Source organism: Hippichthys cyanospilos, chromosome 10 (genome assembly GCF_059441005.1).
Source record: "Hippichthys cyanospilos isolate Australia breed blue-spotted pipefish chromosome 10, RoL_Hcya_1.0, whole genome shotgun sequence".
Classification (NCBI taxonomy): domain Eukaryota; kingdom Metazoa; phylum Chordata; class Actinopteri; order Syngnathiformes; family Syngnathidae; genus Hippichthys; species Hippichthys cyanospilos.
The window spans coordinates 13,078,104-13,220,847 of NC_142378.1; the positions used below are offsets into that span (position 1 = coordinate 13,078,104).

The following is a 142,744-nucleotide window of genomic DNA, read 5'->3' on the forward strand; positions in this document are numbered from 1 at the left end:
AGGGAAAATGTCCGACATTGAGTAGTTCCGAAATTTCCTAGTAAACGTACTATTAAAATAAAACCAAAGTTCACAGTGACACAACACTTGAAACTAAAGGACCATTAACGGCAGCACTAGTGCAATTCACAGTAGAAAGGTCCGAATATAGGCTCATAACATAAACCGAATTTGCACGTTCTCCGTGGTCGTTTTGTGGGTCTTCTCCAGGTACTCCAACTTCCCTCCCACATTCCAAAAACATGCTTGTTAGTTAAATTGGAGACTCCAAATCGGCCAAAGGTGTGAATCTTTGTCTATGTGTCCAGGCTGTATCCCACCTCTCGCCCAATCGGCGAAAATAGGCTCCATTTCGCCCGAGCTCCTAATTAGGAAAGAGGTAAGGAAAATGGATGGAGTTGATTTCCAAAGTGGAATAATCTGTTTTATAATCGTAAAAACGTTGAAATGGGATGTTGACCAGAGGTTGCTCTTTTCCTGGTTGGTCCATCCACTCTCTATTCACTTTCCAGCCAACTCTCAGTTGTCTGTAGCGTACAATGAGGTCTGTCTGTCTGTACAGTGAGAATTTATCGTTGTTGACTGCTCCGACATTCTGGCACCAATGGAAGGTTTGAAAACTCTGCCCATTATCTGTGCCCTCTGGCCTATTTGGGCGAGTCATCCAAGGATGGGCAGCAACTCTGGCAGCCTGGGGCCAAGTTTCACTGACTGCCAGCCCACTCATGCCACATAGTCAATGTCAGCAAGCCTTTTGTTGGTTGGCCTCAATAAGACTCGGTGTGCACCTGCGCAATGGAGGCTTGTTTTTATTTTTTAACCTCATGAAGCGGAGAGGGTTGCGTTGAAGAAGAATGAAGAATCCGAAATACATTTTGTTGTCATTTACTGTGCTGTCGTCCTAAAAACTCTGACTTTTGAGGGGTTTGTCCGGCCGGTGGACGGATCCTGCTTGGGATGGGGCACAGGATGGGGGACAAATACAGAGGACACTCAGTGCCATGCCCTTGAACGACAGAACAGGCCAACAAAAGCCACTTTGCATACGCATCCAGCCAGGTTCATCATCATTTGAAAGCCGGGCCCTCTTTTTTTCCAAGTCGCTATGCGACCTTTGCCCTCAGCGTGGCAGCCAGAGGTGGAGAATATTTCTTGGAGGAAGAGGAAAGACTGAACAATGTCTCATCTCATCCCAAAGGCAGAAGAGGGAACGGAGACGGTAAAAAGAGAGGACGGTGGTGACGGGGCCGGGGCAGTTTGAGCTGGCTAGGGAAGCGATGGCTGCTGGCACAAAGGATGCTTCTCCGTCTGTTTTTCAGCTCCATTAATATCACAGCTCCATCCTGCATATATATCCTCATTCATTATTCATGAGGCGTCCGGCAAAGAACGCAAGCGGGGAGGAAGGTGGGCAAGCAAAGGCCAGAGATAGCTCCAATCAGTCCCGCTTTAAATGACACTGAGCGACAGCGCCTGGGGTTTTATGGCTCGCTGCTCAAATGAGACACTGTGCTGTAGTTAAAAAAAAAAAAAAGAAAAGTCCGAGTTGGCCCGCTGTTAATGACCAGCAGGAAGCATTAGGGGCTGCAGTGCTCGTAAAGCTCGGCTCCACGCTGGCTAACAAATCTGCCAAACTTGATCTACATTGCGGCACTGTGGCCACTGAAACTTGCATTGAACCCACCTGATCCAAGGAGGCGAAAAAATGATCGTTTTGTAGCTTTGTAAAATCACATACTCATGTTGCCTGGTTAAAATTACACATCAATCGGGAGTTTATATCAAGCTTTTTTTCTCGCATGGTTACATGTAGAGATGTTTGATACCACTTTTCTAACCGATACCAGTATCAGCACTCAACTGATGAATAATTATTATTAGTCGTAGTAGTACTATTTCGTAATACTTTTGATAAACAAAAATTCCCACCAAAAACCATGACAGGATTTTACAGACCTCTGTACTCCAATAGCGGTCCCTCGTTTTTCACGGTTTAATGAGGACCGAGAAACCCCCGCAATTAGTTAATTTCACAATGTAGGATACTCTATGAACACTTTGTTAGATGCAGTTGAGATCCCTGCATGCAAGAGCTGTATCCAATATATTTGCTCAGTTTGGATTATCTTTAATCAGAATTGACTACTTTACAAGTGGTGAGTCATGCATGTATTTACTGTATGCATAAAAAAATTGATAAAATACGTTTGCTATTAAAAAAAAGACATACCTTAAAAAACATTATATAAGCTAGGTGCTATTCACAGATTACTAGAGACTTGTTTTGCTGGTCCAACTTGAGCTGCTAACAAACCAACTACAAGACAACAAAGTGCTGACGTTTTTGCCACTCGTGAAGAAACTTTGAAATATGATGTGTCAAATAAACCATCCTATTAGGTTGTTTAAGTTGCATTGTCTACCACTCCTGGTTCTAACATGGCATAAAACCTAAATTCTGAATTGCCCAAGAAAATCTCGCCGACACATTCTGGAGTCCGTGCAGTGCAGTGCAACAGCACAAAAAGAAGGGAATAAACTGAAACTAAAACAGTTTAATATTAAATAAAATATCAACGCTTCTGGCCCTGGTCAGCTCCCTCTGCATTTGAAGCACGGCCAAAAATTATGAATTGTCCTGAGTTAGGAGTAATTCACAATAAAACATTTTAAACGTTTCTGATCATGACAGATCAGGCAAGATGTGGATCTGTGATGATTAAAATGAAAGCAAATAACCCTATCCGCAAAAATACAAAACGGTTCTTTGTTTTCAGATAAAACCAATATGCAGTACTTCCTTTGCAGTGTACACATTATGGGCCTGTAATAGTGTCAAATGCAGGATTGACTGCAGCATTGAACTCATTGACTATTTTGCAATATGATTTAAATAGTTCGCACAAAATGAGAATTTGTTTTATACTTCATCATTTGTATATCTGGAGCTGCTTCAGAATTAAACCTGCCTGCTATTTTTTCCACACAGTTATAATATTAACTGTAAAAGGTTGCCGCTGCTCTCCCTCAGGCTTATCTGTCACTTAGACCATGACACCACCTTGCCAAGATTATTGTTCAACACAAATGAAAACAAGCCTCAAATGGATAGTACAAGGGAATATTCTAGCAGTGTTTGCTAAGCATTTTGCAAAAGGCTGAAAAATATTTGACAATCTCAAGGGGCCATCCAGCGAACGTCTTGAGCGTGTATGTGTGTGTGGACCGAATTGTCAGTGTGTGTGTTTTTGTGAAGTCTCAGAAATGATAATGCCCTTAACCCTAATCCCAATGCAGGAGAGACCTAACACTTGGTATTGACTTTGTGAACATTTACCATTGAGGATTCCGACTATTCAATTCCATTTCAACCGGGGCTGTAGACGAAGAGGGAGGAAGTCCCTAGGTGCCGTGTTGCTCACATGCAAAATGCGCGCGCACACACACACACACACACACACACACACACACACACACAGACTGTGTATTGTATTATTCTCCAGTGATATCGACTCAATCGGATTTTAACCCCTCTCTCTGCAGCAGCCTTACAAAGACAGACGCGCTCACCATAACAAAGGGGTTTGTGTGCGCACCGTTTCAATTGAACACGTTTTTGACACAGATATCACACCGCCGTCAAAATTAAATGAAAACGCGCACGTTTTGCTTTTCCCGCCCCCTCCTTAAGTTTTCCCTTTTCCCCCTTCGCCACAGTTTTCTGTCCCGAGCCATTTGTCAGTCTCTGACCTCTTCCCCAGCACCACCCATGCGCGGTCTGGGAGGATTGATTCGGCGCAGCCTCATCCTCCCAGGATGAGCCCCCTTCCTCGGCCCACCCACATCATTTATACTTGTGAGCATTAGGGCTTGTCACAGCCTCTCAGTCAGGCCCTTTATCCGAACGGCCCATAGATTCTCATTAAACGGGTTGAATCTCCACTTGCTGACAGAGTGGCCATCACATGTCCACTCTGCCATATCTCCAGCGCTGACTATTTGTCCCATCTAACTGGACAGAAGTAGCGAGCCCGTTGCTCGGATGGCATTCTGCTATCATATCAAACTGGCAAGCGCGCACTTTTACGACGCTGCGCGATACTTCAGCCGCAACTAAGGGTGGGGCTCCAGTGCCGATGATGCATCACGATATTCTGTAGATGTCAGTATTACTGCCTGACTCCGCTTACCATACCTTTGCTGTCCAATGAAAATGAGGAATGTACATCGTGCGTGCTCTCGGGTTCTTCTGCATAATCTCGGCTTTTGCTGTCTTTGTAGGGACCTCTTGCACTTGTTTTGGTGACACTGCAAGTTCAGACCAAGACTGGCCTTTAGAGAATAGGTTTGAATCGGATTTTGATTGAGATTGGGGTAAGAATTAGGCAATCTTTTGTGAATTTTAAGGTTACTTAGCGACGAGGAAATGCCTGATGTCCCCGCTACCATATAACAAAACCCTTCTGTGTGTGTTTTTGTTTTTAGCTTGGTTAATGTTAATGATCAAGAGATTTTGGGGTCTTCATTGGAATTACTGCAACCATGAAAATATAGCAGAATAATGAAACGGGTCTGATCAGCGCCCAAATACTTACATGCATGATCAGCCTCTGTCTCTATAACAGCGGATCTCAAACGCACTGCAAAAAGTGCCCGGCCAAATTTAAAAAAGGATTCTTAAAAATCAGGCAAATCTGCGTCTTTTAAGCAAAATAATAATAATAATAATAATAATGATAATAAATCTGCCAATGGGGTAAGAATTTTTTTTCTTGCCAAGAAAATCATTCTTTTTTTCTTAATGTTTTTAAGAACGACTTAAGTTAAGAAAAACATGCAGAAATTCTTAATTTAAGCAAGTTATAAAAAGTCAGACTTTATTTATCTACTGACAACACAAAATCGGGAACAACTGGGTGTTTAGTGTCTTGTTCAAGGTCACTTCAAAATTTTCTCGCTTGGCAGGCAACCACTCTACCATTGAGCCATTCCAACTGTAAAAATCTATAAAAACTAAAAGTCTTCTCGATAAATCCTTTAAAATGTAGTTCAAGCATTTTTTCCCTCGTTAAATCTCAAGCCGAGATTTAAGCAAATTGTCCTCATGTCCTGTAAAATGTAAGCAATGTTTTCGATTTACTTTAAAATTACTCTCATGTCAAACTGTAATTTTGAAACAACCCCAAAAATATTTCTAATGATTTTATTAATTAAAGCAAGAATATGTAATTCAACTTAAATTACAAGAACACATAGATGTCTTGCTGTAAAGGTTTAAAACAATGCTTATTAGTAAGTCCGTTATTATAATGAAAAGATGTTGTTTTTGCTATCATTTCCTACACTTGGAAAAATGGCCTTGGTAATCTGTACATAATTCAAAATCACCTTTTTATCTTATTTAAAGAAAAAAGATGATGACTTTTTGAGCAAAGAAATCTTAAAAAGAAAATGCTTTCAAATCTTGAAATAAACATTTTTTTCCTTGGGATTTTTTTGCTACACAAGCTATATTAGACAAAAACATTGAATATATTTCTAATTTTCTTAAAATTGACTTTTTGCAGTGTGGGGGTACTTTTAGTTTAACAGGGTGTTCTTCTGGTGTCGGGTAATCTTGTTAAATGCTTTTTGATGCAGTGACAGGAACTTTTTTTTAATTAAGAGCAAATCAATGATAACATGATTCAAAAAATGCTCAACTGTTTTATAGTGACTGCTTTGCAAACTGCTCTATGCCTTTATCGTGTTCAGTTTTATATGGATGCGCATCGTCATTAGTGACCTAATTTTCTGGCAGAAGAGTCAGAAATAAAACAGATGACGTTACGCAATCCGTCTCTTGAAGTTGCTGAATAAAATACAATTAGAGGTGCCATGCGTCATCTGAAATTGCTGGTTGCCTTGTCATTTTTTGTTTAAAGCAACAACAATTAATAGAAACATCCTTTCAGAAATGTGTATGCTATCTAAATCATATTGCCAAGTGAAGAGTCAAAATTAGAAAGCAGCAGCTGTCTTTATATGTAAGTTAATGCAGTAGTCAAAATGTTGCCTTTTCCAAGATGGAATCAGTGACACAAATGAAATGGTATTTACATGTTGTATTTTTTCCCTTTGGTGTAGAAGTGCCCTGCATAATACAAACAGATGATCCTGTTATTTTGATTTCCTGTTGTATTGTAGTCAAACAAGGAAGCTAGTTATATACCTATACTAATGATCACATATTTAAATAATTACTGATGTGTCCATAATAATCAAACTCGAAAATTATGTTTGCGAACGCAGATGATTTGACTTGGACGGTAGATAAAATTGCAGGCCTTCACCAGTTGTGATTCTCGTATTTTAATGTAAACTTGATCGGGTTGAGCCGCTAATAATCAGTTTAAACAAACACGCCGACGGTGCGGTCAGCGGATAAGAAGCGCTCCTCTGAGGCCTTGTTAGTGCTGGCTCACTCAACTGCCATCCACATTTCTAAATGGCCAATCAAATCCTAAAGTCTTGCAAGTGTGTCGTGTGTGTCCGTGAGATCGAGAGGAAATGTTGAGTTATGTCCTCTTCCCTCGTAGGCATGTACACAAACTGTCACCGGGGCTTTGCTTTCACTATGTATGATAAAACATACTGTATCACGGGTATACTTCACGCCATCAAGTCGCCATCTACTTTGTTGACCCCGAACACACACCGACTGGGCTATAAAATCCACTGGCAGATTATGTGGCCTCCTAATTTGTGTTTGTGTGTGCAGAATGGCCTCCTAAGAAAACAGACAGCAGGGTCACGTAAAAAAATAAATGCTTCACCTTTCGTATTCACCACCGGTCTGCTCCTCACATAAAAAACACATTCGGCTTATTTGAGTATGCAGGCTTGAATCCAGGGTTGAGCTTGATTCCTACATTCGTTTTCATGTTGGCGTTCGTGTATATATTTTTGATATTATACATCAACATTTAATAGCAGCAGGAGGGTGGGAGACGTCTTTTTTTTTTTTTCTTCACCTCGGCGTGAATGCACCAGATCTGTCACCATGCAGGGGGTAGAGAGAATGTCATGGAGGAGGTATGTCTTTCTTCATCGTATCCATCCACAGAGTATTTTAATTGGCTTTTCTCTCAGTGGAAGTAGAAAAGGAACAAAGGTGAGCAGCGGGATGAATCATGAAGGGGTGGAGGAAACTGGCTGCCCGGGTTGCTGTTTTTCGCCGGCCAGCTATGCAGCCTCGTCATTGTGACTGTCACAGTGAGCCGACGCGACCTTCTGGCTGTGAGGCCTCCACGTTACCTGATGTTTCCACCTGAGCCGGACGACGGCATTCCTTCCACGTTGGATCAGGCTGCGTCATGGAAACCGAGTCGCAGTGACCGCCAATCTTTGGACACAATCTAACCGTTGAGAAAGACTAGATGTGTGTGTATGTTGATGGTTGATGTACAGGCCTGGAGGGCAAACGCTCTAGGCTGCTCTCGTTAAGAACCTGTCAGTCACTGGCAGAGAAGAACCACAAGGAGTCCAAATTGCAGCACTGAGGCGGTGTGAATGTATGTCTACGTGTTTTTGTGTAAAAAAATAGACACACGCACACACACACACGCACACACACACTCCTGGCTATTTCTCTCCTAAAAAATAGGCATGAAGTAAATATATGCACGAGAGGACTAGTTGTGCTACAACGTGATGCCACACTGCCCTCCAGTGGTTAGAAAGTGTTTAAACACGTTTGAGCCGGGAAAATCAGGACGTGGTTGTGTCTTTTTGTTTGCTTTCCACTCAAAAACACTTTTTTTCCCAAAAGGAAGTGTAATTTTAACAGAAAAGTCTCGAGTTTGGTGTAAATTGCACTCGAGTGAGATGCACCCTGCAAGCAATATTAAGAATGCAGACAGGAAGGAAAAGGGAGTGTTATAGGTTCTCTTTACCCACCTTGTCACTGCTGTTGTAGGTGTGTGTGTTTTTTTTTTTTTTCCCACTCACACATACACATACACACAAATAGAACAGTGAGCTAAATCGCAACCGGTTGCATGCATGCAAGGAAGAAATCTTGCTGTGTCTTATTCATTCATTAAACCCAGTGGTTCTCAAAAATTTGACACCAAGTAACACCTAAAAACAATACTTGACTTTCTTAAGTACTACAATTATGACAAGCATTCTCTTACAAAATATATTCATTTTTGGAAGCGATAACTATTTATTACCATATACTTAAAACACAGGGAACTCAAAGACAGCTGTTATATATTATTATATTGTGTTACGTCGTCTAAACCACATTAAGCCTGACTGCTTAATGTGGTGGTTACTAACTTTTCAAAATTCACAGCTTCCAGTTTATAACGCATATTCTGTATCATTAAGCCCACTGAGAACATATCAAGATGTATCTGTAAAAAGGTGGTCTACTTAAAATTTTTTCTGTAAAAATGTAAGTAAAAAGGTTCTTGTGTACCATACTATACAGCTCAATAATTTTTAACAAAAAACAAACAAACAAAACACCACTGAATTAGACTGAAAATCAAAGTTTTTAGAGGTTAAATGCAGATGTATTTGAATTTATATATATATATATATATATATATATATATATATATATATATATATATATATATATATATATATATATATATATATATATATATATATATATATATATATATATATATATATATATATATTTTTTTTTTTTTTTTTTTTTTTTTTTTTTTTCCCCCATACAACTTTGTGCACAGTGTATGCAAATACGAAAGCCAACAATTGCGGAAGTTATGACACAGTTTCATATTCTTACCACACCCCTTGACTCAAGCCCTCTACATAAAGCCTAAAAAAAGCCTCAAGAGTATGCTCATTTTTGCCTTCACAATTGGCGCAAACCAATATGATTTTCAGCTCTGAATGCGAGATTTAATCAGCGTGTTTTCAGCAATTTTTGAATGATTGCACCATTAAAAAGGGGCATCGTTCTCTTGAGGATGTGACTGATTCAATGCCCACAGTTTTCCCTTTGTTGTTGGTATCACCTTAAATAGCAACGCCACCTCATTTTGTAACCCTAAAATGTTAAGTAACCATCCCGCATCCTCACACTTTTGCTGTTTTTTCATGAATTCAAATAACAAGAATAAAAAAAGTATGTCCCTGATATATTAGTGACTATTTGTAACTGTTGTGACAATTATATTCATTTTTGATTACTGAAACAAAAGTACTTCACTAAAACATAATTGTCAGACTTTACTCCGACATCTTTCCGTTTGTGACAGCTTGAGACTGAAACTTGAGCAGGTATTTGTTATTTTTTAGAACAAATTAATTTGGTAAGTAGAGGTATTACTGTACAGCACAAAGTCTTCAACATTAGTGCTAGCATGCTAATTACATGCATTTGACGCATTTAAACGCAGTCAAGCATTTCAAATTCGAACTGAAAAAAAGTGTAGCAATGCATGAATCATTTATATCTGCTAATTACTAAACAATGTGGGCTTCCTTTTAATCTACAAAAGTGGACATACATAAACAAAGTAGGGGTGAGATGGCTGATAGTTTACTTAATTATACCAATGACAATTTATAATTAGGAGAAAGAAAAGTTGCGTCATGACAAAATCTTCCTGGTTTCAGAAAGTGGAAGCCCTAACACAGGAAGTCCATTTATAGGCATGCTAAATATGTGATCTATTCATCAGAACCACAAGTTGCTCCCGGGTTTCAGCCTGAAATGCTCCAGTAAGACATAAGTGTTGCCATGTTGTCAGCAACGCACTCGCTGGTTCTCCCCTTAACGTTTACCAATAAGTAACACATGCTGCTAAAAATACCGTACTTATAAAAGAGGTCCGAAAAGAAGCTACAATCACTCGAGTGGGCGACTGTCTGAATGAACATGAGATTACCTTTAAAAAGTGCTGAAACCAGCATGCATGGTGACAAACAAAAGTCCTCATCCATCTGTTTTCAGTAACCTGAACTTGGTATGAGCTCGTTTTGGGAGGAAAAAAAAAGTGCAATAAAAGACATTCATACAGGAAGAGACAAGGAGGGCCACCACTTCAAGGCCGCATGTTAAAAATGCATTAAAGTCGATTCTGTGGTATTTTGAGGGCATCTATCTCCCCACTTCTTTCCATTACGATCGTTTTTCCCACTAGTTAAAATGTATTGGTGTTGGAGCCAACTCAATCAATTATTTGATTACCAAGCATGTCTGAATATTCAGTGTCAGCGTAAAGCTGAATCCCCATCCCGCCAAAATCATCACTTTTCAGGAGACCCAAAAAAACGCATGCTTGTCCAACGATTAATGCATCGTCAAAGGGAGCAAGCCGCATATAATGCCAGATTGGTCAATATTTTGAAAATAAAAGTTAACACCCGTTACATCTGGATTTGTGAAAAAACATGACATTGTGGCAATGACAGTTTTAATGCAATTCTTAAAGGAAACCTTAACTCCAAACTAAAAATGTCTTCACACAATGTGCCCCTCCCTCACCCCTCTAGTCTAAACATGGCATTTTGGTTAATATTGTAATTGTGAAATATGAATAAATCAGGAAAATACACCAATTTTATCTGTCTTAGTGGGGCAGCAAATTTGCAACAATTGCTCGGGGACAACCAATCACAGCTAAGCTTGTGGATTTTCACATGCCCCCCCCCCCCCCAAATTTATTCCAAAACTGCGTTTAAATGAAACCTGGTTCCATCGTTGACTCCAGCCGTTGGCGCTTTGTCTACACGTTACGCTGATGAGGACAAGAGGTCCGGTCAGACAGAAGTCTTGTTAGCATGTGTGCCGTGAAAGAGGGCGGAGTCACAAAGAGGACCTTGAAGATGTTTCACTTCTGTTTGTCTCATTTGGATTTATTCTGCTAAAAAGTCGGATTTCCACCTAGGCGCAGAGTAAACATGAACGCACGTGAGTATCTCTTTTGTGTCTTCAAAATAGGAAGAATCTCTTGTTATATTAAAAAAAGAACGTATTTTAAAAAGTGTCAAGGCTATTTCTTTTTTTCTTCTAGTCAGGTGGTTTTCACACACGCTTGATGGGCCGACTTCCTGTTCTCGGCGACGGTGGTGAAATGAAGCTTCCTGTCAGCCAACGTTAAGGTAAAGGCAGCCTTGTTCTGCGTGACATCACTCTCGCTTGACTTGAGGGCAGAGGCGAGGTTTTCGGCGTTGGAGAACAAGTCCAGGAAGCTGTGTCAACAGATAAGGCGCCAAACGTAAGTGGCTGAAATAAAGTCTTCTTTCCGTCCTGATGTTAAATGCGCAAGTGCTTATGGAACAGATGAGCGTGGGGTATGAACATCTGGCCTGTTGGTTCTCACTAGGTGACTTGGTGGCACACATGGAAGGTCAGTGTGGTCTCTGGACCCTTCTGCTGTGGGCTACTATCATCTCTCTGGCCTCTTGTAAGTAACCATTGGGGAGGTAGAGTCAAGTCATGGGTGGGCTTTCTCTTTGTGACAAAAAGTTTTTTTTTTTTTCGGCAAAATTTTCTTCAGATGAAATCTTACTTAACAGCTTTTGGGGAAAATGCTACATGTTGTGAGAGCGGAATTGACGAGCCCCGCCAACGTGTACAAGTGACGCTCCGCAGGCTATAAAACTTGTTCAATCAAAGGCTGCTCGTGAGAAAGAGAAACATTTAATGTTCTGTTTCTGTTCTGCTTTGTGTGGCGGCGTGTGAGAGCGTGCGTGTGCGTGAATGCGCTCAAGAAGGTGATGGAGAGATTTTTTTTGAGCAGCGGGGGATACCTGTAATTTCAATATGAGGAGCTGTATCAGCATATAAAGAACATGCATGTTTGTGTTAAATGTATGTATGCTTATGAGCATGTTTGCCTTTCCCAAATTTTATTATCCAAGGAAGTCAGAAATAAATTCACGGTCAACTGTAAAGGCACAATGTAACCGATCTCCTTCACATCTTCACGAGAATTATAGGCAGCTTCAGCCTGTCCAAGCCGCTTCAGTAAACAAATAAATCTCCTCAGAATAGGAAGACATGGGATGTGCGTGCTTAGTTTTATTAGCGGCAAGGAGAAAACTAATACATAGCGCTTGCATTCCTGTAATTTGTCTCACCACCTAGCAAGAGGATGATTAGCTATTGCTTATCAATTAGCTTGTTTGTTAGCCATATGTGGCGCTACATTCACATGCTCTTTTCACCCTTGTCAAATAAAGGATGACTGGAAAATTTTAACCCTATATCAAACGTACCACTTTTGTCTGCTAGCTGAGGACATGAGCAATAAACCTTGCACCACATGTGTGATTCAAGCCACGGCACATCTTGGATCGATCAACTTTTCTGGAAAAGAAATTCTGCTCACGCTCGGTTGTTGTCATGGGTGAGGGTTAGGTAAATGTGGCAAGTGAAGCATGTGACGTTACACATCAGTCATTTCTATCGTTAATGTATATCAGTTCTGTGCATCACTACCTGAGTGTGTGTGTGTGTGTGTGTGTGTGTGTATATATATATATATATATATATATATATATATATATATATATATATATATATATATATATATATATATATATATATATATATATATATATATATATATATATATATATATATATAACTTGACAAGAAATCCCCTTAAAACTTTGCACCACACAACACATACTGTAAACTTGAAAAAAAAAAAAATCAACGATATATTTACTGCTGAATAGGTACCAGGTCTTCTCAAGAATATATTAAAAAAAAAAAAATCATAAAATTGACTCCTACTGAAATTAATGCATTTGGAGGAACTAAATACTATTTTATTCTTTATAATAATTTTAATTAACTGTTAGATTAATCATTAATTGATTTTTTACTGCCAAAAATGGGCTTTGCTCCTACAACCTTCTCATATAATGTTATAACAATATGTTGAAAAAAAAACAAAAAACAGTAGTCCTGGCTTTCAATCTGAAGAAAGTAAAACATTTTGAAAATCACACATGTAATCTCACTGTCGAAAGCAATTCTTTCAACAACTAACATTGTCTGACTCCTCAAGTACATTAAGCTTGTATAGTTGAATGTAAAATCTAACTGAAGCCTTCATACACAATCTACATTCTCGATAGAGGTTCTGGAATCAAGTACAAACTACAAAGTTGACCACTTCCGTGTCGCTTTCTGGCTTGTCTTCATTTCCTCGCCGAGCAGAGAGCGTGGGCCATGCAGACAAAGACAAAATGCAAGCAAATGACTTGAGGAAAAAGTCGAGAAAAAGGGGAAGCACAAAATGAAGAAGTTTGCTCATAAATGTGCGGCCGGCTGCACATATAAAGCAGCTTGGGAGGAATGTACAGTACAACAGTCATGGCAACACATCATGTTGAACGTTTGAGGAACATTTTTGAAGAGCCTTTCCGTACATTCTAACACGTTTTGCGTCGTCACACGACGGCTTCAAAGCATCTTCTTTTCTCTGGACGCATCATTGAATTGCATCCGTCAAACCTTCCATAGACACCGCCCACCGCCGCGGCTGCGTGTGCGTGCATGAGGTGGTGAAATGTCAGTGCAAGGCGCATGCATCACCCCGAGAAACGGTGTGCACTAGACCACATCCTGGCTATCACTGTTGATGTTCACCTCACCAACTTGCTTTATTCTGATGTGCACTGTTCCCTACAAATAACAAATACTTTTTAGCCCTGGAGTGTGTTCACTCCTTTGGTCAGCCATTGCGAATCATTTGTCAAGCGTCATTGTCAAAAAAAAAAAAAAAAATACGATTTAGGTCATAGGTAGAATTCACTTCTGGAAAGCAAAAGAATCGTAAGTCGTTTGTTACACCACATACTGCTTTTTATTTCATTCTAAGTTACAGCAATTGAGTTTTAATTTGTGTTCCCTGTTCATAATGTAATAATGCTGGTGTTCTTTCTAAAGTGAAACCAAATGTGGGAGTCGTGGTTGCCGTCAATGCAAAGCAGGAAATGATGGGTTGCTTTCTGAAATGGAGATTGTATCTTGGCGTAGCAACAAGCTCATGTGAAGCTTCTGCTCGCTTCTTGTTAGCTTCACTTCTTGACTTCTGGTGGACTGTGCGTTCTTCACATTTTAGATCAACACTGGCTGCGAATATTGGCGATATTTGGGTTTTCAAATGCCATGTATACAGGCGCACTAACCCAAATAAGCTCATATTCAGGATTTTAAAAACTTGAATGAGACACCTGCGTTACCGCTTTTCTGACCCGAATACGTGCTTATGTAAACATATTCGGGTTAGAGCCTTTGAATGGGTCGTTGGTTTGTTCTGCGCATGCTCTAACCCGGTGCGTCTCAAATGGTTGTACGGGTACACCTGGAGGTACTTGAAGGAACTCCAGGGGCTACTCGAGATTTTAAATAAAACCAACAAACGTGCAAAAATCTTTTTAAAATGATTATTGAATTAATTACATATTTCAGGAAAATTTAGGTTCACAAACCAATTTTTAATTTCAGTAGGTTATTCAATTTCATTATTTTAAAAACCCAGATTCTTCCCCATACTAGAACCCAACTTGTATTTATCCAAAAGATACAATACGATCCAAATGAAGTTTGAAAAGCTCTAAAATTTAATAAATCAGACAATGATGACACGTTTTAAGTCTTTTTTTTTTTTTAACCAAAAATGCTTTGCACTGGTTAAGGGGTACTTGGCTGAAAGCACATTTCACAGGGTCTACTGAGAACCACGGCAATAACCGCGTGGGATCTGGGTCTTTTTGAGACTAGTACTGATGGTATTTGCCGCAATGATATTCATTTGCCAAAACGAAGCAGAATTACGTTTCTACTGACTGAGGAGCGTAGTTTGAATTTATCGACTTCTCTTTCATGGGGTAACCAATCAGAGCAAAAGTCAGACGCGACATAGAACCGAACTTTGGGAGCGAGGAGGAAAACCATTGCTTTATTTATTACTGTGATGGGTGACATGAATATAGTGTGTTTTATTGACAGTAGATAATAAGAAGCAGAAAGTATACAGTACTGTATTTACTTGCTTATGGCGCTACCTGTATGTCGTGGTCTCAGTCAGAGTAACACAATCAACACAAACCACTTCACTTAAGCATGTAAACGGATATATTTCGAATGTTTCAAAAACCTGAATTTTGACATACCCGAATTTTGACATAAACCGATAGCCCAGTGGCTACGTTTAAGGTCATTTTGGTCAAAATTCTGTTTTCTGAAACATTCAGAATCTTTCCGCTTAGATGCCTTAGCTAAGGTTTTATGTTAATTAAAAAGGACGCATCAGGATATCAAAAAGGACGCATCAGGATATCATTGCTCCTTTTAAACTTTTACTGTTTAAACAACACATTATATTCATGTCACTTACCATAGTTTTGAAGAAATTGCTCTCAAAGTAGGTGCTTTGTAGGATCTGAGTTCCGCTCTGTTCTTATTCAGGTTTTTAAAAACCCCAATATGAGCTCATTTGGGCTCTTGCACCTGTTTTAATGGCATTCATGAAACTAATATTGCCAATATTTGGATTTTAAAAGGGTTGTTGACTGCACCCACAGACTGACAACGGACTCTGACAGAAATACACCTTTTTTTTTTCCAAGTTTGAATCAAAAACATCCATCAATGCCGTTCCAAAACATATGACTGTACGTGACACTTTTTTTGAATAAACCCATGCTGAAATTAATGTACTTGCAGGTGTAACTAATGTGACTTGTCATTTTGTAATCATGTTCATATTTTTTCACTTTTAAATGATTCATTTTATCGTCTCTTTCTAATTGCAGGTCAAAGCACTAAAGGTGAGTGACAACATGACACTATTTTTCGCAGTGCAAAACTTGGTCAAGAACTTTTTGTTTTATATTTGTTGTAGTAGATTTATTTGGACACTGGACTGCCTGATTTCCAATATGATCCATTTTTTTTAAATGGTTAATCCTCATGTAGCAGTTCATATAGATGACTAGTATCTTCAATTCAGTGACATCAAATAGCATAGCATTTTAAAAATGGATGGTGGACAAATTAGAGTGTTTTGTGCGTGTCTGTGTGTGTTGCCTATTCCACTTGACTTTGACTGAGAGGCACCGTACATCTGAATGACACATTATACCAACACCTGTTACAGTCACACAGTTTACACCTAGGAGCATTTTACAGTCAGTTAACTTGAAAAGTGTGTTTTAGGATGTGGGATCCAATCCAGCAAGTGCTCAAGGATCTGTATAAAATTGAACAAATCAAAGACAGAGATTGTTTTGCAAAGGAGACACTTTATCACAATTTCACAGTATGTTTTTTCATGTTGCAATCCATTTGCTCTTAAATTGAAAAGAAAAATGTTTTCTTCCTGTAATGGCATTGAAAAGCATTCATTTGCCCAGACCTGCAGAAATCCTGTTACTTACCCCCCCATTTGAGAATATCTCCTGGAAAATATCCAATTCGATGAATGGTTCGATTAAATCGTGAAAAAACAACCAAAAAAAAAAAAAGAAACAATCTCCTCAATTGTTCACTGTGCGTGAATGAAGACCTTCAATGTGTGCATTGAAGCATTGATGACAACTGTTTTCTTTCATCTCCAGTTACCCCGACAAGCTCCCCAAAAGAGGCCTCAGATGCAAAAACTTTAAACGGCAGCACAACCATCTCTACTGCAAACATGTCTCGGATTTCCAGTGAAGTGACTACTCCAAATGGTGAGATTTTTGCAGAAAGTTCAATTATAATTAGAATGAGTAAAATGTTGCCATTCATAACACATAATCATAATTGTAATAATTTTAAGTAGTCTTTGGTCTTGGTTCATGTATAGTGAATGTTTACGTTATGATACATGACAACATGACGCATTCAACTAAATTTCAGTCCTGGAAGACGAAGATGTTTCGTAAAAGGGGTTGATTTTGTTAGGTTGCCACTGTTAAATATTTCTAGATTTTTTTTCCTATTCATCAAAACATCAGATAAAAGTAATTTGGCACTAAGCAGGTTTGCAAAATCTTTCTTATGATTATAGTTCATTAACATATTATTGTTGTGATTATAGTGCATGCCAGGTATAAGGTGTGTCAATTGCCTATTACTGCCGCCAATACTAACTATTTTTGTAATTGGTTAAAGTTTTTTTTCCCCTCATAATTTCACTATGATTCACCAGTGGTTTACAGATGTTTTTTGTTGCCCGTCTTTATTTGTTTGTTTGATCATATCCATATCCCCATTTTAAGTTGAACATTGTCCCCAGAAGATGAATCAATTATCAAAATATCTGCGGATAAATGCTTTAAAAGACCGGTTGTCGATCCATCTAATGTTTCCCTTGTTTCTTTCCAAACAACACGAACCGTCAACCAGCCTCAGCACCCATTCAATGTGAGTACAAATTCACCCCAAAGTCAGCATTTTCTAAAAACGGAGTTTGCTAGTCACAACATTACGCATATTTAACATTGGTGTGCTTGTATTGTGCAGGCTCCTACACTGTTAAACCCATCAAGTATGGCTTCAGGTTCAACATCACCACCTCTTCTGCTGACATCTATACAATCGTTTTGAATGAGGATGTCGGGACGATGAGTAAAATCAATGACACCAAGACATTGGTAGACATCCTCAAACTCAAGCCATGCACTGAATATGAGCACACACTTTACTATCCCACTCAAGATGAAAACATTGTCAGTTGCAACTTTAGCGGCGGCGCTCCAAAAACCTTCACAGAAGACATGAGTGAGTAAAATGGCCCGAGTCTCGAACTTAATTGCACACAATATGCTTGTGAGACATATCTGAGATTTGCATGTCAATTTTAGGCCAAGGTGACATCATTTTTGGCAGATGCGCCACCGGTTGTCTTAATATCACAACCGAATGGGAGATCAGCACATCACTGTTACTTTCCAAGAATGGTCAGTGGGACCGATGTAACAATGAATTGTGCATCAGACCTAACTACAGGGACATTTGTTCTAATCTCACCATAAACCTCACCTGTGCAAATGGAAATAATTCCTACGAATTTACACAGTTCGTCGATGCTGGTAAGTTTTCACTTTGTTGTCTTTCTACATGCATGTCACTGCAGCCAATTCCTTGTTAAATGCCTTTTTTTATTTTTACTTTGACAGATTTCCTTTCTGGATTTTCAAGTGAAGTACCTCAAAATTTTAGCTTGAAACTTCCTACAAATATCACAGCAGTGTTACCACCCGGATGTACCGGTCTCAGCGTTGTTTACTCTTGTCAAAGTAAGTAGAGAAACAAAGAGATTGAAAAAAAAAAAAAAAAAAAAAAAAAAAAAAAAATATATATATATATATATATATATATATATATATATATATATATATATATATATATATATATATATATATATATATATATATATATATATTTTTTTTTACGTCTTTTTGAGTCAGATGCAATCAGAAAGACTAATGCAACAGGACTGCTTTGTCCAGTTGTGATGGTCATTGATTGTATTAATGTGGTGCTTTATTCTCACATTTTGTTTACCTCAGTGCCACATATGAACTAAAATCTCTGATATTTCAACCTTTGTGATGACATGATTTTTAGTACAACTCATGTATTGGACCTCATTAGATTATACAACTGACTTTGCTGTCTGTACAACTCTGCTCAAAGCTTCATTTCCATCCAAGTTTTCATTGTTCATTGCAGAAAAATTTGATATGTGAGTTTGTCCAGACAAAGAAAGGAAGCTGTACTTTCATATGTCAATTTACTAATATTTTCAAGTTGTAAACCAATTTCAGCTAATTGTTCATTTGGAGCTCACGTAGTTTCTCTGTGAAAAACTTCCAATGTTACTGCATCTTATCAATTTACCTAATGGCAGACTGTGGCTGGATCATTTCCTCCAAGTTGTTCAGTGGTTATGTAATAATAACTAGCTGTCCATTTACCTCCATTGTATCCATCATTACAAAACAGCTGCATAGTATGCCTCTGGGCCGGGCAATTATTCAGAATGTATTTGTGATTTTCTTTTAGGCACATCACAATCATAGACATTGAAGAGATACAATTAATGTAATGTAATCATCAAAGCACCCTGATTGCCCTTTTTTTAGTAGCAAGAATGTGATGTGGTTACCTGAGCCCTGATGCACTGTTATAGCATTTCCATTCAAAAACAAATTAAATCAAAACACAGATTTTGCTGCTCATATTATACTCCAAAAACACAATATTTTTCACTTGTTTAGCCAAGTGGGACCACATTGAACATAATACTTTTTAAAAAAATGGGGTTGACTTCCACTTACGCAAGAAACTTACTCAATCCAAATGTGTAGCGCTTATATTAACTAATAAAAATGTTTGGCTTGATTTTGAGCCTTCCTCCACGACCCTGACTTGGATGGGTACTGTAGAGAAGAGGGGATTGATCCCTTTTGTGTCTTCTCAGATGACCAAAAGCTCAAGAATGTGACTGATCTGGAACCATACACAAACTATGCCTGTACTGGGCAGATTTGGGATCGCGGCGTCAACGTCGCAAACCTGTCGACGATTTATGTCAGGATTGACTGTGGTATGTTGAACCGACTTATTCGGTGTGTTTACGGTATTATCATAATATGCTGATCAGTGTTAAAGATGGTTTCCGCGCATCCGCAGATCTTGCAGTTAAAATCGTAGAGACCAGCAATACTAGTACATCCGTTGCACTAACATGGACAACAACAAGCGAGAATTGTAAAGATGTCATAACTGGGCTGGAAAATCTATCATATGAATGCAAATGTATGCCTGAAAAGAAATCTGAATATGGTAAGTAAGCATGCAGATTACTGGATGACTGGATGACAAATGCAAACTGATGAATTGTTCCTTACTTGACTTTAATGAATTTAATGAAATTGTTCTTTCTTTACGTCAACTTTGCTCACCTGCGCCACTGAAGTTTAATGTCAACTGAGATATGTCATGATTACCTATCTAAAAACGACATGTACGAAAAGTCGAAAACACACATTTTCTCTTATCTCAATGTGCTTTGCGAGACTCGTCTTAACTTTTCCTCCTCTTCACAGAACCAAAGGTAATTTCTGATGATGTTTATTTTCTTGTCCTGTTGTCATTAAATCAGGCCTTTTTCTTAGTTTCAGACACTGCAAGCAAACTAAATAAGACACATCTGAGTTGTAATGTTTCTGGCTTGGATCCATACACCAAATATACATGTTTAATCCAACCCGTGTACAGGGAGAAAAGTGTTGGAAAAAGAACTCCACTTCAACTCACAACTGCCATCGGAGGTAATTATTGCTCTAATTGTGTTCATTTTCCTCATTTGTTCTTATTTTTGTCTTCTCTCCTTGCTTCTTGTCCGACTTCCATCCTATTAGTCATTTTAAATGAGCACAAAAAACACACCAAATTTAAGCAAAATGGTTTGGGCCAAAAGGGAGCTTTGGTCTCAAGTCGAAATGCTATCTCAGTAATTCACTGCCATTGATGACAGTAATCATCAAAAATCAATTTAAACTGGAGAGCCAGTTGAGTCAAATTCAATGTAACTGGACTGGCAGTGAACCAGTGAATGTTGCGGTTATACATTGTCAGAGTAGCCATCTTATTCGAAATTTCAATGCGTTTACTGCCATTGGCGACTGTAATAGTGAACGATTCGTTTGAACTGGACAGCCACGTCCATGACAAGTCCAGTTTGACTGGTCTGGCAGAAACCAAACCCACTCTAATAATAAGAACCGTTGTCATAGCAATACCCATTAACTCATTCACTGCCAGCCTATTTAAAGAAGCTCTTTTACTTATATAGCCGTCAATAGCAGTGAATGAGTTTAACTGACTTGGCTAGCTGTCCTTAAAAAACTGCCCACTAACGGCGGACAACACTGGTTGTCTGAACTCCAAAACTGACCATTTTTCTAAATGTCATAAATGATCGTAATTGAACAGATTTCTTTCTCCCCTCCACAGTACCGGAAGGCATCACCGTTCTGGATGTAAATGTTGTCGACAGCAATACGATTGAAGTCAAATGTGAACATTCACATAGGTTTAATGGACCCAACAAGATGTTTAACGCAATCCTTCATCGGGATAGTACACTTGTGCAAAAGGCAAATAAAAATGAATGTAAATTCCTTTTCAAAGATCTGAGCTATTCTACAACCTATCGAGTGGAGGTATGTACATCCGTTTTTTTAAACGTTTGTTGTTGGCGTCGAGCATTGGTCAAGTAGCTGTGAAAGCCGTTTTTCTGTTGCTTCAGATTTTTGCATCCAACCGAGACTTCAACAGTAAAAGATGGGCAGAAACTGTAACAACTTATTGTAGGTATTCTTTTTGATCATACTTTTACTGTATGCACGGTAAAAAAAACTGTCATTTTGACATTCAAATATTTTCCTATAGCTGAAATAGTGTTGTCATGTTCTTCTGCAGACAATGAAAGAGCCCTGACCGGGTTTTTAATCTTCCTCATCATTTTCACATCTGTGGCGCTGCTTGTGGTCATCTACAGGATCTATGTAGTGAAACGCAAACGCTTGCAGTAAGAGCATTTTGTTACATTGTTATATTTTCTTTCTTACTCCTATCTTATATTCTTCAAATTGACACCACACAAGATTTACAGGGATGTTTTAAACAAGTGTAAATTTGTATTAAAGTTGCAAGAGAAATAGTATTGTAACTATGGTTCATGAGATCTTTGTGTTTGTTTGCAGAGACATGAGTGAAAACATTCTTCTAATCCCCAATGCACGTGAGTCCACGGAACAAAATTGAAATTTATTTCGGTGCCCTGCATCATAGATTAGTTGCATGGATTAAATACTTTTCATTTCAAATGCAGTTTTATAAAGGCCTCCCCATTAACAACACTTTTTCCAGTACTTTTCAAAACAAACTTTTTGAAATTATATACGGTATTTGTAAAATAATTTTTCAAGAAACTTTAAAGGTGAGATGACAGGTTTTCCAATAATATACCTCCCAGCGCTTTCTCTTGCTGAATGAATGCAGACTTGATTCGTTTTATAGTCAATATAAAATACGAAAGCCTTGGCTTCCTGTTTTGTAAGTGTATCTCATTTGTGCAACGGATTGTGCTTGTGCAGCTTCTGTGGAGCCAATCGAAGCCAGCATCTTGTTAGAAGCATACAAGAGGAAACGCGCCGACGAGGGACGCCTTTTTCTGGCCGAGTTTCAGGTTGTTTGTCTTTGCCTTTTGGGCTTACCTTTGGTGCATTTATCCTATTTGATGGAGGGGAGGGGGCACGTAATGATCAAAATGTTTTGCTTTCAGAGCATCCCCAAAATTTTTACCCGTTACACAGTGAGAGAGGCCAAGAAAAACTGCAACGCCTCCAAGAACCGTTATGTGGACATCCTACCATGTAGGTAGTAGGTCGGCACCGTGCCCCAAAAAATACCAGTGTACGATACAACACTTTTCTCTGAAGTGGTCAAACGTTTGCTCACTTGAACAGATGATTACAACCGAGTCCAGCTGAGCACAGGAAATGGAGACGCAGGATGCGACTACATCAACGCCAGCTTCATCGATGTATGGAAAACACAGCAGCACCAGTCAAACGTTTGGAAGCGACTTCAAACACATAAAGATGTCAACAAATTCAGTTTACTAACTGCCAGGAATTGGACCAGACACAAACCCAACTAAACATATTGTGTCCACAAGGACGAGACAAGAACTTTGCGAAATCTATAGGATAAAGTCAAGTTTACAAAATGTTTTCTTCTTACTGAGAAAGACTGCAGCAGAATTAATATTCTAGCGTGCAAAATCTAAACATAAACGGCTGCAGTTGAGGTATTTCCTTTTCCTCAATGGTTTATCAGAATGCATTTAGCCCCTGTTAGTTGCAATATATGGCGGGGTTTTTTGTTTGTTTGTTTGTTTTATTGCTGTGTTTACAAACTGTCTATGTCATGTCTACCGATGATTTCGCCACCCTTTTCTGGAAGTGAAAAACCAAAACATCGAATTTCTGCTTTAGTCCTGCAGATATTGAGTCTTTTGGTATTATTAAATGACATGTTTTTTGCACACACAAGGCCAAACGCATTTCCACTTAATTATGGATTACCACATTTTTAAAAATAAGGTTTTGATAATCCTTTTTTTTCCCCAATTAAATAGAAACTGAAAAAAAGATGCCCTGCATGCCAGACAGAAAAGTTAACTGTAAATGCACATGCCACAGGCACTCCTCTGATGTCATTCTACTACACAGAGTTTCTTAAATCTTAAGTTATTAAACCTTATACAGTAATTGGTACCATTAACCCTTCTCATTTTTCATGTTTTGGCCGTACGTAGTCGGGATCTTGATGAGCCGCAGTTGCCCTACAAATCGTTGCTCGGACGTCTAACTAGAGTCAAGCAAAAAGCTGATCGAATATGATTAAAAATCAGAGTTTACACTTGAAATTCCATTTTATTACAAAAGGGAAGAGGATCTCAAAGCTTTCTTTCCTCTTTCCCCATCTCTTTCAGCTGCTTGTGTGTGATTGACTCAGAGAACTTCCTCCGCAATGACCAAAAAAAAAATAGTTCTGTCCTCACCCAACTGGCCAGGTGATATGTCAATAAGCTCAAGGGGCACGCTTAGAAGAAACAGGCACTCCTACAAGACATGTGATTGGCAATCAACCACTGAGGGCAGAGGTTGTAACCCTTTCCCGCTCAGAAGTAGAATTCCACTTGTCATTGGTGCCCGCGTCTTGTAGGATTGCCCCTTGAGCCTATTGACAGATCGCCTGGCCAGTCAAGTGAGAACAGTACTACTTTTTTTTTCGGTCATTGCGGAGGAAGTAAAATGATCTTTTATTGTGCAGGGACAAGAAATCTTGTGGTGTTCTAACTACTTGTACAGTACAAAAGTTGAACACCATTTAGAAAAGGGTCTTGCCATGATTGATGCATGTTTTGGCAAAATTAGCGCAAAGTGAATTTATTGAACATTTGTTCTGTGTGCAGGGCTACAAGGAATCCAAGAAGTACATTGCAGCTCAAGGTATCCCAATGCTCTATATGGCATACTTGCTTTATTTTACTGCTCATATTGTTAAATATATGCATGTGTTTGTGTGTATTTGCAGGCCCAAAGGAAGAAACTGTGTGTGACTTCTGGAGAATGATCTGGGAGCAGCGGTCTTCTATCATTGTCATGGTGACGCGATGTGAAGAGGGAAATAAGGTAAGAAGAAGAAAAGTCAAGCAAAGTTCATTTTGAAATGCTGCTTCCCTTCAGATTTGTCTGGATTTGAAAGCTTTTTTAAGTGCCTCAGCAATAAATGCTAGTCCAAGGTGAGCGCTCTACCAGGCCTCTCACTCAAAATCAGCTGGGATAGGCTCCAGCTCACCCACACCTAGATTGAGAACAGCTTTTTTTTTTTCATAAAATGATGTATAAGACAGGGTTGGAATAACTTCAAATGTTTCAAGATACAGTAGTAATTTCTTCATATTATTTTGACTTTTGGGTTTTTTTTCAGTTCACTTAGTGTTTACACTGGGTTTGATACATTTCCATAAGTTTGATACATTTCCATTTGTTCTGTCCCACTCTGGAGGGAATAAAAGTTCAAAAAAAAAAAGGTAAGAGTTTTAAAAACTTTTGAGTAATCGTAAATGAAATGTTTTGATTCCTCCTCAATGTCGTCACATGTGACATTTACCTACTATTGACGAAACGTCATGTATGTGATGACGTTCTGGGACATATAAATTTCCACTTTTATGCTCATTTATTTGGGATGAAAAGTAAATCAAATATGAGCTATCAGAAGAAAATGAAGTTGAAATGATTATCATGATTGTCATTGCAAAGCCAAAATATAAAAAAAAATTAAAAAATATGTTGACCATCAAAATATGACAAATTCCATTACTTTATGCGGCCAAATGTGTTTGTAAAGTATAATAACCATAATAAAACTTTAGTTTTCATTGAGTTTCAAAGGGCTGCAATTTCGTCCATTTTTCAGCTGCATCATTTTAAAGGTAAACCTTAAAATATAGAATATCAAAATCGAAATGTTCATTTTTTCTGAGGCCGGTTTAGTGAAAAAATGACATACTGTGTGTAATCCACCGCACTGTCTGTGCGGGAACGCTGATCATTTAAAAATTAATTACCTCACTCGTCTTTGCTTGTTTAATTTTTTTTATATTGATTTGAATTGACTTCTTCTTTTTTCCTTGATTTGAAATTAAAGGTTAACAGTGATAATCTGTTGGAATATAATTGTCAATGAATTTTCAGCTAACCTATGTATCTTACTAATAGATGAATTGGACCTGCTCGAAATGGTCGTTGAAAGAAATTGATTGCACGACGGCGGTTTGCAAGGCTGTCGCCAATCGCTCACGTCGCACGCACAGACCGACAAGTCGATTTCTAGTCGTCGCAACGTCAAACGGCCTGTTCTTCAATCGCCCAAGATTTTAATGCATTTTAGGGATAACGGCAGGATTGGCCAGGACTCGGCACAAATGCTCCGTCTCAGCCAATTCTACCACGCGCAAGGTGTCGGAAATGACCGAAACAAAGAAAGCTCCATCCTTGCGCGTGGATAGACTGCCTTTTGTGCAAGACTTGCGCTCTGCATGGAGATAGGGCCCAAAATGTGATGTCAGTCTTTTACCATTTTTTTCCCCCCAATTTTTTTTATTTTCTTCATTCCGTATATTTTCCTAGATGTGTGCGCTGCCACCTGAGTCTAATTTCCCTTCAGAATACGTCGCGCCGGGCAATGTCATTTAAATGAAATTAGTTAAGCCTGCTTGCCCTCCACTATGTCACAATTTTTTTTTCTCCTCCTCCTTGCTATCATGTTGCTTTGCAGAACAAGTGTGTGCAATACTGGCCTTCTTTTGACCGAGAGACAGAGACGTTCGAGGAATTTGTTGTCAAGCTCAATTCGGAGGATCACTTTCCTGATTATACCATCCGGCGTCTTAACTTGATTAATGTAAGTCTGCTGTGAAAATGTCTCTTATTGCCGCAATGAGTTATCAACGCGTGGCGTGTGGTTACTTGTGCCCAGAGGAGAGAAAACGCTGAGCGAGAGGTGACCCATATCCAGTTCATCAGTTGGCCTGACCACGGCGTCCCCGAGGAGCCGCACCTCCTCCTCAAGCTCAGACGCCGAGTGAACTCATTTAAAAACGTTTTCAGCGGGCCTATTGTCGTCCACTGCAGGTTAGTCAACCTCTATGGAGGTGTTGATTATTGATTAGAATCGAATGAAATGATGACTTGGTTTGAATTCATACTAAGAGGCACATTTTCTATTCACATTCATTTGAAGAGAAGTTTAGTTTATCATTTTTAGTGAACGCTGCTAATACAAAATGTAATCGGTTGAGCCCAAATGCAGTTTTTCAGAGCAAATACACATGGTAGGTAACTAATGAATAAAATCCACTCTCTGCGCCTTTTTCTGGCATACATACATAACAATGAAAAAAATGTAACTGAATAGTCATAATGAAATATTCTCAAAGAATGCGTAAGTACAATTTTACTGTATCGGCCGAAGATTTGGGTACGCCTTCTTTTCGATATTTTCATAATTTCTTTGTACGTTCTAACTAAATGATTCAAAACTATGAATTAATACATGTTGTGTTACGTACCTAACAAAGAATGTGGAAATAACTGAATATAGGTTTTATTATATGGTTTAGTTTTTTTCCAAGTAGCCCCCCTTTGTTTACTGCTTTGTGCAGTCCTAGATTTCTCTTGAAGAGCTTTAAGGTCGTCACCTGAAATGCTATTCACCATTTGCCTTATCAGGGTTAAAAAATAGCATTTCTTGCTTTATCATTGGGGTTGAGACCATCGATTGTGTTGTGCAGAAGTAGTAGGTAGCCAACGTAATAAAAAGACGACAGCCCCAACTGGTACAATTCATATTATGGACAACTGTCAAAATTAATCCCGTGGCAAAAACCACTCCTCTAATTAAAGAAAGCCAAGTGGCTTCCATTATTTGAGGAAATTGAATCAGAATGTGGAGCCAAACTTTTGGTCTGTCCTGTTTGTAACAATTAATACGATGACTAAAGTATGATTGGCGATGCATTCATTTCATGATAAACATATTGATCATGACTACAAATAAGAAGCTCATTTATTACCACAACAGTATATTTTTTTTAGTATTTTAAGATTTTACGATACATCAATTTGTACAATTGCGCATGATTATTGTGCAGGATCACCAACATAGCCTCTTTTAATTTATTTATCAGATAATAATCAATACCAGACAGACAGGACCATGAGAAGGTTCTCGTGGCATCTGAATGAATTACTAGTGCAACAACTGGGAGAAATAAAGCTTTTATCTGCATAAAGCAAAGCTAACATTTTACTTGACTTTTTCTGTTTAAAATGGAGTCGTCTGATTTTAAATGCGTGCTGACTAACCCAACAGACTTTTTTTCTGCTGTGGTTTCCTTCTTTTCACACCCACTCATAAGTTCCAGTTCCTTTGTCTTTGACAGTAATGCTGTATGCATTTTTTTTTTTTTAAATGACGTTCGTGCATCATCGTTCAGCGGCATATTCAATCGTTTGGAGGCCCAAGGCAAAGCCAGTTGCTCAACAATGGTTTGTTGGCAACATTTTGAATGTTAATGCTTATCATCACGCTAAAAAGTTTAATTACTTGACAACGCCAATCAAGCTTGCAAATTTGCAATAAGATGGAGTAAGTAGTCTATTGCATGAGAAGAAATGTTCTTCAGGGATTAAGTATGTTGATTTACAAAAACTTACAATAACTGCTGTGAAATTAAGATTTTTTTTTTTCATTTTTATTAGACAAGACCCCTGGGAATGGCCTGTTTTAAGTTACAAACCACGTTTTTACATTTTGGGTCCAATTAAAAACATTTGAGCTACAAATTGGTCACAATAGTTGTTGTGTGAATGTTTCTTTTCGCAGCTTATGCTGGAAGTAAGTACCGAAACCTAACAATGGAAGCAGGCCAATTTGTATGAGTTGCTTCTGAGGTTTGTAACATTTCAGAAAAATGGTGGTGTCAAAAAGGAAGTAGTAAAAATGGGTTGTTTTTTTCTTAATGTTGAGACTCAGATACAGCTTTTCCCCAGAAATATTAACCCTCTGAATAACAACAAAACAAGAACACATTAAAAATATCAATTTAGGTAATATACATACAACATACTGTTGGTCGTTAAGAATACATTCATTTTTTTTTAATTTACATTAATTTAATTGATTAATTTGAATGAAAAACAATCTTATTTTTAGATATTGTCACTAAAATAGGCTGAAATTTATTGACAGCTAAGACCAGCAGAATTTTGTGCAACTTATGAGGCATTTTTTGTTTTTTTGTTTTCCGAAAATGTTGTTTGAATTCCAAATGGCACAAATTTGATTTTGACTGAATTGGTGTGTCAAGACAGATGGAGGATGTGTTTTTTATTTTTTAGTTTTTTTCATTCAAGTAGCAGCCTAAATTCTTATCCAGCTACTGCCACCATCCAGTTGTTACTAAAAATATCCTGAAGTGGTTTTGCTTAACAAATTTCAATACATTTTCTCCTTGTGTAGTGCTGGAGTGGGAAGAACAGGTACCTACATCGGCATTGACGCAATGATGGAGTGTCTGGAGGCCGAGAGCAAAGTGGACATTTATGGCTATGTTTTCAAACTTCGCAAAAACAGATGTCTCATGGTTCAAGTTGAGGTAAAATAAACACACACAATGACACATTTTAAGCCTAACAACACATATATCCATACATACCAGTATTAGGAGAATAATATTCCTATTAATGAAATATTTAATATACAGAGAACAATTCGGAAAACTGAAAAAAAAAATCCAGATATTTGAAATAGGGCTGCTACTTGTGTATGATAACACAGTCATTCCCAACAATCATTTTCAGGGCCGCGCAGGACCACACGGATTTATTTACTGTATGTATTTATTTATTTGAATAAATAGGTTGCAAGGAAGCAAGGTAGGTAACGTGTTAGGTAGCTAACTAGCTAGCAATGGAATGGTCATAGCAAAGCAAAAATGTCTCAAAATGATACACGTTATTGCCCCAGAAGAAAGTTGTCTGCATTAGCCACACCAAAACTTGTTTTTAGGGGCCACTGTACTGCTAACATATCACTAGCTACAGTACGGCAGATATTGATGTAGCTCCAATATCTCCAACATATACTTGATACAAAGAAGGATAAAGATTTTGGGTTGTGCCCTGTTGTCTGGTATTAAAATCAAATAAGAATAGCAAAATAGCAAGCATGGAAAGCTGCATGGCATAACATAACAGGTCATGACCCAACATTTCAATAAACTATTGACTGGATAAAATGCGAGCATGCTAACCATTGGTATGCAAACAATTATGTGAATACATATATTGGTTTTTATTGACAATAGTGATTGTATATTACACCAATAACCGTTCGTTGGTTTCCCTTTCAAATGAATAAATTGCCAACATGTTATGTTCAAATGCTAACATTGACGTAGAGAGCTGAATAATAAAATCCATATTTCATTGTATTCTTGTATTCGAGTCCCTCATGGCTCCATCCGTGTGTTTATGTCCTTCCATAGACCCAGTACATCCTGATTCACCAGGCCCTGTTGGAGCACAACCAGTTTGGAGAAACCGAAATCTCACTGTCAGAACTCCACAGTGCACTGAGCATTCTGAAAGAGAAAAACTCTGACAATGAACCAACTTTACTGGAGGATGAGTTTGACGTATGAAATTTAATTCATCTCAATCTTCTTGAATTTACCATCTAAATCCTTTTCCTTTACCTTTTCCAAATCTCATAACACATGCAACTAATTCCTAGCAAATAAAAAGAATAAATAAATGTGAAATTGTATTGTTTGGCAATCCAGAGACTTCCCGCCTGCCACAATTGGGCCACGTTCAACACTGGGATGACTGAGGGAAATAAAACAAAGAATCGCTGTTCGTCCGTCATCCCCTGTAAATATGGCATTAACATTCTCCACACAAATATATGGACAAAGGCATTGGGGCACATTATATTTTTAAGTCCTTCCAACTTAAATGACTGTTTTAGTCCATAAATTCCAAGTTGCTGTTTTTACAAAGTACGTGCTATGCTAACGTGCTAACAGTACAGACCATAAGTATTTCATTCACACATTCAGTGCCTTTGTCTGTGCTGTTTACCTTCAAATGATCAAAAAAGGTCCCAAATCATGCCTTGTTGTGTCAATTTGGTAAACTTGCCATCTTCAGATGATTACAACAGAGTGTCGCTGAAGCTGGGTGAAGGGGGGAGCCAAGATAGCAGCCGTGATGAAGACCAGGAGGAAGCATCATCTGAGAGTGAAGACGACGAGGAGTCCACAAAATACATCAACGCTTCCTACATTCATGTGTGTATCATCTAAGATAAATGACTGAAGCCACTTTTAAATTGTATGTAAAGCATCTGACAAAATAACAGAAAGTATCTAAAAAAAAAAAGTGAGGGTTTTTCTTTGAAATGTTTTGAGAACATTAAAACGGGTTTAGTGAGATGAATTAATTCCATATCTCAATTTGTTAATCTTATATGCTAATTTTTTGACAGTCCTACTTTTATCTTATTTGACAGTCATGCACCCCTTCTGAGCTAGGTTTGATAATTGAACACCCCTGAAATCTACCCTCAACCAATGAAGTGTTTTCTTGTCCTCACAGGGCTACTGGGGTCCACGTAGCTTTATTGCAGCGCAGACTCCTCTTGCCCACACCTTTGCTGATTTTTGGTTGATGGTTTACCAAAAGAAAGCCTCCACCATCGTAATGCTGTCAGGGGCTAGCGCTGATGAAAAGGTATTCCAATATTTGTCATACTTCACCATGCATCCGCCATATAATAAATGAGTTTATGCTCGCTCATATATAGGAGTCTTTGTACTGGGATGAGAAGATGAGCACTTTTGGGGATATGGAGGTGGAGTTGACATCAACAGACACTTGTCCAAACTTTATCAAACGGAACATGCTGATTCGTCACGTCAAGGTACCGCAGGCTTCATCGCTCGCTCGTTTACGATCACCCGATGTTCAATTTCTTCCCAATTCTTTGGTCAACAGAGGAAAGAGACTCGCATAGTGAAACACGTGCAGTTCCTGAAGTGGGACAACCGAGAGCTGCCGGAGAAAGCTCGAGATCTGACCGACATGATCAAAGAGGTCAAGTGTAATCGTGAGTGCGGCAAGAGCCAAAGAGGAGGCCCTCCAATCGTCGTCCACTGCAGGTAAGCGACCGGGGCGTCCGCGCGATCATCTGACGCATCCAGGGCACTTGATCGGACACGAACAACACGTATTAATGATCGTCATCTCATACCGGTACGTGTGCCGCTTCTTCTCAGCGACGGCTCGTCTCGTTGCGGTGTTTTCTGTGCTCTGTGGAGCCTGCTGGACAGCGCGGAGACTGAAAAAGTTGTCGACGTTTTCCACGTGGCTCGAACCATGCGCAAGCAACGGCAGGGCATGATTGCAAGTCTGGTAAGAGCCGCGTGTGCGTTCGTACTGTGGATTTGCTGATATGCGAGACATTAGGTTGAAAATAATCTCCGTCGAGGAATCTCTTTTCGCCGTGTCGCATTTTGACTCCGAGATATCGTGGGGAAAGTCCTGGCAATGATTCTCACCATTAGGGAGGAAATATTACAGACAGACTAAAAGTCATGTTGAAAGAAAATTGCATGGACAAACCGTTTCGCTGCAGATGACGTAAAACCAGGACACCTATCAAAAGACAAGACTATCATGAAAGCGGGCTTTCTCAAATAGGGGGCCCCCTTTGGTGGTGCAGGGAGCACATATGATCCTGTGAAACAGGCTTTGTTTTTGCCGTGTAAAGTGTAATTGCACATACACAACACCAGGTGGTGCAGCCGTGTCAAATTATAAACGTTTTAAATTGCTGTCAACAACATTTTGTTTTAAATCCCAATGATTAATGTGGTCACTGTTTATATCTTTTCCAGGTTAAAATGTTTAAGATCTTTGTGCTCCTGTGTTGATGTTCCTGATCAATTTATATTCCTTATTTTTTATTCATTTTCATTTTTTTATCAAATGGTTCACTTGGTCACAAATATTTGTAGTTTACATACATTTTTTTTATTTCAAGCCCTTTGCTCTACTTTTTTTTCAGATTTACCTGAAACCTGTATGAACCCTGTAAAAAAGTTGATAGAAAGTTGATTTATACTGCCGTTTTCTTTTGTTAATGTTAAAAACGATACAATTGGGGGGTTTCTTTTTCTTGGGGTGGCTTTGTTTGAAGCAACAGTCAATTATTTCTTTTTCTCAAGCAAGACTAAAATCAGATGACTACAGGTCTTGCGAATTATTAAGGAAATTCTTATGCTAAATATATCACAAGCATTTTAATATACTACATTACTCACGTGGGTTGAATAAAATGATTTCTTAGAAATAAGACAGTAAGTGGTGAATATGTTAGTAATTGTGTGCTTTTGACAGGACCAGTACCAGTTCTTGTATGATGCACTGGACGGGTTCTATCCTGTCCAGAATGGTGAGGTGAAAGCAGTTCGGAAATCGGAAGCAGATTCTGTCCAGCTGGTCAGCGAAACCATACCAACAGGACCGCAAAGTGAAGAGAAGGCTCCGGACGTAGCTTGCACTACCGAAAAGAGCCAGCAAGGGGAAGCAGAGAGCAAACTTCCATCGGCCAGCCCCCTCACAGAGACATCACTTAAGGACACTCTCACTCCGGAGGTCTGAGGACTTGCAGGTTCATCATCAGCAATGTACGCTTAATGCTTTTCTGCGGGACACCAATCATGATTTTAACTAAGGCATATGTTGCTTTGGAAGCATTTAAACATTCATTTTATTGGGGTCTGTCCAAGTTATGCGAGAGAGCAACACAGTGTTTTGTTTGGTTGGTTTTGTTTTTTTAAGGATTACACATATTTAAATGTTACAGTAATTTTAAGGTTGAGGAGGATCAGGGATGTGCCGCTGGGCAACAGACCACATTTACTGCATACCTTATCATTAGTGATAATATTTCAGGATCTGAACATGTCCTTCAAAATGTCACACGATACTGCACTGGTGACAAAGCTATGCTCCTCGTCCATGTTTTCGTCATCTCCATCTTGCCTTGATGCCAAGTTGTTAAGTGTCTGGAAAAGTGAGTATTGAAATTGTTTGACAAAGGAGGATACGCTCACTCAATCAGTGCGTATGTCAAGGAGATTGCAGATTTAAAGCAAAGGAAAAAAAATCAAGCTAAACAGTCAAAGCAATGGTTTGAAAGTCATTGTATTGTAAAAATATGTATATGTAAAAATATGATGAAGCTTTTAAAGTGCATCAGTATTGTCCTTCATTAAAAAATAAAATACATTAACATGTAAATTGTGAAATCGTTGCCAACTTTAAAACACAGATAATAACATTGATGTTCATCTCAAACACAAATGCATTGTATAAAAACTGTCAGAGAAAAACAATCGTTGAATTCACTCAGTCCCCAACACATTTTTTTTTACATTTTTAAAAGTCCAGACATTCAACCCCAAGAAGTTATTTCTCTTTAAAAAAAAAAAAAAATCCCAAGTGTTTAGCTCAAGAAGTGTCTAAAAATGGCTGCTACTAAAAAAATTAAGTACTAAAGAAACCAATTTCTTCAGGTAATCATTTATATTACTTCAGTACTTTAAGGGCATCAAATAAATTATTACTTTATGTATTTAATTACTTTAGGACTTTATTTCTTACTTATTTCCAGCGGGCACCTGGGTTTGAGATCTTTTTAAAAAAAAAGAAAAAAGAAAAATATGGCTTTGGGATTGAATGAGTTGATTAGCGCTTCATTTTTATTTGTCTAATGAAAAAATTGTTTGGAATTACAGTATATCTGTCCTCATCCAAAATCTCCAGCAATCCAGTCTGGACTAAGCTTCTGCTCTTCCATCCAGCAGCATCTGCCTCTAAGCATTGAGACTTTGATTTTTCATTTTAAACTTTCTCATACCTATTGTTACCATGAGCAAGTCTCTTCTAAGTTTCCATGATGAAAAAATAAATAGTAAAAAATAGTATTCTGTCGATATCGGATCAGTTTCTATATCTGTATCAGATGGATAGCCGTATGGGAAGGTACTCCGCCCTGCGGTATTGGTATGATATGATAAATGAAAAAAATATACCGTACCATACATGAAGTATAACTACAGTATAATGTACACAAAAACTACATATAGATTCACCACTTGACTAGAAGCAAATGCCACGGCAAATGTGGCAAAATGTGTTCTGCCTCAATCGGCAAAAATGCTTCATGTCCATTTGATAAAATCCCACCCCAGAAAATGAACATGCATCGCTTCAAGGCACAACATCTCCCCGAGCGCCTGCTCTAGTCACATGACTGGAGCTCTGTGCACCTTCTCCTCACGCTTCGTTACAGTCGACATATCTCCGTGACTGCGTCCCGCTTTTGTGACTTCCATGGACATTTTTTGGCTCACGCCATCTCAATTGACGCGGATAACACGGAATATTTTTCCACGTTACGTTGCTGTCATTAGTGAATCTTATTTTTGTCCCCTCTGTCGAACTTGACCTCCGCTCTACTTTTTGATGAGGCCTGCAAAGCAGTCGCCGGCCGGACCTTGGCAGGGTCTGGACCACTTTTGGTGTTGTCGCTTTGGGCCTTGGCAGTCTCTGGACGCCCTTTGGGCTTTGGGAGCGGAGGGGTAGCAGGCTCCCAGAGGAAGAACTCATGCAGGAGTGTGTTGACAGCTTCAGGACATTCCATCATCACCATATGACTGCCCTCCTCCAGGACCTTTAGGAAGCCAATGAGGAGGATCTAACATGCAAAAAAAAAAGATAAGTATTGAAAAATCTCACAATGTAATCTGGCATTGAATGGGCCTCTACTGTTTTATAGGAAAGTGTGAAATTTTCAGCCTATAAATGCTTTGCAATTGCAATTAAGGTCAAAATCAAAGCGCGAACTCACAAACTCAAGGCAAATTTACTCATGTTATGCCAAAATACTGGCTAAAATCAGCTATTTAACCATTATTTTAGGTTTTTGGGTCAAATTGACCCAATTGAGAGTTAAAGTTAGTGTTGAATGTAGTTTTTCAGTACAAGGCCTATGCTTGTCTTATGTATGTAGCTTGTATACATTTTTTGTTGGAATGCTTTATTCTTGCAACTTTTTTTGATAAATGAGCAAAACTTGAGGGATTAGAAAAAAAAGGTTTATTTCTTTGGAGTGTTACAGATGAACCCGGGTCAAATTAATCCAGGATGTTATTACTATTCCAGAGAAACAAACATAACGCACTTTTACATAAGTATTGCCCTTTTTGACACATTTGGTTGAATGAACACACCTCCGGGCTAAAGACATTATTGCTGTTCTTGAAAAATTTACATTTCACTGGTTAACACAAACATTAAATTTGGATCATGCGTGTTTCGCACACATTTGGGTAACTCAATTCGCCCAAGGTCAAAGTGACCTATGGATTTTATTGCTGTTCCTTGCAAACAAACATAACAGGAGGGTTAAAGATAAAATGAAACTATATAATTATTTCTTGATGATATCCTCATCAACTGCTGCTCTGCATGAAAGTAGGTACAAAGTTGGTGTCGATGTGTAATGTGTCTTCAGTTTTCTTATCTAGACGCCCATGTTAGCTCAAGTTCTTTTCCAATTTTCTTTGGAAAGGCAGAATCTTTGATGAAGCCCTCATACACGGATTTAGTCACGATAAAAATGTGCCTAATAAGGTGGTAGAACGCAACAGCGTGATTCCGGGCACATATCGTTACAAATTAAATGTTACGTGTTGGATGAATTTATTTCGATAGAACTACTGAGACATCCTCACTTTGCCATGCCGCAGCAACCTTCCCAGCCTTATTGCCCGCTCACCTCTGCCATTCGCTGGTCCTCTTCGATGGGGACAAACTTGTCGTGGATCCCGTGAACCAGCAGGATGGGCACGGTGAGTTCGGCGTGGTAGACTTCATCCCCTTCGGGCCAATACTGCCCGCTCATCATGGCACGAAGCACAAACGCTGAAACGTTGAAGGCATTGTTCTCCTTCAGCAGCTGCTTCTCCTTGGCACCCTGATGAGCAAAACCGGCCCTGTGGGGGCACCGACATTTAGAAATGTGTATTACGTGTGCTTGGCCCACCGTTAAATCGTATCGAATCGTAATGTTTTTCTCGAGCTGTCTTACTTGAGAAAACTCCAGCTGAGCAACGGAGAAAGGCAGTCGAGCACGCATGAAGGCAAGTTGAAGACAGAGAAAAGGCTGGGCTCCAGCGCTGTGGGGCCGCCTCCATTGATCATCACCATCTTGTGGATCTGTTCCGGATACTCATGGGCCAGGAATGTACAGAATGACACCCTGGTAGGAAGAAGAATATCTTTTCAATCACTTGATTGTTAAGAAATAACGGATGGTTTGTTCTTTTAACTGTAGCTGCGGTTAATGGTGCATCCCCTCATACAAACCGGTGCCCCCCACGAATATATTTGTCGACAAAAATTAATCAACATAAAGTGTCATAAAGACCTGTTCTCAAAAAAAAATAGTTATAAATAAATATTTTTCCACAGAAAAATATTCGACAAAGTGTCCTCTTTAGGCATTAAAGTATATCATAAAATTAAATCATTATTTATTACTATATATTTGTCCACAAAAAAAATCTACATAAAATGTCATACCTATTCTGAAAAAGAAATAAATATAAATAAATATTTGTCCACAAAAAAAAACATGAAGTGTCCACTTATGGGATTATAGATGTTTTGCTTGCAAAAAATAAATCATTTACTTAATTATTCATAAATATTTGTTTACGAAAATAATAAACATCAAGTGTCAGAACTGTTCTGAAAAAGAAATAAATATGAATAAATTTGTCCTCAGAAAAATATTCAACTTAAAGGATCCTCTTTTGAGATCACAGTAGAGATCTGCTCACAAAATTAAATCATTAACTTGATAGGTAACGAGAGGTGGCACGTGACAAGTTGGGTCAAACAATTTCTAGTATTACATAATGAAATTGAATAACCTACTGAATATAAAATTTGTTTTCTGAACTTATATTTTCCTGAAACATATAATTACATTAATAATAATTTTGAAAGGATAATTCCATTTTTGTTTTATTTAAAATCTGGAGTACCCCTCAAGTTACTTCAAGTACCCCCAGGGCTACCCATACTCCCATTTGAGAACCACCGTTCTCAGGAATTTTCACCTGGTTTCATCCATCCCAGGAGGTGGCCATTTTGCTACTTGCAATCAACTAGAAATGACAGTTGCCCAGGTAACAATGCAGCTGACCTGTTTTCTGAGTTTAGTCATGTGACATTCATAGGCTGAGCTGGGACTGGTTGATAGCTGAACCCTGAGTGATTGTGATGACATTTTAAGTTGACAGCAAGTGAGCTGAATAAACAGGTGGCTTTACTGTTCAATTCAATTCCCACAAAAGCAGGATTAATCACAATACTGTAAAGACTAGGGGGATTACATAGATCATATTATATGCTGTGCATCTTTTTTGGATTGATCTCCGCTTTAAAGTTGTTTTTGTTTTGTTTTTTTACACAAATGGGTGCTATTTCCAGTAGTCAAGAGTATTTTTAGACCAATGTGCCAATCAAATAGCAATTTTACAGGCAAGCGTGCACAAAAGGTCGCTATTTCTCAGTTAATTTGTCCCTGTCTTGTCTTGAAAGGGCGTTGAAATAAATCAACTTTATAATGGCTTCGGAAGTACAAAATACACATTACGGCGTGGCCAAGTCAAAGTCCTGACTTGGATGCTGTGGCATGACCACAACACATTGCTTCAAGCCAAACATCCCAAGAATCTGACTGAACTGCAGCAATTTTGGAGACAGGAATGGTACTAGCAGATTGGCAAACTGATCTGCAACTACAGAAATCGTCTGGTTGAAGTTGTTGCTGCCAATGGAGGAGCCAGCAGCTATTAAATGTGATTGTTTTGTTATTCATTCCTCCCTCTTCTGACATTGTTTGCATGTGATTGTCATTAATCGGACACTGTTTTTTCATCTGCTTGCTTTTGCAAAGAATGACATCACGTTAAATGGTGATTTTAAGCAGAAAGGTGAGAAATTCCTTTTTCATGCCATTCAATGAATTGCTATTGATGAATCTGATTATGTAGGTTGAGTGTCCCAGCTTTCCAAAGTGATGAGTTACCCCACTGTTTCTGCACTTTGGCTGATCCATTCATTCTTGCTGACTAGTTGAACCGCACTACTCACAATTCCTTGCGATGTTGAGCAAAAATAGCGGGGAAATGACAACATTTGGTTAAAATCTTCTGCCAAGCGTATGCTTCATATAGTACAATTGGTAGGATATACTATGAACTGTAGTCTCATTTTGTTTGTCTAGCAATTGCATGTAAGGCTGTGAAATCTGTCTTGTTTACCCATAAGAATGTCCAATGAGAATATTCCTCTTCCGTGCATATCTCTTGAAGATAAGTCGCATGTCTTCTGCCAGGGCGTAGAATGTATACGCAGCGGGTATCTGAGGCGCCGAACTGGACCCGTGGCCCGCCAGGTCAGGGGCGATGACCTCATAACCCAGTCGAGAAAAGTAGTCCAGCTGGCTCGTCCAGATATCTAGAGAACCTCCCACGCCATGGATGAAAAAGAGCGCGACATCTGGATGTGTCCCTTTACACGCCGATATTTTCCTCTCGCAGTCAATCACCACCGTGCGCTTGAGTTTCCTCCTGCGTCGGTTCTGTGACGCTTCGGCCGGCACGGCGGCGGACGCGTCCCCTTCCGCTCCCATCTCGGACGCTGCGACTTTTCCGGCCGTGAGCGAGTCCGACCTGGTAGCAGGCACTTCGGCGGGCGGCGAAGAGTTGACACAGTCTGTGAGTTCAACCTCTACTGTGCTGTTTGCTTCCGTGTCACCGTTTTGGCAGGTTTTCAGCTCGGCAGCTGCCCTGTCACCCAGGTTCTCGATGAACAGCTGTCCGTTGCAGAAGACTGAGATCCTCCTCTTGAAGCTGATGCAGCCACCCTCTCCCGCGGGTTGCTCCACCACCGACCGCTCGGGGATAATGTGTCGAACGCGGAGAACCCGGCCCGGTTTGACCTCGATAAACTCGTAACCATCGGTTGGTTCGGACGTCTCGACAGGAACCACGACGTTTGTCGACTTTGACGGGAGGCAGCAGAGGAGACCTCCCATAGAGCTTGCCAGCATGACTGCATTCAAACACACAAGGAAAGATGCAGATACAGTAATTAAGGCGAAGAAGATACACGGAACACACTTGGAATATGACCGAAAGACCGATGGTTAAATGGGTGATTGTAGCCCCTCGGACAAGGGCCAAACTCATCGGTCAAACGGACAATGTTTGTCAACGGAAAGTATTCAAGCAGCATTTAAAGCAGTTTTGCAAAAGCAACGTGGGTCTCGTTATTTATGAAACCGAATTATATATCATAACCTTGGATCTTTAAATATACTGTATATAATAAAACTTAGTGATGTCCAATTCTGATTATGTGATTGGAAATGGGGCCCCGAACACTTCAAAATCTATATTTTACGGGATGCGAAACAACACAATAATCCAGAGGTACACATATATTGCCAAAAAAATTACATACATTTTATACTACTGTACTCTTAAACCAAAATAGCTGGGGTAGACACAGCCGGTGGGGGAATATTCTGCTGGTTGTCACAGGAAGATAATCCGAAGCTAGTGTCACGTAACATTGATAATGTTTGCAATACGAAAACTTTTTAATATGGAAGGTGCAGAGAGCGCTATGATGACACGCAAAGTGCACACAGCATGACAGATGCATTTAAAACTCATTTAGACTCTAATATCAGTTGGCTCAAAACTTAACCAGTTTTGGTTAAATTTGCCCCAATTACTGCGTTACAAAGGGACCGATTCACACTTGGTTCCAAATGAGCAAAAAAGCATTGGGTTAGTCAGTGTCGACCCAATAAATTGGGTCAAAACAATGCAACACATTGGGTTCTTTATTTGACCCAACTTGGAGTTAAAAGAATACCTTGAATATGTTTTCAATCAATTATAAATCAAACAATTTTACTTGGTTTAAACCAAGGCTCAGGCAGACATATAAAAGATGTCTTGTTGGGATTGTTCTGTTTAAAAAAAAAAAAAAAAAGATTGAGACTCGGCATTAGATGTGATAGGGTCACTCATTTCTAATCAAATGTTAGTAAAGTAATTCAATCACCCTGTTGTACAAAATATACAGTAGTAATAAATGTTCATCTTTACAAGCAAGTTAGTTTTCTTTATTATTTTGACAGCGGCCAAAAATGATGAATTTATATTTTGCATCTGAAGCTTTCTGATCTCAACAACAAAGCGACAGCTCTCACAGCTCAGACAAAAACACGGTCAGAGACACTCAACCTTTTTCATTACTCGACTTGTTTATTCACCTCCTTTGCCTCACTGCCATAGTAACATTCAATCAATTGTGCCATCATGGCTGACCAAAAAAAAACAGCTTGCTAATATTTTGTAAATGGAAGATGAAGTGGAAATGGAAGGCCTCAGACTCAGATTAGATTATTGAGGTACAGGTATTTCAAAATTAAGACATTTATGATTTTTATGAATTCATTTTATGGTGTACACTATGTTTTCTGTCCTTAAATCAGTTGTTCACTCACATATAGATGGAGAAAACTATTTGTTTGCCCATCTGCTTTGAAAAAAAAAAAAACATGTCAACACTCAAAAGTAGGGGTGTCAAATTAACAGATTGTTTTATCAGTATCAATAATGTGATCTACGACAAAATATATTAATTAAAATAAACTCTGGGTGAGGTTTTCTCAGATATTTTTTTAGGTGAGATAAAAAAGGAGCAATTAATTACGGCTCTTTATGACTTAATCTCTCAATTTCAATAAAAGAAATTGTATCTTTTGCAAAAGATTGTTTTGAAGTTCAAGTGCTTTGCCTTTCCACCTGACTTTTTATTTATTGATATCTCTGACAAGAGGAACACGCACTCCAAATGTCATTTGAAACAATTTCATGAATTGTTTAAAACACGTCAGAAAATTACGCCATGTTTTTGAGAGAGCTTCCATTTTATGTCTTTCTTGCCTTCATTACTTCTCTCCTGCTCAGTTATGTTTACAACAATCACAGTGTCAGGTGATTACCAGTCATGGCAACCACAGTGCACCATGCAGGGTCTGCAAGGCTGTGCTAGTGTTATTATCGTGCCTTCCTGTTACTTCCTCCTTGGCTAGAGGGGATTAGATTGTTTAAGTCCACACAACACAATCTGTCTGTGGCCTCTCTTCTTGTAACCTCTCACACAGTCGTCTTTAATATGAAATACAATACAAATTACAAGGCCAAATGAGGGTGGTAGACTGCGACGAAGAAATCATTTCAAGTCTTGTGTACAAACAGAACTTACAAATGACCAAAAGTGACCAATTTGACAGCATGATATAATGTAACTATCCCATATGTTGTTTTCTATAGCGCTAGTCCTTTAGGGTCATGGGAGAATGCAGAGGAATCTCGCTGACTTTTGGGCAAGATGCAGAGTACAAAGCGCAGGAAGCCCAGAGAGAAAATTCCAACGCACAACCTCAGAACTGTGAGGCGGACGTGTTAGGTAACTGCCATGTGAAAACACGACATACAATCTGTTTTACTGCTAAAACAATGAGTGTAATTGAAACTACCTGATAGTATCACCTATTGTCCACCCAAGCTATCCAGAAATGTCACATTAATGAGAATGAATTTGATCCAGTCTCATGTTGCCACACAGTCTCAACCTGTTATACAAATGATTACAACGAAACAAATGTATGTGTGGTTAACATAATAATCATGGCAAAATGAGAAAGAAAAAAAACCACATCAAACTGTGGTTGAACGGCCGTTGCCATTGATAATTCATTTCTACTCGTGACAAGGACTCATGTCCCAAATTCGGATTTCATTCAATTTTGATGAAAGATTATGCATACATTTTAGTAGGCCTACGACAGATAAACAACAACAAAAACTTCTTTGTTACCTGTCCCGTTAGTATTAGACACTGATTTTTTTTAATTGTTTTATTTTTACAAGCGACGCACCGGTCCATTTAAAAGGGTTAAAAAAACACAGAGAAATAATAAACGAAAAAAGTCATACCTTCTATATTTCTGAACCCCGGGGAAAATATGATTTATATAGTTAAATTGACGTGGTTTTCGCAAGAAGCATCCAGGAAATCGGAGCGCTACATAATCTGTCAAAGTCAATCCAATAATCTAATTTATCCCGAATGAGCCTCCTGCCGTCCGACGAGCGGCGCATGTTGGAGTTATGTCTACCACTCTGCTCTCGTTCATTCGCTTCAGTGTGATCCGCTGTTCCAATCTGATATATTGCAAGATTAATCAAGCCGCTTGGAGAAAAAAAGGACGCTTTAATTTGCTGCTACGTAAAACTAAACAGTAAAGTACCGGTTGGATTCGTGGACGGGAAGAGCTGCCCTCTACTGACGCGAACAGCGGATTACACAACGAAAAAAAAAAACATTTTTTTAGGAAACGTTTCATCAAGAATCTAGTTCGTTTTTTTTAATTACTATATTTAATTACTATAAATATACAATAGGCCTACATACATTGTAAGTATGAAATATGAATTCACACAAGAAAAAAACATTTTCATGAATAAAATCAAATTAAAGACAAATGCGTTTCAAAAACGAAAACACATTACAGATTCCGTTTAACGAGCATCTGTTGCTAATGTTCATTTTAAATGTATAAATGTTGTTATACTTCCATAGAGAAGAAGGAAGGTTATCAATGGTTTGAGTAAGTGACTTCATCGTAATTACACAATAGATTGTGTAATGATAGTGACAAATTCAATATGTATTGTAGTCACTTCTCAGCGACAGCCCATACCGACACGATTTTTATATATTTCAATGAAGGAATTGAAACAAGTGTGGTTCGACACCAGTCTGTGTTTTCACACTTGCATTCTGGAGTATCCTGGCAATTGTCACTCGCTGTTTACAGATATTATGATTAGGTAAACAAAGTAAATCAATTACTAGTACTGTAGTTGGGTTTGGACCTCCTGACACAAGAGGGCGCTACCGCAAAAGCAGTCGGACCTCACATGAGCAGGAGCGTTTCCGGGGCGCGGTCTTAAGAAACAGCGATGCCTTCATGCTAGCCATGGAGCTCCATACTAATCACCTCTACTGATTTGTGCCATGACAGACAGACGGAGTGTTTTTTTTTTATTTTTTGGATCGACTTGGAATTGAATACCGAATGAAAATAGCCATTTCTGTGCGAGTTTTGTGTGGCTACTACTAGTGCCATCCGACCGACTAGCGGCACGGTGTCCCTTTCCGTAAGCTAGCACGGCTATCGGTAACATAGTCGTAAACACATTGCTGCCCGCCATCTCCACGCTCACGACGGTGTCTGGAACAAGCGCAACGGTCGGCGTCACGTTGGATATTAGTTGGACCACTGTCATGGAGAAGGTATCTAACGCTACATACCGATACGGAGAGGCTGTCATTAACACGGGACTCACGTTAACAAAGCGATAGCCGCCACTCGGCCAGATGCTGATGCCGCTGTGTGCACGTCATTGTTTTCATCACTGAGATCAACATCATGCATTCAACATTTGTAGCGGGAGAGAGAAAAGATTTGATGTAATTTGGTTTTTGAGTAGGCAGGAGAGCGACGTGGACTCATAATGGCCATACAGGATATTGCTTAGTGTGGACACTAAGTGTCCATAGTGTTGAGGGGGGAGAAGGGACACTCATCTGATTTTGTCCCTATCCACAGGCAGATTTCCTAAAAGGGCTTCCCGTCTACAACAAAAGCAACTTCAGCAGGTTTCATGCAGACTCGGTTTGTAAAGCATCTGTAAGTACACTGTAGCCCCGTCCTATTTGTCTTTTCACTTCAGCAAGTCAGTGTTATTGCTAAATGAGAGTCATTATTTTTTGACGTTTTGTGCAGAACCGAAGGCCCTCTGTCTACCTTCCAACACGGGAATACCCGTCAGAACAGAGTGAGTACTTTTTTTTTTTAAGGTTTATCTGGAATTAATCCCAAATGGGTTTAACTGTAAAACTTGCCATTGCCGTGTATGGACTGGTTCTCCACCTTCTAACTTTCTACATTAAGCACATTTGTTTAGTTTGATTCGACTTGGTCTGAATAATTAATTTAATTAAAATCAGCATAACAACTTCGTCAAACGCAGACTTCAATTTGGGGAGTGGGAGACTGCTTCTTTTCAGTTGGCAGGGTTTATTCTTATACATATTTTAGTGATCTAATATAGTGTCCGAATAAGTTAGTGCTTAATAACTACAGTTTACATGTTAACTTTTTGTTCCATGTTGTGTGAAAATTTAGAATGTATTAGTCAAATTTGTGTTTGCATTATTTTTGTGACATACTGGCCTGTGTTTACTCCGCACTTGTTTGATTGACTTTTTTTGACTCCGTTGTTGTGAATACTTAAAAGAATAGCCAAAGAGGTTAAGTTAACGACTGTAACTGATGTAGATTAACTTTCATATTAACTCATGATTGATTTGGTGACTTCTGGTGTTCAGATAGTCATAGCAGCTACAACCCATGAAATTTGTCACTAGATTTGGATATATAGTCTAACATAATACCAATATATTTCCGCCTTTCTAAATTGTGTGACTGGCCAAGACTACTGATATGTAGACAGATGGTCGGGGATTCTTTACCTTTTCCAGTGATCTGGGTATTGTGATCATTTATAAGCTATTTGGAAAAAAAAAAAATATATATATATATTATAGCAAAAAACATGTATTATAGCATTTTCTCACAAAATTACTATCAAAGTGTCCTCCTTTGGGATTATAATTAAGAACTAACAGTTTTCTTCACTGAAATTCACATAATTTAGTTAACGATTTTACAAGGATTTTTGCATAGATACTACTTTTGAAAGATATTTTAAAATCTAACCATTCCTTTTGGTGCCTTCACATAACTGTAACCCTATTGAACAGTAAAAAAAAAAAAAAAAAAGCCAGGCCTTATTTGAGCATTTGTTGTCTACTTTCAGTTTTTTTATTTATTTTTTCTAGAGAAAATTTGCGTATGATTGACACCTATTGAAATTTTTGAATTAACTGAATAATCACAGTTTTCTATGCCGAATAATATTTTTTCATTAATTTATAAATGAAAAAAATATATATACTGTATTAAATTTAAACTATTATTGTTTATTATCATGATCATTATAGGTTTTATTGTTAACTATTTAAAAATATATATTGCTACAAACAACACAAGAACAGTACCCAAAAGTGGTAATAGTATGGATTCACAGGTACTCTGAAACAAAACCAAAGTGGTCTATCCCTACTTTCCACCACCATTCTGTGAGCTGCAGTTATTGGATCAGTTTCATTTTTGCTACTTGAAGTAGCTGAGGTCAAATATCTTTTATTTTTGACAGCCACTCTTCTTGCATCAAGCATGAACCCCACTGTAAATGCGTGTGACACGTTTGCCCTTGTGTTTTTGCTTCAGTTATTGTCACAGAGAAAACCAACATCCTCCTGCGCTACCTCCATCATCAGTGGGACAAAGAGGTAAGCGCGTTGCCACTTCCTTGAATTGAGGCCCCGCCGTGCAGCGCGATGGCTCACCATCCTTTTTGATGTCCAGAATGCAGCAAAGAAACGGGAACAGGAGCAAGGGGAGGGTGACAGCCCGGCGCCCCCGAGAAAGATCGCCAGGACGGACAGCCAAGAAATGAATGAAGACTCTTAAAGTGTATGTGTGCGTGTGTGCGCGCGCTCGTGTGTCTGTGTGTGCAGGGCATAGCCAATCAAAAGTCATCTAAAAAGCAAGGGCGACAGTTTGTGGCCACCGTGTTGTGTGGCAGGGGGCGGGGCTCTCCGCTCAATTCATTGAGGGCTTCGGGGGGGGGGGGGAGGAGAAAAGCGAGCGGGCACTCTGAATAGATTGGCAAGCGCTCCGAGAAGTGAAAAGAGCCCTGGTCGGGCTGGGCCGCATATGCCGTTTGTCGTCTTGGGCTCGTGTGTATTGTGTCATGTATGTTTGTGTGCATGCCGAGCTGTGTGTGCGTATCGTGTTCTACATGTGAGATAAGCGATTCCCTGAAGGTTGGCAAGCGACTTGACGAGTCAGGTCTTAATTGTCCCAATTTGACTTTGGCGTTCTCCTGTGTTTATTGTTTAAGTACGGCAACGTGCTTCCTGCCTGCCAAAGTGCCCCCCTCCCCCCAGTTTCACTGCCCACTCTTTAACAATGGTGACCCCACACACACACACACACACACAACCAAGAATGCACTGTGAAGAACAGCACAAAGTAGAAGCAGTGTATTGCTCCATAATTTTTCAGCTGTGCTTTTTGTCATCGTGCACCTACCTTCTAAGTGTGACTAATGTGTGTCGCGCAACCCAACGTTGGATTTTCCCGATTTGAGCAAATTGATACTGACAGAAAACGACTACATTTTGTGTAAATGCCGATTCCATCATTTAATTTAATATGCACTTTTGAGTTTCTTACAGCTGTACACTTCAAAAGAGCGATCACAGTGCAGAATGGATGTGATCTGGACTTTTTGTTTTTTTGTTTTCCCTCATGGCATTTCTGGATTGTTAGCCTTAGAGGCCTTACGGTTGGTCGTCACAGTTTGGATCCCGTTTTGTTCTCTTGTCACCTTCGTTTTTGTTTACTTCAGTCGTTTCATGCCGCGGGTCAAAGGAGGTTCTGTTTTTAGCATGCCCTTGGTATCATCACGTTCCTTCAGTTTTGTTGTTGTTATCCATGACTATACAGAATACTGTATAGTTCCAGGTATACGTGATGGGAATTCAAACAATGTGGTCACCACGCTACCCGTTGTGTGTTTCAGGCATAAAAGCATGTTATGCTTCTGCTAAGACTGTTCGATGACACCCGAAGCCTTCCCCCCCTTCCCCATCTTGTGCGTTAGATCAGATGGTTTTTCTTTTCTAGCTTTGCTGAAATAAAACTGGACATATACCACTCTTGTCATGTCACTTTATCAGTTAAAACAATGCCCAAATTGTAGTCAATCTATAGCAAAAACAACACACAATTCATTTGAAAGTTTTATTAACCATCAACTTTTTCTGATATTACAAAAATATGACAAAATAAATTAAAACAAATAAATACTCCCAATTTCTCAGTTGTTGTTTTTAAAAGAGTTTTTTTTGTACATTGGAAGAGCGTCATGTGTGAGGCATCAATGGATGATGATGGATTTTGTAACGATAACAGCGGTCACATTTTACAATTTCCCTTGGTCTTCACATATGATTTTGCGTGATACCGTTTCAATGTTCCAATGTTGCTTTTTTTTTTCCTTAGCTGTTCCTCCTCAATGCATTTTTGAATCAGGAAATAGGGCATAGTTTAAAACAAAGCTAACAAGTAATCCCCTATTATGATAATGCGTAGATGTTACTGTGGTAAAAGGCTGTAATGAAGTGATTATCATTATTTACTATACAATATGACCATTGCGATTTCCCTGAAAATATCATGACGCTAAAACCGGTGTTACATGAGCAACGGCACTGAAGCCTCATTTGTCAGCCCTGCGTTCAAACTTCAAATAACTATTTGACTTACGGAGGCATTCATTAATGCAATCATTCCAAGCTTTATTTATGTATATCAGTACGACTTCTCTTGCTCCTCTGAAAATGATTCCAGCCTGGTAAAATCACCACTTAATATTAAAAAACGGTACACAGCCTGTTTTCTTATTGCACGTAATGGATCGGACATTCTTACGCCTCTGCGTCAATACACAAACGTGTATTTTCTTTGTGTGGACTATTAACTCGTATGCCAGCCTTTTTTAAACAATAGAACTAGTCAGCCAAATTCAAGCATATTGTTTAAAACATTTTCCCAGCTGAATGATTAGTTTTTATCGTCGACGTTCTTTCAAAACAAAGGTTCGCATTAACGCCGTAGAAACCAAAGTTGAACTTGAAAATGAATCAGGTGAAGAGTGCTTCGTTCATCTCTTCTGTCGTCGACAATAACACGTTAGATGAGATGAATCCGTGCGACGAGTGCATGTATTGATTCTTACAGGTATGTGTCCTCTGTTATTGCCAAAACTCTTATCAGTGCCAGCGACGTTGGAATGCATAGGTAATGTCTCTCAACCCAGATGGCGATGACTGCTTTGCATGTCGTTGGGTCTGTCTGCACACTCGCCGACCGACGCAATCCTACGTAAAGACCCTTTGTAACAAAAACTGCCGCCTGCTGTTGGCAAAAGTGCAAAATGGAAAATCAAGATGAAGTGTCCAGATTAACAGTATCATATTGTGAAATACCACTTTGGTCAAAACTAAAATAATCCGCACTCCTGTCATGTAAGCACCTAGCAAAAATAAATATGAACTATTTTAAGCTATTTCTGCTAGCGTACCGTGTGAAAAAAGGAAATCTAGTTCCGGTTGCATAATATGTGAGGCAGACTGCTGTTTCATGCACAGAAATATAGCGTTTAGTGCATAACTAATTGGCTGCCCACTAGCTAGGTGTGTTTAAATGGTGTGAAATGTAGATCCACCGGTCAGTCAAAGCCTGTGTACCATTTGCTCAGTTACCTTGACGTCTGCGTTTTGACCTCTTTACGATCCGTCTCAAATAAAGCCCGTATTGCCACAGATCCGTACAAAGCTTCCAACTTCACCTCGGCTTTGAAAATAAAGCCGGAGAATTCATCAAGGGAGGGTGTGTGTCATACTAGAAACTGCAGCATTACTCAAAATTCAAATTAATATTGCTTTACATCTTTTTTGCACATAAAATTAGGGGCCCAAATTTCACAGTTAAAAACAAGACAGATGTCTAATACTTAGTCATAATGACTAGGAAACACTCTTATCATATTTACGTAGAACAATTAGAGAGCCTTTTCAATCTTGTCATTTTCCCCTTCCAGGCGTTTGGAAAATGCTCACGATTGGCCACAGAGGAAATTAAGAATCACAGCTTTTTGCTTTGAAGGCTTAAAAAATAAGAAACGCAGCTCATGCATTTCTTTATGTATTGCAGGCATGATCGCGTGTGTGTGAGTGTGTGCTGTATGCGTGTTGCGGCGATAACGTTCCGGTGAAGTCCGGTCTGTTGTTCGGGAGAACCAAAAACAGCAGGAATCAATTTCAACTTCAAGTACTATGAAAGCATGCGGCCAGCCGTTGCCGCACTTGAGTTCTTCCGTTGAGGTGGAAACCGAAGGAGCTACTAGACTTTTGGGTCCGTCTCACTTGAATGTCCTTCCTCCGAGCCCTCCCCTCCGGGCGAAGGGATCTCGTCGGGAACGCCGTTCAAGTCGGACCTGGAGGCCGGTCTCTCCGACGCCTGTGACGATGAGGACCCCTCTCCAGATTTGGGCAGGGGCGCCCCGTTGACGCACGTCCCAGCTTCGGCTTTCCCGAAATGAAACAATTTGCCAGGGTTGAAGGCCTTGCTGGGTGACTGAGAACGCTCGTGTGAGCTGCTACCTGATGACGAAGACGATGTCGTCGCCGTGCCGTTGGCCGCGGCGGCGGAAGCCGCGGCGGACTCCTTCTTATTCTCGGGCGATTTGAGAAATTTGAAGCTGAGGAAGCCCGGCAGCTTCGCCTCGGTGGGCGACTGAGGGGAACGGGCGCCGCCCGAGGAGAATTTGTTCTGCAGCGGTATGATCTGTTTGAGCTTCATCACGTTGTTGTTGGCCAACAGGGAGCTGGGCCTCTTGGGCTTGTCCGCCCCGCCGCCGCCCCCGCCGGGGCGCGATTTGCCGCCGTGGCTTTTGTCGTGGTGGTGATCCCCGGAGGCGTCGCCCTTGCCGTCGTCCCTGTCCCTTTCTCTGCGGGCCATATGCTCCACTTGCCTCTGCCTCTCCTCCTCCTCTCGCTTCTTCCTCTGCAGCTGTTGGTAGTGCTGCTGGGCCTGACGCTCGTGCTTCTGCGGACCACGGGAAACACACACCGTCTATTACTGTCGGCTTCGTTTCATTTCTGAACTCTACCGCCGACCGAATGCAATACCCACATTATATGATATACACACACGCACGTACGCACACACTCCGAATTCATCTTCTTCATATCGCAACCACTGATATAAGTCAATTTTGGTCGAAAGGTCCACTTAGCTTCAACACATCAACATTCGTTCCTCTTGTCGATCTTCCGAAGCTTTTCATTGTCGCTTTTTACTTTCTGGCTCATTGTTACCTGATCGTGTATTACTTGACTTGATACTAACAAAGTTGCCGAGTTGATGTTGTCTCGGGCCACCTGTCAAGGTAATGATCTATTTTTGTGATTTCTACTATGATCTCAAAAGAGGCCCTAAGTTCAATTTTGTGGACAAATATTTATTAATACAGCAGTGATTTATTATTGATTACATATCTCTTCTATGATCCAAATGAGGACACTTTATGTTGATTATTCTTTTTGTATTGGTCTAACCTACTCATTAAAAAACAGAAGAAACGTACTAATTGATGCATTCTGATAATTCACCTTAAAGGCTTCCCTGCGCTGATAATCCAGTTTAGCCATCTCCTCTCTGACCCATGTCGGAATGTCGGGAATGGCCACATGGATGACATACTTCAAGAGGACAGCGAAGTGCTGCGGAAAGACAAGCAGACATGTCGACAGGAGGATGAAAGCACACAAGTAACATTCAATTGAAATACAGAACAAAACACTCATGGATGCTACTTGAACTACTTCTGATAAAACATTCGTGCTCTTTAGCTCTCCTCGAGATAAGCCCGCCTTCTTTATCGGGCCAAGACGGTGCCGCAGCCTGTTTACGCTATCTTTTTATAGACGGATACGGTGCTGCGGGCTCACAGTGGAAGAACACAAATATGTTACGGGTAGTTGAGGACAAATGAAAAGACTTGCCACAGTCCTTTACTTTCTGATGACGTGTCATCTCCAAGGTATGCTTCAGCGATAAAAACCCACAGTTGAGCTCAGGGGAAGACCACTTGGGTACGACTAAGTGAAGCATTTTATGTCGGCACAAATCACATCCGCAGTTGGCTCAATTAGGTGCAAGGCAGGCAAAATATAAGTGCAGTCACGCGTGTGGTCATAATTTTGCCCTTTCATTAAAAATAAATATATCATGAAAACAATCATTTGCCTTACATATTTATGTCATGTGGACTGACAAAAGTGATGTTTGCATGAATCTGCATTTTTTTTTTTTTTTTTTTAGTGTGACAAGAAAAAAAAAAACTACTTCTCCCAATTGCCATCAACCTTACCAATAATTAAAGCATGGATTGATGATTCCATTTTGGCACAGATCTGGATAAAGGCGATTGTGTGAAACAATGCACACACACCCATCATCCATTGTTTCACTTTGAGGTAGTGCGTTTGATTAGCTTTTGTATAGAAAAATAGCTTTTTATTTTTTCTTAACGCACTGAGCGTCTGATTTCCTAAAGGTTTACACAAGCAAAACGAGGATCAAGCGAGATTGCCCACACGAGCGTGCAAGCTTATCTACTAATTGGGAGCGCCCAGGATTGCATCTGCATAAATTAGTTTGTGTGTTTGGCAGATGCAATTGGAGGTGGCTGTGGTATATGATTCGCATCGTTCATTTTGCATGCACAACCTGATTTATCAAAGCTGAGCCAAATTGCTCTGGCTGATTTGGCGTCTTTAAATGATGTGTCTGAAAGGCAAGTGCAAACAGCACCTCTGAGTGAACACACAACTCAGCGCACCTATTTGGAATCTTATAGTAAATCAGGCACTCACATTTTTTCTATAAACATCAGATAAGGCAGGAAAATTGGATGTGAAAATTCAGCCTTGTACATTGGCGAAGTCTTAGGAAAATATAAGGGGCAGATGCATCTCCATATTAGGGAAAACTTCCTTTTTACCCTTCTGATAGGTTATACGCAGTACACTAATGTATATTTTACACAGAAAGAATTCAAAGTACATTTTTAAATAAATAGGTGCATACATAAATCTATTGTAGTCGTTGTTAGATCATTTGGACTGGCACTTCATTAGCAGCTGGCATGCAGGAAAGATGTGGGCTCTCCTAATATAGAATTTACAGTAATGTTCACTTATGGAATTCAACGATTGAATTAATAATGTTCTAATTTATGGAGATGCACCTGTATTCTATACAAGTGTACATCGGCACAAAAAAAGATGAGCTTTATTAGGGTGTAGCTGCAGTACCTCAAGGATGACGATGGAGATGATGGCCATCTCAGGGCTGAGCCAGGGAAAGAGGCGCTGCAGCTGACCGCACTGACCAATCAGGTAACAGTTGACAATGATGGCAATCAGACCCATGGCTTCCATTGCGGACTGCGGCAGGAAAGGGGGAAAACAAAGTCATACAGAATCCTCTTGTTTTTACAAGAGCCTCGGGAGTTTGCCCTCTGACCTGCCATTGGCCGATGCTCTCCACTCTGAGGCCAAACGGCCTCTGCAGACCCGTGCACAGCTTGAAGGCGTCGCTGCGGATCTCGATGATGTTGTTGATAAGTGCGCACATGGCCGCCAGAGGGAAGGCTGAGGAGAACAACACCACGTAGCCAAACTGGACAAACATCTCCTGGTAGTCCTGGAAGGTGTCCTGAAAATTGAATTTATACACATCAAAAAGATACAAAGTGTTTTTCAAAAAAAAATGTTTAAACACTTGCTACCTTGATCCACATTCCCAAAACAGGCATGTTAGTTTAATCCAAGGCCCTAAATTTCCCATTGGTGCAAATATGATTGTCTATATGTTATTATGTGCCTTGTGAATGGCTGACGACCAGTCCAATGTATGCTCGGTCTCTTGCACATCGTATTGGTGGTGTATAAGACCTTGAAAAGTGTATAACTAGGCTTTCCAAGGATTCCGGAGCCAAAATGTGTGTGTTTAAAAAAAAAAAAAAACAATCGGAAGATGAGCCAAGCTCTTCAATCGACAAAAGAAAACAAACACAAAAACAACATGATGTAGGAAACAATGTTAAAAAATAAAAATCAATAAAAACAATTCTAAAGAATGACAAACCTTAACTTCATGGACAATGAATACAATTTCAAATATCGAAAAAAAAAAAAAGCCCCTTCATGGCATTGTTTTATGTTGGCACAATTGACCTATTTTTAAAGAATTGTTCACTATCGCTAAGCGCCATCCACTAATTGCATCTCAAATTGTTGCTCACGAGTGATGGCCTGCACCTCAAAAAAGTCGAGTCGCACATACGTCGAGGTGCCTCTGCGATTCAAGGGACAAACCTCCTCGTACCTCATAAGTCTGCATGCAGCTCTCTATCTCCGCCTGAGTGAGCGCGGTGCTCTCCTTCATTTCCGGAGGGTCCATCCAGGAATCCCTCTTTGTCGCGGGTTCGGCCCGTTCGGCGCTGCGGCCCCTTCTCCGATTTCGCAACGATGCGCTGTTGGAAGCGGGCGGGGCGGGGCAGGCGGCGGCAGCGTAGTTGATTCCCTCAGCTGCACACGCCCCTCCCCCTCCTGCCTCCTTCACGTCATGAATGCCGTTATCGACATCGTCGTCACACATTGAAAACACAGAGCTTGGATCCATTACTTTATCCACCATCGTTGGACTCCCCTCCTCCATAAAACTACTGTCCACGGGGTGCCCGCTACATGCTGGCCTCCTGTCCATCTGTACAACACAAGAACGGAGGCACTATTTAGTGTCATTTTAGCGTTATGACGAGAAGTAGAAGAAAAAGAAGGACATGAAGCGGAAGAAGGAAAAGATGAGGAATGAGAAGAGGATGAAGAAAAAGATGAGGAATGAGAAGAGGATGAAGAAAAAGTTGAAAAGGAAGAAGAAAAAGAGGAAGAAGACCAGGAAAATTATGAAGATGAAGAGAAAAGAAAAAGATTATGAAGAAGAGTAGGAAGAAGAAAGGGAAGCTGAGGAAGAAGACAAAGCAAAAGATGAAGAGGAAGAAGAGGAAAAAAGATAAAGATGAAGAAGATGAATGAGATAGAGGAAAAAGAAGAGGAAAATGAAGAGTAAGATGAAGATTAGGAGAATGAAGAAGAGGAAAAAGCAAATGAAGAAGAGGAAAAACAAGAGGAAGATGAAAAAGACAGACAAATAAGAATATAAAGATGAGGAAGAACAAAGACAGAAAATGAGGAGGAAGAAGAGGCAAAAGAAGGGTATGAGGAAAAAGAAGAAGAGAAAGAAGAGGAAGTAGAAGGGGAGGTCAAGGAAGCCAAGGATGGAGGAAGAGGAGGAAGAAGATAAAAAAAGAAAGACGAGGAAGAAGAAAAAGAAGATGGAGGTGTGCCGAGAGACATCAAGGGGCGTGCCTTCTCTACCTTCTCTATAAAGCTGACTTTCCTCAGTTTCAAGCCGCAGTCGATCAGCCCTTCCTCCTCGGTTTCCCCTTCGCTAAACCTGCCGCTGTCTGCCTCGTCCCTCTCGCCGCTCTCCTCCTCATCGGGCATCCCGCATCCGCCATTCAAACACTTCTTTTCCCTGCATTGAGCGAAGGATGGGCCGACAATCACTTGATTGACAACCTAAAGTTGCTGTCATGACACACTTCATTTAATGATGGCCAGAGATGGAGAATCCAGGTCCGGAAAGAAAAGCCCTGCCGCACTTTGGCTTCTACTCAATCTGCAGTCAAATGAGCGTTTGAGCCCCCGCCTGTATACAAGTGACAAACTGTGTTTTTACTTCTTGGAGCTGCTTTTGCCATCTCTGAGAATAGTGAACTTTGGTTTTCATTCACTTTGAAGTTGTAAACACCAAAATTACAATAAATAAAATTGTTATTTATTCATTACAAAAAAAAATGTTAGCAAACTCTTACATACAATAAAAAGTCTGATTAAATCCTGTAGAAATTATATCTGATAACAATAGTTAATATTGAGTAGGGATGCTTGATACCACTCTTAGACCGTTACTATTATGAGTACTCAATTCTTGAGTAGTTACCAATATTTATACCAAGTGCAATTCTTTTAGATACACAAAATTTTCCCCGTCCAAAATTCAACAACAGGTCATTTATGAAAGACCTCACTTTTCCAGTATGGTATTTCCCTCAAAATGCTATGAAATTGATGTGTTTTTTTTTTTTTATTATCTTCTAGAAAATTATCCTTAAACGTCTCCAAAGAAGTGGCCAGTACGACCACCAACTAAGTTTTACCCCTCTTGTTTGTCAAAAAAGGAAAATACTGTAAACAAAATCTCAAATCTCTCAAATATTTAAGGTGGATGGATTTCTTTAGGGGTGCTTCAGCACCCCAAAAATGGTCAGCGTGTCTATGGATGATACCTTCCATGTTATTTTATTTCATTGAGACGGACCTGTATTATTGTTAAATATGAAACATTCAAGTCAGACTCCTATTACAATATTTAGCACAGTGTTTGGTTGTGAACTTGTGTCTATCTGCATTGTGCATGATTTAGTGTAAAGATAGTGGTAGTGATATTAGAGATAAGTGTACTTATGCATTGCACATAATACACATAAAAAAAAGGGCCTAGCCTAATGGTTAATGGTGAGTGACCTTTTGTCTGCGTGCCCCACCCCGGGCCTGGTGCCCTTCAGACCAGGTCCTGGCACTGCCGGATCAGCGGGTGAGGCCTGGGCTTTTCCAGCAGCCAGCCTGGCGTATTTTAGCAGCACGGACTGAAGCAGGTCCCACAGGGCTCGCAAAGTGAGCTCGCCCAGCTTGTGGCGCTCATACACGTAAGGCTGCAGCACTTCCTTCACATTTTGAAGGAACTGACGAATGATGAGCAGAGTGGCCAGCATCTGAAGCGGACAGAATAACAGAAAAAAAAAAGTTCAATGTTGAACCAAAAACATGGGAATATGTCTTTTGAAACGACCACATCTCATCCCAAAAATGTATTTACACAATTTTTTGGCACAGGGATTTTATGTCACGCTCCAGATGAGTTAAATGCTATAAAAACATGGACACAGGGTGGCAGAAGTTCATCTGAGCAGAGATCAGCACAATACAAGCACTCAAGGAAGAATAAGAAGGAAAATGAAGCTTGTGAGGTGCATGAAAATAAAGCGGGACACAACGGGTCACAAAGCAAAAAATATTAGTGTGAATGTCAAAGTGTAATTTGAAATGACTCTTCACAAATGACTCATTTGACTTTATTCTAGTCAGTAGTGAAACTTGGCATTGTTCTACTGCTATAGAAAAATGGAAAAACATAGAAATATTTTTTTCTCCTGAAAGATGGAAGACTAATCTTTTTTTGAGTGGCTCCCATGTTTGCATAGCAAAAATCACAAAACTTCGTGTGCCTTCAAAGATGAGTCAAAGTCATCCAGAATGGCTGGTATAGAAGAGGTTTCTTCTGAAAAATGGCTGGGATTGACATAGTTAATAAAAAGCTGATTTTCATGATTGTGTCCTCAGACGAGTAAACCCGCTGATCTAAGAAGTATAGGCACTAAGTGAATAATATCTTTGAGATGAAGCAAATATTATATTCCTCCACAAAAGTAATATCCACTTCCTAATATAAATAATGAAAATTGTTTTCACGAGTGTGGGAGAAGAATAAACTCATGATGTTCTTACCTCTTTGAGCCGCTCCATGTCTTTGAGGTAGAATCCAATGTAAAAAAGGCTTAGATATGAATTTACAAACTGAAACTGGAGGAGGAGAAGACATGTCATCGGAGTGAGAAATGATTCCACTGTGAAATCCAGCAGTAGATCATGCTGAACTGATAGATTTGAAGAAATGCAAGATCACTCACAAGAACCATTTTGATGATGAGATTTTTCTCATAGGCACTCTGGAGGCGATAGTTTTCTGCGGAAACATTATAAATAAATGACTCTTGTGGTGCAATCAAGTCATTTATTTTTGTCTTATTGTTTTCATCGGCTATCCCCCCAATCTCTCTTTTTTTTCTTTTCTAAAAGATGTATTTACGGTAGGCCCTGTGAATAAATCCTTACCCATATCATTTAGCCAGCAGGCAATTTTCCTGTACACCTCATCACATGCAGTCACAGTGATAGCCAGCATTATCTTCGGGATGAAGCGAGCCAGCCGAGGCATTTCCTTGATCCCCATTACAAACTCCTGCGTAGACACAGCAGTCATTCCTTTTCATTTATCACGTTTAGCTAAGTAGCTTCCTCTCCAAAAACATGCATGCTCGGTTAATTTTCCAGATAAAAGTGAGTGTGAATATTTGTTGTGCATGTGGGGATTGTCTGGCGGTCACTCCAGAGTGTATGTCATTTTTCCTGTCAGCTGGGATATGTTCCAGCTTACCTGCGACCTAAATAAAACAAATGATGGAATTTCCTGACTCGGAAACTACAACATTAAATTTAAGTATTTTCAGTCAAATCAAGCATGTGTAAGTAGTCCACGGTAAAATAAAAAAATACAAATATTTTATCTTTTTGTCTTTGAACAGGAAACATGCAAAATACACTGTTAAAAAAAAACATGCGCCCATGGGAGTTTCGGTCTAAGTAGATTACAACTGCTGCCCTCATTTTGGAATTGGGAATTGGAATTTTAACTGTAAGATCTAATTGTTATCATGTTTGGTCAGCTATAGGCTTCAATTTAATTTGACGTCCGGGCGCCGCTAATATAACCGCAGCTCTCTGCTACTCTACATCCAAAAGAAATGGGAACCGGAAGGGACAACAGTACAGTTACTGTATAAGGTTTAATAATTTAAGATTTAAATTTGTATTGAAGTAAGATTTGTCTGCAATATGTAAAGTATAAATAATTTTCACATCTCAAAAAATGCAGGTACTCACATACACATGCATGAAAATTCTGTCGGGGGGTAAGCAAGCTATTAACAAGCTCTACAAGAGTTTGAAAATAAACCTAATCATTTGAATCAGGTGCGTTTGAGAAAGAAAACTCGAAAACATGCAGGATACGGGCCCTCGTGGACTTGAGTTTGACACCTGTGGTTTAGAATGTGGCATCCAGCCGTTACACGAATTTACTGTTAGCAGCACCAAAAAGTACCACAACCAACCAGGGCTTCACATTTGGCCCAAATTTGACACAGGATTTTAGTACAGATAAGCCATTTTAATTAAATTAAAAAAAAAAAAAAAAACTTTTCAAGATATTCTAGTGGTACCGGAGTATATCGCGGGAACAGCCAAACTATGAGAATAAGTGTGATCTAAAAATTACAGTGGATACAAATTTATCTCAACAAATGTGACGAATGACTGACCTGTAGCTCAAAGCAGATGAGCATGACCAGGAAGACAAAACAGAGACAGAGAAGACAGATGGGCAAGCTGACCAGCCACCTGAACACACGTCTACGCCAAGGCGGATAGTAGAACTCCTCACATCCTGTGACAGGACTACAGCGCTTGACTCCCTGCCCGGACATTAACACAGGCACTCATTAAAAGGGAACGAGATGGCAACAGAGACAGACTTGGAATATTTCAGACCCGGAACTGAGGACGCGGTTCCTCCAGGGATTCGGCAGGAGTGTCAAGTGTTCCCCATTTATACGCCAGCTCGGCGCCTCTCCTTTTCCATCGTTCAAGAAACAAAGTGGCCCACACCACGTTGAAAAGTGCAAAGACCACGCAGCAGATGTCACGGCTAGTCTGATGTATCAAAATAGAGCACAGTCCATTTTCAAAACCTCGTATGCATTTGGAAGTTGAATTTATTGCATTATTGGCATAAAAATATGAATTACTTTTAAGACCTTTTACCATTAGGAAAAGGTTTCAGCTACATTTTTTTTTAGTTTATTTCGAATTTTATTTTACCTGTTAATCATGATTTCTGTCCAATCAAACCTTGATATAACTTGGTTGAACCTTTGAATTATATAGTCGAGCTTTTAGCTTTTACTTTATCGAGCATTTCTAGTGTATCTATTATTCCAATGATCAATTGAATAAACTGATCAAATTCTGTTTTTCATGAAAGATGCATAATATTTAGAGTTGCCGTTTACTGGTGTTACGTGAATGCAGCACGCTCAACTACGGCGTCACAGAGAGACTATGTTGACAGTGCTAGTTGTGGCCCAAACATGTAACTCAATTATAATTGTTTGAGCATTTTCTGCACTGTCAATTTGCAATAATCTTCTATTTTTGAATAGTGGTTAAAACGTTTTTTTTTCATCTCAATCAATGATTAAATGACAATATAATCCATTATTAAAATAATTGTTAAATGCGGCCTGGTTAAAATGAAAGCCATGTGTATTCTCTACATTTGTTGCTTATTCATATCGATTGATCATGTCTTGAATCAAGTCCACATCCCTCACCTGATCCGACTCGGTGAGCATCCACAGTACAAAGCCGATCACAGCAGGATACAACATAGAAGTGGTGTAAAAACCCAGCCAGGCAAAATACATGGCTATCTTCACACCAAAGTAGTCACAGATATCATCTAGAAATAATACCGATTATGCAAATAAGTTTCAGTCCACATATTTTGCACATTTTCCTGCACTCTTGAGCTGACCTAACGGCTGCTTTTCACAAACGGCCTGGACCCAAGACTTCATCAGGTGACTCAGGACACGCTGTTCGTGGAGGGGAAACATCTGCTGGATCACACCTCGTGCGCTCAGCTCCGGGACTAAGACAAATCATCAGGCACCATCAGAAAGCAAGCCTACTCTGCGGTGACTCCACATGTATTCACAATAATGAAAATGATGCATCTTACTGATTGGTTGACCTTCCAAGAAGTTGATATTGTGAAGCACCTCCCCATGTTTGGCACGTAGATTATCCAACCAGTATTTAATGATGCTTTGCCTCTCCTGATGACAGAAACGTCATGTGGTAGAAGCAGGTGCATGCTTGTGTGCGCGTGCGGGAACCCACCTGCGAGGTGAAGAAACACAGCTCACTCTCGATGTTCTCATAGATGTAGTCCTCCTCGCAAGAGAAGCTCCGGGTTCCTGCTCCAAATTCAGGCTTCACCGCTTTCCTCAGGCCCATCTCTTCAGCACCTCTCAACAAACTGCGAAGGAAAAAAAAAAAATCTTTTCCCAAGTGGGCCAGACCGAATAAAATCATGGTACTTTTTTATTTAACTTGAAAACAAGAACTTTACCGTTATTATTTTTTAATACTGTCCAAAATAATATGAGAAAACAACATCACTATTAATCATCCATCCATTTTCTGGAGCCGCTTATCCTCACAAGTGTTGCAGGCTTGCTGGTGCCTATCCCAGCTGTCTTTAGGCAGCAGGCGTGGTACACCCTGAACTGGTTGCCAGCCAATTGCAGGACACACAGAGACAAACAATCATTCATGCACCCAATCACACTTAAAGACAATTTAGTACGTCCAATACACCTGCCATGCATGTTTTTAGAGTGTGGGAGGAAGTGCCCGGAGAGACCCCACGCGGTCTCGGGGGAGAACGTGCATACCCCACACAGGCCTGAGCGGGATTGTTATTCATAAAACATTAACATTACTATTAATCATAAAACTTTTCAAGGTTTTCATTTACTGAAAGAAATTCAGCTCATTTTATTCTTTACATTAAAAAAATCATCTCGTGGGCTGGATTAAACCAGTTTACCGGCCAGAACCAGCCCGCGGACTGTGTGCTTGACATCCTTGTCTTAATCTGATCCCGAGCCAATTACAGGTTACATACAGAATAAACAAACACCCCCCCCCCCCCCCCCCCCCGCCCCCTTCATACCTATGGACAAATTTGAATCTTCAATTAACTCATTCAATCCCAAAGATCATGTACCCTCAGGGCTACTTGTACCTCCATTTGAGAACTGCTCCTTCACATGGTCCAACAATATGTGCTGACATTTTCACAACTATTCAATTCAAACAGCCTGTCTTTTTTTGCTTGAAATCGCACATTACGGCCAAAGACAATCATTTTAGTATATTAGTTGAGATCTGATGGCTCCAGTACACATCACCAAACAAAACAGCCAAAGGAGGCCTCATTGTGCAAAAGGTTAGATCTAAATCAAATGTTAATGCTGTGAAGAAAATACTGGATTTTTACAAACATTAACAATAACAAAAATATAAGTGTTCTCTTGTTATTTTGTGACTGCAATAAATGTGTGAAGTGCGGTCTCAAGTCTGTGCTTAAACCGTCTCTCTGTCACCATATGAGCGGTGATGTATTGTCTTTCATAGACTTTAAAGTCATTCCAGCTCTCCTGTGCTACATCTTCATCTCGCTGCCTCCTCATCTAATTTGCCGTCAAGCGAACCACCCCAACCCCCATCCTCCCTGGCTCGTCATCCTTTTTATATCTCCTTCCTCCCCTTTTATCCGATCTTCCTTCCCTTCGCTCGCTCTGTCCTTCCCAAAGGCTGAAATCAGCCACACGTCCTCTCTCCTCTGCATGCTGTCATCTCACCCATCCTCTTCACATTTGCGGTCGGTCTTAAGCCGAGGTAGGCCTTTAACATCCATCCATCTCACACCTCTAGGCTCTTGGGGAAACAATACAGTGAAGCATGTTTACCACTGTAATGGATTACAGTTTTCTTTCTTGTTTTCTGTTTTTTTTGTTTTTTTTTTTTTTTTTGGAAGAGCTGTACGTGTGTGTGACACAGCTTAGTGAATAGAGCCACTGCAGTACAGCTTCTTGGGAAACGAATGGTTCATGGTCAACTAAGCCACAAGTAGAGGCCTCTAAATGTGAGCTCTCTTTTTTTCTTTCTCTCATTTGTTGTCAACTGACCACACAGGTCTTAAAAGGAAAGTTCTTGATTTTTCACTTGATAGTTTTTCATTCTGTTGAAAACATCATCTGCCCGTCATCATTTCTTTACAATTGGGATAAACTGTAATGGCCAGCCCGATTATCGCCACTAATATTTGGTAGTTTGCATCTAAGCATCTACCGTATTTTATGCAGTATAAGGTACACCTTTAATGAATGGCCTATTCTAAAACTGTTTTCATACATAGAATAGAAGCTATTGTAGCGGTTGGGGTTATGTTATACAGCTACTCAATGGAGGTGCATTAAAGCGGAAGTCAACAAAACAATCTGATGTCCGTCAAACCTTTCAATCAAAAATGAAGAATAAAGATGATTAGTGGAAAATTCTGTTTGAAAAATGAGAGAAATACTCCTTTATTACATTAAAAGACTGTTTAGATCAATACCAAGATGAATCAAGAGTTTAAAAGAATATAATTATGATTCAATTAAATGCTAAACTATATTTTTTAAACAAATTGCAAACAAGATAGCAACCAGATTGTTTGTTGATTTAAAAACAGTTTCACAAATAAAAACAACTTCACTTCGGAGCATGCGTGCCTGTTTGCAGTTACTGTGCAAAATGTCAGTTATTGGCCTCCTTGACTAGTGATAATTGGCTCTGGAAAAATTCTATTGGCCAATCTAGGTATCTGGCAAATGATATTTGTTCAGTGACCTCATGTCCTTGTCAGGGATTAAAAACGTTTCAAAATCTGTCTCCAATTTTTGATTAACTCATGCAATCGTTATTTTATGCTTTGACACTTTGACCAAATCTTTCACTTGATGATTTCAATATGTTGAAATGTTGATGCAGGGCTTCGGCAGAATTAGGCATAATGAAGACTGTTGACAATCATGCCATTTACCTTCAGGCTTCTCTCAGTTTACTTAGGATCATTGTGCCCAACAAGTTAAACACGTTTTTTGATGTGACGTCTTTCTCAAAACCCTCGTCTGAGTCCATCCAAGTTGTTGTTCTTTTTACCTGTCACTTTTATTCAATTAACTCATTCAGTGTCAGCTGCTTTCAGACGCGTCCCCCCCAAAATACCCTCGATAAGTAAATGGAATTAAACCTATGATGTATCGATGTATAAATACATCTTTGAGCTTGAATGAGTTTAAAATAACTTATAAAGACATCTCTTCTGAAAAGGGAAAAAAGGTCAAATATAGAAAGAAAGTATGTCCCTCTATGACAAGAATTGTCATAGCATACAGTATCTACCACATAGTCAGTGTTATGTCTATATGCGCCCTGTGTCAGTCCAGAGTCAGACTCACATTTAGTCAGAAAAAAGTTCACCCATGACCCTGACCTGAACAGAATATGGAGGAGAAAAAAGGATGAATAGATTCCTTTATGACACCCATACAGACAGTGTATTGTGGAAATCGAATTGAAATTGTTTCACAAGAAACGGTGACTGCTCAAGGTGAATTTGAAAGGACAATATCATTTCTGGGTTAAATTCTCAAAATGTAGGTCAATTTCAATGGCAACAGAATTGTATGCGGTCACTTTGTTCTGTGCGTGCGTGTGTGTTTGAGGGAGCGAGAAGGAAAAAAAAGGGAGTAAGAGAGGGAGAGATACGGCGGCTTGCGTCACACACAAATCGTTCTCCTTGAGCATTTCATCTAAAGCTCGCTGGTGCACTTTCAGAAAGTGGTCCCTTTAGCCTCTTCCTGCATTATGGAACCTCACATGTCATCTTCCTTTTCCATTATCTTTATTTCAACCACACCACTAGAATGCATCTACCCCTTTTCTTTCCTTTTTACCACTTCTTAATCCATTTTTAGCCAGCAGAGACAACTCCGTGGAACAGCGCATCCCGCTTGGACATTGTGGGTTATATTTTCAATATGCACTTCAATCCACACGAGAGTAAAATGTTTCTGTGCTCATTTGGTGACCACTTTTAAAAGTGTGTGTTCCACTGATGGAGTGAAACTTTAAATAACCTGCAGTCAAGTAAGTCATCAGGAGAGCTGTGGAGTGCTGAGACATCACAGCAGCAACAATGAAGATTTGCTACGTAAGGGCTGTGCTTACAAGACCTGCAGCTAAATATAACAGCTTGATAAATTACGGCTGTAAGTTACATTGACCAAAAAAAGAAGCAGTATTTCTGACCTTAATGTTGAAACAAATCACCGGTTTGTTTAAAGAGGTATTTCAGGCAAAATAAATAAATAAATGAATCTATCCCTACTGAAATGACCAGTCTGGCTTGGTCGTCATTCATCCTAAGAGCAACTATAGACACACAACACTCTCATTCACACCCAAAGTATGGACAGTTTAAAGTCTCAAACATGTCTAGTTTTGGAATGTGAGAGGAATTCAGAGTAGCTGAAGAAAACCCCCCAAAAACATGAGGCATCATAAAAACTGCCAACAAGATAAGCGCGAGAAAACGGAAAGATGGATTGATGGATGGATGGATTGATGGAGATTTAGATTCACTCTGAGGAATAATGTATACCACTGCCCACTTAATTAGACCGAAATGGTATCTTGCGCAGTAAAGGGTTAAGAAAAGAAGCGTCTCTGCGTTCTTACTTTTCATAGGTGGCGGTGACAAAGAATGCGTAGACGCGCGTATGCTTATGATGACGTATTTGGATGATGAGCTCTGGAATTCCCAACCGGATGTGGTTCAGTAGCCATAGCAACGTGTGGTCATCTGTAGTATCTGTGATGGAGATGAAAGATAAAAATACATTTTCAATCAAACCCTTACACACACCTTTGAGCTACTCAGTACTCTGTCAGTGTCTCCATCCATGATAGCTGAAGTCGCAGCTGGGGGTTAAGTGATGTACAAACAAACCACTCTGCTCCGCTTCCTCAAGTGTGGTACGGCTGCTAGGAAACAGTTTCCTGTCTTACGCTATTTTTTTCCATGAAGAAAATTACAAATATTTTTTTTAACTCATGAACTGTATATTTTCATTACTAGGCATCCCTTGGTCACCATCTTCTGATTGTTATTTTCTTCATTAAACGCTCCAATCATTGCAGCTATCTGTCATTTACTGACCACTGTTGTTATGAGAGTTTATCAAGAGCAAACAAAGTCTCTAGTACTTTTGATCAACATTTTCTATAAAAAATAAAATACAAGACATATATATATATGTGTGTGTGTGTATAAACTGTGTGCATATATATATATATATATATATATATATATATATATATATATATATATATATATATATATATATATATATATATATATATATATATATATATATATATATGTGTACCAATATAAATTTTCCTTAAAATTTCTATTCTTTTAACTTGTAATTTCTTATTGTTGATGGTAAAACAGCTCCTCATGGTCAAATCTAGTATCATCTGTAATGATACCTTGAAATAAGGCCAGGTATTGATACGATACCAACACTTGGTATTGGTATACACCCATCCCTATTTAAAAACAAAATGTACAATTTTGCATGTTTTAGAAAATCGTGTTTGTGTGTTTGATTGTTGGACCTGCAAATGTCATGAGGACATCGCAGTTCTCAGTGGGCACCGTCTTCATCCAAGACTTATGAGACATGACGTGTCTGCCAGCCTGCAGCAGCCTCTTTCCAAACAACTTATCTGTGTGGGTGAGAAAAGCACAAATGGGGGACAAACAGAAAGTGGGTCATCTTTTGCCAATGACAAAGTGAACAAGGAAATATCAGTCACAGGTCAACACGATTGACCAGAATTAAAGCCCAGAACAATATGATTAACAGAAGTCATCTGGGTCTACATAACCCACATTCCTATCATGTTAAAACTGGGTTATCTTATGTCCAGCTAAACAGACGTTTTTGTTCATATGATGTATTGTATGATACTGTCTGACTCATTCTAAAATTTTTGCATTATTTTGGCTGGGGCATTCCATTGATAAATTGCTAGGCAGTTCATCCATCCATTTTCTGTAACTGCTTATCTTCACTAGGGTCGCTGGCTTGCTGGTGCCTATCCCAGCCGTCTGGACAGTAGGTATGGGACACCTTGGACTGGTTGCCATCCAATCACAGGGCACACAGAGGCAATCAACCATTCACAAACACAAACATGAGGGCAATTTTTGGAAGACTGGGGCTCACGAGGAGAACATACAAACTCCACACAGGAAGGCTGGTGTGTGCTGGAATTGAACTCGGGACCTGTGAACTGTGAGGCAGACGCGCTGACCGGTCTTCCACCGTGCAATCTTGGCAGTTTTTATATTTTTGTAATTGTTTTTTGTTTAAAAGCCTTTAAATCTTTAACCCCCCTTTAAAAATAAAATCCTTGGTCCAGCATCATACTGAAAGCAGCGTGGAGAGCAAGTCCCTTAAGAAACCAGTGCTCATTTACTCCTCGAAGAAATTACTGTCCAAAACAAAGTTGTACTAAAGTTACAAAGCGAAAAAGGTCAAGGCTGTAGACAACACACAAGCAAGTAATGCAATAAAGCACAGAAGAATCAATGCACTGTTACTCTGTGAATCACAGCAGTGCCACTTGTAGTAGTGAGAAGAGCTCTAGCAGGCCGGGAAAAGCTGTTACCTACTGTATGTGACTTTGCTGCTTTCAACAAGGTCAGGCGTATTGTTTTGGAAACTAAGTCCTCTAATGAGTGGATGCAATGCTGCTCTGACATCGTTGCTTTCCTGCTGCCGTTCTCAACACCCTACAGTAGCTCCTCGGCAATAGTGATTATCTACAGCAATCACATTTACCTCTGCCAAATATGGCAAAACAACTGCATTACATTTTTTTTTTTTTTTTTGCCAGAGGAATTAAGATGAAATGCCACAGCTGCCTCTCAATAGTGACACAAGGAAAAAAAAAACACTGGTCAATACAGTTTTACATTTATTTTTCAATCAAGGGTGCTCTCATTCTGAATTCTTTAGCATACCAGGTTTTCATAATAATACCTTAATATAGTAACAACAATTTAGCAGTATGGTTTAGGTTTAGATATACTGTAGACTGATATGGTTTTCAGGGTTGATACCAATTGGACAAAAAATGTTATTTGGAGTTGATATGCATTATCAGTAAAAGGTAAAATATTTGTATCAGGATTAAAATAATTAAACTCCGACATAACTTATATTTTTTAAGCAACTTAAAGCTTGAGCTGGATGATATGGCCACAAAATTAAACCACCCCCACCCCCCACATTCTGACTAATTATGGTTTAATTGAGTTTAAGCAATGGGATAAACTAAGCAAACATTTATTCAAAGAGTCAAAGGTTTGATTTATTAAAAAAACAACAAGTCATGTTTCAGACAACACTAATGTATACTGTTTTTGAATCAGCTTTAGCTTTTCAGCTTTAAATTTTGCTGTTGACCAGTGAAAATAGCACATCCAAATATCTGTGAAAAACAAAGCTTTAACAATATTTAGATGACTGTACATCTGCTTTATTGAAAAATAAACTGGCTAAAACATAATGCACTTGTTTGCAGGGGAGTACTTACTAAATTATTGTATATGACAATAATAAAAGATATGACATACTATGATTGTATTAACAATTAGGCATTCTCAGCATGTACTGGTAGTTCTCAATCAGTTTTTATTATTATTTTTTTAATCCAAGTGGGGTATCTTCAGATGTATGTAATATATATGTAGTATATAGATGAATACAATGCAAAAAAATAGGTGGGCAGTGTATGCTCTCTATAAGGATTAAAAGACAAAAATAAAAACAGCTACTATTTGCTATTTACTATTTGCATTCATTTTTGAGACAATTCACAATTGTACATGAAAAGGGTGCCGCAAATAAGTGCCATTAGAATTATAAAAATAATATCTGAGTTTAAATTGGACATAAAAGCAAAAGAGCACCGCTATTAAAATAATTGCTTCTGTACTTACAAAAGACTTTGACAACCGTATCCGCTTTATCGCTGCTCTTACCCTGGGAAGGTCATTTTTCTTTGAAACGCTGTGTTCAGAAGGAGAGGCTTGGTGGTTTTAACTTTGTAATGCTAACAAGTAGCCACATATCTCGAAATGGGACTGGCCACACTAAGCCTTGACTCATGCTGCAGACAGCATGGTGGCATGACAGTCATTCTAATGAGTCCTGCATTCATTGCTGTGAGCAACACTCAGACCAGTTGCAGCAATTAGAACACTTTAAGAGCCCATAACATGGGAATTCAACTTTTTGAAGTTTTTAATGCTACAATGTTCATTTCTTACCCTCAACACTCCCGAAGTCTTCTTATCTTTCATTAACACATTTAGAAAAATTCCTTGCCTATTCTGCACTCGAAGGACCACCTCACCCTAGCAGATACACATAACATGCGAAAGGCATTTTGACAAAGCATCAAAGCAGACTGAAATAGTATGATGACTCTTTGCACATTTATAGATTAACCCAGAAATCATTTTAATTGAATCAAATCAAATCATAAATCGCTTTGAATCAAAAATTTATTCTGAATAGAATCCGAGATGCAAAAATCTGAAAAAATCGTGTGAGTTAAAAGATTCCCACCCCTAATTGTCCACCATGTCCATTGCAGAGTTGTTCAAAGATGGGGTGTTCTTCAGTTTAGTTTGGCGACGAGCTTTGCTGTGACTCGTAGTTGCAACTACATCTGCTGTTGTAGAATTGGTCTTTTGACCTGCCACAATAACACATTAACACAATGTATCTTAATTTGGAAAAAAAAAAAAAAAAAAACGTCTGGTTGAGGGCTTTTTCTCTATTTTAGGTGAGGATAAAATTAGATTAATATGATCAATTAATTACAGAGCTTAATTATTTTTTTCTTGATAGCACTAATAAACACAGATGGTGTGAACAAATCAAATATATACAATATTTTTGTTTGCTGGAATTTAAAACAAAGCAGAAAACAACTTTGCACAACAGAATGGTACAGTAAATACAACTTTGTAACTGCATTATAATAGTCATTTTGACACAAAACACTGAAGCCAGACAGCCTGATAGATCTCCTTTCGAACCTTCTACCAACTGCCTATACGACTACATTCACATTTGCCTGCACGCGCGCATGCACGCATACTTGGAGAAAAAGGCACAGACGCAAGCATCAACACTGACAGAATATGAACACACTGCAGGTAAAAAAGCAGTGAGTCATCAAATCGAAAACATAAATATTCCACCATCAAAAATGACCCAGGCAAAACTACAACTTTGATGTTTCGGGAAAAGAAATGAAAGCAGTCAATCCAAATTTAAGCTGATATTCTGGTGTGTGGTTTTTTTTTTTTTGGTTTGTTCAAAAACTTGGTTAAAAGTAAACATATGAACGACAACTGTCGAACTGTCAGCATCAAAGCGTGTAAAGCCATCCGAGTACTCTTGACAGCTGCCGAGGTAGAGCACTTAATGTTGCTAGTAAAGGAATATAAGAGTTTGAGCTTAAAGTAGTTCATTAGATGTTGCTACATTCTGTGTATGAGAGTGTGAGACTGTAAAGTGAACAAAACAGAATATGGGGTGCAAGGGAGTGTAAGAATGGAATGTTTCAGAGCAAACGGTGCTAGTCGCGGGGACGAGATGACCCAGAGGCACCTGGTGGGAAACAACTGTGAGGAAAACTACAACCAGGAGGAGTAAGCAAGCGATTCTGCAGGGGAAGAAAGACCAATGAGAGCAAGTTAAAGTTAACTGCAGTATACACATAGCCAATAGAATAATGCCAGGATTGTTGGTGTTCCATTTGCATATTGTGTAGTATAACTCATTGCTGGGCAACTCGGATGTGGAGTACGTCTGCTGGTGGCAACAGAGGCGTACAGGGCTGTATTGAGAGGGACCCGAGACCCAGGTCCTTGTATTAGATCTGCGTGTTAGGAATAAATCCACTCGTGTGTGAAAATGCCGGCTTCCTGATACCTTTCTATTGCAGAACGAGGACGCAAATTGTTGGATGAGTGGCAGTTGGGTAAGGTCACAAATTGGAGTCAGATTACTAACTTGAGTTTATGTTGATTTAGAAATAAATTCCAACACTAGCTAGTGGCTAATTCATGCTATAGGCTGCGTTGAACGCTGGAAACATGCAGCGTACAATAAAATACAGGTATAATTAAGTCAATTTTTTAGCGTCTTGGATTCAATGTGATTTCAAGACAGAGTTGTGTTGTGTATCGAATCGTGAATTGTGACGTCCACATAGCAACAGGTTGTGCCGTATAAAATCAGACGTCGCAATAAACTTTCTGAAAACAACTTCAAAATGAAAGCCTTTGTATCATCCATCCATCCTTTTTCCATAGCCGCTTATTCTCACAAGGGTCGCCGGTTTGCTGGTACCTATTCCAGCTGACTTTGAGCATAATACAAACAATGGTATCCATCTATTATTCAGTATGGACATGTTTATTTTTAAGTCCCACCGACATTGCCAGCGCTGTCTTGTCAGAAGAGTAACAAGCAGGGCATTTAACTGCGTATTCACACCATTCAAAAAAAAAAAACAGTCAAAGGAAAAAGAATTTCATGCTGTGCAGGGACGAGAAATTTTGTAGCATCCTAATCTCACAAGATCTCTTCCCACGGGATCTCATCCCATCCCTATCAAACACAAAAGATTATCAGTCTGTTTTCATGGATGACTACAAATATTAAGGAATAATTGCTGTTGAGAAACTGGCAACGTGTTTGGCGAATTTAAATATTAAAAATGGTCCCAGATGATCACTTGACCCTTAAAAGAATTGGCTGATGAATTAAAAAGTTGATTAGTTGTGAATTAATCTATTAATTTTGACATCTCTAGCGACAACCTCGATCTTAATCTCATGAAATACTCGTGGAATTAATGAGAACTGGGATTGTAATTGGGATTACATACAGGTTGGGATTGTGAGCCAGTCCCTTTTCCCAGGTCCAACCTCTGATCTCACAAATGCTTTGCTGGATGAATGGACATGATTCCAACAAACACATTACACAAGCTTGCTTAGATTCTTTCTCAAAGTAAGGGATCTTATTTATCAATGCAATTACGGAACAGTCACCATCTATTCTTTTTTTTTTCCACATTAAGATTAAAAAACCTAACCCCACCCCCATAGTGAAAAAAACTCCTTTTCTCCATGTTGTGGTTTTGCCTTTGTCACCACGGCCCCCTTTGCTTGCTTATCTACTTGCATTGTTTTGTATATTTTTTGCTCAAAGGAAACATCATATGTGACCTTTGGAGATCTGAATGTACAGTAAATGTAATGATGCAATCACTATTTTAGAACTAGCTTGGACTGGGGTGAACGACCGTACTTTTTCATTTCACGGTGGCTCCTTTGCTTCTTTGACTTAGAGTCACATTTAGCCCAAGAGAATACAGAAACGGCAACAGTAAAAGCCTTAACTTGCATTTGTGCGCCACATCCATCCTTTCTCTGTTCTGCTTATCCTTACTGGGTTCACAGCTGTGCTGACATTAGACAAGAGGTGGGGTATATCACAAACGGGTCGCCAGCCAATTATAGAGCACACACATGAGCAACCATTCACACTTCCAGAAAAATTCAGAGCCCTCAATGCATCTACAATGCATGTTTTTTTTTGGAATGCGGGAATAAATCTAAAGAAAACCTACAAAGACAGGGAAAAACAATAAACTCCACTTAGAAAGGGAAAAAAACTGTGATGCTGTGTTGACCAGTGTCACTACTGTTAAAACTTCAGAATCAAGCCAACGTGCATTATAGCAATACCTGTAAACATGTTAGAGCTCAGTTTGGTTGCTATTAACTAGAAACAGATTGTCTGTTTATGTTATATCGTAAATAAAAAGTACTTGTACTTTATTGCAATGCTCCAGACTCACAGTGTTTTCTTTGTTCGATTTTTTTTTTTTTTACAGGAGTGCAATACTATACGGTTTAAATACTAAAAAGAAAGGTCATGTTTAGACAGACACTGCAAGTACTATTATATCTGTAAATTTGCAGATAAAATTGTGTAAATGTGAGAGTTTAGTACAGTATATGTTATCTGAGTCAGATTTGATAGTTGTGTTTAATAGAAAATGGATGGATGGATGGATGGATGGATGGATGGATGGATGGATGGATGGATGGATGGATGGATGGAAAAAGTGAACTGGGGTACTTAACTTCAGTGCATAAAGGCAATATGAAAAAAATGGATGGATCCAAACCAAAAGGACCACCATAGGACAGTCGCAGCACAGTCACAGTGCTCAAACAACTGTATAGGTAAGGTGACATATCAATAAAGATATGAATTTGTTTCACTCACCTGATTTAAAAGGGGGCATTTCAAATCCCACACCGATGTATGTGTCCTATACACCGTATTATTAAGATGAGGTGAAAATGGAATAGGAGCTGTTTGTATTTATTCAGGTGAGAAAAAAACAGAACTGTGGAAAATCTATTTCATACTCAGCTGACACATGAACACTACTCCTTCAGGCTGAAAGAAATATTCTCATGAGGGGATTACACATTATGAAAAAAGCAAGTGGTGATGATGAAGACAGTAGAATGAATAGTCGCCTTTGTGAAGCAAACACGGCTCGTACTTGCATAGTGGACAACCGCCAGACTTGCGGAGGAAGGGATTTCTAATGAACTGACGAGAACAAAGAATGTAGATTCCGTTTCGGAATCAATGTGAGCCCTCACAATGAGTTGCCACTTCGGTCTTTCAAGGTCAATTCCATTTTACGTTCCTGTAGCTGTTTTGTCCCAATAGCGTTGCCTACATAAGACGAAAACAGATAAATTAAGGCTTCACAATTAAACTCATGATACTATGTTTTAAGACGATTACTCTCTTTAGGCTGGACTGTTTCTATTCGTTGCCCACTGTGGAAATGGGTTATGGATGGAATACAGATGATCCGTGCTGTTCGTGGGGCATCGGCGCTGGGCCTGCCTGCGAATAGCAAATATTGGGGGGAAGAAGAGTTTGCTTACCAGAGAAGCAGTTCAAGCTGAGCCTTCCACATGAACGCAAAGCACACAGATCACGATAGCAACAAAGACGCGAATGTATTATGGCAAAGCCACGCTATGCCACTTTGCCACACTAAATTCCAGAAGACTACGCTTTTCGGCAAGTCTGCAGAGGACATGATGACCAATGTTCCATTTTAATGTCATTTTCAAATTATTTGAAAATTGACACAAGAAAACGCCAGCATTCCTCCTGATGGTTGACACTTACGGTTGCACACTTGGGACTCATTTCAAATATGGTCCAAATTAAATTGGTATGACTGCTCTCCTAAAATAAATATATTACTCAAGATATTTTTTGTCTTTTTGCAGTATATAAATCTTTTGATCTGCCAGAATAACACAATTTATTTAAATTTAAAACAAACAAAAAAAAACCTCGGGTGGGAGTTTCCCAGATATGTTTAAGTGAGAATTAAAGTTAGATTAATTAGATCAATTACAGATTGTAATTTTAATCTCTTGCCAGCATTATGATAGTCATTTTTCATTTCAAGGGTGCAGACATTACTGCATCAGCTTTAATTGAATTGAATCTAAGAAATAATGGTGTTTTTTTTCTGAGTCACACCTATTTAGGACTGAGATGTGTGAGTTGAATTTCGGAGCGGGATTAGCTATGTGTTGTGCCAGCATTTTGGAGGGTTAAATTATAATTATTACTCTTACATAATCAAAGCCTCTTCTAAAGTGAGGCCATCAGAAATAATGCTGGGCATAGTAAGAACAAAATCAAATCAATTCAGTGACTTCAGCACAATCTGACAGCTGCGACCTAACCAGTCTGTATGATTATGTGATCCTCTGTAGACGGGAAAAGACTCAGCTCAATAATCAGAGGAGCCAATAATTATTGTGCATTAGTACATCTTTCCACTCATTTTCATCTATCCTGAAAAGCAGGCAGAGGAAGACAGCGGCTTTGATTCCTCATGCCTTCAGAAAAGCAGCTTAAAGCCGATCAATGCAGTTTTTCCTCCTGAACCGTTTAGCTCAGTGCCCCCCAAGAAAAGATAAAAAAAAATTCAAATCAAAAGTGGACGGAGAACTTAAGCACATTTAGAAGAACACTAGTGGCAAAGTTAGCTGTGAACTAACTTGTAACGATGTTGTATCTACAAATCAGTCTGTGTGACAGTTTGTTTGATGTGCTTAAGTCATCATTCAAAAAAAAACTTTTTTATATTGTTGAATGATTTTTTGTGTTTTGATGGATGATTATTGTTTTGTTTGTGTGAAGGAAAGGTTTTGCTGATGGAAGTACTTTCGGTTTTGCCGATGACGCACATCCGATTCTCGGTTTGCAGACGGCCGCGCTCATCTAACAGCATGCTATCTGACGCCATCCTCAGTCAATTATAAGGCAGGACTGCCATAAGTTTCACACCGATTTTTACACTTTTACTACAAATGAATATTGGCTACAAATATAGGTTATCGGCCTCCTCTAATACTAATAATCAGTATCAGTCCTGAAAAACCCTTTCGAATGATCCCTAATCAAAAGCGATGATAAAATTGTATCTATATTATTCCTAAAACACATGGTTAAAAATCACACACGCCATAAACTGTACATCTGTTCAATTAATGGTTGGGTTCACTTGTTAGTTGAGAAACAACTCAAATGTATTTTCATGCATATAAAACCCCATCACAAATGATTTAATGTTACTGCATACCAGATATATGTACTGAGATTTGATTATAGCCTATGTTGCAAAGTTTTTGCGTGACATTGATTTGATAGTACTTGAGGTCACAGCCCATTATTTTTTAGGAACCGGGGAATAATGAATTATGGCACGCAGTGACAAATGCTTCCAACCTTTAAGCTTGTAACAAACAAGAAAAACCAATGAGAAAAAGAAAATTACTTTTCAAAAAAATCATTTGGAAGACGTCTCAGAGGAAAAACCAGGGCAAAGCTTGTACAGTATCTGTCATCTCCAGCTGCGGGCTCTATTGTTAATGTGTTGTTTACCCCATTGGAGAGCTGCATAAAAATCAGTCGCTCGACACACTTCAGTCAGCAATAAAGCCCAGAGGCAGACAAGTACAGTACTGATTTTTGATCTTACAGTGACCATGCATCCATAAAACTGTCATCAAATGCAACAAGTAGGACAAATGAATCCTTCACACAGAAATTAATACTAAAATTCTATTCAATCATTAAAACAATCATAACGATTTACAAAATATGTTTCCAGTAATATCTTTTCAAGCATTATAATAATCAAGACAAATTGTGACAAACATCTTGTAAAGCTGCCCTAGTTGGCGACCAGTCCAGGGTCTATCCCACCTCTTGCGAGAAGTCAGCTGGCTCCGGCCCACCCACAACCTTAGTGAGGATAATATAGGATCAGGAAAATGTATGGATTTACAGTATTGTTTCACAGATCTCAGTGCATCATGGTTATAGGTCCCTTGTTCATCATTGTTTAGCATCTCCTCTCCTATTATGGACTATACATCTCATTTTCATTCTCTTGGTCTCCTCTGGGGGCTGTCAAGTGACTAATGTGAAACGCCACACAACATTCCTCACCCTACTCTTTGGATTTCTGCAAGCTTTGCTTAGCAACTACAAAAAAAAAAAAAAAAAAACGTCAGCGGATAAACACTCCACAGGCTGACTAAATGCTTGTTTCTCCACAATATTAATGACACATAAAAGGAGGAGGGTAGTTTGTGACACTGCAAATGACAATGAATGAAATCGAAAATCACAGATGAAATCAATGCGACATGGTAGATATTCTACATAAAGCAACGTGCCATCTGTGCTTCAAGCATATTAAGCCACAGGCTGTGCTACAGCATTCTCTGATTCAGTTTGATAAACTTAAAAGGAAGAAAACAGGAAAGAAACCACATCGGGCCATTAGGGGTAATTTAAAAGTTGGATGGCTAAAAGCAAAGATCCATTATCAGTTCTGATTAAACCATTAAAAATTGAGAAACTAGGCCAAGATAAATCTCCACTGACATAACATATGCCTTATCTAAAAGTGGAGTTTGTAACTTCCTGAATAGTGCTTTGTGTTTGTAGTTTGCGGTGCATGTTTGCCACCATCGCTGTGTGAAGTTTTTGGAAACTAAGCCAGTAAAAGCTGAAAAAAACAGTGCTGCTGTTGGCAGCAGCGTCACTCATTAGTCACGCTCTGTGTGTGTCTGAGTGTGCCTGCACTCTCAGTTTGTTGTAAAATTTTCCGCACCGCGCTTAAAAGTTTATCAATTTGTCCTCCTGCGCTACCACATAGACACACTGGATTATCACCTCCTTTCTCGGGTTTACGACCACAAACAATGCATACAGCTGGGTGGTATTTACAAACACTTGCTAAGAGTAAGCTTTATCAAAACATACATCGTCCAACATTAGCACTATGCAGACAAGCGTCATCCAAAAACTAAGAAAAGTGTCTGCACTGATACATTTGGATTTATAAGTTGTCTTATGAAATAAAATGCTAAAAGAATTAAATACAGTGGAAACTATGCAGTCTCCATTGCCAAAATGCACCAGCAGGTTGGGTGCAGCGCTTCAGTGAATGGAGCAAGTGAGGAAGGACATCTTAAAATGGGCACACGCCGTTTTTCGTTCAAATCGAATGATGCTAGTTAAGTGTGTTGGCCGTGAATACACATCTAGGCTCAGATATGTACAAAGTATGCATTTGTTTATATCAGAAGGATTTAACAGATGGGTCCCTGCCTTTTGTGCAATGGCTGACCCGCTGCAGGACTGCAATGAGTTGGAACGAACAGGTTTCAATTACCACTAAAACTGGCTGTCACCACTATTGAGCTTAATTCCTTTTTTGAGGGCATTTTTAAGGAGGACCCAATGTGATTGGCTGTTTGCTGAGTTGACTAATCAAGCTGCCTCTTTGAAGTCTTTTTTTCCCTCCTTCTCAGTGAGCAGAGAGGGAAGGCATGAGCAATTATGTACAGAGGGGAATGACGAAAGTGACAAAATGTGTGATGCTTTTTTGCTCGGTTTGTTAATGTGCATTGTCCTTATGTTCCAGTGGGAACTTGCTAACCCTAAGGACAACATGAGTAGCCCGCAGGTCTATTCTCAAAATAGCTCACCAATGATGGGACTTCCTAGAATAATGAAGAATTTAAACAAAACTAAAAAGTATGTTTGCATTTATTTATTTAAACTTAACATGGATGTATTGTATGTATTTTGGCTGTAATTGTAATTACAGAGACAGCAATATTTGTGCTCATACTTATCCAAAGTCATTTTTGGATACACAGTATTGGCCTCTACTTACATTATGTGGACATTAGTTGCTGTAGCTGTATCCATTCAAACACATAATTCATAAATGTTTATAGTTGTGCATCCTTATAGCCTAATGACAATCATGTATGTCATATATGTTTTTAAAATGCCAGTCCTGAACCATGTAGATGTAATCCTCAATTCATGTTCTCCATCCCATGGAAACACACCATGTTGCCCTTCATGCTCAAACATCCCGGCACCGGAGCTTCAAAATCCCACTACCAGATAAATGGAAGGGTTAATTTCCTGGATGTCCAACTTTGACAACCACCATCATTCATAATTTATAATGAAACAGCAGTATGTTACCACTGGTTTCTACAAAAGCACAAGATTTGTAACAGGAGGAACAAACAGTTTTCAAATAGCGTCTTCCTGGCAATTTTATTACCTGCCCTTCACACTATGTTACCACAGGTTTCTACAAAAACACAAGCTTTGTAACAGGGGGAACAAACAGTTGTCAAATAGCGTGTTCCTGGCAATTTTATTACCTGCCCTTCACACTATACCTAGCAAAATACATTGAGAGGCAATGTATTCAATTGATGGCAGCACTAACGATGTTTACTACACACTAACTGTATACTTTTATAGCGTTAATGGGTGTGTAAAAAAACATAAGCGTTATCTCTCTAGGACGATAGTTTCCAAATGAGTTTAATGACCTTCCTCAAATATTCCCTTAGTTCAAAGGAAAGAGGAGGCAACATTTTCTCTGTGGAACATGCAATAGATATTACAGAGACAATAAAGAAATCCAGAGAGAGAGAGAAACACAGAGACAGTTTTGGGAGTCATTAGGGCGTAACACCACCGGCATTAACATTAGGGTTCACATAATATCAGCCCCTTCGTTTGAGAGCTGTGGGAGGATGCAAAACCATTGGCTCAGAATTGACTGCTGCTGGGCAAAAAAAAAAAAAAAATCAAAGTGCTGCTTTCCCTCTCAGCCTTGCCTTCCCTGTAGTCTGCACTACTAAGCGATACATATGACAAGAAAGCTGACTCTGACTGTCAGAAACAATGCAAAGGTAGGAGACTAAATCAAGAGAACAAATATCTACTTGACATAATTTTCCAAAGCATTTTGCTGACGATGAAGTGCAATTAACAACACCAGGACTTGAGGTCATAAATACAGTATATCCTCTTTGTGAATCACCCCTCTTCGCTAGAATGGACTTTCCAAATTCAGGTGGAAAAGGAAAGAGAGAAGGGGGTAGGTTTATGTTTGGAGCAGCTTTACAATAGCTAAACCTGCACACTGCTACATTTTCATAAAAGGTTTAAGGTGCAATAGAATGAGCTTGAAGCTCATCAGCAACAATGCAAGTAGGAAATAGCTTGCTTATTATTTCCTCACAAAAAGAAACCCAATAAAAAACACAGGATAGGGGGAATTCACTTCATGGTTTAGATTTTAACTCTTCATCTGCAAAACATCTCACTCTATATAGCTTTTTTTTTCAAACATTATGCCTCCACACACCAACGCACGAGTGGGTCCCTTAATTCATTTACAATCATGACAATCTGCTAGGTGGCAGATTATTTTTCCACAACCTTATTGAAAAAAGTGCAACTTACAATAACAACATACAATCATATTTTGCAAAAAGAAAACAAAAAAGCAAATTCTATGACATAAGGCAAAGCATTAAAAATGAAAAAGACAAAAAGAAGAACAAAGGAGGCAGAAGCGCAGTATGTTCATCCTCATTATGGCCACATTGTAGTCCAAAGTGGAGTTGTTTGATTTTGCGTCAGCGCCGAGCTGGGGAGCAGTACACTTACAGTAAACGCAGGCAGGAGCGGATTCCTTGATGTAAGGGTATGGGTGACATGAATAGTGTCAACGTAAAACTCTCATTTATGACTTTATGTGCAAACGCAGATCTGGAGAATTTGGCAAATCTCCACTTTGCTGGAGTTTTTAGAGACGTTCATTTTTAATGAAAAAAAAAATCCCAGCCATGTGAAGCAGACAGGGCAAAACAGAGACATTTACCCTTAGACATAATCCAAACTACGTGTAGACTATGCCTTTATTAGTCGTTTTATGTACAGTAAGGAATGTACAGTATTCTGTGTTGTTTTTTAACAGGTCAAATAACTTTAAAGTTGTAATGTGCCCTCTTGCAAGTGATTGTAAATTATAATAACAAAACCAGGATAGCAGTCTTATACAATAGTATTAACAAATTTGGGGACATTATTGTCAAAAACAAAGATTAATTAGGATCAATTAAATACAGCCATGGGGCGGCTCGGTAGTGAAAAGAACGTCTGCCTCACAGTTAAAGGGACCTGAGTTCAAATTCGCCTCGCTCCGGACTTCCTGTGTGGACTTTGCATGTTTTCCCCAAGCCTGCGTGGGTTCTCTACGGGTACTCCAGCTTTCACCCACACTCCAAAAACATGCATAGCAGGTGAATTGGACATACTAAATTGTCCTTAGGTGTGATTGGGTGCATGAATGGTTGTTCATCTCTGTCTGCCCTGCGATTGGCTGGCAAACCAGTTCAGGGTGCCCCCCGCCTACTGCCCGAAGTCAGTTGGGATAGGCACCGGCAAGCCTGCAACCCTTGTGAGGATAAGCGGCTATCCAAAATGGATGGATGGATGGATATTTTTGTACATTGAGGCAATGGAATTTCGAAACAAAAACATATTACCTTCAGAGTTAAAAGACAATTGAATAATTGCCCAAGAATCATGAACACTAATGGTGACAACTTTTGAGCTGTCATCCCCACAAAAGCTCAAAACCTAAACTGCATCCTCAGCATGAGCTACAAGGTCATCATCGCTGGAATTAAGTTAGGAGAATGAATAGCGATCCAAATTCCTATCTGAAACATGACCTAATTGTACCTCTTTGTTAATTGTTTGAATCTCACTGTATCTCAGCTGGCTAATTGGACATCCACAAATGACATGACCTCATTTCCACTACACAGACTCTTTCTATCAACAGTGGCCCCTGACAAAATCACAAGTAAGTGTTACAATTCATTTGTTGCTTTTTTCTCATGATGGACACTTAATTCATCTTTGAAGGAAAAAAAAATGGTAATTGTGTATTGTGAGTACGAAGCCAGGATCAGAGTCATCCAAGTCAGCAATGATGGGATTTGGAAAAGAAGCGATGATCCAAGCCTTTGGTGAGGAAAAATCCATGTATACGGAACCCAAAAATCTCAGATGGAAATTACCCGGCTTTGGTGTAGAGCTGGACGACTGACACTGACACATGTCACAGCTGAGATGAGATGAGATACCATGATCGCATTCCCACGAAAGCCCCTCCAGTCTGGATGCATCGCTCTCAATACCCAAGGTACAAAATCCAAAGCTGCAGTTATCACCAGATCAGGAAATATTTCGGATCTTTTATACACTGAAACATACATAGAACTTCTGATAGAAGCACCCACCCAAAAACCAGTACAAATCCAGTACAGAAACTTCATTCATTCAGCATTCATTCCATTTATAATACTGCCACAAGGAGTTCTTAAATACCAGAACCACTAATTTGATTACCTGTATTTCAGCTACAATAACCAGATACTTACTTAGTATACTTGCACTACCTCAAGTTACAATACAAAGGCTGTATTAAAGTGTGTAATGTATTGGGCCTCTAAATGGCTAAATTATAAATACAAGTACATTAACACAATTTTATGGTTGTATCTGTCTTTGTCAAACCAAGTATTTAAGAGACAGATCTTAAGGGAGGGACTTTGAGGGCAAATCAAGAAGTAATTTAGCGTAACTCGGAAAAAAGGAAAATATAGCGCACTTCAACTAGCTGTCAAACGTCCTGAAATATGTACCACTTAAATACCCTTACACCTTTTATATTGTTTTGTATATGGGCATGCCTTTTGACGTATGACTTCTGCATGTTAAACGGCACCCGTATGTGGGATTCAAGCCTGGGGTTCTTTGGTTCCAGGCTGCATACTGACACTCCAAACAAAGTTAGCTCAGCTTGACTCGACTACACACTGGAAACTACAGGGTGCCGCCACCTCGGCCTGATGACATCAGTCTGCTCTTCCAGGCAGCAGCAGTCTTCTCAGGTTACCTCCAGCAGGCACTCGCAGTGCCTGACAGCCCACTGCATCACTCTGCAGCAGCACTTGCAGGCTGCTAGCAGCACACAGGAAAACAAACCTGACTTCGGAGCTGAAACGTGACCCTGGCTAGTGTTGGTCTGTTCGGAAAATAACGTGCTATTGTTACGTGTTGGGATGGGATGCTTTCGTATATTTAAACTTCATTGAGGAGACCTAACAAAGGCAACTCCGATCAAAACAAATATAATGTAATAAGGTTTATACTGTATAACACACAGTAAATGTATGTTTTACTTCTGAAACAGTATACTTGTGCTGCTGACCAGCAGCATAACAATTTGAAATGAGGCAATAAAATGAAGTAGACATAACAGCATAACAGTTTGAAATGAGGTAATAACAATGAAGTAGACGTAAAGCCACAGTCAGTGGCATGTTCGAGAAATCCCTGGATGGCATGAGTTTGCTAAATGTTTGGTTAGCAGAAGGGAAAGAATAGCCCAATTTACCACATAGAACCAAATTCCTTCTTGAATAAAACCAAACTGGTCCCATGCCCTGTTTCTAAGCCCATATTTGCAGAGGAAGTATAGTAAGTCTTGTGTGATCCACCACAATAAATAACACACCAGAAGGTCAAAAGCAGCCTTGCTTCACACATGGCCATTTTCCATACGAGTAAGGGGGGCGTTTGTAGGCAGCTGCGAGGAGTACAGGTGAAAGTCATTTTTATTTATTTATTATTTCACTAACGTCTCGTGTAACCTGGTGCTAATTTTAGGCAGCACGCGGCAGACAAAAGAAGGGTGCCTCGAGGTGTCTGTCGCTCGTCTCGTTTTCCATCCCTCCCCACAATGCACCTGCCCGCACCCCCCATCGTCCCGGCCATCCGCACTCACCCAGTACGCCCGAGCCGGAGCCGGAGCCGGAGCTTAGCGGCGGGTTAGCGGTCGCCTCCGGCCTCTCCGCATCCGCCTGCTGCGTTCGGGTTCGGTGGCGACCGCCCTCGGCTACTTCGCCGGCCGCTGTCGCACCGCCGCCGCCAGTAGCCGCGGCCGCCACCGAGGCTGCGGCGCCTTGCGTCCCCGCGTCGGGCATGCTCTCTACCCGCGAGGAGCGATGCGTGCTGAGGGGATTCTCTTGGCGCTCGAGCAGGGCTGTCGCATCTCAGGGTGAGGGCAGAGCATGGGAACGGCGCGGCGGTGGAGTTTCGGGGTTCAAAGAGAGTGAAAGTGACGTGAAGGTTGTCCGTGATGGTGCAGGATTGTGGAACAGGATGCTTGGCTGGGTATGGAGAGCGACCCCGCGATGACTACAGGGGCGGGACAAAAGGATGGGGGAGGGGGCTGGGCCACACACACCTTGAGGACAAATCACAAGGCTAACGTCGTGGAGAAAATGGGGATTCTCTCCCGAAAACAAATCAAAGGTCGTGGGCTAAATACTGAACTAAATAAACGCTGAAATAGTTTGGAGCGCTATTGTCCGTCGAATATTTTTATTGATTTAATTGAGGCATACAAACACTCATGAACTCCTACCCGGGAATTTTAGAAACCTTCTCTGCAGGTCCCATATGTCAGTGGTACTCAAATAGTGGTACATGAACAACTGGGGATCCGTGAAGGCATCTCACGAGGTTTTAACGGAGTTTCTTTAGGGATCAGAAAGTCTAATGTAATGCTTTGACAGGATTTTGACATGTGTATGACAAAATCTATCGAAGCGAGCTTAATAATGGTGAAATAATGTTGTGATTTGTTGCTGGCCAGCTGGACCATGTGACTGCTTTAAGATTCAAGATTAAGAGTTTTATTGTCATTTATGCATAGTAATACCACAGAATGCAAATGGTCCAATGGTTTGGCAGGCAATGCAAGTATAAAAGGTCCTTAAAACACAGGAGATCTCCTGTAATTTCACATTTTTGTGGATTTCAGATTGCTGTTACACCTGTGTGTGCAACTGCAATCAGTTTTTGCAATCTGTTAGGGAAGGGTTAGTGGAATTGGAATTGAAATTGTGCATTGGGACACAAAAACCTGGCAGATGCAGATCAATTTGTAATGTTATTTTCATAATCAACACTTGTATTTTGGGTGAATTCATGTTTAATTAGTATAAGACTTTTGATCACTTTTAATGTAAAAAGCAAATCCAGATTTTGTCAATCAATAATTTAAAAACAAACTGAAAATACAAATGACGTTTTACTTATTATTTACAATTCAATATCTATCAACCTTTAAACAACAACCAATCCATCATGTACAGTATTATTTTTGCATCAACGTGAAATATATAAGAAGCACAGGATGATGTGTGTTACCATGTTTGTTCACATTAAAAAGCCCTCTTTCTAAATAGTTTAACATAACCTGAGACATGAGTCGACGCCTTATGTAAACTTGTATGCTTCAAAACAAACATTAGTGGTGGTTACGTGGTAGCAAGCTCTTGTTTGGTGTGTGTATGTGTAACATCATAAAATAAGAGTGATTGGAGCCAAACACGTTTGTCCAGTGCTGATCAACAGCTGCTCCCCCACCTTTACACACAAAGGACAACTATAAATGATTAAAATCCCAGGTGTAGCTTGCTCCTGGATCTCAGGCCATAAATTCATGGTGTGTACACGATATATGCCTCATACACACTCACAAACCCACCTAAGGGCAATTTGGAGCTTCCAATATACCTACCATGCATGTTTTGGGGGATTGTGGAGAACATGTAAACCCTCACAGGAAGGCCAGAGTTGGAATGAACCAGGGACTCCCCTAATAAAATCAGGAAACAAGTATTCCACCTGCAATGTACTTGCAATAATCTGCAGACATACTGTCTTTTGTGTTTGATAACCATATAATTCCATTTTGAGTCCAGACCCCAATACAAATTGACAGCCATTATTAAGATGAATATATGAAGGTAGCTGAAAGAACACAGTGTATGGGTGTGTGTGTGTGTGTGTGTGTGTGTGTGTGGGGGGGGGGGGGGGGGGGGGGGGGGTTAAGTACACACGCGAATAGATTACAGTAGATTAGATTTAGATAGTGTTTCAAGTGTTTGTACTTTTTCTTTCCCGTTTACCACGGAATATAATTTGGGAACCTAGAGAAGCACGGAATGAATTACAAGACGCACAGTAGGTGGGACATAATGCAGACTGACAGTTTTTTAAACGAATGGAACTTCATCATTGCCACTATAACCAATCAAAATTGGCAAGGAAGCTGCCGAGTCCACGCGGTGCATTGTAAACAACCGGTCGAAATGAGCAAGTGTTTTTTTTCATTTCCATATATGTGTGATATTTAGACTTTTTTGCTTTTCGTTAATGTCCATTTATTTACAAAATCTACCGCCATCGTTTCACAGCGTCAGAATGTCATGGAATAAATTGTACGGTTAGCGAAAATTAACCGTTTAGTTTTAGTAGCTGAAAAAACAAAATGATGCTTTTATCAGCTGCCCATCGTGGAGTAAGAACAGCAGCAGCCGACATCTGTAAAATGAGGTTTGTAATTCGCGCTAAATTGTTCCTTTATTTATTATAACAGCAAGGGAAAGATTTCACGTCATGACATAGTTACTTCAGAAATTAATGGCATTTTTTCTCATTTTCAAAAAATATTGGTCGTAAAATAAGTAATATTTAAATTTTATGACTTTTTTTTTAAAGTCAAGCAAAATAAACATCACAGTTCAGAATCGAATCGAATACCTTTATTAATGTATAGCAGATGTACAATTACCAGCCTTTTTACCATTTTTATTCCCATATTAATATCTTAAGTTTAACACGTTTGCTCTAAATGATCTTATGGAATCACAATACAGTGTATCTATTATTTCGTATTGTTGCAGATGGGCTCTATTCTTGAGGCACCTGTGCTCCTCCGATGGAGTCCCTCCTGCACTGATTGATGCCGAAACAATTTTTGCATTATCCTCAGGCCACGGAAAGTGTGGGGTTGCTGTAGTACGAATCAGTGGCCCCTCATCCGTGATAGCCCTCAGCTCTATGGCGGGCCTCACATGCAACCTTCCTGTTCCTCGCAGTGCAATGTTAAGGAGCATCACACATCCCCATTCAAAAGAGGTGCTGGACCGTGGACTTGTTCTTTGGTTCCCAGGTGTTTAAGCCACACTACTCACAAGTTTGATTTAAGTTTCTGCTTATATCCAGTAAGCTGTATCCATTAATTTTGAATAGCAGTGGGTCTCATAGGGCCATGGGCAACAGGATCCTAACTGGCTGATTTTTGACTGCGGACAGGGTTACTCTTTAGACTCATTTCCTGTTAATCACAGGATGATATCAGACAAACAACCATTCACACTTACCTCCACACACGAGCTGCCTCCCACATCTCAAACAATACACGTTAATTTAAGGCTGTAACATTCTCAACAGATATGAATGGTCGTTTGTTTATTATATGTTCCATGTTTTTGCCTTGAACTGGTTCAGTTTGTCTTTTTCACATTCAGCTAGGATATGCTGCAGCTCCCTGATCTACAGCGCTGTTGAGGAAATGTGCCAAAGACAATGGATGATTTTTGCTGTCTCATATTTCCAAAATATTTTGGAAAACCAAACATTTATATTTACTCTGTATCTTTTTAACGTCACCAGCTCCTCACAGTTTCACAGGGGAGGACAGTGTGGAGTTCCACATCCACGGAGGTCCCGCTGTTACTGCTGCTGTGCTACAGGCTCTAGGTAGCTTTCTTTTTGCATTTTTTTTTTTTTTTTTTGTAGAATTCAAATAAATCAAAGCTTGTATGATGTACCACGACATGCACAAGATTATAATCTGATGTATTATACAGTCATTTTGCATCATGGACAAGTGAAATAGATGATCAAGAAAATGGGAAATGGTGTAGTTGCACTTGCTTCTTTTTGCCTTTAGAGAGCAGTGTTGTATTCCTTTGAATGACAGTCTAGCCAGAAGGGAGATCATTGCAGTGATTTTTCTACAAGATGCTGCTTTGAAAATTTCGAAATGTTTTAAACAAATGTGAAACGTAAGAAAACAAGAAAATTTTGACATTCTTCTGCATTTAAAGGTTGAATTTAGTTGTACAGCCACGCTCTCCCTTGATGCAAAGTCATTGTGGAAGCACTAAATACAAGCTTGTAGTTTCTAAAGAACCCTTATTCACATATTATGATCATTGTCATTCTCTGTGTCCGGTTTACTTGTTTTACGAGTAAAGTGCATGCATTTTTTCTCAAATCATGTTTGCATGATGTATTTGGTTGTGTGTTTGTTTCTCAGGAAGTATGCCTGGCATGAGACCTGCTGAGTCTGGGGAGTTCACGCGACGAGCGTTTCAGGCAGGGAAACTTGGCCTGACAGAGGTAGGTTGATTACAGCAAATAATCAAACAGCATATTTGGGGGCAATGACAAGGTACTCCTATAAAGCACCGGTCTTAACATGGAAAAAAAAAAAATCTCTTTTCTCAATATTTTTACTTGACAATAAGGTGCTCCACCAGAAGCTGAATTTTTGGCCTATAAGCAAACCTTTAAATGCAAATTGCCCAATTCACTTTACAGTGTCAACGCACTATACAAGACATCTTGTGTATCAAGGACTTTTGTCTTTTTTGTTAATCATAATAGCTGTAAGGGCAGCATAAGTGCTGGCTTGAACAGATTCACTGTTTCATGAACTGTTATCGTGCATTTATTTTCAACACATTTTTTGTTTTTTCACATTCTAGTACTACTGTTCAAAATTCAATCTCAGAAGGCTTCAAATCACCGCAATGAAATGAATATTTCACCTTGGCAAAATACAAAAGTGTCATATTAGGCCTGAGAATAAAAATTTAGTAATATACAATACAATACCCACAATAAACATTGATGACGGCAAAGATTGTGCATGCCAGTGTGGTTGAAATCAAATGTTTTCACTGTCACTTGTGATGCTTCTTGAAGGTGGAGGGCCTAGGGGATCTGATCCACGCTGAGACCGAGGCCCAGAGGAGACAGGCATTAAGGCAAATGTCAGGAGAACTTGGGCGTCTCTATCAAGGCTGGAGTCAAAACTTGAAACGGGTAAATAGGATTTCTTGCGTACATAAGAGGGTGAAGGTGGTTAGTAAAATATATCAGGGGTACTCACATGGTGCTCTAAGTATACCGCATGCCATTTCAACACCAACCTGAACTATTGGATCAGATCCATGTTTTTAATGTTGTTATTGCTAAATGTTGACGTTCTTTTAATGTTGCAGAAACAATGGAAGTTTTCGCGTTCGACATTTTCTCCAGTTGTGACTCGAGATTAACTTTCTATCACCTCAAACAAGTCTGCTCATTCTCCTTTGGCCTCTGTTATCACCAAGATATTGTTTTACACAATGGGCCGCTGCTTACATAGATAGTTTCTCCTATCTTACTTCATTTGCCAACTCTAAAAATGATTGTGTGTGAAAATTGCAGTAGGTCATCAGTTTTTAAACACTCTTGTCTGGTGATAGGTAGATTTATTGGATAATATATGTTTTAATTGCTTGGGTAAAAAAGGAGGATTTCTGATTTGGTTTCTAACACAGCAAGTGTGTAACTGCTAAACCATATTTCCCAAATGTGACCTGTCATTAATCTACAGTATGGGTCCTCAATGTGGTGAAAGACCTGTGTGTGCACACCTTCAGTGAGCTGCAGAGCTTTTAGCCCTCTTTGATGATGGAGGACTGACAGATATTTGGCAGGTTCAAAACTGCTTCTGCGAAAAACATCATGTTATCGTTTCACATCATGTGATTGTAGTTCTGTGAAGCCGCTCTTATCCTTTGTGGACACCAGCCAAGTGCTCCCATGTTGCACCAGTTGGCAGTGACTGTTCCAGGTGTTCTTCCTTGAGAAACTTCCTGAAATGCTTTCTTTAGGTTTCTTAATAGCATTTTTATTTTAGGTTCAGACTTCTGGGAATGTAAGAATAACATAAAAAGGTACAATAAGAAGCACGCCTTCTGTGTGAAGCTTTTGGGTGAAACTCTTTTAAAAAAACAAACAACAACAATGCAACCTTTTCTGTAACCATTATCGCATGTGTATATGAATCTAAGTGGGAATCTGGGGCTTCCTGTTTTTCTTCAGCTATACTACTATTGTGTGTGTTCCGCACTGTCAATCATAATGCTGATTTGTGGCGAGGTAGAAGTACAGAGGCTTTCCTACAGCTAGATTCAGCAACCAAAACATCTTGGAAGCTGTTCAATTTTATATTTTGGTTTGCATTATAAATCAAGTTCATGCTACCTTTAACCCATTACCTTTAGCACATTGAAGCAGGGAATCGATTGAAATGCCATGTTCACATGTTTGAATTTATAATTATTAAATTCTTAGTTTAATAATGTTCCCTAAATTAAGGTTTCGGTGAGCATTGTCCTAGGTTTAAAGAAAGATTCACGGTTTAGGTCTTGGAAACAAAAGTTGACATTCTGTGTAAAATATATTTAAAAAAAATGATAATATGAGGTACAAATATCAATAGATTTTCAATAAAATGATGTTCAAATAGATTAACTTTGATCTAATTGCAATGATTTATTTTTTTATTGTGGTTGGCAGTGTTTAGCGCAGGGTCAAGTCTTTTTAAAGACAGTTCAGTAGAACACGTGCATGTGCGTTCTATGGTTTTTACATCACCTCGTTTCATTGAGAAAAATTTATGCTGAGAGAAGTAGTCTCTAATCTCAGTACAGTATATAGCTACGTCTAAAAAAAGATATTGAATAGCAAAAAAAGTTTGTCATTCATAATTATGTTCAAATATGTACTTTGGTCTTCTGTGTTTGTTTTTCACCAAGCAAAGAAAAAAAATGTTCTTTTTGTTTTGTTTTGATCCACCTTCCAAAATACAGTAATCAATAAATGCAGCCTTACTAGAGAACTACAAGATGCTTCGATTACTTTCACACCGCCTTGTGATGATATTTTGTTTTTTGGGATGGTAATAGGTTGACAAAAAAGACAAAGACCGTTTGCGTCTTTTTATTTGCATTCTAGATCATGTTAGATTGTTAGTTTTTTTGCAGTCTGCTCCATTGGTGCAAGGGTTCAACAAATGTTTAGTGATGCTTGTCTCCTCTTCTGTCTCAGTCTCTTGCCCATGTGGAGGCCTTCATAGACTTCAGTGAAGATGAGCTTATTGAGGATGGAGTTTTAACCCAAGGTATGTATACTCAAGTATAATTGAATAAATAAATAAATATTATAATCCCAAGCTTCAGAGGAAGGTGCAGGGGTATAAGGGTTCTGTTACTCCCATAGGAGAGAGGAGTCAGCCTAGCTTTCCTGTTTGGATAATTAACTGGCCACCGTGTGCTTTTGCTGTGCCCTAAGGGGAATAGCCAGAGATATCAAGCCGTTAAAAAAAAAGTTTCCTTTTAGGAAGCATGTGAGCGAAAGAGCAGTGGGACAGTGGAAGTATTTGTCTTGCCTTCAAAGCCAACCTTCCACACCACTCCGTGGCTCAGGACTCAGGAATAGTACTGTCAGCATTAGCGTGTCACTCTCGAGACTGCTTTCCCATGTGTGTCAGTGTGTGTGTGCGTATGTGTGTGAGGAATGCTTCCCTAGAGTCTGTCGCCTGCTGTCTGGCATTGGCAGAACAACTTTTTTGAAGTAAAACACAATATAGTCTTTGTTTTGGTGGCACGAAATGTGAGCTCATACATCAGAGGTTGCAAATAATAATAGACTGGTGTTTAAAAATAGCAAGCATAGCTGGCACATTGTCCTTCCACTGCCACACGCAAATATGCCCCAAAGGATGTGGATCAAATGTACTGTCCATATGTAACTATATTTGGGGAGTTTGAGGTTGAAGTGATGTTTTGCTTTTGTTATGATGTGCAGGATCATGAACACTGAACATGTTTTATTTATCCGCTTTAACTTTTAATCATCTTAGAAAAGAGAGAGACCTTGACCTAGTTTTCGTCTAGACAAATAGCGTCAGACAGTGGAAGTTTTTCCTTCAAAGCACAGAAATTCCTTTAACAATGACAAGAAGGTGAAGTTGAGAACGATACCTACGTCATGTCCCGTTCCTGTGTTTCCAGTGGATGGAATGGTGCGTGAGCTGCAAACGGAGATGGTGCGACATCTAAGGGATGAGCGCAGGGGCGAGCGGCTACGTAGTGGTGTGCAGGTGGTCATCGCGGGAGCCACAAATGCAGGGAAAAGCAGCCTTCTTAACGCACTCTGTAAGACCGCCGTAGAATATAGCACACCAGGGTATTATGATTCAATATTAAATACGCTTGCACTACAATAAATCTTTTGCTTGCAATAATTAGTTGTGGAAAAAGCGGACATTTTATTGAGGCTAGTTCAGAACAATTTTCTCTCATTCGTTGGTAGAATACTCAATAGAATACCCAATAGAACAATCAAATTAGTGTAGTAGAATTGACAAAATTGTAATCATTGTAAGTCAAATAATGCAAACAATAATAATAATATGCCTTTCAGATGAAGACTGAAATGTATTGTCAAAATGGTTAATTTCCTAATAATGTAGTATATTAGTCATGTTTTGGACATGCTGCCATGGTTCATAAGTTTATATATACGTTAAGGTACAATCTGTTTAGAATATGAATATGTATAAATTGGTATTTTACCATAAATGCATTTACTCCAGATAGAAAACACACTTGTCAGTCTTGTAATTTCCCATGTTGTTTCAAGAAAATCAAATACATGTTGTTTATAGACGAAGGATGTACAGTATTTGTTTGACATATTGTATCCTGTAAGCATTTAGAATTACATTATGTAAACAATCCTGAGTACAGACACATACCATTTCCCCGCAACTTCCTATTAGAATAATAACTCAATTTGTCAGAATGTCATAGTTTCCTATATACATGACAGGCCAAAGGTTTGGACACACCTTTTCATTCAATGCGTTTTCTTTACTTTCTATACTATTTCAATTATAGATTGTAACTGAAGGCCTCTAAAATAGAAATGAACATGTTGACTTATGCACTTGACCTAAAAATAGTGAAATCATTGAAAACCTTTTTTACATTCTAGCGCCTTCAAAATTACCATCCTTTGCACTGATTACTGCTTTGCACACTCGGCATTTTCTCTTGAGTTTCAAGAGGTATTCACCTGAAATGGTTTACACGTCACACGTGTGCCTTATCAGGGTTCATTAGTGGCATTTCTTGCTTTATACATGAAAGTCTGCATGCTGCCATTAAAACTAAATGTGTTTCAATAAAGTTTTATTTAATTAATGTAATCTTTTGGTACTCCTACACATACAGTATCGTGCAATAGAGCCACCTTTGTTTTTAAATGTCAAACACAAATTCTTTGGACATAAAAACGTTACAAAAAAATCGACAAACGAATGCTAGTCTTTTGTAATTTTTCAAAATCCTCACTGGATGAATTTCGAACAGTGTCTGTCTGCATAGCTACAGCCTCTTACAACTATGTACTGTAAACTATATATGATCAATTTAAGTGCTTTATTGTGATATTTTCAAACTCAGGCCAGAGACCTGCAGCCATTGTGTCCCCGATTGCCGGAACCACCAGAGATGTAGTGGAGACGGCTGTGGATATCGGTGGCTTTCCTGTTCTTTTGAGTGACACAGCAGGCCTCAGAGACAGTCGGGACCTGGTGGAACGAGAGGGGGTCCGTCGAGCGCGTGAAAGGTAGGGACTGTGTTTACATTACAGTTCATATAATGGCCTTTTGTCCATAAATGGTGACCCGATGCCTGATGCGTCTAAAAACAAAGGAAGGAAGAAATAAGTCATCAACGTATACTAAAGTCTCTGTAACTAACAGGAGTTGCCTTATTGCTCCTTCGGTGTTATAAATAAACGGCCAAACAGTCCCAGGAGGTTACATAAAGAAGAGTTGAATTGATGTATTTATAACACCTCATCCGTGATTTGCAGAATGGACATAGTCAGAGACGTTTACTGACAGCCACTTCCCCTGTTTACACTGAAAAAAAAAAACTTGTGAAAGCTGTCATCACTATTTTGTCCTATACTAAGAGGCAGCTAGTAAGACAGGCAGACAAATGGAGGAATCAACAATGGCACACCTTTGACGTGCCATTTGGTCACATGCAGTATTCATCAAAAATAATCAGAATGACAATGACAGATTACACCCACTCATACATTAAAAAAAAAAGTGTATATATTATGATTATTAGTGAGGAAGAATATTCAACTAACGAAAAAAACTGTTTCTCAATGCATGTTTCTAATATTTAGCACATAAAAAAGTCTAAAAGTGACTTCATTTTACCGCTGTAATTCATTCTTTAATATGAGGAAAGAGCATAACTATTGCACCTATGTGCAAAAATTCTTGCACATAGTGTATATATGTTTTATATATATGTTTAGCAATGCTTTAAGTGTGTGTGTGTGTGTGTGTGTGTGTGTGTGTGGGGGGGGGGGGGGGGGGGGTGCCAGTATACTCATTTGAGTTCCATTTTTAACTATTGAATAATTGTTCGAGTGGTGAGCTGCCGCAATAGGAAGGGTGTGCAGTTTGTGTTGTGTATAGGACCTTGTGTGCATGTAGCAGGTCAGACACTTGTGACCCGGGTCACTACAGGAAGGAGATGGTAAGTGCAAGCATCCGTTGCTGCTACTAGCTCCTCTGGTGGGATCGATGTGCTCTAGAGTTGGGGCTGGCCATTAGTAAAGGAAGCAATCCTATGGATTTTTTCCCAATGGAAATATTAGTGATCGTGAATGATAAGGATTGTGGCACGTAGCATATAGCAATACGCACAAATACAGCAACGACACATTTCAATACGTGGTGCAATATATTGAGCAATGTTTGTAAACACAAATCTTCTATCGCTAATTGATAAATATTAGTAAGTATGAACATTTATCTTATGTAAATTAAGATGTGCATATTCAGAAATACCCATATTGAACCAGAAATGTGCATCAGTAAAGCATGAAATGTGATAGTAAATAAATGTAGAAATTAGGGAATTTGGAATTTTGTTTTCCTTGTTGGTCAGTTCTGGGGCTTTTGCTTACTTGCTAGCATACTTCATTGACTTGTTTGAAAACGAGTCCATTGTTGATGGTTCACCGCTGCCAGCTTGTGTAGCACTTCTTTTAATTTCCTTATATCATATTGCAACTGATATTATGGCCCTTGCCCTAGTGAGTGAACCACATGAGCCCAAAAGGTGATTTTTGACAGGCATCCTTTTAAATTCATGTTCAGAAATTATTAAAATTTTAAATTAATGTTCAGTACCAAAAGTCAGGTTTAAAAACTCCAGGTTTCCCACAGGTGATAGAATTTCTGTCAAATACTTGAGCTTTTAGATTATGTTCTGTTGAAAAGGCTTGGGATTTCCATATGATCTTCATTTTGATATTGCTTTAGTATATTGCTTTTTTTTCCTGGCAAATGTTGTTTGTTGGAGGAATAAGCTAGTTTTTCTTTGATTTACAACTAATGTTCGGACATTAGCTGGTGTAGGCTGTATCGCAACCAAAGTCAGCTAAGATAGGCCATTTCATAGTGTATTGTATAAGTATTGTTAAACAGCTGAATTATTGATGTACTGTATTTGTTCTCTCTAGAGTTGAGCAAGCAGATTTGACTTTGGTGGTAGTGGACTGTTCTCTTCTCCCCACTGATATCCAGAAAGCTTCAGACTTTCTTCAGGATTACCTCAGAAATGTCATGCTTAATAACGAGCAGATCCATAAAGGTACCAATATAGATAGAATTATTGTTTTTTTTTTTTGTTTTTTTTCCCAATTTACTTGTAAATGCCTTGCATTGGTGTATTTTTACTGACAGTTTGGCATTGGCATTGGTGTATTTTTACTTATATTAAGTACATAGAGTTACCTTGTGTAGGAAATGTGCTGCATAAATAAAACTGACTTGCTTTGCCTACAAAATTGCCTAACCCTATTGCACCATATGGTTTATTAAAATTGATGACGTGTGTTTACCTTTGTATCCTAGCATTGCCATCTGACAAGTTCCTTCTGGTCCTGAACAAGGTGGACTTGCTGCCTAAGGACCGGCGACAAATGGTCAAAATTAAATTTGGTTGCATCTCTGGCCTTCCTTCTGTTTGTGTGATCTCGTGTCAGACAAATGAAGGACTTCATGACTTCCTCACGACACTTCACAGCAGAGTTAAAACTTTGTGAGTCAACGAGATTATCTACAATTTATTCTTCTGTTTACACTGATTAATGGAGACACGGGGCTATTTGAAGCATGCGCTTTCACGTAACGATCCTACCCACAGGCTCTGAATAAGTAAGGAAAAGGGGAAATAAAACAAAGGAAACCTCGTCCTATAAATAGATGAATTAAAAGAAAAAAAAATCCATATTTCACTAGTTCAGTATGTCGGACTTCCCGTCTAGGTGTGGCGACCCTCTGTCTGGTGCCCCTACCCTGACCCAGGCACGCCACAGGACCCACCTGCAGCAATGCGTGGCAGCCCTGGATCAGTACCAGCGATACCGTGACCTGGACCTCGCTCTGGCAGCCGAGGGCATTCGCCTGGCTCTCACTAGCTTGGGCCGGATCACCGGAAAGGTCGGACCAGAGGAGATCTTGGATATTATTTTCAAAGACTTTTGCATTGGCAAATAGTTGGCTGACCCATGGTTTATGATAATACTTTCATGTTAACAAGAAACTGCATAGAAAGCTGTGTTGAATTTCTGCAATGCCCCCACGGCACTGGCAGCACCGGCAGCACTGGCAAAGGAAAGTAACTGATAGAACCCTGGAACTGCGCCAAGCCTTGTGTCATCAAAAGAACACATCGCGGTCTTGGCTCCAATTGGTTCCCAAGACATCCAAATGTTTTTTTTTTTTTTGTTATCTGAATGGAGTGGAATGTTTGACATATCTCCCACACATGTGCTACACACTTTGTACAAGTGTTTGGCTAGTCTTTAGTCTTTTTCATAAACTGAGTGTGGAATACCCATCTATTAGGCCCCTGGGTCGAGCCAGCCAAATTTAGTGCTGCTTAACAAAGTGGCAGCACCTGACCGGTGCAAGGTCACACCACTCTTGGTACGGATGTTTGTATGTGCAGTCTGACCTAGAACTTGGAGTCATGATTTCAGCTGCATCCACATGTTCTGTGTAAAAGATGGCATTTGGTTCAGCTAAAATGTTTGGGATGGGAAAAAAATCTCACTTATAATTATGGGTGTCAATTTGCTATTTGGCCCTTTCCACTCCAATCTAACTTTAATGAACTAACTTAATATAATTCTGATCACAGGATGAATAAAGTATCCAGGATTGCCAATAACCCTCATGTTTGTTTTTTTGTTGTTGTTGTTTCTGTCTATATCCCTATTAAAGGGGCTGTAACATAAAAAGTCAACTTCTTGAACCTTTTAACCATGTTTCAATATTGATTTCTCACCCTGAACTGTTCCAAAGGGTTTCCTTCATTGATACACTTATAAGCATTCCTTGCTTCCTTGCTGAAAATACACACCATGTAATGATAAAAAACATGAACTTGGTAGATGACTGCAAAAGCGGCAAACTGAAATCCAGAAATAAACTCCAAAAACTAAAAACAAACAAACAAATAAAACGATGAACTTGGGAAATCACAGAACCACAAGGAGGACCAGGAACTGGTGGCGACACAGAAAGTCAAAACTAAGTAAAAACTAAACAAAACTAAAAAACCCCAGAACAGAAAATCCCAATACTAACCCACAACAAAAAACTAACAAACGTCAACAGAACATGACAAATGCACATGTGAACATCGGCTGTAATTTCATTTTCTCAATGATTTAAAACTATCAATGATGTCATTGATCCACTCCACAAATTATTTGTTATATGGACATTTTGGCATTCGGCAATATCAGGTCTTTTATTTGTGCTAGTATTTCTGCTCATTTTATACAGTTATAGCAGTGCTTCTCAATTATATTTTGCTAACCCCGCATCTAGAAAAGAGAGAACATTTCACCCCCGCCTCCACTTGCCACACCGACCATAAATAACATCATTATCTATAAACATTGGGTAAACATACCTAAAACTGTCTCCTTTTTAACACCGAGAAAAGGAAAAGCAATATAAACCAATAGGTTAAAGATTTGTCTAAGCAGAAACGTTTGACAGAATAGTTCTATCTCAACTTGTTTTTGTTTTAGCTGACTGAACTTTCAATTTATGCCTGGCCATTTCTTGAGTTTCTTAGAGGGTTTGTGATGTTTTCATCTGTACATCTCAGTCAGTTTTGGGCAATGCCATATTTTGACGGTCTGGGACTGGCCTATCTTCCGAGAGGACAACGCTCACCCCCACAGAGCGGAGTTTATCAGAGGCTACCTCCAGAATTTGGGAGTGGAGAGAATGGAATGTCCTGCACTCAACCCCATGGAATTCTTGTGGGATCAGCTTGGCTGTGCTTTTCTCAACACAACGGCGTTGGCTGATGTGGTGAACTTGGTGAAGAATTGGATGCTATTCCACAGCAGGATATAAGCAACACGAGGCTAACGTTTGTGGCTGAGATGTTTTGGATTTGGCAGAGAGGATGCGGTAAAACTTTCATTGGCGCAACTCACGAATGCATCATCCCTACAAATTTAGATTTTTGGGGCCGTCGTTCAATTCAGAATCGACTTTTGCTTTCATCTACTGAAGTCCGCTTCGCAAGACAGAACGACCAGAATGACAAAGTGAGACCTTAAACCGGCATTTTTTAAATCAGATGTATTGAGTTTTGAAATGGAAGGACAGCTCCCTTTCCTCACAAACCAAAACTGCTACACTCTTCTTTATTTTGAGTGATTGACATACAAACTAAGAGAACAGAAGATGGAAAATCTTGTTATTGTATTAGGTTTTGTAAAATGGATACAAAGTACCCCACCTCCCTTGATATATGTCAACATTTACAGGTGTTAGGAAGTCGTCATTGTTTAGATATTTTCATACGTGCTGCGATTTGAAGTACGAAGCACCACGTAAACGTACCCAAAAATGTTCAGACAGTGAGTGACCCGGCTCTCCTCCAAGGTTGTGAGACAGGAACATTGTTGAGGCGATGAATGCTGTGGCTTTTGTTCCCCTGTCAATCTGGCCTTGATCAAATATTTATGTTTCTTTGTTGAACCCGTCACCCTTCTTCCCCATTCGGTGGTCGCTGACGACATTTGCTCGCCTTTAACGGCAACAGAAGTGCCTGTCTGCGTCTTTTTGTCTTTCTCTTGCACGTCTTTGTGCTCAGACCTTTCCTCTTCCCGCTCTACTCTGTCAGCCTTTTCTTCTTCTTGATTAATTGCGACATAAGGGAGGGGGCGAAAGGCAAATTTGGGGCTCGCTGTCCAACGTGTCAGATGCTGGGCATTTTCACTTTTGACTTTTAGTTGACATGATGTGCTACCGAAAGAAATTTGTAGTACCTAAGTATAGAATTGTTCCAAATAAGGTTGATCATGGACCAAACCACTAGCTTGTGATATGACAATATCTTGGTTGTAATAATTCTCATGATCTCGTGAAGACTTGTGCAGAGTAGGTGTTAAATTCACAAAATAATTTACTTTGGACAAACTTGAGTGACCTGGAGCCCTGTCGTTCCACACCTATTTGATATTTCCACATATTGTTTAATATTTTTAGTCATTTGATCTTGATCTGGGTTTTTCAACATCGCACATCACTAAGGGATTTCAAAAAGCACAAAACAATAATTAAAGGAAACAATGAAAAGGATCATCAATAGATATCACGGATCAGCACTGTTTACATTAAAAAAACAAGAAAAGCACAAAAACTTTTTGAAGCCTACCACTTGGCCACTATATATTATTCCTCATGCCATATTCACACAGAAGGTTAATTATATACAGTACTGTATTATAATGTTATGGCAACAATAAAACAAAACAGAAAACCCACACCTCCTAATACACTTGAAATAATGATGTTTTGAAACTGATTTACTTTAACGATTCATTCATTTGTGCTTTGTTTGGCTTGATCTTTGTTTTTGGCGCCGCCTCTGGCCGCTGTTGATATTACATTTTATAGTGAGAATGATGGTGTGGCTTTAATTGTGAGCAGTCAGTCAGTGAAGCATATGTTGTTATGTCTGTGAAATCTGGCCCACGGCTGTCTTTAAGTTGTACTTTTTCCTAAGAATATACTCATTTCTGATAATATGCCTAAAATTAAACATTAAAGGGTCTGCATCCTGTTGTTAAACTTTGAATGAAGCGAGAAAAAAAAAAAACACTTTTGAACTGTTTTGGGGTGAGCATTTGCACGGTTTAGGCGCTTTTCATGTTTGTTCAACACTTATGATGTAAGTGGGGTTATGATATAAAAAATCTTATGAATGATGGCCATTATTAATGTATCGTTGGTGTTCTTGAGTGTGTGTGTGTGTCTTGAGCGTTCCCCGGTGTCACATTGAATGCATTGTTAACATTAACAGGATAATAGTTATTATTTATCCATAAAAGTCTGGTGCTTTGTATGCAACTACTGCACTGCGTGTTCTAAACTCTGTATTTATAAAAGGAAAAGGAAGCAATAAAGCTTGAGCTTGTATAATTGGTGGTGTGTGTAAGACACAAGAATAAGCATAAATCTTGTGTATGCATCTTTTTAATGACCAAAATCGTCAATCTGTCATGTTACTTTTGTCTTGTTTTGAACTTTAAGTTCACAAACGAAGTGGTAGGACCTTTTGTACAAGCGGTAGCTTTCTTGACCATCAAAATGAGACGCCAAGGGAAACATAAACTTCACTGTCAAGTGCTCACACTCTATTTTTGTAGAACATTTCCATCTTTAGAACCAGGAATAGAAATAGAAGACATTTTGATGATTCTTTTAATTTATTAAACTGTAAAAAAAAAAAAAAGTGTTACAAAACAAAAGTACTACCCACAACTAATATTTACATCAACGTAATGTTTTTTGTTTTTGTTTTTTTACAGAAGCCTGATTGCAGGGATATACACATATTTATAACAAATCCATCTTTGGCAGAGAATCAAACCATCAAACCATGTGCGCATGTGATAACAGAATTTTTACAGATTGTTCGAACGCCTCTGGTGTCTTAATATATGTTGTGTACAGTATATTTTTTTGTTTTTTAACATCATTGGAGTGTCTTCCACACATTTTCAATGAGTTCATCTCACCTGTAAGAGAAAACAAAAAGTGTTGCAAGACTGCAAAAAGCACTGACAGGCAACAATAACTCCTTTAATCCCAGACATGTGTTTACGTTGTATCTCTCTCTCTCTAGATTGAAGGAGTTAATGATTTACTTAAAGAAAAACTAGGTATGAAGTTAAAATTTACCGTTGGAGTTTTGCTGAAGCTTGGTGCTGCAACAGCAGGCCAGTTGCCCGCATTTTGTCTGTTGTACTGCGGGACGGACGGCACAGCTGCATGTCTTGGCAGACCCACCTGCAGAACATGCCTTGATTACATTTGATTTATATGCGGGTGCAGATTACTCTCGATGGCACGAGCACACACACAGAAGTTGACAAGTTCATCTACACAGCTTGAAAGGTGACAGAATTCAAGAGTTGTTATCTGGGCCGCCCATCCTTCCTGCCGCTGGGCCGCGATCCCTTTCCGACGCTGAGTCCGCACACGTCCAGCTCACCTCTGCACCGTGCTCCATTTAATCAGAGACCATCTGCGGACACCGACTTCCCCGTCCGCGTGCGCCGACAACGCAGCGTGTCGAGTGAGCGTATCGTACCTTGCAATTGGGCAATGCCCTCAGGGTCTGCAGCTCGTTTTCTCTCAGGGCCAAAGTTTCAGCTTGCAACTGTTTCTGTTCTCTGAGCCGGTTCTGCTCGATCAGCAGTTTCTCCATCTGAACAGAGCATTCGTTAGTTGAAAAAAGATAGTAGGAATCGTGAGTGGGCGGCGCCCTCAAAGTCACCTTTTCGTCGTGAGTCTTCTGCTTGTCTTGCAGCCGCTTGCCGGTCTCGACCATGGTCCGGTTGCGGCTGTGCTCGCACCGCTGCAGGTCAGCGCTCAAGTGCGAGTTTAGCACCTCCAGTCGGCTCGACGTGGCTTGAATCTGAGCCACCTTCGACAGGAAGACATGTGGCGGTGTTTACGATTTGGATGTTACCCTCCAGACATTCTGGGGATATTTTTGGGCGCGAAGGCAGAAACTTGAGTTTTTCCCGGTTCCTTTGTCTAGAGATGGCCTTTATTGTACATCTTCCAAATTATGAGATTCAGTCTTGACACTGTCACTTGCTTTGCCGTGCAATTTCCAAGCAAATGGTAGTTGAGGCAATTCTTCATACACTGTTACATGAAGAATTCCACGGTATCTCCACGGTTGGGTTTTGTTACTTGGGAAATCCCAAATTGTGACCAAGATGGCCAAAATGAACACTTTTGTAAAGTATGATAAAAATCTGGGGCGGCAAGACTGGGGGTAGCAGACTGGTTAGCACGTCTGCCTTACACCTCAGAAGGCACGGGCTCAATTCCAACTCGTGCTCCTGTGTGGAGTATGCATGTTCTCCCAGTGCACATGTAGGTCTTCACCGGGCACTCTGGTCTCCTCCCACATTCCAAAGACATGCACGGTAGGTGTATTGGACACTTCAAATTTCACTTAAATGTAATTGTGTGTGTGAATGGTTGTTTGTCTATGTGTGCCCTGTTATCCAAAATGATAAATATGTTTTTCCAAATTTAGTATCCGGTGTAGTTATTTGCCAAAACAGTTTATCCAAAATCATCCTCGTTCATTTTAATGGATGGCGCCTTTTTAGACGAGTCGTTAATTAGGCTACTCCATGCACCTACCACTTGCTGTGCCAGATTGTTGTTATTGCTAAAATGGGATATTCTGATGAAAGTCTAGAAGAAATGGGTTGAAATGAACACATATTTGTGTTAAAATTACTTAATTGTTGAAAGAAACATTTGTATCATTCCTGCTGATAACATATCGGATTAATATCGGTATTGGAAGTTACTTTATGTTGCAGTGTAGTTTTGTATTGAAACTTGAAAGACACGCAACTGTTCTGCCAGTCACTATATGATGTTGGCAATGATAGTTGGCGAAGGTACCTTATTTGTAGAAAGCAGTGGTAGGAAAGAATTGGCTTAATTCTATGATATTTTATCTCCCAACATTTGCAAATTGTCTCTTACAACGTTAATAAGGTTTATTATCAGTATTACCGCTACTTATCATAATAATGAAAAAAAGGCAATGACACCAAGACAATGTCTTTTTGCCTGAAAATGGAATACTTTCAGAAAGTAATCATGCATTCAAATACAAAAAATTTTACCCCTCATTTAGCAGCGTGTTCCCTTTGGAATCGGTGAGTTATTTGGAGAGGATATGTGTTCTTTGTTCTCCATGACTTGCTGCTGTATCAGTAGCCATAAGTCACCTCAACAATGACCTTGTGTTCACCTCAGTGGGCAGCTGGGTCCTTAACTCAGTGGATTAGTATTTTTCCAGAGGAAATACATCCTCTCTAGAGGATGTAAATGATTCTCAGTCATGCTTATGACTCAACTATGCAAAAATAAAGGTCAAATGAGCCATTTATATATGACTGTATTATCATTTCAAAGCAATTAAGTCACACAGGAATGTCTTTTCTGATATATGAACACATGTATGTGTTGCTATAAATATTGATAGAAATGTTCATTCATTACTACATTCCTACTACTTGAAAATGATTTTGTCCGTCTGACTTTTTATGCGCTATTCTAATTTCGGTGATGCGTTTGTTGTAAAGTTTAATGTTAAAATGATATTAAAACAATAAAATCATCATCTGCTGTCGTTATGTAGAGGTATACTGTAGTATTTATTTTACTGGAAAAGTGAAAAATCTTTTCAATGATATTTTAATTGTTTTGAATAGAAACCGATGTGATGCAGCTGTACATGTGAGATATACAGTTTCTACTCTATACACATACCTTGTTGCCCACATTGTCCAAATACAGCTGAAACTTATTCTCCACATCTCTGGACAAGTTGGTGCAGCTGTTTCTTATCTTCTCCACTTGCTCCTGCTGACTCTCACAGGTGAGGTGAAAGGTCAGCTGGTGGGGAAACAGGTTGTTGATTTTGTTCAGGAAATCCCTGGTCACCGATTGGATCCCGTCCAGTGAATGAGCAAAGTCCTCTTTACATTTCCTGGGGAAACCCAATGTTAAAAAAATCTAATCAAATAATCTTTATTTAATCCCGCAGTAATTCTTTTTGACAAACACTTGGGTATACCTGCTGTAAACGGTGAGCTGCTCCTTCAGCATGGTGTTTTCTCTGCGTTGAGCGATGATGTCCCGGTGGTAGACGTCCCTGTCCCTGAGGGCGTTGTCCCTCTCCTGACTCAGGTAGTGGACCGTATGGCTGAAGTTGGCTTCGATGAGTTCAATCATGGCTTTCTGCTGCGCGTTGAGGGTCTGTAAAGTTCTTAGTTCATCTGGAGGGATCGCACGAGTGTTGTGAAATATTAGCTCCCCAATAACTGGTGTATAGTTTCATGCTTTATACATTTTAGTACAACCTGATGACACTTTTCTCCAAGACTGTACTGATTAGTTTACAGGATTTCTTTGTTTGTCTGTTTTCTTTTTTTTTTTTATTTAGTCAGGGGAAATATCATATGTGAAATGTATTATTATTATGACAATTATTATAATTATTTTGTTTGTACAATACAAAAGTAAAATTATACATAGTACTGTATTATTATTATTATGCATACCTCTCTCTCTCTCTCTCTCTCTCTCTCTCTCTCTCTCTCTCTCTATATATATATATATATATATATATATATATATATATATATATATATATATATATATATATACACACACATATAAGGACTGTCAAGTTTAGAGCATTAACTTCGGAGGGTAACCAATATTTATTCAAGTGTTAAAACTCACTTCTATTTACTTGGTGTAACTGAACTCTTTACTTTAACAACTGTAGTAAACTCTAAACTCTTTACTTTGCACACAAATATAACTTTCTGTCAAAAGTTTGACTCTTTAGTGCAACCAGATGATCCTTTTCTCCAAGACTGAACTGATTGATTCAGGGGAAACATATTAGATTAAATGTATTATTATTATTAATGTAATATATATATATATATATATATATATATATATATATATATATATATATATATATATATATATATATATATATATATATATATATATATATATATATATATATATATATATATATATATATATATATATATATATATATATATATATATATATATATATATATATATATATATATTAAATGTCAGGTACCACCACATTGCACACTAATTTTACAGGTGAAAACTAAAACTGATTAATATCAACACACAAGTGAAATCAAGGATGGCCACTATTGCTGAGTTATAATAGCAGATCATTTGTGATAATTGAATCATAAAACATTTTTATTATTTATATAAGTGACAACAGATTATGAAAGATTGCATTATAATTTGATGAGCAATATTTGTTGTTGCATTCAAATTAGGAAAGAATGTCTGGGAATACATACTGTTAGAAGTGACCAGCATGGGTTGCTGTAATGGGGGAGTGGGGCATCGCATCGCCGTGCTTCGTGTTGTCGCAATCTGCCTCTCACAGCTGGCCTGTAAACGTTTTTTTTATTGTTTTTTTTTTGGTGAGATTTTTTAAAAAGTGTATCACCTATAAAAAGCCATAAACAAACGTCTTGAATATACACACTTACTAATTTTGTCATGATTTCAAGCTTTGTAGTGTTGGCATCAGTTGTGAGCTGCACCAGCTGTTTAGCAAGGGCGTCTTTCTCAGCCGTGCGCGCCCCAAGTTGAGCTCCCAGCTCGCCTTTCTCCTTCCTCAGCTGGATGTTGTTCTCGCTCAGTCTGTTGAAGCCCAGCTCCAGCTCCTGTGCAAAATCACAGCACTTGACATCATCTCAAATAACATGGAAAATAAAGAATAGGCCCAGCGCACGCAGCAGAAATAAACCTGCATTATTTTCGCCGTTTAGAATAGATGGCCTCACCTTGACCCTCATCTCCTCAGCGGACTTCTCCGGCTGCCCGTAGATGAGGAAGAGCACCAGGCTGACGATGATGAGGGACTGGATGAGTGAGGAGAAGAAGAACACGATCCTCAAGTAGTAGCCGCAACTCTTGCTTTTGGGCTTGTGCAAAGGCTCCCTTGCGTCCAGGCCAAACTTGGCCCGGGAGTAGCTGGAGCTGTACATGTTTGGAGGTGAAATGGTGGCAAGTAGGTTGGAAGATCTCAAAAGGAATTGCTCGGAGGGCCCTCAACTCCACAAGGTTTTCCCTCTTGAATCGCAGAAGCTTCAAGTGGCAGGGTCGTCTGTCTTGTGGGTGTATGTCAACAAAGAATCGGGGAGAGTCGCGGGGCCATGTTTATAAATGCTTGTGGGGGCACACTTCCAGTCCATCCTGGCCCAGCCCTCACCTCGCATACCTCCCACCTCCTCCTCGACCTCTGTCGCTGTTACAGCCTCTCAGCGCCTCACCAACTCATTCTTGAAGTCACTATTACTAAAATAGATCGTTGTGCGTGGAAAATTCTACCGGCATACAACATTAGATACATTACATTCATAGAAAATGCCCATTCTTCAGCAAATTTCACATCAAAAAACGGGCACCTAGTTGCCATACTTGATCATTGTTTTAACTTGGTTAGTTTGCACAAAATGCTTCAACAAATTACATTCCAATGAAATATGTGCACCAAGGAAATTTTATTTGATAGAATGGAATAGAATGCCCTTTTTGCCATTGTACAAAACTAAATTGAACGCGCTGCTCCGATTGGTGCGTGTGAATAACACAAAAAAATAAGGATAATAAATCCAACCATCCATTTTCTGTACCCAAATTGATGGGCACACAAAGACAAACAACCATTCACACTCACAATTACAACTAAGGGCAATTTAGAATGGCTAAAACACCTGTCATGTATGTCTTTGGAGTGTGGGAGGAAGCCAGAGTGCCCAGAGAGAACCCACGCGGGATCCGGAAGAACATGCAAACTCCTCATAAGAAGGCTGGAGCAAAGTGGATTTGAACTCAGGACTCTGAACTGTGAGGCGGATGTGCTAACCACCCTTCCATGAGTCGCCCCTAAATGGAATAAATATTATATAAATCAAGAATCATAAAATAGTATAGTGAAAAGTGACTTTTTCCACAAAAATAGAATGTCGACCACAACTGCTACTTTATTCTCCATTTTAGTTTATTGACCTGCAAACTAACAGAATTGAAGACAGTAGCTTGATTTGATTAGGTATTGTAAACATAAGTAACTTGATGGACTATTAAGTTATTAAGTAAAATGCAATATAAACTCATCCCATTATTTTTCTTAGTAAATGTTAACTTTTAAAGATTGATGGAAAGCCCACACTGTTTAGATATTTGCCGTTATCAATGTTAAAGAGACAGTGTGTAAGATTTAGACCGTTTTTAATTAAAAATGAATAAATTAAATGATTGTAAATTTCAAAAACGTGCAAATGAATGTGTTCTTAATGACCAACGGTATGTTTTAAATATAATCCTAGGTCTAGTTATCATTAAATTATATTGGAGGACGGGGGGGGGCACTTCTCCTGAGGCGGCCATGTTTGTTATAGCTACAGACAATGGTAAATGCAGCACCTGCAGCACCTCCTGCTGTTTGTAATGAAAAACGTTCTAAATCTTACACACTATCCCTTCAAATCCACATACCTGTAGATCAGGCATGTCCAAACCCGGTCCTTGAGGGCCGCCTATCCTGCATGTTTTTGATGTTTCCGTCATCCAATGCAGCTGATTCAAATGATCAGGTTTGTTCTCAGGCTTCCGCTGAGCTTGCTGATGAGCTGATCATTTGAATCAGGTGTGTTAGGAGGACAGAAACCTCCAAAACATGCCGGATAGGCGGCCCTCGAGGACTGGGTTTGGACATGCCTGCTGTAGAAGCTTCCTTCTGTCTTACTGGGAAAAGCCTGACGGCACTTGAATGCATCAAGTAATTTGTGGCTCGCACTAGTGCTGGAGACTTGTAGACTGTATTTTTACAATGACGGTGGATTTGACTAGCTGTTTCTAAGCACCTTTAATCAGTGATTGAATACGTTTAACTCAGTAGAGACATGTTGGCAATAAAAAAAAAAGACCGGAAAAGTAAAGCAGGAAGAGTTAAGCAAATTGTTAGCAACCATCGCCTTTGCGGCATGCCGTTGGTGGAGACATTTTATTCCGGATCGCAACTGTGATGTCATTTCCACCCGACAGCAAATGGCAAAATGGCTGCCCCCTCAGATGACTGATAGATATGAATGAATTTGCTGCATAGACTGTATCATGCAAACATAATATAAATCACAACGCTATATTTAGACATGCGTAAACAAAGGTTTTGACTTGACCTCACATTTAGTCTCATTTCCAAGCAGTAGAGCTGTTGCATTTATTGTGATCTTAGTCAACATGTGCTTATCCGGGTTTCAAGTTCTTTCCCTGTGGGAATGAATTCATTTTGTGATATAACCTTTTGATATCGTGTAAGGCAGAACTGAATTACATGGACAAATGTTTGCAAGTATATAAGAAGTTTGTTCCTTTTGTACACAAAACCCCCAACACATAAAACATGAAGGAAGGTGCTGAGTGATATGATGACATCCGTGGTGATGATGCTTCAGCAGATGGGTTAAGACACCCCCCCCCCCCCCCCACACACACACACACAGACACACCTTATCCAGACTGTAGATGAACAAAATAAGAAAACAGCATATCCTGTCCCAAGCAAGCACGGAAAGGAGTCGTGGCAGTGGAGGAGTGAAGGAATGAAAACAATGGGGAGCTGTCATTCTTCAGGGATGAGCGGATAACAAATTCTCCCTGCAGTACGGAGTCAGCGGGCACTCCCGCACGCTGTTATCCGCGGCGATGACGTGAGGGCCAGCCGACACCGCAAGGGTGGAAAAAGGGGAAAGGTCTTCTGGGTCCCGGGCTTTCCTGCGCCCCATTGTCTCACTAACAACATTCCGTGGTCGGGGAAAAGCTCAATTATGAAGGCCTGTGAGTGACAGAAAGTGACAAACTATCTGAAGTGGACACCGACGGATTAAAAACAGGAAACCTTGTGCTGGAGGGATAAGACCAAATGACTGCTTTAGATAAGTAACATGAGACGGGAGATGCATGATGTCTTTGGGACCAAAGTAATAATCACACTATAACTGGATAAGAGCTACATCACTCATAAAGATATTTTCCTGTGTGTGATGCTCGCTTTAGAACATGAAAGCCTTAAGAAAAATGTGTTTTTTTGGTTTAGCAGGGATGTTCAACACTTGTCCTCCGGGTGATTATTCTGCATGCTTTCAGAGGTGCTCATTGTGATCGAACGGCCGATCGCGAAGGTAGGTGCATGCAAACAACTGGTTCAAAACGCAAACATACATACTGTATGTAACAGGCAGGTATGTCGGTAATGCGTTACTAAGTAAAAATAATACTACTCCTAAATGTGCCCAATCTAACGCAGCATTAGTGCAGTCTCGAGCTGTTGCAGATTGATCCAAATATCGACAGAATCGACCTTAAAATCAATATTGTATTGATACAATACGTTGGTATTGATATTAAGAGACTGTATTGACTGATACAAGTATCATAAACGATACTAGATCCATGTTGTATTGATAGCAAAAAGGTCGTGACATTTTATTTTTATTTATTTAGGCCCTGCATGCAATCCCTTAGTCAGCATGCCATGCTGGAGCTACAGTCACTTGTATTTTTAGAATTGTTAAATAGTACATTTATTTTGGAGCAGTTTGTTGTTTTCTACGTATTTATAATCCCACCTCCAGTCCTGCTTTATATCCAATCAAATACTGTATTCATGTTTTTCTTTTCAAAATCAATATTAATTGTAGTTCTTACATATCATGTCATAGTTCAGAATTCAACAAAAACGTTCAACTTGGAAAAAAAAAAAAAAAGAGTATAAATTATTTAAAATCCCATATCTTTTTTTAAACTACTTGGATTAGGACTTGTTACACAGTCATCAATTTTATCTACATAGTTTAGGCATTGAAAAGTCCAAATTTGCAGTGTTCATTTCCAGGAGAAATACTGCCATCTCCTGACGACTATGTAGAGAGCAAGAAACAATAGTTGTGTTGGAGTTGAGATAGCTTTTAGTTCTCCCTGTCATTATTTCTTTAGACCAGTTTTTCCTCATCAGCTCAGTTCCCCCCAGTTTCTTGTGTCTTGTCGGTTTGTATTTCGTGCATTCTTTCAGCCTTTGTCGCCGCGCAAATCGTAATGTATATTTACAGGCTAATTTTGTTGTCCTTTGTAATTTCATTTGTAGTTGTGTTCGGGATGAAATTTTTGTTCTAAGATCACAGCAGGATGCTAAAGCTGGATTGCGTGACCAGAAACTGAATCTCAATGCGTAATTGTATTTGTCATGTCTTCAAAGAGTTTGCTAGTTTGTGTTGTTTTGCCTCCCTCTTCAGGCGTTTCTGAGTCATTGTTCTACTTGCAGTTGTTCCCAAACTGTTATGATTTCATCACTCCTCCGGCTCATGGGGTAGGGACGATGTCAACTGAACAGCACTCTAGTTTCCATGTTTACATCCGCTCAACAGTTCCAGTGTTATCAAAACGTTCCCTTACTGTTTGTGCCCACAAACATATGGAATTATATTTCTTCCACTCTTGCAAGCGAGCAATTAAAGATTTTGAGCAAGCAAGGATGGATTTTGAGTACAGAAAACTATACTGGGTGAGCAATGATAGATTTTGCACCTTCTGCTGACGATGAAATAGTAAAATGTTGACATCCCCACCACTCCTACCTCACCCCCCTTGAGTTTGCCAGTTGTCAAAAACGTTTACTCCACCTTTGCACTTTCTTTAATCGTTTTGCTGTAAGACATTGGTCAGGGAGGGATGAAAAGGTATTTTCATATTTAGGAAAGAACAGTGTAGTGTTATAAACGTATAACACCAAAGCCCAATAATCAGTACATCTGGATTTTACTCTCTCACACAAGGATAGAAACAATTGGTGGGGAGGTCAGTCCCCAAGTGCACACCACACCAGCGATCTGTTATCGCTCCGGCCAACTTCACAATATCAATGGAGGTCTGCTTGCAGTCCCTTAGAAATACCCACTTTGATTTTCTGCATGGATCCCAGCAAGTCTATTTCCGCTTCTCCAATGTCAAAGTCTGTGTGTGCCCCTACTGAGCTGACTTTAACGGGAATAAGTGGGCCCACGCTGATTGGCTGGTAACTGGGTCAGCTGTGTTCACCCCCACACTAGCGCAAACGTGCCTTTCTATGCGCGCTTATCTCTGAAATAACCAAAATAATAAAAAAAAACAAAAAACGTTTAGGCATTATAATCAAGGACGTACAATCTAGGTGCTGGTCTACTCATTTACAGTGTATGCTTATCCCCCACAGAGCAAGTTTCCTTCTAGACTGTGGCCTCAACATCTTGCATCTCTTCTCCTTCCAGGAGGCTGTATGACGCGTGACTCTGGAAAGGCCTCTGCAGAGGGTGAGCAAGAAGTTTGGCCATGCAGTTGTGTAGCTCAATGGCGGGGCCGCTCAAGGAAACCTCAAAGTGATAACACAGTCCCTTTGAGTCGAGGTTGCAGAAAGAAGTGTAGTTGTCCTGGTGACAGACAACACACAATGCACAACTGAAATTGGAAGGTGATGGACAACTACAATGTATCCTCCAATTGTGTCTGATCAATACATGCTATAAAAGCCAAAATTTATATACGACGGACTGAAACCATGCAAGTCAGACAAGCGAATGTTAATATGCGCGATATGACATTCAATAATCAGTGTAGCACTTGCTTCTGCATATTGAGATTATATAAGGTTCCAACACGGTGAAAGTCTCCACCCACCCGCCAGCTTGTGTCCTCGCCGTGTTCTTCGGCACCATTGTGGAGGTAGACCACATCAAAGAAAAAATAGGGAGACTGTAGCATTTTCTGAAAGACGTTAAAATAAAAAACATGAGCTCAAAGGCACCTGGACAGGAGCTACAGAGTAGAATGACATTTCATCTCAAATTGCCAAATTGAATCCGCTAGTCATAAGCAAGCTACTGCCGCATCAAGCCTGAAGTAAATCTAAATGTCCCACTTACATTGACATCCTCAGAGGGGTTGAGCTGCAGTTGTCCAGCATGGCGGCTGTAAATCAGCACTGTCCGAACCACATAAGGAGGTGGCACAGTCTGAACTTTCTCCGTGGACGGCAGCTCTATCTTTTGACGACTGGTAAACGGACAAAGCCCATCTTAATAAAACCATCCTCAAATAGTATCTTTTGGGAAGTGGAGAAAAGGTTTTATGCTTACATGACACTGAGAAGATCTTCCAGGTCTGCAGATAGGGGTTAAGGTTATTAAAAAAAAAAAAAGACTTATACCAATGAACGTACATGGATTGGAAGGATACTGAAAGTCTCACACATGTTGGTCTCCAAGTCATAGAGACAGCTACACAGCTCCCTGGGGTCTGAAGTGAAGCCTGAGAGCTGAGACAAATTGGAACAATTTATGAAACCGGGTCCCCAACACTGGACTTGAGGACCAAGACGCATTTGTTGCTTCACTAAGGCTTAGCTTCATTATCATATCAGACGAAAGTCAATGGGGGCTAAGTCATTTCACATGATTGTGATTGGTTGATTCTAAACACAGTCACATCCCTAATTCTAATTGTGTGTGCACATTTGTGCGACCAGATTATGTTTCTTTTTGTTGTTTTTTTTTGCCTTTCTCTAGAAAGGATTGTATACCAGGTTGTATAGTGGGCATTTTTCAAATTATTTATCTAGGTCTCGTTTTAGACTTTTGAATCTTGAGTATTTACATGGACTTTAATTTTATTTTGCGATGAATAAAAAAAACAAGATAAATGAAATTTGTCTAAACTTCACCCAAGCAAGGCACCCAGCTACAAAAAAAGATTGGAGGCTACAAAAATACCGTCTATCAAACGTGTTCCCGACTCACCCACAGAGCGTCGTCATTGACCACCACCAGAGCAAACTCGTGTCGTTTGTCAATCTTGTGCTTAGTTCTCACAAACATCTCAATCATCTTCTGGGAAATGTTCAAGGCGTTTGTTTTAGAGCTGGAGAAAAAGAAGCATGTATAAAAAAAAAAAAAAAAAAACAACAACATGCACACACAACACTTCTACTTCGTTGGGGAGAACTAGTTAGAACAGCAGGAGCATACCCATTAAAAGATTCCAGCTTTGGTAAGCACATCTCTTCAGAAAGGTCCAGACAGATGATCTATTGGGAGCAAAACAATGAGACACACTATAATTTTTGTGAAAATTATTTGCATCTGTAAGGAAAAAAAAAAAGAGCCACTCTCTCTCAATTAAAAAAAAAGGCAATTTCCCAGAATGATGCCCTGTTCACAGTAGTGCATTCTCAGAGGGTAATTGCTTGAATTGCTTTGACCTCTGAATGGGTTTTATACTTTTGACTACTGCTAGGAGCGAATGATCACTTTTGGACATTTCCTTTGATTCTGATAAGTTTCTGATTTTAAAAATGTGTCAACCCAATATGTGAGCCTACCACTTTCTCTGGACAGTTGACACGAGGAACTCGGATTTTGTACTCTGTTGGTTGTTGGACAGATGCCGTCAGTGCGGGTTGCTGTGGCGTGGTTTTGGGCCTGTCCTTGCATGCAGCAGCTAAAGCATGTTGTACGGCCGTGGAGGGAGTAACGGCGACAACGGGGGTGACGGTCTGAGCCCCGGCTACCGAGATGGTCGTGGTGGTGGAAATCGGAGGACTGTCGCTGGTCGAGGCCTCGCCCTCGCCTTCGACGCGGCTGCCCACAGCCGGTTGAGGTAAACTGGGATTACCGCCGACTCCGAGGCTACCTGTGCTGCTTTGACGGTCCTCCGCTCCTTCAGGGTTGGAGCGTGTTCGCGGTCGCAGCTCCACCAGGCGCTCCTCGCCATCTGCGGGTCCGGGCTCAGATGTCTCCATGGATACACAAGCTCCTGGGTTTAGAACAAGACTTTAGTGGGTCTTGGATAGACCTATGATCCAGCCATGTATTTTTAATATTTCGCTTGTCTTCAATCCAGTTGTGGGTGAACTGGAGTTGATTCCTACTGTATATGAACCGGGCCCAAACAGGACACGCTGAGACAAACGACCATTCGCAGTCACACCTATGGATAATTTTGAGTCTTCAATTAACCTCATGTTTTGGAACATGGACCCTAGCTAAAATAACCTAGTGGGGGAGGGGGGGGGGGGATATAGAGAAATACAGACACACACACACACACACACACACACACACACACACAGGCAGAAAAAAATATGCCCACGATATATACAGCATATATTAAAAGAGTTAGGTTCTCTACTCAAAGTATCACATTGTAACGCACACAATAAACAACGTTCATCTTTTTTAAAGTATAACTGTATTGTATACAGTGCACTGAATGTCGTGTGAGCAGCAGGAAAAAATACAATCAATGAATAACAGCGTTTTACAATAATGATACTGTTTGAAGGCATTGCAGAAGCAAAACTGAGCAGTTAGCATTAGCTAGCCTCTAGTGGAATTTGGAAAGAGCAAATTGCTCTGAAAAGACGTGCGATTCAACTCAGGAGTAGACTTACCAAACTAATGGCTTTGATAATTTTCAGATGTAAATATCGTAAAATACATTGAAAAAAGACCGACGTATCGCCGAGTGGCTAGCGTTTGTTTTGAACTTCCGTACAGGAAGTGACAAATGTTGGGCTACTAGGATTTATGGGTAATGAAGTTTAGTGTCGATAGAGCCTCGCCTCTTCTGAAGATCGAAACAACAACAAAATATTAGATGCATAATTGCTCGTATATGTGATGATCTATTTAAAAATACACAAGCTGCTGGAAAAAAAAAACATTTTTCATTCATTCATTTCACTTTGGACTTGTTAATTATGCAGTTTTAAAAATTGATTAAATGAGTTTTAAAAATTTGAAAAAAAAATATTCACAGTGGGTGGATGATTAAGTGTCATAATGAGAAGTACGCACACCATCAATCCATCCATTTTCTAGAGCCGCTTATCTTCACAAGGGTGGAGGGCTTGCTGGTGCCTATGCCAGCTGACTTTGGACCCCCTGAACTGTTTGCCAGCCACGCACGCACTTAATCACAACTAAGGACAATTTAGTATGTTCAAAACACATGCCATGTATGTTTTGGGAGTGTGGGGGGAACCTGGAGTGCCCAGAGAGAGCCCATGCGGGCTTGGGTAGAACATGCAAACTCCACAAAGGCCAGAGAGAGGTGGATTTGATATTGGGTTCCTGAACTGTGAGGCAGACGTGTTAACCAATCCCCCACCGAGTTGTCAAGTACACACACATTGACTTAAAATGGTATGCCTAGTCGCATATAAACAAACGTGCCACCCGCAGGAGCACTATCAACATATTGTGCAAGAGTGGGCAATATATCATTATTCAGAACTATGTACTTAATGTGCAAACATCCTGCGTTCACATGCACCATTGGTCACAGCCTGCTATGAAAATTAAAACTGGACAAAACAGGAAGGGACATCAAGTGACGAGGAATGGGTGGGGATAACTTTCCACTTACTTCATTCATCACACTAAACACTGGTTGGCAGATATGCAGAGAGTGGCTGGCAATCTAATGAACGTTTAATTGTATGAAACAACTGCAGCAACCGAAAAAAAAAAAAAAAAAATCTTACTCTGTGTTTCACAGTGCGAAGGGGATCTACAGCAGAATTTTCACCAGTCCCATCCGTCAATTATGGAGGTAGGTCATGCTCTGTTTGTTTTTCAAATGTGACATGATGTTATGACATGATGTAATACGTCAGATAGCTTCTGAAATAACAATGGCAATGTAATATTGTTCAATTAACCACTGGGAAAACAAGATGTACTGTGGAATATCAATGAACCTATGAACAACTACAGCAAAAATAAATAAATAAATACAATCTCCATTGTAATTATGTTTTTTCTGGTACAGTATGAACATTGTTGCAGCAGAAAGTTGCTTTTTAGTCTTAATTTTCACATTCTTTTACCAACATTTGGACACTTAGATATGAATATTCTACCTGTGTTTCCATGAAAACATGTTAGGTCTTGGAATGTCATCCAGTGCATGTTTGGGATAGTCATGCAGAACAGGAATGCATCCCTATTGTTCTCTCCCTGTATGCATTTGGAATGAGGAATTCAAATATGTCACCAAAAACCTCAGCAAATTAATAAATGTGTTTTGTCTAAGGTATTTATTATAATAGACAGAACTGTGCGTTTTAGCTTAAATGTGGCTGTAATTCTGTACTTTTAGAGACATAGATGATCAAGTAATGTGGTTGATTTTTGTGCACAGTACAAAGTTGTTTGATGCAGAAATATTTGTACAGGCAGGAAGTTGCATACAGGATGTTTTAGTTTCCCCCCTTTCCGTAGCTCAAAACAATAGATGTTCATAACAAATCTGCTTTGAGAGCACCATGGATTTCATCTGAAAAAAAATTGTAAACATTTTTATTGATTCATTCCTAATTACAGGTTATAAAGTAAATGTGTTGGGCAAACTGGAGTTATCATTTCTGTCACATTTGGCATTCTGCCATTTTTATTGTGCATTTGTTCAAGTTCCTGTACAGATAAAAGTAGCTTTGCAATTCAAAATAACATCATTCCTGACTTATCACTAATGTTTTTGCAACAGTTCACCTTGGTCCGATGTGACAGCTTGGACACGGCATCTGTCAGTGACAAGGAGCTGACGACGCGCTTCGACCACAGGAGTCTTTACCCTGAGGTGGAACCTTCACCGGCCGAATTGGCCGAGTGTGAAGCTGAGGTGGGCACGTTGCTCAGCATCATCGCTGAAGTCAACAAAAAGATGGGCTCACTGAAGGCACCAAGGTACCATCAGCGACGTGACATCATAGTGGCAAAGTTTCGCTTGAAAAAATAGGTTCTTTATCTCAATGGAACCGTGTTCTTTTCAATTTCATTAATCATAAATAGCCATGTTATTGTGCTCAGAAATTGTTTCTGCAACTGCACCACACAATGAGATTCAGTGCTACAATAATAGTAATTCCTCTTTAAGAAATTCAACTTTTACAAATGCATTTCTGAACACAAAAAAACCCTCAATATTCTGCACTACCGAACTTATAACTCTAATAACAAAAATCGAACAAAACCTCATACTTTTTTTAAATATAGAATTCTTGTATTGGATACCTGCACAATGAGCTCCAATAGAAGGGCCATTGGAGCTCATTGTGCAGGTATACTGTAGAATAAAGTTTATGTGTGAATAACAGTTGCTTACGGGACAATAATGTTCCTCTGCAGTGAACCAGGTGATTTGAGAGCACCAAGACCAGCCAGCCCTCTGTTTCCTGACCTGCTATCACACAGGCGCGTGAGAGGCATCCCAGAGAAGAGCACTGCCTCTCATATATCATGTGGAGCTTCACTGCCTTACCAAGGTTTCGCTCACACAATCTTTGTCATTTTAAATTTGACAGTAGTACCACAAAAGGTTGCCTGTAGAAATAAAACGACTTGATGAACCAATAAGGCATTAAGGTCAGGTCAGCTTCCTGAATCTTTTTTTTCTTTAATAATTAGCAATCACATCATCACATTTATCCCTCTAGAAGGCAGTAGTGCCATATGGACAGAACTCAAGGGGGCACTGAATGCTGTGGAGGACTCCATCAACTGCAGGAGGTCCTGGGCAGCTCCCATGACGTTTTCTGACCAAGACAAACCCAAAGAGCATCTGAGAGCAGCTCAGGACAGCTGGAGCAAGGCTACTAAGGCATCCACACTGCAACAAAAAAAACCTTAAATGCTTCCAAGTATTTGTGTGTCATTCATTGTTAGCCTGTCTTTTTCATTACTTTTGGTTTCTACAGATTTTGGAGGAGATGGAAAAGGAATTTGGGATTTCTTGTCCAACAGATGTGGCAAAGGAAACATTCCAAGAGGTAATCCTGGAAAAGCGTGTCAACTCTCCTCCGTCACAGGCTCAGCTGGGAGAACTGCAGAGAGTGCACAGCATCGGTCAGGTGGAAGAGCAGGAGAAGATGAAGGTTGTCTTAAGTTTGTTGGACAGTACTATGTGTTTAAGAAAAGTCATACAAGTCTCCAGCGTTACTGTTAGCTGCGAACTACATTACGTATTCAAATGCAGTCGGACATTTAAAACTCAGAAAGGAAATAAGGTCTATCTGTCAAGGTCTACAGTTTGGACACCCTTGTACTAATGCATCATTCTGTCACGCAAAGCAAACTGGAGTAGATCATGGCGATTCTTTGCAAATTGCAAATCTATAGAGTGAAGCAGAAATTGCTGTAAATCAAATCGCTTAGTTTTGAATCAAAAATCAATATTGAATGGAATCATAGACCCCAAAATCAGATTTGAATCATGAGACAGTCAAATATTCTTACACATGATGATAAATGACGCATGTCCCCACAATATTCAATATTTAAATCAGAATTACTAAATGTGAAACTTCTGTTTTCCAGCAGGTTGGTCAACAGAGGGTCTGGAGGTCAGCCATTTGCTCTCCAAACAGACTTTCAGGCAGCACTGGGCCTCATAGTGCAGACCGGGCCACTTGCTCCTTTCCGGGTTCTCCTATGCTCCTCAGGAGAGCTGCAGGAGGCTCATTTTCTTCAGGAGGTGACAGTTCATCACAGAGCTTTCTTACCTCAGGAAGTCCTTGTTCAAGCCCCAATGGCCTGGAGATGGAGACGGAACAGCTGAACAGGTTGCATCTCTTTAGACCTTCTCCAATTACTACTACAGAATGTCCCGAATCAAACCAAATAATACCTGGAACCAAGATGAGCCACAGACTGTATTTTCAAATAGGGCAGTGGTTTATCAGTATACTAAGGTAGGGCTCAAACATTTTTTAAATGAAAGGAAAATGATCAACGTACCTGTACTTAGTTCTGTTTAACTTAATGCACACTCAAACCTTCAAGGGCGATACCCTACTTTCCATTTCCACTACACATGGTCGTTAAAATGTAGGGAGGATTATGCATTATGTTATTGTGCCAAAAGAAATGATTGATGAACAACAAAAAGAGGCTTGAGTCTTTTTTCTTTTTTTTTGAGTTGTAACAATTTGCCTTCTTCTGGCTGTATTTTTCAACCATTAGGTGAAATGGTGCTTTTATCTTTTGTCAATGGCAAATAATTGGAAATGAACATGAAAATAGACCTTCGTCCATCCTCTCAATCGCAGACTTGCTCAAATGGAGGGTGTTCTCGAGCTTAATTTGCTATGGCTTGCTACATTAGCATCTTTGTTGCTCTCATTAGCTGTGGCTGTAGTTGCAGCTGTTTGCTTTGCATCTATGTGGTAGCCTAAACTTGAACTGCTTCTGTGGTAAGCGACTGTCTTACAAATAATGTATGTCACTCAATCTTTACGAAAGATGCGCTCAAAGCATTTTTTTAAGTTACATTTACCATTTATCGGACCGACAACTTTTACATGCTCTTCCACTTTCATGTCTTCCTTCTGCTCTTGAACTTGCTGCCCCCCACTAAAGGAGCCTAGGTTACGCCAAACCAAACGACAGCCAGTCAAGTGTCAGTTTCAAAGTGTGATTGAAATTTGTTTTCCAACCCTTAACATCTCAAGCTCAAGAAACCCAACATAAAAACAGATCGAATGACCATGCAGAAAGCATATAGTTAAACATTAAGTGGTTAATGGATGGATGGATGAACATTTTACCTATGATTGTAAATAATTCATCGTAATTAATCGGTTCATCCGACACCCCTAAGATCAATGTGTCGAATCATTTCACCTGTGCTGTTTTACAGATACATTGATAAGCTGAAGGCCAGGAACGAGCATCTGACTGTTGCTTTGGAGCGAAAGAGGGCAGAGTGTGAGCAAATGAGCGTTACACTTAAAAGGCTTGAGGCCGACTACTCGTCTATCCACTTGGTTCTTCGATATTGGTACACAAATAAAACACACCTGTAACGTGCTTATCACTTGTCAGTGACATAGACTTGTATGATACCTGTCCTGCGGTCTGTGGGTTTTACTAGTGAAGAGTGTGAAGAAGCCTACAGTGAACTTTTGTCACTTTATGACGCTCAAAGGCAAGGAAGCGTTCCTGCACAGATGAATGGAGAAGGTAACTGACCAACACTTTTAGTGATTACTACCTGTGCACCCATGTACACGCGGTGTGTGTGTGTGTGTTTCCCATTCACAAACACCAAATGATGTCCTCAGCAGGAGCCAATAACAAGCTGCAGCCTGGCAGTCCATCGCCTCACAATAGGAATACGACAAGTGAGGAGTTGTCAACCTCCTTCGCAAAAGTCGAGGTCACAGAGGAGATTGAAACACGCACGGTGCAGAGGTGATGTTTTGAAGGACTCTCTGTCACACAAAGTTAATATTAGCTAGTAAATTAATTCAGAATTTCCACCACCAGAACTCCTGAATTGACTGATCGAGAGGTGGCGCTCCGCCAACTCATCGAGAGGCTGAAAGGAGACCGGGCAGTCATTTGCCTCCCAAAAGCTCGTCTACATCAAGCAGAAGTCAAAACAAGCCCAAATGCTGGGCAGAAACTGGGACATTTATCCAAAGATAACACAAAAACTGCTGAAATCAAAAGAGATAAAACGTCTCTGCTCCATGAGCTGATCACAGCCAGGGTAAGAGTCTACAACATCAATGGCATCATCAAATGTAGGAAAGATACATGGATTGACAATTTTTTATCGTTTGAAATTCATTTCAATCTAGTCCCTACAGTTACAGTAAAGATAAAAACAATGCTATAGTCAAGTCAAAAATTATCTTTACAATACTAAATGCTGCATGAAAAATGCGGCAAGTCAAACTTTTCTGACCTAGGACTGTGGCTAACTAGGAAAAGTGTATTCGAATGCATCCATGAACTGGTAGGTTCAAGTTGTAAAGTTGGGGGAAAAAAAGACCTGACTTTACCCACTGACTTCAAGATGACATCACTCTGCAACTCTCCAACATCCATTTAGTTCTTCACACGACATAGCTTGACATTTGCTGACTGCGTGACTTTATTTACTTAAATTTAACAAGGTTGAACAAGGTTGAACAAGGTTTTCAGGAGGTCACAATGCATTGCGATGAAGCAAAACCAGAAACAACTTATCTGAATCATATATTTTTATTTGTTTACATTCATCCCGGCCGCTTTGAGGTTGAATGTGGAGTTGGATACTTCCAAGTTCTGACATTCCTCAAAAGCAGCATACGTTCTATGTGGCCCCACGAGACTAAACACAGTATTCTTAATAATTAATTCACTGCCTGGCCAGTTAAAATGGATTTTTGACTTTTATAGCTGTCCAGTAAAAATGGATCTTTGACTTCTATAGTAAATGGCAGTTCAGCTAGTGAATGTCACATGACCAGCCTCAGAAATAGGTGTTGTGTTGCTACCTGAGCAACTGATGCCATTCGCAGTCATCAGCAAGTGGCAAAATTGCCGCCCCCTGATAGATAAAAGCAATGTTTATGCTAGTGGGCACATCGAAAATATGACTGAATTCAAATGTTTTGACTTGCCTTTAAATTACATGGTAGCACATTGTGTTTGTAGTTAGCATTTCTAACTCACAGATCAGAGCTTCATTAAACGAAACAGTCTAAATATCCTGTGTGAACTTTCCCCATGCTTGAGTGAGTTTTCTCAAAGTGCTCTGGCTTCCTTCCATGTTCCAAGAACACAAATGTAGGGTTATCGAAGAATGGTTGTTTATTTATATGTGCCGGGGTACGCACTGCCTCTCACCATAGTCAGCAAGGCTAGGCTCCAGATAACCTATACCCTAGTTAGGATAAGTCCCTATTGAATTCTCTCAATAAGTGCAGAATATCAGCTAACGGTTTTGCCACTGTTCAGGAAGAGATGTCCGATCTACGTGCTCTGATTCGTCTGAAGGAGAAAGAGCTGAGGTGTCTGGAGTGGAGTGTGGCGGCCCAAAAAGCACAGGCGGCGCGTGTTCCAGAAAACCTCCGAGAGGAGCTAGAGGACTGTCAGATTGAACAACAGGTAGGCCGTAGCGACCACAGCTCCCTTTGGCTTTAACTTTTTCAAGTCGTACAAAGTCAAGGTGAAATGTACAAGAGGGATCAGGACGTTGGTCTTTTGTGGCAGACCCGATTCAAATCTGGGTGTCCCACCTGGGAAATTATACATCTAGCTACCAAAGCAGAGAATCCCTCCAGGCCTAGAGGGATATTTTGGTCAAACAAGGTCTTTAGATTAGATCTTCTCTTCACACTTCTGCCACTAGCTGTCAAAGGACAAGGACGTTGCAGAAAACATCTTAATATATATTAGGAGCAAAAATATTAGGTGACATTTTTACATAGGGTGTGATTTCAGTCATTGCAGGCTTCCCTTGTTAATCGTCGGGGTTCCATTCCCAAAAATACCCGCAGTGGCTGAACTCTGTGGGGGATTTTTTTATTTTATTTATTCCTATTGTTCCCTTTTTTTAGGTTCTTTCTTTTGGTTAAAATATAAATACATAATATCAATATTTCTTTGGCCTGGTCTTAGAAAGAAAAATATTTGGGTAAACCTGCAACAGATATTCAATGGTCTTTAATGAAAATCCATGTCGTAGGGATTGAGGTTAAATAAAATGCCTTTTTTTAACTGGTCTGACTAGAAAGATTAGAAGAAAAATAGTGACGTATATCTGCAATAAAAAAAAGTTATGGTCATATATGAAAATCTGTGATAGAGCGAATCTGCAAAAATCAAACCACTTTGTAGCACAGGAACACTGTACAAGTTTAACTTTTTTTTTTTTAACTTTTCAGAAGCGCTGTGAGAATGTCGATAAAGTGTGCAGTGATGGTGACACACCTGGCCTCAGGACGAGGCCGATAATGAAAGAACTGCAGGCGTTACTTCAGAGGTGAGGTGTTCAATCATAAACAAACAGCCTAGATTCTACAAGATGTCACAGGTGTCAAAGTCAAGTCCCAGGGGCCAGATCCGGGCCACCATATAATTTTATGTGGTCCACTTCCATTACTCCTCCAAAAATTTGTACCAAAATTTTAAATGGTCATGTGCGATCATGAGGTTGAGATTTATTTTTTTACACTTTCAATGGAAATATGAATATCCTATGATTTTGAAAAAAAAGTTCAGCATTGAAAATGCCGCAATTTATCTTCTCTTTGGCTTTTCAGAGAACAAGCCCTAAAGAAGCGATTGGCCTTAGTTCACGACTCACTGAATGCAGCGCTCCCAGACAGCGCCTCCAACAGTAGGGATGGTGATGAGCATATTGCACGGATTGCGCAAGCTCACAGGTACAGGTAGTCTGAATTCCTGCCCAAAGTAGCAAAATTAAGCCCAGATTTGTCATTGTTCATGGATGACACAGAAAGTTTTTGCATCGTCATCATTGCAGTAAGGCCTTGAGCTCGTACCGACACATCCGCCGAAAGTACAGGGAGCAAGTGTGGAAGCTGGAGCAGAAACTAGCAGCCATGATGGAGAATGAGCACATCCAGAATGAAACGTCAAAGGCGGTGGGGGAAGATTCAGAATGGAGGAAGGAGGAGACTGTTCTTTGAGCCAATTATGTGTCACAGAGACAAACTAAGTGAACGCCTTAATGATGTTTACTTCAAGTCATGCTTGTATCATTTGTGTCCAATAAAAATACTGTATTTCAAACTTGGAGTTGTTGTCGGTTGAAATGATGTGTATGCTTAACAGCAAGATATTTAAAATACTTAGGGATGCAACTAATGATTAATAGTCGATTAATCTAGAGACCTTTAGAGATTCTAGTATAAGAAGGCCATAGGTGTGTCAAACCTACGTCAAGCGAGTTGGGTCTGGTCTGCAAGAAGGTTTAATCAAGCCTGGAAGGTGATTTGGCATGGCTTAGTGGTAGAGTGGTCGTCTCCCAGCCGAAAGGCCGTGGGTTCGATCCCTCGACCATCAAGACCATGTCTAAGTGTCCTTGAGCAAGACACTGAACCTCCAGTTGTTCCTGATGTCGGTCATCAGTAAGTAAATGACTAGTTAGTGTAAAGCGCTTCGAGTACCTAAGGTAGAAAAGCGCTATACTGTATAAGTTCAAGTCCATTTCATGATGCTTTAAAAAAAAAAAAAAAAGAAAGAGACCAAACCCATTAAAAATCCTAGTTTTACAAGCAACGCCCGGATGAGCACGACAACTTATAAAGAAAATTGACCACTTGCCAGCCTTATTCAAAATAGCTTGCTTATCATTTCAGCGATAGAAAGTGGAACTATATTATCGTAAGTATTAGCATCTAGCTTTGTTGTACTACTGCTTAGATCAGATGACATTCTTTCGTCGCTCCAAAGAGGTTCACCAAGGGAGGAGGTTACCATCTGAGCCATAACCAGACATTCGGCTTTGGTTCGTGTTGAATGATAAATAAAATAATAATCTTGTATATCTTTTTAAATTTGCTTGGTTTGCAGCTCAGCAGTTAGCCCACATGACTCGTTTTTGTGAGTTTTCAACTTCATCTGTCATACTTGTCATTAGGTGGATGCCGCCCCCTCGCCCCCTCTCCAAAATGAGACACATTTTATTCAGATTAAACGGCTCTAGAAAATGGATGGATGGATAATTGTCTTAGCACTGCACTGTACTCCTTGAAAAGAAGTTGCAGTTTAACAAGAGAACGTTAGTCCTTTTATTAAGAAACCAGGAAACTTCTAAAATTGCGTAATACGTTTCCTTTATCCGGCTTTCGGCTCGCCATTATTGCGCCTTTGTGTCCTTCCTTCCCACATTCAATCTCCAAGTCATCTCTCAATCATCTCGCCCCCTCCCGTCCGGCCGACCTTGTGCCCCGCCCCATCCAAAAAGGTCAGCGGCAGCTGTGGATGGCGGTCAGGAGGTTAAGGCAAAGGTTGAGTGTCACGCCCGCAGGGTCACAGTGATGCCTGGCTGTTGTGTTGCCCTGTGAATTGAGGCTTGACAGTGGCAGACGAGGTGGCGAGTCCCTGGCGCCCTGACTCTTGGCCGGACCGCCGTTTCCCGAGCAAAGGTCGTGGTAAAGGCCTCGTCCTTCCCGCTGCCCCCATACGCACCAGATCCTTGTCGCTATTGTTGTAATCGCTTTCATTAGAGCAGCTGATGCAATTGTCCTTCATTGTGGGCCCGGTCTTGAAGAACTGTGTCCAACGTTTAAGTTCATCAAAGGTTTTTGGAGATTGCGCCACGGTCGTAACCTCTGCTTGACTCTTCTTGAACGAAAAGTGGAAACATGCGCTTGACCTTTAATCATTTGCGAATGGACGGTGTTTGCAACCATACTGGCGTCATATTAGCTTGGAGAGAGAACCTGCAGTCAGACTCAGAGAAGCTGTTTTACTGGTTTTGGAAAAGATTCAATCAAGGCAATATGATGGTTAGCGTTGTGTATGTGTATTTTCAATGTGATACTGAACTCGACGCTATTTTGCTGTTTTAGCTACCAGATCACGAAACGTTTTATATTTAGATACTGTAGACACACCCAAATACAAGGATATTTCATTTAATAATGAAAAGTACGAGGATAGCAAGATATTAGTTTATACTTGCTCCTACGTCTTTTTAAACATGTGTAAGCAGGTAAGCCGTTACCAATGTTGTCTAGTTTAGTTGTGGTGGCCACGCTATCACATGCACGGGTCGTAGGTCACAGTGACTTTTGTCGACAGCATTATCTGGACACTTAACACTGAGTGCACTTGCCTCTTACTATCTGGCTCTCATTCATGTTTACTTTGTTCCAACAACTGTCCATAGAGGGCTAACTCTGTTGCTGTGTCCCACGATAGACACGCTCATGTTTTATGATTTTGACAGAACTGCCAGATATGTTCTAATTATTATTGTTATTATTATTGTATTACTTGTGCCCTATATGTCCCAGGCCTGTGATCTTCCTGTTCAACTACAAGATTTATAAACACACCTTTTCGCTTACATGGACCCTATCGAATTAGTTTCCTCTTCCATGTCTAGGTCTGCACCCACTGCGCACTGATTGTAAACAAACCTTATCTTACCATGCTATTATTTATGCTATTATTTTGAAAATGTTCTCGCCAGCCAGCTTGAGTAGTCTTTCTGCTGCAACTGTTGATCCTGACTTCCAATACAAATGACACAATGTTGTTCTGAAATCATATTCAATCACCAATTCAGGGCTCGAACAACCAACTTCATTACGTTGACATTGACAAACGACACTTGTTGTCAGTGTTTACCGTTATTGGTACGTCCAGCATACATTAGCTGCTAGTAAGGGATGCTTAAGTGCTCCATATGTGTATGCTTTCATGATAGATGTAAATGGCCGTTCCTACTGATGACATTTCAATTCAACACAATTGTGCTGTCAGTAAACAAATTCGTCTTTTAGACCACAACTAATGGGGAGAGATTGAGAGTCTGAAATGTAATGTTTCTAGAGAAAAATAATCTGCTGAAAAGCACAGTTTAATTTATAGTTTAAAAAAATGTTGATCATCAAAAATATATGAAACCTGTGGTCATTGATTGAGGAGTTTGCATGTTCTTTCCATGCCTGTGTGGGTTTCCTCTCACAATCCAAAAACAGGCATGGTTACTTTAGTGAGCATTCTAAATTGTTCTTAGGTGAGATTGTGAGTTTGCGACTGGATGCCAACCAGGTTAGAGACCCTCAAAGATCATTGGTCATAATGGATGGATGAATAGACGGATGGATGTATATAATTATTTTCCAACAAGCAGAAAAAAATGTTGGTTTTTTTATTCAAATGGGGGTTAAGAAGTGGTATGCATTAGGGACTTGAAGCTTGATATTCTTTAGTTATTACAGGTTGCAGAAATTAATTTGGCTTGACGTTCAGTAATGTTGAATATATTATGTATTGTGAAGTTATTCGGCACGTGTGGCCTTCCTTGAAAATGCACCGCAAGCTTTTTTTTTTTAGCAGGAAGCCTCCAAGTCTGCAGTTTTTCAGTTCCTGGGGAAAATATTCCAACCACTCCAACAACTGAGGCTGTCACTGAGCGCTGTGTGGGGGTGGATGCCATTGCGCCTTCAAACACACACGCATACACACACACGCACACGCGAGAGTGCAGTGACTCAGGGGTTTTAGGTCAATTCATTTACTCTGCATCCGTTCCTCATTTTAATAAGTTGACCCTCTGTAATCTGTGTAAAGGGATCACAGCCGTTGCCCTCATCCCTTTCTCCCCTAAAGCCATTAGCTCACCTGTCACAGCTCCATAGCCGCCCTCCGCTTCTCCTCCTCCTTCTCCCTTCACCTCTCTCTGATCACCACTGAGATGACACTCCTGGGCCAATGGCACCAACGGAGAGGTCAGCGAGGTGATGAAGAACAGGGCAAAAGATTTCAACTCAATCAAATGTGCTTTAACATCTGCTCACATAATCACAACAAACAACGCTGAGCCACAGGCTGCCGAGCACCGGCGGCTTGTTGCGCAACACTGGACTCAAATATACACTATGTAATCCTCATCACAAGGAATTTCAAAGAGTATTGCCTTTAACATGAGCATAATGAAAGTGAATGGAATGCCTCTAGCAATTTGCACGCATATAATACGTCTGAAATAGCATCTGCACAAATCAGGAGGGAATATTGGGCCGGATGAGGGAAAACATAAGGAGTTTTTATTTCAGTTATTTTTCGATAGTTTGGTTTAATGGCATATTTTGACAGCATTATTATTAATTACTAATGTAATGCTGTTGTATTATCACTTTCGTTTTTTTTTCTGCTTGTGCCAGTGGCATTTATCAACAGGAATGATTCAATGAATCAATGAACCATCCTGTGCATCCACCTGTTGCCATTTTTACAATAGGATAAGTCATGACTTTCTGAAGAGATCATTGAATTTGACTCAATTATACAGTCTTAGGTTTCACACCATGTAAGAATATTTGAGACTTAATTTTCTGGTGTCAATCAGTCGCTTTGGCTCCACAGAATGGAATACACTGATCTAAGCCTTACATTTCCAAACAAAAGCTCAAAGTAATGAACTAACTCTTGTGTGGTGCACATACAGACTATGAACTGTCATAATTCACAACCACTAGAGATAGAGTGGCCTACATAACCTGCTTATAGGACATAGATGCACACAGTTTTGTTGTTGTTTTTTTGCAACAAAGTCTAACAATTTATTCGAAAAGATACAAATAAGTAGTGTTTCACCGGCATACCTTCAACATTCATTTTGAACGTATTTACATCCAAATCTGGTAAATGGCGCAGGAGTCATGATGATTTGTGTATAAGCCTCCTTGGTGACCGGCTAGCTGCATTCCAGCATCACATATCCTCAGCTTAAGCTAAGTTTTTGTGATGATCAAAACCCTTCAATCACTTCAGCCAACTTGGCAGGTTTGTGTACCACAATGCTGCAGTGGCGATATTACGATATTACTCGTCAAGAGGTAGTGTATGATGCTGACATTATTATGAATTCAAATTGAGAAACCTGTGAGGCAGGATATGTCCCAAATCCTCCGATTTTAGCCTCACAGTGGTAAATTTGTCTTTTCTGTAGTCCATTAAGGAAGTAGGCTAATCATCTTTTGTCTTTGTTCAAAACAATATTTTTAAAATTAGCTGATGTTGCTTTTAGTATGTGAAAACGCTAACCGAACCAGTAATTGAATGTTTCGAAAAGCTTGGTGAGAACATCATCACCTCTTGTATGACGTTGCTTAGTTGCTTGATTTTAATCACTAAACAATACCAAATAAACAATAATAGTTTATTAATAAAGACTACCGTAATTCATTTTAAAATTAATTGGTTAATACAGGAAAAATGCCTATTTAATATACTTTTATTATATTTTTATCTGATTAATTGATAGAATATTTAAGAGAATCATGATTTCAAAAAATATTAGTCATAGTTCTACTTGTAAGATTCCATTACTACAGTTAAAATGTTATAAACACACAAATTTTCTAACTCTGATTTTTTTTAACTGTTCAAACAATAGTATGCTGTTAACAATTTAGCATTTTACTGTTATGTATTTTTTTTAAGCATTTAACCATTTTCAAACAACAATAACTGATATGTGGAAAACAGTTTTTTAATGATACACTTTAAAGAAAAACAACATTTCATTTGAAAATACAATTGATTGCTAGAATATTCCGTGAAATAATTCAATTATAAAATTATTCAATAATGACAGACTAGTATATATACTTCTGTTTGTGTTGTACCCCAGGAAGTACACAAAGAAAAAACAACAAACATTTGGCTTTACTTAATTAAAACGTGTTAAACTAATATAATCTATTTGATTATTTTCGAGGAAAATAGGAGGAACATTGCATCAGTTCAATCACAATTTAACCATATACAAACAGGAATAAAGTACACTTTTTTTTTTTAGTTACAGATGACTAATGCGAATTAAAAATCTATGTTGAATTTGTTGTATGAGAGAGAGGGAACAAGTTGTCATTTAGTGCGATTTGAAACAAACATAAGATCAACGTCAAGAGCGGGAGCGGCAGCAGATGAGATGAGCTAATGAGGTTAGTTGGCAGCTTGTGGCCGTTAGATTACAGCACTAAGGTGTTTACAGAAGAAAGACGACGAGGGGTGGGGCTTCCCTCTAATCCTGTTAGAGCATTTGAGTCATCTTCACTGAGCAGATTAGGTTCATAGTATAGTCCTAAGAACCCTTATTTGACCTCTAGCCAATGTCTAGGGCACACTGACAGAGCAGATTGGTGAAAGATTTACAAAAGCGAGAAGTCAAGAGCTTGACAAAGTGTTGTGGCTGCACTGAGTGTTAGTTTAATGCCCCGTCTGAAAAAAAAAAGGTTGACAGTCTCTCTACTGGATTATACCTGTACGCTGACAGCCAGTCAGCCTGTGGTATTCATTATAAACCCAGGTGGTTGGGGGTGCTTGTTGGCTAGGTGGGTGGCGGACCGCTCCGCGTCCTGGTCGCGTCCTATAAACCGGGTCCTCCCTGGGCCGAGCACCCTGGTCCACCCTTCCCTCTTGAGTGGGGGAAGTTTAGTCTATCCTCCTTGGCCTGCACATATGAATCCCAAGAAAAATTTCCACAAATTAGAATTAGAGATGTCACAATTAATTAATCAACAACTAATCAACTATCAAAAGAATGAACAACTTTTTCAACAAATGAGTAATTCTTTTGAGCCATTGTTCAACTGTAAATTAAGGCTAGGGAAAAAAGTCGACCAAGTTGGGTAATTCGACTTTAAAAATAGGCCTGCTGAAAATATCATAATTTAAAGATATTATTACATGTGTGATTGACATGTAACATTTTGTAGGTGTGAACTAAATTGAAATTAGTATGAAAATGGCAATCACTAGTGCACTAATGCTAACTGTGATTGCTAACAGTTTAGTGTAGGCAAATTTTGTTGATCTAAAAATCCATGTGTGGAAGATAATAAACAATAATTTTTTATATCCACTCACTTCAACCTGACACACTGAACCTTTAGGAACCTTTAGGTTTTGATCATACAAAGGTTAAGAACCACTGAAATACTGTAAGTATAATACAGGAGGGGGGGGGGGGGGGGGGGGGGGCGATTTTTTAATGATTCAATAATCAATACGATAATCCTTTGAAAAAGATTTGATTGCAACAGGCCTTCTTAAAACTGTTCAAATTCTCTGAATTCACCCCTTTCAACAGAAAGTATTCATAGAAATATCCAATCATAGCCTAGTTTGCAAATGTCACATGACCTAACTCAGTAAACAGGTGAGCTGTGATTGTTAAGTACAAGATCCCCGAGCAACTGCAATGTCATTTTCAGTCGACAGTAAAATGACTGCCATCCCTCTGCCACAGATAAAAATGGAAAGAAGAGGTGCTGTTAAGCAATGTTTTACATTTATTATTTTTTTTTAAGAATGAATTGAGGGGCCAGTCCAAGTGTGATGCGGCCCGGGGCCGGCAGGTGCTTATTATTGCTCTACTGTGTCAGAAGGGATAAAGTCATTTGCTCCATGACATATTTATTCTCTGGCAAAAGAAATCCCATCAATTAAGCAAATCCACAGACAATGGCTTGTTACCTTGTTCACGGCCACCTCAAGGCAACTGATTTGAATGACAAGGACACACACTAAATGGGAACTTTCCCACCACTTCCAGCAGGTCCCGGGTGTGGAGCAGGCACGCTATTGATTGGACTCTGTGAGTTGCTCGGCGCTCACCCCGGCAGATGTTTTTTGGCAGGTCCCTTTGCTCTGCTCATTCTCAATTGCTCCGTCATTCAGTCGAGGTCAAAGGCCCGTGTTTGGAGGGCGGTGTGAGGGGGCGAGAGAGCATGATGAAAAACAGAGAGAGAGAGCTGCAGGGGCTAATGAGGAAGGAAAAGGGAGTCATGTGCTTGCGCTAGTACGTGTAAAATTACTTATGTGAGTTAAAGGGCAATCAAACTCTACTTACACACTCCAAAATCTACCAATATTCTCTGCATTACTTGCTCTTATAATAGCATAAAGACGTCGCACAAACGATGATTGTGTGATCATCACATGCTACGTGTCCCCAACTCCACCCCAAACCAAAGAACACACTCTTCCTGCCGCACTGCTTCATTGCCACATGTTGACCTCTGCTCTTGTAACCTTGCTCACCAGAGGGTTTGAACACGTTCACACACACACACACACACACACACACACACACACACACACACACACACACACACACACACACACAAGTGGGTATATATATCTCAGTGGAGACATTTTCTAGGTCCTAATGCTAACCTTAACCATCACAAGAGATTTCCTAGACCTTAGCCTCACCTCAACTAAAATTCAATTCAAAAATAAAAGCAAGTCTTGACGCTCAAAAAGAGGTGCAACAAAATGGTCCACATAAGTGCAAGAGGTCCCCACAAAGACACTAAAACTTGGAATTTGATCCCTACCATGTGAACAAAAACAAGGACACACACGCACACACACACGCATGTGCGCACACACAAATGCCGCACACGCAACGCTAGCATGTGCAAATGTTTTCGGACGCTTGATCATCAAAAGGGCTTTTGTGTTCTCATCAAGATAATATTGGTGCTCCCAGCAAAGACAGTGTGACTACCCACAGGCCATCAACTGGTTGAACCCGAACAGTATGAATGTGTGTTGTGAAGCTAGTGTGCGTGTGCGCGCGTATGCATGCGTACTCAGGTAAGTGCTGCCTGCCGCCGTTTTGTGAACTCCTGACTGAGTTAAGAATGCGAAGACTCCACAAAAGTTGACTTCATGCTGAGAGCTGCTGCATTCCTGACCCGCAGTTCAAAGGGCACACACCAAACACCACTCTTACATAGTTAATATTGCTTTATGACCAACTAGGGAATGAACACAAACCGACATTTGTTTGACTGCTGCACTAACACATAACCCAAAGCTCAAACGAATGCATAATAGGTTTGATGTTGGAGACAGTTAAAAAACAATCAACAAAACATTATAAAAACAAACAAAAAAACAATACAGGAGAAAATATGAACTTTTCAACTGTTATCTCACATAACTAATCTTAAAAACATGAGTCGATGGTCCCGCAGCATAGCGACACTTAAGCCAAATTTGAGCCATTTCTGTCCCTTAATTGCGATAAAAGTCAGGAAAGACCAGATTCTCGAATGTCGCTGAAAGATTATCCTGGGTGATTATCCTGTAGTGTGTAATGTTTTAAGAGTGATTATTCCTCCTTAATCTGCTCGGAAAACAGTTGGGGCTGACAATCATAAATGTTAAATTGATCAACTTTCCGCTTGCAAATCCTTTTGTGCGTGGTCAACGCCTTGTTCGGTCCGTGGTTGCCAAGCACAAATAATGTACGCAACCTGCTTGTTTTGAGTGTTTGTTTACTAAGTCAAAAACGCGAAGAAGAATTTGCAACTTGCACCATGCTTTTATATATATATATATATATATATATATATATATATAGATAGATAGATAGATAGATAGATAGATAGATAGATAGATAGATAGATAGATAGATAGATAAATAGATAGATAGATAGATAGATAGATAGATAGATAGATAGATAGATAGATAGATAGATAGATAGATAGATAGATAGATAGATAGATAGATAGATAGATAGATAGATAGATAGATAGATAGATAGATAGATAGATTTTCAAATTAAAAAAATGTGACACTGCAATATTGCTGAGGATGAAATATGCAGTAAATTCTCACCAGGAACTATTACACAAATTTAATCACTGGTCAATCTGGTGACTGCTGGTTGTGTTGTTTCTTTGGTTATGCCTAATTGATATCTTCAGTGCACTCACTATTGTGTTTAAACTTTTTTATTCAGTATGCAGTATCAATGACGTAAAATGGGCTTCTCCTGCCCCTGACATGTGGCTGTTTTGTCAAATAAATTAAAAAATGTATCAATGTAGCAGCTACAATATGCTCACGGACAAGTCATTGCTGTTTGGTTCATGGAATATTTCTATAGGTGTTTGCAATGTCCTATTGTGTGAGTGGCCATAGAACGCACCTTCAGTCAACCGCCTAACACAAGTGAAAACAGTCCTTACTTTCTTTTGCTTATCTATTTTTTTAAACCCTGCTCATAAAACTGTAAATAAATCGTCGCAAAATACCCATGTTGGTCCCATGTTCAAACCATGCTGCCAGAAAGACTAGTTCTACTTTCAGTATGACATAAACCAGAATTGAGAAAGTAACTAGGCTGGAAAATAAGAACTCAATTTTTAAAAGGTAAATATGTGACTGACATACACACAGCCCAAAAAAGGTAGGACAAAAGAGTACAGTGGTCAAAATAAAGCAGTAATCAGGAGAAATGGCTAAAGCAGGTATTGTCACAGCGAACCCGGGATGTCTGGTCAAACGGCATCTGCGTTAAACCCACTTGAGCAGAGGCATTTCTTTCTGATCTTCATAACAAATACATTCAAAGGTGAATATGGCACACAGTCCGTGCTGCCTGGTACACAGCAGCTTATAAGACAACACTAATTCAGTTCGCAGCTTAGCTCGGCCCCCGATAACCTCTCCTCTAAACAAAAGGTCTACCCATGCACAATGAGTCTCGCTGTGACAGATGTAGGTTAAAGTTACCTTATGTTCACTGTCCAAAACCTTAATCAAGTTTAGCCTTGTTGAAGGAAAAACTACACCATGTTGTGTCAGCTTTACTTTTTAATGGGAATTCTTTTAACTGGAATGTTCCAATGAAGGGAAAATGTTTCCCCTTTCAGGCAACATTACTGCACAGCTATATGATGAGAAAACTTTTCTTTGAAGCTAAATGAATGTCTGTTTACAGATTTATTGGAACCAATAATTACACTAAAGCATTATTTTTTCTTAAATCGTGTCAATTCATTATTTAATCTCTAACCTAATCCTTTCTGTATGTCCTTATATATCCTTTCTGTACATGTGTTTTTATAAATCAGCCTTCTGGCTCAATCGCACCCTGAAATGGACACTGATTGGCTGTCATTGCGTTTGCCATTTCCTGATAGGCTGCTGTTGTGGGTGGGAGGGCAGAGGGAAGATGTAAAAATGGAAGAGCATGTGAAAGTTGTCGGTCCATTCAATGGTAAATTTATCTTTCGAAAAACGAACTGATGACACCTTTGCTAAAAGTAAAGTGAAATACATTATTTCCAAGTAGGAGATTGCTGATCGCAGAAGAAGCCCAAGTTGAGTCTAATACATAAATGCAAAGTACCCAGCTGCAACTGCAGTCAGCTGGTGATAGCAACAAAGTCGCTAATTTAGCAAGCCATCGCAAAGCTCTTTGCCAAACGAAACCCAAGAACACCCCACATTTGAGCAAGTCTTTAACAGACATGATGGACAATGTTTTATTTGACTGTTATTTTCTGTTTTCATTGACAAAATAAAACGGTACGATTCTCTCTGATGGTTAAAGCAAATCGGACTAGTCTCAAATACAGTAATACGGAAATGGAGACAATTGTATCTGTCAAAGCCAGAAATTAAGTGACTGAAGCCACTTTTATATTGTTGTATATCATTCTTTTGCTCTACCACTATGGTACAATGTCTGTCTATCAAACATTTTGGGGTGAGATTAAAAAGAGATTAGTCAAATCAATTTTATAGATCTTAATGAATGAATCTCTATTCGTTTTAACCTATCAATAGCACTTTTTTTTTTTTTTTTTGCATTTGGTTAGCTTAGTAGTAGCATAGTGGAAAAAAGATAAGTTTGATAGTTGATGATAGTTTATCATGTCATGGATGATTGTGAATCTTGAAAAACATGACAAAAAAACCCAATCATATTGTGACAGTAATTTCAAAATAAATAGTATTAGACGAATGATTCGTAATGTTTGCAGGTTCTTCTTCATATTGTACTCACATAACACTCGGAAATAAGAGATGCCCAAAAATCTCTGATCTACTGCCGAAACGACATACTGTATAGTTTCCATGAGATGAGTTTCTGATACTGCGGATGCTTTGTGTTCTAAATAGTCACATAATCTGCTTTGATTTCTATTATTTATAGGTATGAAAAGCCAAACATGATCAAATAACATCTTGTGATTTGGTTACATAGCGGAAAATCCGCCGCGTGCAAACCTTGACCTTTGCCTTTTTCCATCATAGTTTGCTTCCTCAAGTAAAATAGTTCATGTGACAACACTTGAGGAACTCGTGTGCATCGGCGCTGCGTGCGCAGGCAGGGCGTGTAGGGGGCCTTCCAGCCCCCTCGCGCAGAGGCATAAGAGTGAGTGTGAGCAGCAGGTGTGAAAAGGAGCCGCGGCCTTATCGTATAACCTTTTCACAAGTCGCACTACAACAACAACAGGCCCTCCCTGATATTATTGGTTCAACAATGTCGCAGGAAGTCTTGAGGATTAGAGTGGAGTGGGGAACATGAGTACGGGTGCCATACGCTCGGTGTGACGAGGCCTCCCCCCCCCCTCTTTGTCTTGCGGCAGTGTCGGGGTTAACTCCTCCTGCTCCCTCCATGGCCCGAGGTCAGGGGGGAAACAGGCAGCCAGTCAGGCATTCTTTCTCTATGACTATGTGTGTGTGTGTGTGTGTGTGTGTGCTGTGGCCCACTCTGTGCTCTTTGACTCTGTTGGCCTTATAAGGCATCAGGCGCCATGGCAACGGCGGGGCTTGAATAGCAGTGTCAAATCCCTGAGCACACAGACACACGCTTACTCTCCCTAAAGGGGAAGACCTGGCCGAGAGAGGCTGACTGCGGCTGGGTGCTCTTCGACGAATAGTCTGCCTTATACCGGCGCTCCGTGACCTGCTTTTTCCTGCTTCTTTGACTAATTTATTCCTATTGGACGAAGAAGAGGAACGGGAGGAGGAGGGGGAAAGGACGACAGAGTGCAACAGTACACCCTGACTCCCTGGCAGGGAATGCAAAGAGGTTCTGGCCTCTGCTTGTAACTGCTGGATGGACAGTGACTTAACAAGCCAGGGAAGAAAAAAAGTGTCTCAGGGGAGGTCGACTTTGTTTTTGCCTCTTTTTTTTTTTTTTTTTTATTTGTCTTGTGACATTTGAGCCTTTCCAGCTGAGTTGGAGGCGCTCTAAGAAAACAGAAGTCAACTACAGACAAGAGGACTAATGAATTGAGTTGCCACAGAAACCACAGAGGCATTTTTCCAGGAGAAAGACTGTGTTGTCTTTCTCAGACCTCTCTACTTTGAATAGAACGCCTACAGCCGGTCTCAGCATTCTTACGCAGTGTTTTTGCATCTCTTTTCGGTCACGGATGACCTCTTGGCTGCATCGCCCCCGTATTAGACACTTTTGATCGCTTCCTCCAGGTTCCCAAGTGGGTAAACCTTCGCGGAGATCGTTTCCCCCTGCTTCGTCGGTGTCACCTCTGCCTCGACAAGTCAAGAGTGAGTCTGGACTCGAGCTGGCCCAGATCAGAAGATAACACCTCGGCACTGCGCAGGAACTGGTTGGACTAGTTTAAAAGTTGGAGCAGAGGGCAGGGTAGTTTAACCCTGCCCGAAGGAGAACTCTGTTTTATTTTCCTCCCACTTGTCCTTTTGGGAGAAAGCAGTGACGCATAGAGAGTCACAGAGACTGCTTCTTTGCCAGTTTGTTGCGCTTCTCAGAGGGGGAAAGTCTGTGAATGAAAGTAAGAGGCAGAGCGCAGAGTGGGAGACAAAGTGTAATTTATTGTTTCCTGGGTTCGAGAAGGCTGCGCCCTTTTATTTTCTTCTCCTGCCTGAACTCTGAACCACTCAATGCCGGTGTAAACTTTTCTCAGGAGTCATTGATTGGAGGTCAGGGCAGCACACACAAGGGTGAAAGGCAAGAACAGAGGGAGCAGCCAGATTATAGCGGACCAGAGTCCACCGGGAAGGATCGCCGGGTCAATCGGAACAGACGACGAGAAAGGAAAGGTCAGCGCAGAGACAACTTTTCATCCTTTTGCCCCAAATCGTTTTTCGAGATCACACTGGAGCCACTTTTTCGACTCGGGGGTGTAGTTTAGATCCCGGGCGGGTCGGTGTATGATCCACTCACGGGGCAGCGGAACTTGGAGAATATGGCCATGGTAAGCGGGGGATGGGGGAACCCCAACGGGGACACGAGCGGACTGGACCAGAAGGTCTACCTGCGCAGGGAGGAGGAGGAGACCTCGCCGCACGCCGGAAGCAGCGACGTGGACGTCGCAGACGAGGACAAGGCCTGCGTGCTGGACTGCGTGGTGTGCGGCGACAAGTCCAGCGGGAAGCACTACGGCGTGTTCACGTGTGAGGGCTGCAAGAGCTTTTTCAAAAGGAGCATCCGACGCAACCTCAACTACTCCTGCAGGTAACCTACAGCTCAAGAACAAATGATGTATATTTTTCTCGGTGAAGCGTGTCAATATTCCCAAATTTCCTGGAAAGTTTGCGGACATTGTTCCCTTTACAGACGTTTGTGCTTTACGTTTCCACTACACCGAATGACATGCTGCGAAACTATCACAAACAGTCCTGGCAAAAGGAAAAACACGATCAAACTGAAGGTCAGGCATTTGCTGCCGGATTGCCTCGGGAGGTCACTCCTGCCATTCTTTTTGCAGTACGCAGCACAAGTGTCGCAATGTCAATTCTTTGCCGGGGACCTCTCCTGGTTATTCCTTTTCTCGTAATAATACGCTGACCCTGAAAGGAATGTGTCTTTTTAATCAGCGTGTCACATCCAGGGCTGAAAGGAATGCTGCCGGGGCTCGTCTTGCTGTAAAAGGCGACACAAGGGCGTGTGGGGCCGATGATTTACTAAGGTCACAGCCTTGAAATGCTATTCAGACACGCCAGCTCACACTTTTCACTCATCGCCGAGGTCCATGAGAGGAGGGGAGGCGGGGGGGTGGGAGGGAAACATCTGAATGCAAAGTGTTTATTGGAAAAGCACTCCGCATCTGAAGGTTTTCGTCACTTTAGCTGTCATGTTTGTAATTGCAGATCAAATCGGGAATGCCAAATCGACCAGCACCATCGCAACCAGTGCCAGTACTGTCGACTCAAGAAATGTTTCCGTGTTGGCATGCGCAAAGAAGGTTAGTTCAACACTGTGTCCACTGGGCTTCTGAAGCAGGTGATCCTTAATGCACTTTTAAGTACACAAAATCACTATTTAGAAGTTGAGATGTTTTATTTGTGTTGGAAAACTAGTCCAAACCAAATAGGGAAACATGATGAATGAATAGATCAGAATAAGTAAAAAAATACATAAAAACCTTGCTGTTATTGTACTTATCGAGTGACTTTTAGGTTTAACATATTCATAAAGAGTACTAAAACTGAAACGACTATTTCAAATGCACCATTTTATCAAGGTTTTTGAGGAAAAAATCTGCTTGGCAAGAAGAAATATGTGGCAAAGAAAGTTGGATATGCCTTGATTTTTGCAGGTTACATACACACCAATACCACTTGTTATATTAATAGCTGGATGGATGGATGGATGGATGGATGGATGGATGGATGGATGGATGGATGGATGGATGGATGGATGGATGGATGGATGGATGGATGGATGGATAGATAGATAGATAGATAGATAGATAGATAGATAGATAGATAGATAGATAGATAGATAGATAGATAGATAGATAGATAGATAGATAGATAGATAGATAGATAGATAGATAGATAGATAGATAGATAGATAGATAGATACACGATTGACGATTTCTATACATACTTGCTAACTATGAGGGCAAGCAATGACCTTTGCCAGAGATCCAAGATCAATGTTTATAGTATCAACTGAAGGCATGTTTTCAGCGGTTCTCAACTTTGGCAGCTGCAGATCTTATTTGATAAGCAAGCGGCTGAAGTCAGTGAACCATTTGAATAACAACAACAAAAAAAAGTGGTTGCTCACACAACATATATGAACAGGCACGGAGGGAAATCAACACAAAATGAAACCATGTATTTCCTATGCAAATATATCAGGTCAAAAAACTATTTTTTTTTTTAGATTTGTACGTGTGATTGTAGTGTCTGTACAGTATCGACTTATGGTCCCCGCACCTAATGCATACTTATAGAGTGACAAGAAGCAGAGGTTATATTGGGCCTGGTTAGTAATGACTGACTGTGGCAGTGACGCACATTGTTGCTGTTTCCACACTACCTGGAATTGCGGAGCTCAACTTTGGCCCAGTGAAAGTCGCATTCACTTATGAAGTGATTATATACCACTGCTGGCTGGATGAACTTAAAAAAAGTGCTACACACACACACACACACACACTCACCGACACACACACACATTAGAGTCTTGTGCACTTTAATGACTTTAGAGAGTGACATTAGGTAAGTAGATTTCTTTTGGATGGAGCTCTCAAATGGAAAATGAACAATAACAACTGACAACTAAATCCACCAGAAGCTGCAGCAACTCTGTCTGTAAAAATGCCATGATATTTTAGTTTACCAGCCAGGGCATCGACCTATGCAGAGATTTTTGTGTGCACAGAGCTCCAGTCTCTGTTTTATTTGGAACTTGCCCACATTTTGTGTGTTTGTAACTCGAGATCTTGTCTTTGTCAAAAACAAAGGGCCCTATTTTTATGCCCAGCACAAGTCTAGCACAAAGCACAATCTAACTATGGACATGAGTCAAGTTATCTTTTTGGGGAAATTTCCCTGAATTTGAGCATAAAATGCATTTTAAAGGAATTGAACGATTTCCATTGCTGCTACAGAGCAGGTACTTGCAACCGACCCAAACTGTGTGTCTGTGTATGACAGCACACATCCATCCTACCAAAAAGTTGTGCTCAGATGTGATCAGTGGGCTGCAATTAAAAATATTTTAATACAACAATAAACATATAATAATATATTAAAATTATAATAAACAATAAAACATTAATGTATATAAAAAACTCATTTCAACAACAATTCTATTCATATTCCTGAATGAAATCCAGCACATATAACACAACCATAGTCTGCCTGTGCCTCAGTCAACTCAACCACAACCTGTGTCATTAAAAAGCACTGGCCTAAATTCACCATTCACTTAATCATCAGAGAGCCGTAACACCGTCTGCCAAATTTCCCAAAACAGTCAACTTGACTCGCCCTGACACGAAAATCAAGATGCGCCAGTTTTTCCGAAGCGCACATGGGCCTGTCTACTAAAATAGACCAATGTATGTCCATCACTGTAAAATTGTCATAATTTATTACCAACAATCAATTATATTAAGATCCTAGGGTTAGGTTTGGGCTTCTGCATCTAGTACATGGCTGTTAAGATATTTTGTCCCATCAGATTTTAGCCTTACTGTGCTGCCATGTCAGTTGAATTTGCCTTGGGATTCTTTCATGCTGATGTATGTTTAACATCAAGTGTTTCAGCGACAGGATTTTTTTTAAACTACAGTCATTTCAAATACATCCTTGCAGGGCTAAAATGTTGGCTTTGCGATCACCATTTTTGCAGTTCTCCAATTGGTTGGCCAAAGCAAGGCCTCAAAATGCTGCAAAATGCCCACAATTTTGCAGATGGCCTACTTTATTTCAAGAGAGACATAGCAGCCAGTAAGACAAAAGCAGATTTCCATTTTCATCGTTTATTCAGACTGTATTTGTTTTTATACCAACAATAGCTTTAAAGTGGCATTCTTTTTTAGTGGTCTCTTTTGAACAATTTGGTTTGTTTTTTTTTCAACTAAAAGTCCAGCCACCGCATATTGTATACTTGATACTGCTCCTTCCTGTGTTTTCACAGCTGTCCAGCGGGGTCGCATCCCACCTTCCCACTCAGGTATCAGTCCCAACTCCCAACGGGCTGGCGGAGCGGGAGGCGTCTTGCCCACTCACCTCGGGGCCGACTACTTCAACGGACAGCCAGTGTCGGAGCTCATCTCCCAGCTGCTTCGGGCCGAACCGTACCCACAGAGCCGTTACGGGACCCCGTACGGCCAGCCCCAGATGGGCGCGTCTGCGAGCGGCGCCCCCGTCATGGGCATCGACAGCATCTGTGAGCTAGCTGCTCGGCTACTGTTCAGCACCATCGAGTGGGCCAGAAACATCCCGTACTTCCCAGAGCTGCCAGTTTCAGAGCAGGTCAGTCAAGGACGATGAGGTACCACTACATCAGATTTGAAACTTTCCACAGTGAAATATATGCATATAAATGATATTTGGCACATTGGTGATTGAATTTCGTATTAAATATAAGTTTTATGGAACCATTATTTCCAACCGGGAGGTAAAACGTTGTTTCCTCTCACCGCATCGCCCCCATCGCGATGTCATTCAATGCCAGCCGTCAACAAAACAACCATCCATCCATCTTGAGCGCTCATCCTCATGTAGCAAAGTGAATAGAGGGGCCAAAAACAGGCTTTTTACTGACATTAAAATGCAGAAATGCTTCAATATACACTGTTCTCACTAAATCCTATCGAATCATTCCCCATGGGAACCCAGTTTTCATAACAAATGTTTATTATTTACTACTCACGATGATCGTGCGGCTATGTGCTCCCAATCACAAATTTTCACCACTTCTGCAATTTCTACAGTAAACCGTTGCAACTAATAAATGAAACGTTGCTGTTTACTTGGTTGTGCAAAATCTGTCCTCCTCAACTCCAGAACCAAAATACAGTAAAACTAAAAGATGCGGACAAGGTCGGCATGTATTTACTCTTGCACTGGCGGGACGGGGGCGGTGTAGAGGACATACGGAACTTGTCTGCCATCAAAGGTTTTCTCTCAGGTCACGTTCATCTGCTCGGGAGGGGTCCATGTAGAGCGCAAAACAGGCAAGGAATACTTAGAAATGCATCATGGTTAGGGTGAGAAATCAACTTTGTAACATGGCTAAAAGCTCCAAAACGTTGACTTTTCATGTCATGATAGGGCTCCTTTGATTGGAAACCCATTTAGTCGAACGAGCAAGAAAAAAAACATCTTACCTATATTTCAAAAGTCTTTACTGAATGAGTACTTAAGCCAATCAGACATTGACAAGAATGTAGAGTGGTCTCTCAAAACTCAAAACCTGACTTGATTCCTATAGGTGGCGCTGCTTAGGCTGAGCTGGAGCGAGCTTTTCATTCTCAACGCGGCCCAGTCTGCTCTGCCACTTCACATGGCTCCTCTGCTGGCAGCGGCCGGCTTCCACTCGTCCCCGATGTCTGCCGAGAGGGTGGTGTCCTTCATGGACCAGGTCAGGGTGTTCCAGGACCAAGTGGACAAACTCAACAGACTGCAAGTGGACACGGCTGAATACAGCTGCCTTAAAGCCATCGCCCTCTTTTCACCTGGTAAGTATTCACTTATATTCACTTAATGGTTGTGAGGGAGCTGATACAAGAAAAGAAAAAAAGGTCATGTCTCTCTGTGGTACCAAAAGGGCTGCAGAGTAGGAGCTGCTCTAATAAAGGACCTCATGTTTCACATCTTAGCTCCATCTTGATTTCTTTTGTTTTCTTTTGTTTATAGAGGGGACTCAAAGTTCAAAGTCTATGCATACATAGCTGTGTGACGGTCATGCAGCAATAAATTGAATTAAAATTTGCTGACATACAAGCAGGTAAAGGGAAAAATGGTGTCCTCCATTTTTTGATGGACAATGATATTCTCTAGTTTGACTTAAGGTTAGTTGCTGCCGGGTCATCACAGTGATATAGTGGTTCGAATGCCTGCATCACCATTTTGAGTTTCAAGACGGACTTCTAAACTACGTAGCAGTCAGTCCTTTTTTGATGCATAATGAAGTTATTTTCTACCCAACTTGTTTTTAGAGATTCAAATGTGCCCAATTAAACATGATCTTCCCCTGCTAGATGCATGCGGTCTGACTGATCCGGCCCACGTGGAGTCCCTACAGGAGAAGGCCCAGGTGGCCCTGACCGAGTACGAAAGGTTACAGTACCCCAGCCAGCCTCAGCGTTTCGGCCGCTTGCTCTTGCGCCTGCCGGCTCTTCGAGCCGTGCCGGCTAACCTCATCTCGCAGCTCTTCTTCATGCGCCTGGTAGGCAAGACCCCCATCGAGACGTTGATCCGAGACATGCAGCTGTCCGGCAGCTCCATCAGCTGGCCCTACGCCCCGGGACAGTAGTGATGCTGCGGACATGCTGAGAGCGGACAGGAGGATACGGAGAGCATGAAAAGGCTGGATGTTAGGTCAATTTATTTGCAGCACTTGCGTGTTTAGATTCCGGTCTTCATCTGATTTCTCTTTGTCTCGTTCTGGACTGCAAAAAATACTAAACAAAAAAACCATAGCTTGTTAAAATGCAAATTTAGGCCATGAGCACATACTACCTCCTCCCATATCACCCTTAATGTGACTGAGTATGATTCAAATGTGAGCGCGTGTGTCTGTGAGCGTGTCTTGTCTGCTTTGAGTCCACAGAAACACACTGAAGCGCACAAGCCTA

General features: G+C 39.9%; 9 protein-coding genes and 2 long non-coding RNA genes across 20 annotated transcripts in view; 6 read left to right on the forward strand and 5 right to left on the reverse strand.

The window, feature by feature from the left end:
* Nucleotides 1–11,374: 11,374 nt before the first annotated feature.
* On the forward strand, nt 11,375–33,498 carry ptprc (protein tyrosine phosphatase receptor type C). Its single transcript, XM_088425857.1, has 30 exons — nt 11,375–11,438; nt 15,808–15,822; nt 16,612–16,725; nt 17,384–17,401; nt 17,501–17,758; nt 17,842–18,069; nt 18,157–18,276; nt 19,464–19,589; nt 19,676–19,828; nt 20,161–20,316; nt 21,002–21,210; nt 21,297–21,357; nt 21,470–21,578; nt 21,754–21,791; nt 22,147–22,238; nt 22,335–22,425; nt 22,519–22,595; nt 24,033–24,069; nt 24,155–24,252; nt 25,904–26,029; nt 26,105–26,259; nt 28,649–28,784; nt 29,676–29,825; nt 29,973–30,063; nt 30,343–30,482; nt 30,790–30,924; nt 30,998–31,114; nt 31,189–31,352; nt 31,470–31,605; nt 32,593–33,498. The coding sequence occupies exons 1-30, from the start codon at nt 11,375–11,377 to the stop codon at nt 32,854–32,856; spliced, it is 3,678 nt and encodes a 1,225-aa protein (XP_088281983.1). The 3' UTR covers nt 32,857–33,498.
* Nucleotides 33,009–42,578, reverse strand: abhd8b (abhydrolase domain containing 8b). Its single transcript, XM_088425582.1, has 5 exons — nt 42,357–42,578; nt 38,598–39,390; nt 36,353–36,523; nt 36,041–36,257; nt 33,009–34,957 (listed from the first exon to the last, which is right to left on the reverse strand). The coding sequence occupies exons 2-5, from the start codon at nt 39,386–39,388 to the stop codon at nt 34,670–34,672; spliced, it is 1,467 nt and encodes a 488-aa protein (XP_088281708.1). The 5' UTR covers nt 39,389–39,390; nt 42,357–42,578; the 3' UTR covers nt 33,009–34,669.
* On the forward strand, nt 34,569–41,335 carry LOC148417145 (uncharacterized). The gene is made up of 3 exons (XR_015866982.1): nt 34,569–36,526; nt 37,873–39,053; nt 39,137–41,335. It is a non-coding gene; the product is annotated as an uncharacterized LOC148417145 (long non-coding RNA).
* A 777-nt stretch (nt 42,579–43,355) lies between the features above and the next one.
* Nucleotides 43,356–47,272, forward strand: dda1 (DET1 and DDB1 associated 1). Of its 2 annotated transcripts, XM_088425347.1 has the most exons (6): nt 43,356–43,719; nt 44,036–44,116; nt 44,213–44,264; nt 45,782–45,843; nt 45,920–46,027; nt 47,142–47,272. In XM_088425347.1, the coding sequence occupies exons 1-5, from the start codon at nt 43,711–43,713 to the stop codon at nt 46,022–46,024; spliced, it is 309 nt and encodes a 102-aa protein (XP_088281473.1). In that variant the 5' UTR covers nt 43,356–43,710; the 3' UTR covers nt 46,025–46,027; nt 47,142–47,272. The 2 variants fall into 2 exon arrangements, with proteins under 2 accessions (XP_088281473.1, XP_088281472.1); XM_088425346.1 differs by having other exon boundaries at nt 45,920–47,272.
* A 76-nt stretch (nt 47,273–47,348) lies between these two features.
* ano8b (anoctamin 8b) lies at nt 47,349–82,725 on the reverse strand. 2 transcript variants are annotated; one of them, XM_088425343.1, is made up of 20 exons: nt 82,378–82,725; nt 65,578–65,688; nt 64,633–64,765; nt 60,178–60,316; nt 60,017–60,113; nt 59,810–59,926; nt 59,607–59,734; nt 58,765–58,926; nt 58,536–58,688; nt 57,271–57,397; nt 57,066–57,121; nt 56,884–56,958; nt 55,843–56,090; nt 54,631–54,790; nt 53,579–53,959; nt 52,715–52,906; nt 52,504–52,635; nt 50,797–50,907; nt 49,786–50,230; nt 47,349–49,710 (listed from the first exon to the last, which is right to left on the reverse strand). In XM_088425343.1, exons 1-20 carry the CDS (start codon nt 82,574–82,576, stop codon nt 49,526–49,528), a joined length of 3,351 nt encoding a protein of 1,116 aa, XP_088281469.1. In that variant the 5' UTR covers nt 82,577–82,725; the 3' UTR covers nt 47,349–49,525. The 2 variants fall into 2 exon arrangements, with proteins under 2 accessions (XP_088281469.1, XP_088281468.1); XM_088425342.1 differs by having other exon boundaries at nt 47,349–50,230.
* Nucleotides 82,726–84,749: 2,024 nt separating this feature from the next.
* gtpbp3 (GTP binding protein 3, mitochondrial) lies at nt 84,750–95,840 on the forward strand. Of its 2 annotated transcripts, none has more exons than XM_088425344.1 (11): nt 84,750–84,998; nt 85,349–85,617; nt 86,121–86,207; nt 86,770–86,852; nt 87,441–87,560; nt 89,616–89,688; nt 90,581–90,724; nt 92,036–92,201; nt 94,128–94,258; nt 94,522–94,708; nt 94,935–95,840. In XM_088425344.1, the coding sequence occupies exons 1-11, from the start codon at nt 84,934–84,936 to the stop codon at nt 95,164–95,166; spliced, it is 1,557 nt and encodes a 518-aa protein (XP_088281470.1). In that variant the 5' UTR covers nt 84,750–84,933; the 3' UTR covers nt 95,167–95,840. The 2 variants fall into 2 exon arrangements, with proteins under 2 accessions (XP_088281470.1, XP_088281471.1); XM_088425345.1 differs by having other exon boundaries at nt 85,349–85,583.
* Nucleotides 95,841–99,196: 3,356 nt separating this feature from the next.
* plvapb (plasmalemma vesicle associated protein b) lies at nt 99,197–104,948 on the reverse strand. 2 transcript variants are annotated; one of them, XM_088425951.1, is made up of 9 exons: nt 104,615–104,948; nt 104,318–104,494; nt 104,123–104,216; nt 102,827–103,028; nt 102,520–102,739; nt 100,487–100,636; nt 100,301–100,417; nt 99,889–99,996; nt 99,197–99,725 (listed from the first exon to the last, which is right to left on the reverse strand). In XM_088425951.1, exons 1-9 carry the CDS (start codon nt 104,816–104,818, stop codon nt 99,717–99,719), a joined length of 1,281 nt encoding a protein of 426 aa, XP_088282077.1. In that variant the 5' UTR covers nt 104,819–104,948; the 3' UTR covers nt 99,197–99,716. The 2 variants fall into 2 exon arrangements, 1 of the variants encoding a protein (XP_088282077.1); XR_015867002.1 differs by lacking the exon at nt 99,197–99,725 and adding an exon at nt 100,069–100,203 and having other exon boundaries at nt 99,892–99,996.
* A 4,684-nt stretch (nt 104,949–109,632) lies between these two features.
* babam1 (BRISC and BRCA1 A complex member 1) lies at nt 109,633–113,438 on the reverse strand. Its single transcript, XM_088424806.1, has 9 exons — nt 113,314–113,438; nt 112,243–112,676; nt 111,890–111,948; nt 111,662–111,782; nt 111,102–111,180; nt 111,002–111,026; nt 110,789–110,918; nt 110,544–110,630; nt 109,633–110,296 (listed from the first exon to the last, which is right to left on the reverse strand). The coding sequence occupies exons 2-9, from the start codon at nt 112,660–112,662 to the stop codon at nt 110,096–110,098; spliced, it is 1,122 nt and encodes a 373-aa protein (XP_088280932.1). The 5' UTR covers nt 112,663–112,676; nt 113,314–113,438; the 3' UTR covers nt 109,633–110,095.
* A 695-nt stretch (nt 113,439–114,133) lies between these two features.
* ushbp1 (Usher syndrome 1C binding protein 1) lies at nt 114,134–122,452 on the forward strand. 5 transcript variants are annotated; one of them, XM_088424783.1, is made up of 15 exons: nt 114,134–114,268; nt 114,423–114,476; nt 115,413–115,612; nt 116,054–116,190; nt 116,362–116,525; nt 116,623–116,799; nt 117,242–117,486; nt 118,563–118,703; nt 118,797–118,885; nt 118,987–119,116; nt 119,192–119,417; nt 120,653–120,802; nt 121,582–121,679; nt 121,960–122,082; nt 122,184–122,452. In XM_088424783.1, the coding sequence occupies exons 2-15, from the start codon at nt 114,471–114,473 to the stop codon at nt 122,347–122,349; spliced, it is 2,052 nt and encodes a 683-aa protein (XP_088280909.1). In that variant the 5' UTR covers nt 114,134–114,268; nt 114,423–114,470; the 3' UTR covers nt 122,350–122,452. The 5 variants fall into 5 exon arrangements, with proteins under 5 accessions (XP_088280909.1, XP_088280908.1, XP_088280911.1 ...); XM_088424782.1 differs by lacking the exon at nt 114,134–114,268 and having other exon boundaries at nt 114,330–114,476; XM_088424785.1 differs by lacking the exon at nt 114,134–114,268 and having other exon boundaries at nt 114,330–114,476; nt 118,990–119,116.
* On the reverse strand, nt 117,223–134,279 carry LOC148417152 (uncharacterized). Its single transcript, XR_015866891.1, has 4 exons — nt 134,218–134,279; nt 128,665–128,855; nt 126,020–126,101; nt 117,223–117,457 (listed from the first exon to the last, which is right to left on the reverse strand). It is a non-coding gene; the product is annotated as an uncharacterized LOC148417152 (long non-coding RNA).
* A 762-nt stretch (nt 134,280–135,041) lies between these two features.
* The window catches only part of nr2f6b (nuclear receptor subfamily 2, group F, member 6b), a 9,470-nt gene continuing 1,767 nt past the window's right edge, over nt 135,042–142,744 (forward strand). The window contains exons 1-6 of one of the 2 annotated variants that reach the window (XM_088426116.1): nt 135,042–136,396; nt 136,465–136,656; nt 137,292–137,386; nt 140,080–140,417; nt 141,379–141,625; nt 142,148–142,744. The exon at nt 142,148–142,744 is cut by the window's right edge and continues 1,767 nt beyond it. In XM_088426116.1, the coding sequence (XP_088282242.1) occupies nt 136,353–136,396; nt 136,465–136,656; nt 137,292–137,386; nt 140,080–140,417; nt 141,379–141,625; nt 142,148–142,422 (1,191 nt within the window). In that variant the 5' untranslated portion in view covers nt 135,042–136,352 and the 3' untranslated portion in view covers nt 142,423–142,744. Of the gene's footprint in view, nt 136,657–137,291; nt 137,387–140,079; nt 140,418–141,378; nt 141,626–142,147 lie in introns of both variants that reach the window. The other variant, XM_088426115.1, reaches the window with a different exon arrangement.

Coding starts and splice junctions, on each gene's coding strand:
- ptprc (XM_088425857.1), top strand. CDS start 11,375: ATGGAAGGTCAGTGTGGTCTCTGGACCCTTCTGCTGTGGGCTACTATC. Junction 21,211..21,296: donor CTACAACCTATCGAGTGGAG/GTATGTACATCC, acceptor CTGTTGCTTCAG/ATTTTTGCATCCAACCGAGA. Junction 22,426..22,518: donor TTATGTGGACATCCTACCAT/GTAGGTAGTAGG, acceptor TCACTTGAACAG/ATGATTACAACCGAGTCCAG.
- abhd8b (XM_088425582.1), bottom strand. CDS start 39,388: ATGCTGGCAAGCTCTATGGGAGGTCTCCTCTGCTGCCTCCCGTCAAAG. Junction 36,524..38,597: donor CTCATTGGACATTCTTATGG/GTAAACAAGACA, acceptor TCTTCCTACCAG/GGTGTCATTCTGTACATTCC. Junction 36,258..36,352: donor CTCAGCTGGAGTTTTCTCAA/GTAAGACAGCTC, acceptor GTGCCCCCACAG/GGCCGGTTTTGCTCATCAGG.
- dda1 (XM_088425346.1), top strand. Junction 44,117..44,212: donor ACTCGGTTTGTAAAGCATCT/GTAAGTACACTG, acceptor CGTTTTGTGCAG/AACCGAAGGCCCTCTGTCTA. Junction 44,265..45,781: donor GGAATACCCGTCAGAACAGA/GTGAGTACTTTT, acceptor TTTTTGCTTCAG/TTATTGTCACAGAGAAAACC.
- ano8b (XM_088425342.1), bottom strand. CDS start 82,576: ATGCCCGACGCGGGGACGCAAGGCGCCGCAGCCTCGGTGGCGGCCGCG. Junction 60,114..60,177: donor TGTGTTTCTTCACCTCGCAG/GTGGGTTCCCGC, acceptor TTCTGTCATCAG/GAGAGGCAAAGCATCATTAA. Junction 54,791..55,842: donor GTGGGGCACGCAGACAAAAG/GTCACTCACCAT, acceptor CGCTCAATGCAG/GGAAAAGAAGTGTTTGAATG.
- gtpbp3 (XM_088425344.1), top strand. CDS start 84,934: ATGATGCTTTTATCAGCTGCCCATCGTGGAGTAAGAACAGCAGCAGCC. Junction 89,689..90,580: donor GGATGGAGTTTTAACCCAAG/GTATGTATACTC, acceptor CTGTGTTTCCAG/TGGATGGAATGGTGCGTGAG. Junction 94,259..94,521: donor TAACGAGCAGATCCATAAAG/GTACCAATATAG, acceptor TTTGTATCCTAG/CATTGCCATCTGACAAGTTC.
- plvapb (XM_088425951.1), bottom strand. CDS start 104,818: ATGTACAGCTCCAGCTACTCCCGGGCCAAGTTTGGCCTGGACGCAAGG. Junction 100,637..102,519: donor TGGACAATGTGGGCAACAAG/GTATGTGTATAG, acceptor TTCCTGTCGAAG/GTGGCTCAGATTCAAGCCAC. Junction 99,997..100,300: donor GGGCATTGCCCAATTGCAAG/GTACGATACGCT, acceptor CATGTTCTGCAG/GTGGGTCTGCCAAGACATGC.
- babam1 (XM_088424806.1), bottom strand. CDS start 112,662: ATGGAGACATCTGAGCCCGGACCCGCAGATGGCGAGGAGCGCCTGGTG. Junction 111,027..111,101: donor CAACATGTGTGAGACTTTCA/GTATCCTTCCAA, acceptor CCCTATCTGCAG/ACCTGGAAGATCTTCTCAGT. Junction 110,919..111,001: donor GAAGATCTTCTCAGTGTCAT/GTAAGCATAAAA, acceptor TCCGTTTACCAG/TCGTCAAAAGATAGAGCTGC.
- ushbp1 (XM_088424783.1), top strand. Junction 118,704..118,796: donor CACTTGGTTCTTCGATATTG/GTACACAAATAA, acceptor GGGTTTTACTAG/TGAAGAGTGTGAAGAAGCCT. Junction 119,418..120,652: donor ATGAGCTGATCACAGCCAGG/GTAAGAGTCTAC, acceptor GCCACTGTTCAG/GAAGAGATGTCCGATCTACG.